The sequence below is a fragment of the Odontesthes bonariensis genome, chromosome 5, assembly GCF_027942865.1.
Source record: "Odontesthes bonariensis isolate fOdoBon6 chromosome 5, fOdoBon6.hap1, whole genome shotgun sequence".
Classification (NCBI taxonomy): domain Eukaryota; kingdom Metazoa; phylum Chordata; class Actinopteri; order Atheriniformes; family Atherinopsidae; genus Odontesthes; species Odontesthes bonariensis.
Genome location: NC_134510.1, coordinates 24034767 through 24172045, shown reverse-complemented (window position 1 = coordinate 24172045; position 137279 = coordinate 24034767). Strand labels below are relative to the sequence as shown.

The 137279-nt window shown below is 40.8% G+C and overlaps 14 protein-coding genes across 24 annotated transcripts in view; 6 read left to right on the top strand and 8 right to left on the bottom strand.

Annotated features, from left to right (window-relative positions):
• The window catches only part of atp8b2 (ATPase phospholipid transporting 8B2), a 21183-nt gene extending 20737 nt beyond the window's left edge, over positions 1–446 (top strand). The window contains exon 29 of the mRNA XM_075465517.1: positions 1–446. This exon is cut by the window's left edge and continues 756 nt beyond it. The gene's annotated coding sequence lies outside the window, so the exon portion shown is untranslated.
• Positions 447–1055: 609 nt separating this feature from the next.
• Positions 1056–13490, top strand: il6r (interleukin 6 receptor). The gene is made up of 10 exons (XM_075465516.1): positions 1056–1290; positions 2370–2999; positions 3430–3553; positions 9385–9563; positions 9664–9827; positions 9963–10107; positions 11214–11242; positions 11333–11387; positions 11695–11800; positions 11962–13490. The coding sequence occupies exons 1-10, from the start codon at positions 1209–1211 to the stop codon at positions 12221–12223; spliced, it is 1776 nt and encodes a 591-aa protein (XP_075321631.1). The 5' UTR covers positions 1056–1208; the 3' UTR covers positions 12224–13490.
• Positions 13491–13965: 475 nt separating this feature from the next.
• riiad1 (regulatory subunit of type II PKA R-subunit domain containing 1) lies at positions 13966–15449 on the top strand. Its single transcript, XM_075465515.1, has 4 exons — positions 13966–14122; positions 14239–14315; positions 14874–14920; positions 15237–15449. The coding sequence occupies exons 1-4, from the start codon at positions 14042–14044 to the stop codon at positions 15284–15286; spliced, it is 255 nt and encodes an 84-aa protein (XP_075321630.1). The 5' UTR covers positions 13966–14041; the 3' UTR covers positions 15287–15449.
• A 96-nt stretch (positions 15450–15545) lies between these two features.
• otoa (otoancorin) lies at positions 15546–29241 on the top strand. 2 transcript variants are annotated; one of them, XM_075465513.1, is made up of 29 exons: positions 15546–16167; positions 17021–17094; positions 17228–17289; positions 17424–17445; positions 17708–17756; positions 19678–19816; positions 20054–20107; positions 20205–20401; positions 20480–20613; positions 21856–21974; positions 22083–22222; positions 22511–22616; positions 22752–22967; positions 23056–23226; positions 23366–23506; positions 23589–23638; positions 23817–23937; positions 24057–24175; positions 24262–24403; positions 24956–25149; positions 25234–25324; positions 25508–25631; positions 25738–25937; positions 26153–26302; positions 26380–26522; positions 26962–27098; positions 27218–27315; positions 27868–28021; positions 28776–29241. In XM_075465513.1, the coding sequence occupies exons 2-29, from the start codon at positions 17037–17039 to the stop codon at positions 28856–28858; spliced, it is 3414 nt and encodes a 1137-aa protein (XP_075321628.1). In that variant the 5' UTR covers positions 15546–16167; positions 17021–17036; the 3' UTR covers positions 28859–29241. The 2 variants fall into 2 exon arrangements, with proteins under 2 accessions (XP_075321628.1, XP_075321629.1); XM_075465514.1 differs by lacking the exons at positions 26962–27098; positions 27218–27315; positions 27868–28021; positions 28776–29241 and having other exon boundaries at positions 26369–26514.
• A 592-nt stretch (positions 29242–29833) lies between these two features.
• On the bottom strand, positions 29834–37832 carry znf687a (zinc finger protein 687a). 2 transcript variants are annotated; one of them, XM_075465511.1, is made up of 11 exons: positions 37779–37832; positions 35390–37333; positions 34775–35033; positions 34494–34663; positions 33711–33895; positions 33424–33600; positions 33172–33334; positions 32854–33084; positions 32645–32757; positions 31392–31494; positions 29834–31300 (listed from the first exon to the last, which is right to left on the bottom strand). In XM_075465511.1, exons 2-11 carry the CDS (start codon positions 37310–37312, stop codon positions 30686–30688), a joined length of 3939 nt encoding a protein of 1312 aa, XP_075321626.1. In that variant the 5' UTR covers positions 37313–37333; positions 37779–37832; the 3' UTR covers positions 29834–30685. The 2 variants fall into 2 exon arrangements, with proteins under 2 accessions (XP_075321626.1, XP_075321625.1); XM_075465510.1 differs by having other exon boundaries at positions 34494–35033.
• Positions 37833–38969: 1137 nt separating this feature from the next.
• On the bottom strand, positions 38970–43610 carry LOC142380041 (26S proteasome non-ATPase regulatory subunit 4-like). The gene is made up of 10 exons (XM_075465509.1): positions 43544–43610; positions 41526–41666; positions 41329–41443; positions 40810–40896; positions 40622–40690; positions 40308–40523; positions 40068–40176; positions 39810–39947; positions 39524–39579; positions 38970–39433 (listed from the first exon to the last, which is right to left on the bottom strand). The coding sequence occupies exons 1-10, from the start codon at positions 43567–43569 to the stop codon at positions 39263–39265; spliced, it is 1128 nt and encodes a 375-aa protein (XP_075321624.1). The 5' UTR covers positions 43570–43610; the 3' UTR covers positions 38970–39262.
• Positions 43611–48599: 4989 nt separating this feature from the next.
• pip5k1ab (phosphatidylinositol-4-phosphate 5-kinase, type I, alpha, b) lies at positions 48600–58587 on the bottom strand. 3 transcript variants are annotated; one of them, XM_075465529.1, is made up of 17 exons: positions 58505–58585; positions 56758–56796; positions 55650–55684; positions 55219–55311; positions 54895–55025; positions 54668–54785; positions 53933–54085; positions 52453–52752; positions 51599–51828; positions 51421–51504; positions 51264–51312; positions 50925–51009; positions 50667–50837; positions 50391–50523; positions 49468–49530; positions 49247–49346; positions 48600–49164 (listed from the first exon to the last, which is right to left on the bottom strand). In XM_075465529.1, the coding sequence occupies exons 1-17, from the start codon at positions 58548–58550 to the stop codon at positions 49162–49164; spliced, it is 1833 nt and encodes a 610-aa protein (XP_075321644.1). In that variant the 5' UTR covers positions 58551–58585; the 3' UTR covers positions 48600–49161. The 3 variants fall into 3 exon arrangements, with proteins under 3 accessions (XP_075321644.1, XP_075321645.1, XP_075321646.1); XM_075465530.1 differs by lacking the exon at positions 56758–56796 and having other exon boundaries at positions 58505–58587; XM_075465531.1 differs by lacking the exon at positions 58505–58585 and having other exon boundaries at positions 56736–58492.
• A 1110-nt stretch (positions 58588–59697) lies between these two features.
• LOC142380040 (uncharacterized) lies at positions 59698–69598 on the bottom strand. The gene is made up of 15 exons (XM_075465508.1): positions 69432–69598; positions 68442–68498; positions 67934–67999; positions 67790–67840; positions 67675–67710; positions 67297–67571; positions 66358–66563; positions 65955–66016; positions 65840–65875; positions 65462–65736; positions 64524–64729; positions 60958–61246; positions 60669–60877; positions 60392–60479; positions 59698–60273 (listed from the first exon to the last, which is right to left on the bottom strand). The coding sequence occupies exons 1-15, from the start codon at positions 69499–69501 to the stop codon at positions 60100–60102; spliced, it is 2100 nt and encodes a 699-aa protein (XP_075321623.1). The 5' UTR covers positions 69502–69598; the 3' UTR covers positions 59698–60099.
• A 1955-nt stretch (positions 69599–71553) lies between these two features.
• On the bottom strand, positions 71554–92359 carry rorc (RAR-related orphan receptor C). 4 transcript variants are annotated; one of them, XM_075465504.1, is made up of 13 exons: positions 92108–92359; positions 91900–92009; positions 86028–86057; positions 77221–77306; positions 76096–76237; positions 75606–75989; positions 75407–75508; positions 75206–75327; positions 74686–74818; positions 74490–74597; positions 74281–74391; positions 73026–73135; positions 71554–72935 (listed from the first exon to the last, which is right to left on the bottom strand). In XM_075465504.1, the coding sequence occupies exons 2-13, from the start codon at positions 91949–91951 to the stop codon at positions 72771–72773; spliced, it is 1545 nt and encodes a 514-aa protein (XP_075321619.1). In that variant the 5' UTR covers positions 91952–92009; positions 92108–92359; the 3' UTR covers positions 71554–72770. The 4 variants fall into 4 exon arrangements, with proteins under 4 accessions (XP_075321619.1, XP_075321621.1, XP_075321620.1 ...); XM_075465506.1 differs by having other exon boundaries at positions 91900–92005; XM_075465505.1 differs by having other exon boundaries at positions 91900–92359.
• Positions 92360–94823: 2464 nt separating this feature from the next.
• On the bottom strand, positions 94824–100618 carry them4 (thioesterase superfamily member 4). The gene is made up of 7 exons (XM_075465503.1): positions 100539–100618; positions 100158–100286; positions 99422–99614; positions 97206–97368; positions 96738–96848; positions 96351–96475; positions 94824–96221 (listed from the first exon to the last, which is right to left on the bottom strand). Exons 2-7 carry the CDS (start codon positions 100284–100286, stop codon positions 96178–96180), a joined length of 765 nt encoding a protein of 254 aa, XP_075321618.1. The 5' UTR covers positions 100539–100618; the 3' UTR covers positions 94824–96177.
• A 475-nt stretch (positions 100619–101093) lies between these two features.
• On the bottom strand, positions 101094–104021 carry LOC142380035 (uncharacterized). Its single transcript, XM_075465502.1, has 4 exons — positions 103595–104021; positions 103183–103237; positions 102696–102813; positions 101094–102588 (listed from the first exon to the last, which is right to left on the bottom strand). The coding sequence occupies exons 1-4, from the start codon at positions 103889–103891 to the stop codon at positions 102555–102557; spliced, it is 504 nt and encodes a 167-aa protein (XP_075321617.1). The 5' UTR covers positions 103892–104021; the 3' UTR covers positions 101094–102554.
• Positions 104022–104125: 104 nt separating this feature from the next.
• Positions 104126–109694, top strand: LOC142380034 (uncharacterized). The gene is made up of 4 exons (XM_075465501.1): positions 104126–104774; positions 105998–106052; positions 106193–106307; positions 106413–109694. The coding sequence occupies exons 1-4, from the start codon at positions 104481–104483 to the stop codon at positions 106594–106596; spliced, it is 648 nt and encodes a 215-aa protein (XP_075321616.1). The 5' UTR covers positions 104126–104480; the 3' UTR covers positions 106597–109694.
• Positions 109695–118035: 8341 nt separating this feature from the next.
• On the top strand, positions 118036–131502 carry nbn (nibrin). Of its 2 annotated transcripts, XM_075465495.1 has the most exons (17): positions 118036–118177; positions 119619–119740; positions 120938–121059; positions 121160–121319; positions 121412–121515; positions 121614–121731; positions 122540–122730; positions 122862–122962; positions 123051–123183; positions 124258–124466; positions 125853–126027; positions 126251–126902; positions 127042–127131; positions 127942–128082; positions 128348–128461; positions 128538–128587; positions 129410–131502. In XM_075465495.1, the coding sequence occupies exons 1-17, from the start codon at positions 118147–118149 to the stop codon at positions 129441–129443; spliced, it is 2547 nt and encodes an 848-aa protein (XP_075321610.1). In that variant the 5' UTR covers positions 118036–118146; the 3' UTR covers positions 129444–131502. The 2 variants fall into 2 exon arrangements, with proteins under 2 accessions (XP_075321610.1, XP_075321611.1); XM_075465496.1 differs by lacking the exons at positions 128348–128461; positions 128538–128587; positions 129410–131502 and having other exon boundaries at positions 127302–128082.
• Positions 131503–132383: 881 nt separating this feature from the next.
• osgin2 (oxidative stress induced growth inhibitor family member 2) lies at positions 132384–137054 on the bottom strand. 3 transcript variants are annotated; one of them, XM_075465497.1, is made up of 7 exons: positions 136800–136842; positions 134642–134732; positions 134396–134488; positions 134125–134261; positions 133860–134051; positions 133667–133758; positions 132384–133579 (listed from the first exon to the last, which is right to left on the bottom strand). In XM_075465497.1, coding segments are annotated over exons 2-7 (1698 nt in total). In that variant the 5' UTR covers positions 134643–134732; positions 136800–136842; the 3' UTR covers positions 132384–132396. The 3 variants fall into 3 exon arrangements, with proteins under 3 accessions (XP_075321612.1, XP_075321613.1, XP_075321615.1); XM_075465498.1 differs by lacking the exons at positions 134642–134732; positions 136800–136842 and adding an exon at positions 136984–137054; XM_075465500.1 differs by lacking the exon at positions 134642–134732 and having other exon boundaries at positions 136800–136835.
• Between the last annotated feature and the right edge of the window lie 225 nt (positions 137055–137279).

Below are 137279 nucleotides of genomic sequence, written 5' to 3'. Positions count from 1 at the left end.
TCATATTGATGTGTTCATAATGGCCTGGTTGAGTTGCACCTTAAATCAAGCTTTCAGTGCTTTGATTTAGAAGTTAGGCCTTTTTTATTTTTTTTGTCTATATTATCTGATAAAGGCAAGGTTATATTTTAAGGTTTTTTGTTTTTTACGTACCTTTGATGTAATGACAAAATGAAAAGAAAAACTGCCATCTCTTTTTTCCTTCAGTTCAGACCTTGGCAGACTGCGGAGAAGTTTTAAGAAAATTCAAACAGAAGCAAATGAATAAAGTGGGTTTGTCAAATTGCTAATCATGAACATTTTGTGAGTGAACCGCCCCACTGATTCATAGCTACTTTAAACACACACTATTTAAAGAGTATTTACTTGTCCACAAAGAAGGGAGGGTGTTTGTGGATGATGACTTCATAATGTCAAAACGTTTGGCCCTCGTTCTGGGCTCTTTTTCATCAATCAAGGAGCATCTTTTCATCTAAATCATCTTATCGAACACAGGCTCATTTCAGGCTTGATAATTATTAATATCATCAGTTTTTTGGGCTCCCACCATTTCTTCTCGCAGCCTTTAGCTCTTGTTGAAGCTGCTTCATGGTTGTGAATAAAGAAAGTCATCTGTCTTTCTCACGAGAGCTACACACAGTGTCTGTGCGGATCCAATTTCAAGCGGAAGGTTCAAGTGAAGCTGAACCGAGATGTGAAAGTAAGACTGCCAACTTGAGCATTTTCATATTTTAAAGTTACCTGCCAAAAAGAATCAGTGGTCCTTTTCAGTTATATTTATCACAGAGCACCATCACTCTATCAGACAAGAAGGGATTTTGACACAAAAAAACTACAAAATAAGTACCTTTTTGTAAAAGTTTTTCAAAGCTGCAGCCAGCATACACACATGTGTATCATATACGTGATGCTAAAACATGGTCTTTTTTTCAGCTTACATGGAGGTTTTATTTTGATGCTGAGGAGGATTTCCTCTGTGTAACGGCGCTGAACAAGGGGAAGAGCTCTGGGATTTCACAATAACGGGTCTTACGGCCACAGGAACTCCGCATAAACTACCCGGTCTGGTGTGGAACGAGACCAGTTGCTCGGTCGGCTTTCAACGTGGTAACAATAAAAAAGTTCGACGGGAGACGACAAAACTGCAGCTGCTGCTGTGTTGTGAGTGATGGTTTGCGGAGTCGACAAAGAGAGGCCTTTTGACAGAAATGAGTGGATTTCTCATTTTGCTGTGTGTTCTGTGCGTCTCGTCTGTTCGCTGCATTTTTGACGGAGCCTGTCCCAGAAAAGGTGAGTTTTCAGTCCAAATGGAAAAAGGACATTTGTCATAAAAACAAAAAACAACTTGGTAACTTAGTTCAAACTTTAAAAAAAAAAAAAAAAAAAAAAGTTGTTGATTAATTACTTGATTAATTTATTTACTGGTATTTGAACGGCTTTTACAGCAAAACAGCTGTATGAATACAACTGAAGCACCATGCACTGCACTTATTAGTCTGCCTCTTATTTTATTTGCGTGCAGTGCACCTCTCAAATATTCTTTCTGGGGTTTTTTAAGTTTTATAATTCCAGATTGTTCCTTTAAAAATTAAAAATGAATGATGCGTATTTACATTCTCTGTTGCTCAACTTTAACGGGAGCAAGTAAAGCACCAGTTAGATCTTGTTTCGTCTTTCGTTATTTTTATTGTAGATTTTATTTTTCCATTTTTGTCAGCCAGAAAATGTTTTTTTCTTTTCTTTTTTTGTTTTGTCATTTTTATTGCACCAGACTCAGGTTAATGTTTCATTACCATTTGATATTTATTATTATTGTTGTTGTTGTTGTTGTTGTTGTTGTTATTATTACTATGGGTCAAAATCCTTGACTTGACTTGACTTTAATTTTTAAGTCAATATACTGTAGCATGTGTTCAGTTTTGCCCTCTTTTAGCTGCAGAATCTATTTTCAGTGTAACGATAAAATAACAAAGAACAAAAAAATAAAAAGAAGAAGAATTAAGACACATTTCAAATTATAATTCGCTGGAGTTTTAATTGCTCCAAGTTTGCATAAAATCTAATCACATAATCAATAGTTGATCAAATGAAAAGAACAAAAATTTAGTGGGGCTATGAGAAATGTAAATTAGGGAGTGATGATACATAGAGGGTATGATTTAGGAATGAAAAAAAACTGAGGGTGAGAGACCTATTAAAAGAGGAAGTTTGAAAGGAGTTGGTAATTTTGGTTATGCAACGTTGCATCCTATGTGTGCTGTGCCTAGTGAACTGCGACCAATACTCAAGCCAAAAGAACAGAAACACGATCATCACGATCAGCAAGGACAGCAAGAGTCCTACAAATGTTTGTTTGTTTTTCTGTGCAGACCCTCCCCCTGGTGTCCTGGTTTTATCTCCGGGAAATAGGCTGGTTCTGACCTGCAGCGGCCATGTGAAGGTGAACGGTGTAGAGGTCATCTCGACCAAAAATGGCCCAAACACAGACAGAAGAAGAACCTCTGTTGTTGGAACTCCAACCACTCGCAAAGTCACGAGGACCAATGCGGTCTCAAGTAAAAGCGATAAAACGTCTATTCAGAGCACAGTGAGTGAAGAACACCTTTCTCCTTCTGCTGAGGCAGGAGTTAGCACTGCGCCGGGGGGAAACAAAAACCTCACATATACAGACACAGGATACACAACTTCACCTACTGTCCAGCCAACAACCACAAGCAGAACACCAGAGGATGCATCTGACTGGGAGGATGAAGAGATGGATGCTGAGGGTGATAATCAAGATGAGGAAGGCATCAGGGTAACAAGAGGCATTCAGTCGAGGCCTCAGTGGAAGTGGAACAAGCAGCTGTTGGGCAAAGGACACGTAGACAGGGGAAAGATCACGTTTATAAAGGGAGCGGCTGCCCTGTCTCTGGCCTCAATAAGTCTGGCGGACGCTGGCAAATACACCTGCCATCACGGAGACAGAGAAACATTTGGTGTCAAAGTCGTTGTTGCAGGTAAGTTACAGCACAACGCCGATGAATCTGAAACGCAGGAGTGGATTCACACACAGGACGCTACTGAGTTTAGCTTCATTTTGAACAAGACAGAATAAGGAAATAAAACAAATCAACTATGCTACAAGTCATTTAAATCAAAGATGTAAGTTGTAAAACAGGATGTTAGTCATTCACAGTCTGTGCACACAAATCAATCAGTGAAAACAACTAAAGGGGAAGAACAGGACTTTTAAAACTTCTGCAACATACTGAGTGCCGGAACGGCTATTGAGTTCATCCGAAGGTAATTTCCAGTTAATCTCACTATAGAAGAAACAGCCGGGGTGGGATTACTACCGTTAATGATGGTTAGCTTCGTTAACTAACTTAAGAGTATTTGAATGAAAAATTGATATATTGTGCTTCTGCACGTCTTCTTTTCTAATAGATCCTCCTGAGAGTCCCACTCTGTTCTGCTACAAAAAGTCCCCAAGCAGTAAGATTCGCTGTGAATGGACCCCTCAGAAGCCCATCATCAAGCCGCCCAGCTGTTCCCTCTTACTGAGTAAAAGGTAAGGATACAAAATACAGGACGTCCGCAAAAACAGACTTTATTCAAATTTACTTATCAAATAAAATAAAATCAAATTTATTTATATAGCATATTTCATGTACAAAACAATTCAAAGTGCTTTACATAAAATAAAAGCATTGCAGCAGGGAGTGTAAGAAGCATTAAAAATACATTAAAGAATATAAAGAGAAACAAATAAAATAATTGTGAGAATGCATTAAGCATTCTCACTATTAAGTTCCTGTTTCCCTTTATTGTGAGAATGCATGAAGCATTCTCACTATTAAGTTTCTGTTTCCCTTTATTATTATTATTATTATTATTATTCCGCCGTTTTTTGGCATTCAACTACTTCAGCATACTTTGAGCTATTTCAACAAATTTGGTATCAAAATGTTCAGCTCATTCAGCTCTTGATGGGAATGTATTTTTGGTGTTTGTAACTTTTCAACTTTTTAAGATATTAAGCTTTTTGTTCAACTTTTTTCCCATTGAAACTAATGTTAAATTTTCAAATCTCTTCAAATCCTTTCAAATCCTTTCAAATCTTTCAAATCTTAACTAGTTCAGCATACTTTCAGCTAGAGACACCATTCAAATTTTAAAATGTTCATAAGACATTCAGCTATTACCAATTGTTTCATCTTTTAAAAATATTCAGCCAATTTTGAAATATGACAGTTTCAAAAATATGAAAATTAAGTTCTCCAAATCCTTATCTTCAAATGCTTTCAAATCCTTCAAAATCTTCAAATCTATTCAAATCGTAACTGCTTCAGCATACTTTAACCTAGAGACACCATTCAAATTTTAAAATGTTCATAAGACATTCAGCTGTTACCAATTGTTTCATCTTTTAAAAATATTCAGCCAATTTTGAAATATGACAGTTTAAAAAATAGGAAAATGAAGCTCCTTCTTGGATTTTAGAGTGAGACATTCAGCAGTGCTGATAAGTTTCAACTTTTCAAACAAATTACTATAACTTTCATACAGTTTAACTGAGAGAAACGAATTATACCTTAAAATGTAGGAAAACTTGTCCTCTTTCAGCCAATGTAACTCTTAAAGAGCTCACATGGACAGATTTTGAACTATGAGCCTTTAAGCTTGAACAAATTCTCAAATTCTGACGAAATCTGCCCTTTTTGAATCAGCTTCAAGTGTTTCAAACTGCTTCGATTTAAATATAGTTCACTCCACAGATGTGAAACTACTTTGCTAAATTCCTATAAGCCTTCTGCTTCTAATGGTGTTAAAATTATTTTTCTAGCTGCTCAACTTTTCTCATAATATGTATTTGAAGTCAGTGTTCGGCATCATTTTCCTCCCGCGATCGGCGGGCGGCCGTCTCATCTCTCCATATATGTTGTGTGTGTTCAAACTGCTTCGATTTCAATATAGTTCACTCCACAGATGTAAAACTACTTTGCTAAGTTCCTCTAAGCCTTCTGCTTCTAATGCTATTAAAATTATTTTTCTAGCTGCTCAACTTTTCTCACAAGATGTATTTAAAGTCAGTCTGCGCCTCAGGCTGTAGCAGCTAGCTCTGTGTCTTTCTGTGTAGTCTTTAAGTAGGTCAAATGCACTTCCGGTTTACACAAAACGAAATGGCTTAATGGTAACTCTACCAGCCTTTCGTGCAGGTGGCCCGGGTTCAATCCCCATCATGTCAGACCACACTTTAGCATTTTTTTATTTTATAATTATTTAAGCATACTTTCAGCATTTTCAACTGTTTCTAGCTTAATTTTATCTTCGAATTCTTCAGATAATTTCAATCCTTTCAAATCCTTCAAATTCTTCAGATCATTTCAATCCTTTCAAATACTTCAAATTCTTCAGATAATTTTAATCCTTTCAAATCCTTCAAATTCTTCAGATAATTTTAATCCTTTCAAATCCTTCAAATTCTTCAGATCATTTCAATCCTTTCAAATCCTTCAAATTCTTCAGATCATTTCAAATCCTTCAAATCTTGACTACTTTTGCATACTTTCAGCTAGAGACACCATTCAAATTTTAAAATCTTCAAATCTTTTAGCTTTTTAAGATTTTTCTTTACTAAGGTAATTCAGCTCATGCATTCTCACAGCTGTTTCGCAGGAACAGCTCTTTCTAGTTATTATTATTCCGCCGTTTTTCGGCATTCAACTACTTCAGCATACTTTGAGCTATTTCAACAAATTTGGTATCAAAATGTTCAGCTCATTCAGCTCTTGATGGGAATGTATTTTTGGTGTTTGTAACTTTTCAACTTTTTAAGATATTAAGCTTTTTGTTCAACTTTTTTCCCATTGAAACTAATGTTAAATTTTCAAATCTTTTCAAATCCTTTCAAATCCTTTCAAATCCTTTCAAATCTTTCAAATCTTAACTAGTTCAGCATACTTTCAGCTAGAGACACCATTCAAATTTTAAAATGTTCATAAGACATTCAGCTATTACCAATTGTTTCATCTTTTAAAAATATTCAGCCAATTTTGAAATATGACAGTTTCAAAAATATGAAAATTAAGTTCTCCAAATCCTTATCTTCAAATGCTTTCAAATCCTTCAAAATCTTCAAATCTATTCAAATCGTAACTGCTTCAGCATACTTTAACCTAGAGACACCATTCAAATTTTAAAATGTTCATAAGACATTCAGCTGTTACCAATTGTTTCATCTTTTAAAAATATTCAGCCAATTTTGAAATATGACAGTTTAAAAATGATAAAAATGAAGTTCCTTCTTGGATTTTAGAGTGAGACATTCAGCAGTGCTGATAAGTTTCAACTTTTCAAACAAATTACTATAACTTTCATACAGTTTAACTGAGAGAAACAAATTATACCTTAAAATGTAGGAAAACTTGTCCTCTTTCAGCCAATGTAACTCTTAAAGAGCTCACATGGACAGATTTTGAACTATGAGCCTTTAAGCTTGAACAACTTGTCAAATTCTGACGAAATCTGCTCTTTTTCAACCAGCTTCAAGTGTTTCAAACTGCTTCGATTTAAATATAGTTGACTCCACAGATGTAAAACTGCTTTGCTAAGTTCCTCTAAGCCTTCTGCTTCTAATGGTGTTAAAATTATTTTTCTAGCTGCTCAACTTTTCTCACAAGACGCGATAGAAGACAGTCTGCGCCTCAGATTTGTCCCGCGGCTGCAGCAGCTAGCTCTGTGTCTGTCTGTGTATTCTTTAACTAGGTCAAATGCACTTCCGGTTTAACACGAAATGGCTTAATGGTAATACTACCAGCCTTTCATGCAGGTGGCCTGGGTTCAATCCACATCATGTCAGACCACACTTTATAATTTTTTTTTTTATATAATTATTTAAGCATACTTTCAGCCATTTCAACTGTTTCTAGCTTAATTTTTATCTTCAAATTCTTCAGATCATTTCAATCCTTTCAAATCCTTCAAATTCTTCAGATCATTTCAATCCTTTCAAATCCTTCAAATTCTTCAGATCATTTCAATCCTTTCAAATCCTTCAAATTCTTCAGATCATTTCAAATCCTTCAAATCTTAACTACTTTTGCATACTTTCAGCTAGAGACACCATTCAAATTTTAAAATGTTCAAATCTTTTAGCTTTTTAAGATTTTTCTTTATTAAGGTAATTCAGCTCATGCATTCTCACAGCTGTTTCGCAGGAACAGCTCTTTCTAGTTTAAATTAATTTAAAAACAAGCAACAGTCCAGATAAATTAAAAGATATCGTGCAGATTTCATGCATAGACACATGAGAAAAGAAATGTTTTTAACCTGGATTTAAAAATGTCTACATTTGGTGAAAGTTTAATCTCCACTGGCAGTTTGTTCCACTTGTTTGCAGCATAACAGCTAAATGCTGCTTCTCCATGTTTAGTCTGGACTCTGGACTGGACCAGCTGACCTGAGTCCTTGGATCTAAGAGCTCTGCTGGGTTTATATTCTCTGAACATATCACAGATGTATTTTGGCCCTAAACCGTTCTGGGATTTGTAAACCATCAGCAGGCTTTTAAAATCTATTCTGTGACTGACTGGAAGCCAGAGTAAAGATTTTAAAGCTGCTGTGATGTGTTCAGATCTCTTAGTCTGGGTTAAATAACTAGCAGCAGCGTTCTGGATGAGCTGCAGATGTTTAATGCTCTTTTAGGGAAGTCCAGTTAAAAGAGCATTACAGTAATCGAGTCTACTGGAGATGAATGCATGGATGAGTTTCTCCTGGTCTTTTTGGGAGAGGAAACCTTTAGTTCTGTTGATGTTTCTGAGGTGGTAAAAAGGTGCCTTGGTGACAGCTTTGATGTGGCTGCTGAAAGTCAGATCTGAGTCTATCAACACTCCGAGGTTACAAGCTTGGTCAGTGATTGTAAGGTCCCGAGTCTCAAGATATTTACCAACACTGACCCTCTTCTCTTTACTAGCAAACAGAATGATCATATTCATACCACATGTGTGGAGATGAGTGGCAAACTTGTATTAGTTGATATGATTGGTGGAAAACCTGCCAGCTGAAGTGAATCAAAACAGAATGTAATTATCTGCAAATATATCGGACAGGTCGTCAGTTCAATTGGAAATAGAACAAGAACAGCTTATTGTTGAACTCAATGTTTAAAATTTTTTTATATGTTGTCACCTTCTAACTCAACATTTTTACAGAAGTCAGCGGTCCATCAATTGAAAACCTTTTTTGCCTGCGAGTGGGAGATGCTGCATGAACAAACTGCTCCTTCATAGCAGTTTTATTGTCATGAAGTATTTACACTGAGGACAATGTTAAAAAGTAGTACTTACTGGTTATTTTTTGTTGTTGTTGTTTATGGGTTTGTGTGTTAAATTAACACTGCATTCAAATCCGACCTGATTCTGTAAAACTCAAGAACACCTCTGAAAATCCTGGATACTGACTCTATCTGACTTGTTTTGCTCATAATGGCAAACAACATTGTGCAGTATTTACTTTTACTCATTACTTTGTATAGAGTGCAGGTGCCAAACAGGCCCGTCTGCCGTTCAGACCTGTCACTTTTTAAAAGCATTTGAAGGACTCTAAAAGTGAAAATACAGCAAAGGAGACTTGGCGTAGATACTGCTGTATGTCAAACAAGATTGGGAAATCGCTTTACTACCAGACGACAGCAACTGGTGTCCTCATTTCCCAAACACTTACGGTGTTGTTTGAAGAAGAGCTGTCGCAACACAGTAGTGAACATGCCTGTGTCCCTTTTTTTTAAAACGTCGCTGGCATCAAATTCCAAATAGATGCATATTTTTCAATAATACATATTTGAATTTTCAGTCTAAATATTTAAAACTTCTGTTTTCAATCAAATATAGGATTTGCTAATTATTTCATCCTGTTTTGTTTTGTTTTTTGTTTACATTTCATAGAATTTTTTCAAAGTTTGAAAGATATGTGATAAGCAATACTGATATAAATAATAATTATGCTATTTAATGATTGCCAGCATTTTTAAAGTTTTAAACTCAAAATGAAAAGATTGCGGCTAGAATTAGGCCATTAAACATTTTGAATATGTCAAAAGTTGGGAAACCAAAAGTCAAATGTTGAAAGAAAGAAGTTCAAGTCTCAGTTTATACCAAAGAAAAAAGATAAGATATAAAACTGTGGCCAATTTATAGTTACCACGTAAGCTAACCTGTATATTTCTGGACTGAATGCTGGAAAATGTAAAACCAACAAGACTCAAACAAGGAACCTTAATATGTGACCTTTACAAGTGCTTACCACGATAACACCATGATAAAACAGAAGTGTAGCAATTTCTCAACATCTTCGTGGCCTATATTTATTCTTTTCTCTTTTTTTTTGTCCCTCCTCTCTCAGCCACACAAAGCAGTTCCAACAAATTCCATGCTCGTACTCATCTCAGCGCTCCCGCTGTTGGTGTGCTCTGGACCACAATGAGGACGAGTTTCGAGTTGTTCATATGGCCTTCCTGTGTGTCACAAGCATCCTAGGCAATGCCACCAGCTCCCTGGTGTATTTTACACCTCTAGACATTTGTAAGTGTGTGTCTCATTGCACATCTGTCCAGTTCAGAGTGAGTTTTGCCCTTCATCTAAACCAAAGCTGCACTCACTGTGTTCCTCCCTGCTCCTTCAGTAAAGCCTGACCCCCCATCAAACGTGTCAGTCCGCCAGGAGGAGGGACAGCAGAGGAGGATAAGGGTCACCTGGAATATACCAATATCCTGGAAGCCAGAAGACAGCTTCTACGACATTATTTATGAGCTCAAATACAGACCTTTAATGTCTTCAAACGAGCAGGTGTGTGAGACTATTGGACAAGCAGTCATTGATGACTGGTGGTTCTTCTACAGTTTTGCTCTAGCCTGAAACTACAAAAAACTGCTATTTCCAGTAAATGGATATTGTTTTTTTCCTCTGTTTATGTCCGTAAAGGTAAATGCGATCAAACGCTCCCGCTCATACACTATAACTGATGCTCTACCTGGTATCGAGTACCTGATTCAGCTCAGAACCAAAGAAGAATATGACGGTCATTGGAGCGAGTGGACCTCGCCTGTCTATGTCAGGTCTTGGACTGGTAAATTCACACATGCACACACGTGTCAAAAAGTGCCAGGAAAGATCACATGTATCGAGCTGACATATTTATTCCTCCTCAACGGCCCGAGAAAGTGCCTCGTGTTTTTAGAGACATTTAGGTGGTCCTGTCAGTAATAAAGTGGAGCAGTGAATCCTAGCTTCTTTACCTCATTGATACATGATCCACCTTGGACGGAGACAAAAGTAACCATTATGACCTGGGTATGCATGGCTCTTGTTTTCTTCCCTTATAACTGGATGTTCCCGAGAAGCTCTGCTCTGGCCATAAATATCCTGTAACTTTTACCTCATCCTGTTTCTCTTCCCCTTTTTAATAAATTTGCGCAGCATATATTGAGTACTCTGGAAACACGTTCCTCCTCATCTCTTGATCTTGGTTGCCAAACATGATATTCATAAAAAAAAACGAAAGTGACTCGTGGTCTCACACCTTTAAAGATGAAAGCAAAACCTCAGTCTGCTGTTATTTTTCTAGGTAAAATCAGAGGTTTGGAGAGGCTGCACAGAAACAGGATAGTCATTTGTGCCATGTTACCTTTACTGTATATAGTAAACCGACATAGATGCCTTCACATCTAGCTTCGCATTTGCTACACAGACACAAGAGAGGCTTAGAACCTTGAGTAGTTTCCGGGTGCTCGGGCATCTAAGACGTTGAGTATTAACAGTAATCACGACTTCCTCTGTTTGAGCTGAAGTTCCACATTGTCCCATTTATTTTCTCATTTCCTGTCACTTCTCTACTGTCTGCTCCTGAAATACAAGCAGAGACAGACCACAGAGAGTAGCTTCTCTGGTTCATGCTGAAGTAACGATTCAGTGATGCTGTGTGATATACATTAGCATCGAGAACTGTGCCTTTAAATGTGTAATGCCATTACAAATGTTAAAGAATACTCAAAAACACCTTCATGTAAAATTTAAGGTGCAAGTTAATCTCTTTTTCACTGTGTCTGGCTATTTTTAAGAAAAAAGGCTTAAAAAACACGATATTGTGTATATTTTCTGATTACTGTTTGATAACCCTTTAAGTCTTTATACTCGATAACACGTAAATGTGGATTTCTCTCTTCTCTTTTAAAGCTCCAGAGACTGATGATCGGACGCCACCGGTAGGACTTTTTAACTGTCACTCTGACGCATATTCAACTGTCCCGCAGCAACCTTACACTTTCTGTCGTCTTCCTCTCTTTAACTTACAGCCTGACTGGAACAACCTGGAGGAGTTAGGTTCTGGCTCAGATAACTACTCCGATGGTAAGATGCCCAGCAGAAAGTACAGTCTCATGGTGAAACTATGCGTGTGATAAATAGGCAAAGCAAGCGGGAGAACGCTTCAGTTTTGTTCGTGAAGAAAATCCCCTCTGCCTCACTGGGTTTTAACAGGAAGCCGTGTTATTATAATAATAGAGGCTCCACAACAACAAAAATAGCCACAGGAGACATGGTTCCCCACACCTATCACACACGCACACACTTACATATGTACATATTCAGTTACACCCAGACGTATATTTGCATGAGTCCATAAGTGTTTCTCAGTCCTCCCCTCTTTTTGGCACAGGTCCCACAAGTCAACCAGACTCCTCGAACAGTTCATTTAAGCATCTTCTATGGATCCCTGTTCTTTTTGCCTTCCTGTCGGTCATGTTGGCTGTCTACATTTTCAGGTACTGAGATGTGCGCTTGGTTTTGGTTTTAATATGTAAAGAGTATGACCTGTGCGACATTAAATTAGCCAGTGAATATATTTCTTCAATTTAATATCTTAAGTTTCATGCCACAACCAGCAATTTAGTCAGCTTCTTTGTCTCCTCCTTCTTCGTTTCAGACACAGGCACAGAGTAATGTCTAAACTCCACTGTCTTAATGTCATCACCGAGCGTGGTGACGCGTCTCCATCTCCGCCATCTGCGCCGTCGGCCCCAGAAGGGGAGGCCCTGGTGACTTTTGCCCCCCAGCTGTATAAAGATTGCCCTCCAAGTGACACACAAGAGATGGGGGGAAATGAGGAAGGACAAACTGCAATGGACAGCAGAGAGGCCTTGCACTTCAACAACACAAGTTATTTCTTCCTGCAGGGGGAGTTGTGAATGGGCAGAAACCCAGAAAAAACAAATGCTTTGTGTTGTTTTGCACTTTAGAGCCTGTGTTACAGGTGACAAGAAAAAAAGACTCTTCAAGTGTCCTGGAGGCAAACTCAGGAACAGCTTGTACAGCCTGTATATTCATCTCTGTAACTCTGTCTCATGCCTGATTTTACTACGAATTGAATTACTGTGGTGCCTCTTCAAGAGTAGCCTTACTGCTTCTCTGTCCTTTATCTGTGCTAAACTGATGCTATCAACTGGAGACTACAAGTAAACCCGTAGGTTGGTAAATATGTCTTTCACATTCAGTTTCCATAAATACTATAGCCTACAAGGTTTTGAAAATATTTGGCAAGCTTTTGTCAAAGGCATGTGAAAAGTTATTTTATTTAGCTTTCTTTAAGAGTGGGTTCATGGACTTGTATAAGTTCCTGTGAGTTTTTTTTTTTTCTTTTTTTTTTTTTTTCTTTTACTATTAAAGCACACCGTTATGGGCTTCTCAAGGATCCTGAAAAGGGTTTGCGTTAAAAAGTTTTAAAATCTAATTTCTGTGCCTTAAACTTCTGTGTCAGAAAGGAATTTATCTGAATAAAACATGCCATTCACATATAGCAAAGGTGTACCTATTGTCTTGCAGAAGACTAACGGGAAGTTGTTAGATTTGCTGTTATTTTAAACGTAGACTACAAATTTTTGAACGTTTCAAAGTAGACTAAATGCTGAAAGGTTGAGGTAGAAAGGAGCAAACAGCACATGTCCGGTTGTGAATAGGGAACATTCATTTTAAAAGCACACGGAAGACTATAGGTAAACCTTCAGCTGATTTTTGGTGATACTGTCTCAAGCTTCTGTGGGAAATGTTTTCATAAACTGCAGAGCCAAAGGCAGAGAGGAAGGACACAATGGGAGACTGTGACTGAAAAGAGCAAGAGTTTACAAAAATGTGTTAGCAGTAGACAGCGCTGGTGGAGCCCAGTTGGCGGCTAAATGAGAACAGGACTGACCAACAGCTTCAGAACCGAGTGAAATGTAACTCCAGGAGATGTCAGTAGACCTCTTAGGATGCACCCTGTTGTAAAAAAGCGGTATCTTTCAAAATTATACACAAAATGTATCCAGCAAAAAAAACATTAGAAAGATTTAAACTTGATATTGAGTAATCTTGTGATTTCTGTGGCTTGTATGATGAATCTATTGCACATTTATTTTTTCACTGTTTATATTGTCAAATGTTTTGGTGAAATGTACAAAATTTTATTGAAAAGAAAACTGGACATTCAATACATTTGTGTGAAAAGGACATTTTTCTTTACTTTGAAAATAACCAAATGGAAAAGGATTTAATTTTCTTTGTACAACTTATTTTATTTTTAGGTAAACTTCATATCCACAAAAGGAAATGGACTGACAGCAAACCAAATTTTACACTTTTTTTTAAAGAACTATATCAGTACAGCACCGACATCAATTAATATGCTTTTCTTTACAGTGATGTTTCTATACTCTTTTTACATTTATCCTTTTATATTTTGTTTCTTCCCCTGGTTTAACAGTTTTGTTATGTATATAAGTGTTAAGAAAAAAGAAAAAAATGTTAAAAGCTAAAAAGCTAAAAAGCTAAAAAGAAGAAGAAAGGGATTTCGTGAACGTTTCTTCCTGGCCTGTGCTGCCACCTCGTGGGCACAGCCGTTATAACACCCGTTTCCATAGCAACAGTGTTCCTCAGACCGCTGTGTCTGTAACAGGTGGTCAAACGTTTGCACACGTTCACTTTAATTAGCCCTGTAGAGTGGGCAGTGCACAGAGAGAGACATAGAAGTGATGGCTGGAAAAGGCAGTTTGACGAAACTAGACGCCGTCAAATTAAGTGCTGAGCAGCAGGAGAAGCTACGACATTTTAAGGTAACATCGCCTAAATTTCAACACGCTGCTAAAAAACAACAACAACTAGCTGTTAGCTTGTCAAAAACTGTGGCTTGAATTGAAAGCTGTGAGTTTGGTTTCGTTTTGGCTCTCAGATCAAGACTAGAATCGACAACGAGAGGTATCTGAGATCCCACCCTGAAGTAGAGGAAATGATAAGCCACTTTTTAAGGTTTGCTCATTTTTACTGCCTTCCAGACAAAGTGCCACTAACCTAACTTTACGATAGTGTTATACTCTGTTAAAACACAAATCCCAAATGCTCATAATGCGAGACAGAAGAAATGTAATTTAAATGTACTAACACATCTTAGCAACTAGTCTTTCGTGACACAACATACCGTAACTGGTTTTGTGTCAGAGCTTTTAAATGTGTTAAATGCTGTTAAATGATCGGAGTGGATCTTGCTGTATGTAGGCTACAGGTGTGGCAAAATGCAACATGTTGAAATAAAAAGACATACGAACATAACAAGCTGATCGGGAACAAAATGGCCTGAATAATTACATGTTTGTACATGTGGAAATTAAAGCCAAATAAAGCTTTAAAACGATCTGGGAGGCACCTGCTGTTGCTCCAGGTGGATAACTAATTACTGCTTTAATTTTTTTTCATTTCTTAGAAAAATGAAAGAGATCTAACTTTCCCCCATATTTCTTTGCCAAACCATTAACTGTACTGTACTTGTATAGCTGCTATTGTCATTCATGTTTACCTCTCCTCCCACAGAGATGTGCTTCTCAAAAGGCCGACTGACATTCGTGAGTTTGCAGCAGGTGAGTTGTTCAGACTGACACACACACACACACACACACACACACACATCCCAGTTACACCTTAAGGTTTAACCCTGACTTCCAACCCTGACTTAAAACCAAGTCTTTAATGATAAAGTTATAGGTGAAGGTTAAGGTGGCCGAGTACCACCGACAGAATAGAGCTGTCATGAGATTGGAATTTAGTCCTTAACCTTTCAATAAAGAAAACTGGGTAGAAAGGTGATAACCAGTGGAGATCCAATTAGGAAGTTATCTAAACAAATACACACAAGTACAATCTCACACGTTAACAAGTGTCAATGTTCCTTTCCAGATCACTTCACAAGCCTTGACCCTCCCACTGGCCCCAATAACGTGGAGTGAATCCTCCAGCAACTTCTTTGTCGTGTCTGTCTCGGTTCAGATCAGCACATGTATGGACGCTCCTATAACAAAGTTGCCGCTGTGTATTTTGTATTCTCTTCATAATCAGATTGCTTTCAGTCTGACTCAAAGGCTCTGCCTAATAAATGTGTTTAAATGTAAAGAGAGGTGGACGTCCCATCAGTGTTACACCCTGCTGTTTGTCACATTTGATTTTGAAGGAAAAGGTTGAAGACTTTATTGTGTCCCGTGGACCTGGTGTGGGCTGTTTCATTGATTTCACTGGGGGGGGGTTCCGTGGAGAACGTGAGTTGGTGACCATTTTCGCGATAGATTTTCTATACCCACTTAATCTTTGGGCGAGGGGCGAGGTTCACCCTGGACAGGTCGGCAGTCCATCACGGGGCCACACAGAGACAACCAACCAGCCACGCTCACACTCCTACGGACAACATGTTTTTGGGCGGTTGGAGGAAGCCGGAGAGGACTCAGGCATACACGGGGAGAACATGCAAACTCCACACAGAAAGGTCCCAGCCGGGATTCGAACCACGAACCCTTCTGAGTCTTACGGATAACAAGCAAAGGATTATCTCCATCTTCTTTATTTTAGTTGGAATGGTCACCTCAAATAGTTTTTATCAGCTCTGTTCATCTCTTTGCTTCTGTCTCTCTCTCTTTATCCTCCTCTGACGCACACAAAACGTGACCGTGATGCTGCACCTGCTTTGACTAAAGTCAGGGACGGGCACCGCTCGCATCAGACAAGAGATTCAGGTAGAAAAGAGGGACGCACGTTTTCGCTCTGGTCTGCATCTCGTCTGTTTTAAATTCGATTTTTTTTTTTCTCCACAATTTCCCCGGGCGAAGCCACAGAATCTGTAAGTAACTAATTCATTCATAAATTGAAAAGTTCTTTACTTTTTTTCAGCTTTTGTGAAATATTTAAAACTTTATGTTATCGTATTGAGGCCTGGACCAATATTGTGTAGTTTTTGTGTTTAGTGTGACTACAGTAAAGGTGTTCAGAATATAACCGGCAGCATAATGATTACACTTTAAAAATGAAAAAAACTGTTTGTTTTTTTTAAAAAAATAAAAAAAATGTTTCAAGAGAGCATTCGCAGTTTAATACACTGCGTTCATCAGGTGATGATGTCTGCGAGTTGTTTTCATCCTCTTTCTGATGATGGATTGGAGTATTCAAATGAGAAGTCAAATGACAGGAAAGGAAACAAAGTAGAAACAAAGTAGTACCAATAAGCAAATTTCTCAGACAGGAAACTTCAACATATGAGAGGTGTTTAGAAAATCCAACATGAAGAGACGATGTGATGAAAGGAGATAAAAAAGAGGAGGGGAGCAGAGAGAAAACAACAGAATGTTGTTGGACGTGACTAAGGCTGTTTTTCACCTCATGCTATCCTCAAAAGTCTCGAAAGTATCCCATAGGATGAGCAATAAAGAGGGTTGCCGGGGAAGTGTGATCACAAAACCTCAGAGGAGGAAGTTTATCAGTAGGCTGGCGGAGCCTCACATGGCGACGGGAGCCATAACAACTGCAGCCCCGTGACTAAAAGCCAAACTATCTGTAACTGCTAACGTTTTTGTCACTCAAAGAAGACGCATTAATCTATTAAAACTCAATTATGAAAAAAAGGATGTCAGACTCAAGTGTCCCGTGTCTTGATTTTAACACACGATTGATGCGATGTCATCAAATTCCACAAACAGGCAGGCTACCCCCACCATGGCTCCAAACGGAGGAACATATTTCTTTATTCTCATGGTGGCCGGCGCAGCCTTTGGTAAGTAACAAAACCATCCCATGCATTGTGTACTCGTGCTTTGACTCTTGTGTGTGTGTGTGGGCTTGAACAATGTGAAGTACAGCATATACAAGCCTATTGATAATGACTCAATGCTACTGTGTCTGCCCAGCTGAGCATCCAGGTGGGATGCCCTCAGATAAAGCTGCCTTAAAGGATATCACCAAAAAACTGGTAGGAACTATACTGCCCGTTATTACATTTCACTACGTTAGTAAACCTAAATATACTGTAGCTGTAAGATGTTTTTGTTGAAATTAGGGTTCAGAGATTTTAAATGTCTAATGATTCATTTTCTTTTTGATCAGATGATGAAATGCCACAGTAAGGGTGAGAGAACACTCAGTTCACCTTTTTATTGTATGAAATTAATCAGTGTTTGCCTGCGTGTGTGATTTGAGCTCATATTCAAATATTGATTGATTAAAGTATTGAACTCTGAATAAATACACTATGTGAGGTATGAATGTGAGAGTAAGTGCAGGCACTGAATGGCTTCTGTTGTATGAGTCACAACTAATGCATTGCAAACAGACCGCCCTGTTGGGTTTTCATTGTGCAACACATTAATGCGGCGGGGTTGCTGTTACAGGATACCCCGCGCCCAAGATGATGCTGCTGAAGAGTTTCTTCAACAGCAGGTAATTCTGTGCGTGAGTCTCTGCTTTTTTTGTTTAGCTGACGAGATGAGACTGATATCCATCAGCTGCCCTCATTTCAAACCCGTTTAAAAACCCCAAATCATAAAAAAGCTGGGGTGGGAAGGATGACGTTGTTAAAGGAGGAAAAATGACGTATATGGAAATCAACACAACACCTGCCCCTCCCATCCCAATTTAATGCCCGGATAAATGTTGTCGTACTATCAAATGAAAACTGTCATATCTCTGTTTTTTTTACCTTGCACATCATCGTCAAACAAAAACTGGGAGACAGCAGCGCCTCGACCTCGTGTTTTTTTTTTGTTCCGATCACTCCGGTGTGATCACAGACCCCCAAAGGGTTCATTGGAATAGAAAGAAGGGAAATTAGGTTTTAAAATCTCTCAAATGTAGGTCAAACAGGTGGAACTAACAGCAACTGAGATGGATTAAAAAAGAAGGAAAAAGGGAAATGCAAGCAGAAAGAAAATTTTTGCACTTCAGGCTGACAAACAAATTACCCCAAAAAAGTTGGGACAGTTGAGGTTTCACCACTTTGTAACGTTGCTGTTCTCTTCACATCACTTAAAGAAATTCTGACACCGAAGATACCGAGCAACAAAGTGTTCCGGCTGTTGTTTTGTTCCATTCGTTCTTCAACATTTCTGAAGGTGTGCGACAGCGCAAGGTTGTCATTGTCCCATTTTTTTCCTTTCAGAAATCTTCATACGTTTCCTGTTGGGGACAGGCACCGTACTCTTTTCTTTGTAATGCATCTTTAAAGCACGTTCCGCTCTAAAGAAGAGTAAATGAGCTTTGCTGAGGGTAACGATACAACCTCGTATCACCACAGAGCCTGGGTTTTGGACTTGTTGCTGATTACATTAACAGTCAGGGTGGTCCTTTTCCTCTTTGGTCTTGAACACATAGTGTCTGTTTCTTCCATAAAAGATCTGGAATACTGATTGATCAATCCATATACATGTTTACGCTGTTGCATTATCTCTCTCAGAAGCATTCCTTACAAGGTTAACACGTCTTTTTTGCGTTATAAAGTTTGATCTCTCATTTATGAATGTAACTCTGCACTGTAGCGGCAGAGATTTCCAAAGTAATCTCTTGTCCATGTGGTTAAATCAGCTGTTAGTTGATAACCGCCCTAGACGCAGTGCCGTCTGAGGGGTCAGAGATTACTGGTGTCCAATTTGAATGCTTGCCTTTTATGTGAGGGCAACTGAAACTTCTTCAGAGTCCTTGAATCACTCAATATCATTTGCTGTTCAGGGAGAAATACTCAAATCTCCTCAAGTCTTTCTTTGTGGAACAGACTTTCTAAACATTTCAGTGATTTTCCTGCACAGCTGTTGGAAAAACTGGAGATCCTCCGCCCATTTTTGCTGTTTAAAACGTTGCCGTCACAATCACCTGCTGACGTCACCTGTTTGAAATAACTTAATCTTTTTTTCTTTTTGACCTCATTACTAGCCTTCAATTGTCCAAACTTTTTTGGAATGTTTTGGAGGCCTGATTCGCAGGAGTGAATGTTTATGAACAGATGAATTAATGTAATAAAGAAGAAGAGACAAAACATGAAACATCTTCGGTTCATTCTGTGCGTAACTGAAATAATTGAAATGTAACTTATTTGGAAGTCACTAAATCGATGTAATCTGATTCTTTTTCTGATTTCCTTCCACTTTTTAATGAGCTTTGATTTATTATCTTCATGCTGCTAAAGTGTGAGTAAGGTCCATCAGTAATGTGTAGACGACTGAGCAAATCATGCAACTCCGGCTGCAGAATTAGCCTATGTTGTGTTTGATGAATGAAGTAAAAGCACATTTTTGCCCCACTGAATTTGGAGCCTTTCAGTGTTTTCTGCTCACCAGCTCTTATTTCCCCTCTCATTTCCTTTTTTTAGCGACCTGCCTGCAGGAGACAGAACTGCTGACCAGTCCAACACCCCCCTGTCCACTTTTCTCCAAATCCTGAACTTTGTCACCGTTGACACAAGCAGGGACTCGGTTATTCAACAGACCATGGATGCCTCAGAAAAAATGGTGTTAACACATACACCCCCAATCCCAATGCACACACCATCACACGCTGTTTCCAAACGCTATCTGCATGAGACAAAAAAGCAACAGTTTGGGTTTTTTAATCATCGTGGGCAGCAGAATAAACTCTGATATTATGCTGTTATTTTATTGGTCAGTCTGGTCTAATATTTATTGTTCGAATGCTTCGCCTGACTTGCGAAACCCTTTTTTTTCCTCTCTGTCTCTTACATAAACAAGATGTGGAATTGCAGCAATCTTCCAGCCATGATCAAGATGATGAGGAGCTCCTCTGTCAGTACACCAGTGCAAAACTCCTTCGATCCAGTTATGAATCACTGTTGGTCTGTAGCAGTTTAACCATCCTTGCTGTTTTGTCTTTTCCCCCCAGGAGCCATCTGCGTGCTACATGAAGGCGTTTGTGGCCCCTTTGTCTTGGTCGGCACTGACTGCTCGGACCGAAGACTCGAACTTTGACTCAAACGACTATGACTCACTGCTCTGGGCTGCTAAACCTGTGCTGGAAGACATACCCTATGCAACAATGAAGCTTCCCCCAAAAGTAGAGGGCAAAAACATGAAAAAGATGTGAGTAATGCCATCATGCAACTGCTTTGTCCCCCAGCTCTCAGCACTTTTAACTGTGACGCTGCTCTTTTGCTCCAGGATGAACATGCTCCGGGAGGTGCACGAGTCCATGACTGATGATCAAAGGTCTGAGGTGCTAAACTGGATGAAAGAGCAGATCACCCAGAGCCAGTTCAACTGCACAATGAGACCCCCACCTAAGGAAAAATCAGGTAAGAAGCTAAGTTTGAAACTAACCCGGCATACCCAAACGCTGACCTGACGCTGACCTCAAACTGTTTTTTTTGTCTACATCCATACCCTGAAATTTGACTGATCTTACTTTATAAAGGCTTTATTTCTGCCTCAAAGTTTCTGCTCAACCCTGCGGGGTTCTGAGCCTGTTCTGCTGGTGTCAGACCTCTCCGGTATATTATCTCATGGATTAGTATCGACTGACTCGACCACTTTTTTCCGTTTTGTGAAAAAACAAAAAATTACAAATATATCGAAATCCTCCTTGCCCCTACCATCCCAATTTAATGCTCGGATAAATGTTGTCGTACTATCAAATGAAAACTGTCATATCTCTGTTTGTTTTACATTGCACATTAACTGGGAGACAGCAGCGCCTCGACCTCGTTGTTTGTTTGTTTTGTTTTTTTGGCTTTTTATGCTTTTTTTTAATGGATAGACTGTTGGAGAGACACAGGAAGCAGGGGACAGAGAGAGGGTGAAGACATGCAGCAAAGGGCCGTCCGGTGCGGGATTCGAACCGGGGCCAGCTGCAGGGAGGACTGTAGCCTCTATACATGGGGCGGCTGCTTAACCCACTACGCCACCGACCGCCCCAACCTCGTGTTTTATTTGTTACGACACTTTGAAAATGGGATCTGGGTTCATTGAAATAGAAAGAAGGGAAATTAGGTTTTAAAATCTCTCAAATGTAGGCCAAACAGGTGGAACTAACAGCAATGGAGATGGTTTAAAAAAAGGAAAAAGTGAGATACAAGCAGAAAGAAAATTGCATATCACACAAAGAAAACGGGAACATTATGTCTTTCATTTAATTGAATATAAAGGAGCAACATTTGATAAGGGAACGGACAAAACAATGGGACATTTTGTGGTTCAGCAAAACATTGCCCCTGTTTACGTGTTCATGGAAGATGCATTTGCACATCCAAGCATTTGCAAATCTGTTTGCAAATCTGTTTGTTGTTGAGATGAGACTTCAGTCAAATCGAGGCAGTAATGTAAATCTACGTGTGCTAGAGATCAGTCATAGTTTCCATTGCTTAATATGGCGTGGAATGAAATCCCACGATTTACTACTACAGCAGCCGTGCTCTAAACTAAAAGGTGACAGTGCTTGATGAGCTGCAAAGAACACAACAATACTGTATTCTTAAAATCATGTTTTCAGCATGTGTTAAGTCTGAATGTGTATTATAACGGCCGTCTTTATTACGCAGCACCAATACATCGCTGCAAACAGTCGTTGAAATGGCTGGATTTGGATGCGCTCACCATGATGGGGCCTTATCTCACCCTTTTATCACCAGATGATGTTGATTCGTCTCCCAAAGAAAAGGTAAACGGGCCTGCGAAGAAGGCTAAAACGCAGATTAAACTGGGATAGCCAAGTGGCGACACTTTTAAAGCGTTGATCCATGCCGGTTCTTTTCATGTTCTCTTCCAGCTGTGCGACTTTTTCCGCTCGGCTCAGTTCAACTCCCGCATGACGAGGGCAACCAAGATGAAGCCCAGCCTTGGCAAGAAGTTTATCCAAAGAATTCAAGAGTGCTTCAGTGAAAAGCAGTTTCCAGAGAATATGGATAAGTGTGTATTCCTACTTTGGTGCACTTGAACAGAGCATAACTGCTATATAAATAAATCTGATGGTTTTTTTTGTCTACTGTCAAAAACGAGATAGTCAGATGAGCATACTGTTGTGATAGTGGTTTAATTCTCACAGTGCTTTGTAACCTAAATGTAATAGCCCTGTTGAGCAATGTTGTACATAAGTTTTTTTTAAGGATGGAAAGACTTAAATCTATCTATTTGAGACAGAAAAACATCACACAAATGAACAAAATACCCCACGCCGTTACCTCTGACCCTCCGCAGGCTCGGCCCACTGGCTTGTTACTATGATGCTCCAGACTTGACTCCTGACCTCAGCAAGAATCTCCTCGCTCAGCTTGAAGACTGCGACAGCCCCATAACGTCAAAAGTATTCCTCCTCTTTATTACACTTGCGTACAATAACCTCTCACATTTGTCTTCGTCACCCACAGAGGAAGTGACTGATCTGAATCTAGGTTGTCTCCTTATCTCTCAATGTCTCCTTTCCTTCTCCTGACTGAAGCTGAAGAAGCGTCTCATCAACAGCGTGATGTCAAATTCCAGCAGCGCTCAAGCACTGCTAGACCTGGGCAGTAGTGTGACTTTGTTGTCTCCCAAACAACTGTTGGCAGTCCCTAAAAAAAATCTCAAAGATGTTCTCAAAAGTCTTGGACCCAGCATCAAATGGACGCGGAGCCAGCTGCACATTTTGGTCAAGAAACAGCTGGGCGATAAGAAGGTGAGCCTCTAAAGATGGCAACTGTTCTGTGATGGCCGTTTTCCATCTCCCGATGCACCTCTCACTCCGCTTACTCTCATGTCTTTAGTGCGCTGAGATGCTGGGCAAAGACTTGATGGCTCTTCAGTCAGTTGCAGCAGGTTTGCCGAGCTGTGTACTCAAGAATGTGAAAGCCCAGGAAATCCTGGATGACCCAGAAGGCTTGAGGAACGTCTCCAAGAAGATGAGGAAGGGGCAATTAAAGGCCATGCTGCAGGGGGTGAGTAAGCACGGGGAAGCAGAAAATAGAAGTTAATGAAGACGGCGCGAATGGATTTCATCTCAGATAATGAGTTCATTGTATTATCAGTGCTATCTTTCATGTAGACTTTACATATAATGCAACTGTTTCCCTGTAGCTGCGTGGGAACCTGTCTACCTCAGAGCTGGTGCAGAGGCTGCAAGGCCCTTTGCTTCACAGTGTTTCTCTTACCAGATTAGACAAGGCCAACATCACCTCTTTAGAAGAAGTGGAGAATAAAACCTGGAGTCTCACGCAGGTAAGCAGTACTGAGTTATTATCTCAAGACTCTTGTTCTGGAACGCAATGTCACGCTTCCTCCTTTAATGTCACGCACTCAGGCAGCCTACCTGGCAAAGAAGATGCGAGACCTAAAGCAGCTTCAGTACAGGTGAGATAATTGTTTTCGGGCCACCTGTGTCAACCCAAGAAACGCGTCGTGAAACAACATGACGAGCTTTATCAAAATGCACCCTAAATGCAGACTTATTTCATCCACACTATTACTGCATGTATATTTCTGTCATTGCCTCATCTGCTCACATTCCAAACGTTATTTCCTGAGACAGAAGGCTGCATTCAGTCCTTCAGGGCATAACTTGTAAGATGATCGACGCCGTTGCTGACAGCAGCACACTGGACATGGCTCAGGCCCTAACGGACACTCCACAGTGGCTCTCCAAAGTCCAGGTAAATATTTACTGAATCACTGTACTGTTTTTATTTGAATAAAAAAAGTACAGTGCATCTAATGTACCTAGTGATAATATGTACAGTATAAATATATATATTTATATATATATATATAGGCTGGATGTGTTGCCAGAAAGCTTTTCATGACTTTGGAGAAAGAGCGAAGTGACTATTTCCAAACCATCACTGAGAAGGAAATGGATATGATTCCCTCATCATTACTTCTTTACCTCCCGTAAGCAAACAGCATCTTCTTTTGGGCACCTTATCATCACTTGTCATGTATTTCATATAAACCCTTTTTCATCTAATTTATTCCAGCCCTTGGAACATGACGGATTTGCCCGACTCTGTGTGTCCGGTCTTCATTGACAAGATGGAAACAGCCAACCTGAGCTTATTGCCTCCTCTTGCCCCATCCCGCCCCGCACTCACCCAAAGAGCTCTGCTTTGCCTTGCAAAGGTATTCACAGCGAATGCATACTGGTGACAAATTAAGGGTTAAACTGGTACGAAGTGTTACCTCACCACTGGCTTCCCTGAATAGATTCTCTATGTTTTAAACACTGTGGTGCTTGATCGCTGTTCTTTCAAAGTACATGTAATTCAAATTCTGCAATCAATATTTGAGAATTTTAAAATATCTGGTGGCTGTTTGATAGCCGACTGTACTTCTTATTGGTTTTTAAATGATGAACAATAATGGGAGACGATTCCTGTGGAGAGTTTAGGTGGCGTGAAGCCCTTTACTCGAAACACACATTATACTGTACATTGACCAACGGAAGGAGAACGGTTAGCTTAATTGGACATTCCAATATTCAAATTCAAACTCAGGATTCTCATGACGCAGATGATGTCATGCCTACTACAACAGAAAAAACAGAAAAAACATTTTACATAACATTCTACTAAAAGTGTATCATTTTCAACACTTCTTGATACCGATCCATGTTTTAACTCAAGAATTCTGACCAACACGGACAGTCTGAGGTGCTTTTTTTTGCCTTTGCAGGGGGAAGATTTAACTGGATTGACTGCCGCCGACGTGTTGCGGCTTGGATCGCTCTTGTGTGAGTTGCAGCCCTCCACGCTGCGTCTCATGGCCCCCGATGTCATCAAGTTCAGTCTCCAGGCCATGGTTTCCTGCCAGCACATTCCCCAACGTCACAGGACAGGTCTAATTCAGCTGGTCAGCGAGGCTTTTGGGTAGGACAAGCTCCCAGTGGATGGAGGAGCTACAGCAGCAATAATGCCTGATTAGTGTGATGCATTGTTGTTTATTGCCTGCAGGAGTCCATCCAATTGGTCATCTGACACTCTGGAATCACTGGGTCCCCTCCTTCTTTTAGATGAGAGGGCCATATCTGCCCTACCCAATAAAGTGTGTATCTGACCACTTTCTTATCTCATAATCTTCCTAAATGTCCTTTGCCACATGTTCATCTATTTACCCCTCAAAACTGAGATGGGATGTACTTTCCTGATTGCCTCGATCCTTGAATGTACTTTCATTCCATTCCATCCATTTTTGTTGTTTTTGCCTCTCTCTCTCTGTTTCTGTCAGCCATGGATGAAGGATGCTCTTGTTTTCCTGAGGTCCCGCCTGACTCATACTTCAGAGGCACTGAAAAGGAAAATCTTCGATCTCACCACCACAGCATCGAATGAGGCACGCAAAAAGAGAGCAGGTGAAAAAGGGACCCGTTTCAGTTCCTCTAATCTGTGTAAAAACAATTACGTATCATTCTATTGTGATTTTTCTCTTTTTTTCCTCTCTCCATCTGCCATTTTCAGCCACCAGTGACAACACAGGCAACACTGTGGCGCCCACGGAGTTGGTGATTGAAGAACTGGGAAAGGACAATGTCTACTGGACCGCAGCAGAGCTCGACATGATGTCAAATAGCACTTTCCTGGCGACTGTGGAAATTCTTGGGGCAATTTCTGGCTACAGTGCAGAACAGCTGGATGTACTGAGTAAAAAAGCAGTCGAGGTGCAGTGAAAGAACTGGATCTGTTCAGCTAAACTTAAAGTGCTTAAAATAAAACATTCCAGCTTCAGTATTTTGACCCCAGAGCTTTTTAGTACATACAGTACAGAGGATTTTCATTCATAATAAGATGATACAAATCATTCGAAAAACTAACTGCATTCCATCTGAAGAGTCTGAACTGTTTAAAGAAAGAGGGTTTGTGTCCGTTTCTGCAGGCCTTTGGCCCAGTGTCACAGATGACTGAGAGTGTTGTCGTGCAGTTGGGGTGCATAACTCAGGGTTTCGACAGCTCCGACCTGGCGAAGCTCCCCATATCTCTGGACACTCTGGAGGATATTGGCCACTGTGGCTGGAGAGATTCTCAGGTGAATTACAGAAACGGCTTCACGTAATTGTGACCGATACACCAACTGCGCTCATAATGTGACCAGTGTCTCCGTAGATGGAGTCGGTGTGGAAGAGTGTTGCTCAACACGACAACCTGACAGCACAGCAGCTGGGCGCCGCAGAGATGGTAACACTGAACCGGTTCATCTGTGGTCTGAACCCTGACGAGATCAGCAAGCTTAACGTGGACGCCTTCAGGTTTGTGCAGACCCAACTCTTTTGTCATTTGTTTGTGTCACTTTCTGCCTCCTGCATTTACACATCATTTTACATTTGGTTAAACTTGGCCCATCAGCCAAGAAGGGGATGTAGCCTCCCACAAACACCCACCACTAATGGAACAAAATGAAAGAAAACATAAAACCAAAGTCCCTGTTCTGTCTCAGCTAGAATCACCCACTAAATCTCAACTATCTGTACAAGATTTATCGGGCTCCTTTAATCTCTGACCGCAGTGTCAATTTCTAAAGCTAACAAGTATGGGTCCTTAAATAAGTTTGTAGCTAATCTAGATTGACATTTACAATTTACAAAACATACAATATGCTTTTCTGGAATCATAATCAAATATATTTCAGCTGCTGTGTCACAGCTGCACACAGTCATGTGTGTGTGTGTGTGTGTGTGTGTGTCACAGGGATGCTGTGGGCTCAATGGATGGTATTCAGTGCTCCTCAAAGGTTGAGCAGGAGCTCAAAAATCTTGCTGTGACTGTGTTTGGAAATCCCAGCACTTGGACCGAAGCCCGAGTGTCTGACTTAGGGGGCATCGTTGGTGAGAGAACCACCTCTGCTTACTAATTTATTGAACCCCAAAGCAGGAGCCTCCAAAAGGACTGCAAGCTGTTTGTTGGCAGTTGGTAAAATCGTTATTTTGTATGTGTCTCCCTTCAGCTGCGTTGAGTGCGACTGAAATGGCTTCTCTAGACCCGGCCGTCTTCTCATTCTTAAGCAGAAGTTGTGTCTCACACATTCCTCCGGACAGCTTTGCAGTAAGTAGCTTTGTCCAACTTCTGTCCCTCCGTCCTCCTCCACCAGCTGTGAGCTAAACGCTACGGTTACTTCTGTCGCACTCGAAGAGACTGTTTTATGAAACAATAGGTTATCATAATAATGTGAAAAGCTTTCCCAAATTGCAAACTGCTGCTTTATAATAATACTACTAATCATACTTTGGGAAATGAAGCTCCACAAAGCCACAGGACAATAACAGGACAATGACTGGCTGGTGGGCAAAAAGGAGCATTTAGCAGCTAAAGAGGTAGATGTGATGCCTCAGGTGATGCTAAAGACTGAAAACAGAGCTGAAAGTGAGTGAATATTGCACCTATATTCATCAGGTGGACAGATGAGACACCTGAAGTCACTTCAGTGTTCAGTTACTGTCGCCTGACAGTGAGTTGTGCTGTTACACCTGCTGTGTGTCCAAACTGTTGATTAGCACTGTGTATTATACATTTATTGTACATGTGTTCTCAGTACAGACTTTAATGCAGAGTCTTTACTTCAAAAGCGGTAAGTCTGCCTCACTTTTCTCCCACCAGGTACTCTCTGTTGCTCAGTTGGAGGCTCTCGGGCCCGACAATGCCGGCATGATAACCAGCGAACAGAAGGCCGCGCTGAAGGATGAGCAACTGGCTGCCCTTGAAAAGGCTTCAACTGGTTCTCTTTCCCAATCCAAAAACTCAGATAACTCGGGTAAGAAAACACACGTTCACGGCTTCGTTTCGTCACGCTTTCAACACGCCGTTCTGTTCACCCTGCCCTCAGTCTGCTGGTTTCACAGTGTTTTCTACAAGATCAGGACCTCAGCAAGGTGGAGGTGAATGTTGCAACGAGTACTGTGAAAGGGCTCGTTTGTAGTGAAAACATTTAGGGAATTATACAGAGCAACAGCGAGTTTCAGGACACCTTGCTTCAACCGCTTCTTGATCATCACTCAACCACAGATTGAAACGCAGACCAGCTGGTAAAAATGATGTCATATTTGGTAGATAAGTCAGATTTTCCCCTCTGTAGACAGATAAAGGAAGAGGTATAACGGTGGAGTTTAGCCCTGTTTTTATCCTTTTCTGATGTCAATGTTGAATCTGTCCAGATGTTTTGTTGGTTTGGTTTTTTTAAGCTGCACAGAAAGTATTAGGAGTTGTTGTCAAGGCAATATGTGAACAATATGTTTGTGAACTAATGGTCAATGAAAAGGGCTCCTTTTTCTGACAGATACAAGAAAATTGGGCAAATATTTACATGATTGAGAGACAGTTATGATCCGTCAGTGGTGTTATCTAATTCATGCTAAAATAAACCAAAACAATCTGAAGTCTAATTAAAGATTGTATTTGGCAAAAGACCAGAGGAGCTGGAAGTGTTTAATCCGACATTAAAATGAAGTTCAGGAATTAATAAGCGTTGTGTTCCCTGTCCCACTTATTTTAATGGCACCAACTTCCAGGAGCTCCTCCGCTGAGTATGGAGGGGATCGATGCCTTCATGAAGCCCCTCCTGTTCCTCCTCGTGGGTTTCCTGCTGCTGTGAGATCAGAGGCATCGCGTCCGGCAGCGTCACCAGACGGCGCTTCAGCGGCTCCACTTTCTGCGATATAATCCTCATAGAGCACTTTTCCTTCCACGTTTATCTGGTTTGTGGTTTAAGATTCAGCTCGTATTTATTGTTTAGATTGAAGGAGAGTGGTTAAAGTAGACGATATCAAGTAAGGGTTCCTTCATCTCTCCGTTTTAAATATCCTGTCAGTTCTATATTTATAAGAAAGTATATTTTAAAAGCAACAAAGGGGAAGTTTTAATGTTAGACACTTTAATGTCCTGTGTAGCTGGCATGGCTATTATCTGGACACCTGGCAATTTAAAGGCTGATAAATGATTAAACTCAATAAAGATTATAAATCTGTCCAAACCGTTGTTGTGACTCACCCAGTTTTTATTTTTGTTAATAAAAAAACGATATTAGTCGTTATTTTCTCGCACAAACGGTGTGAGTTTAACTGAACTTGTGTTGGAAGCACTGGAAGTTTCCTGAGAAGGTAAACGGTTGATATTAGTTATTTTTCTGCTGTGGGTGGTGGTTGGAAATATTCCTGAGAAGTGTCGGCTTGTTAGAAGCAGCAAGAAAAACAAACGGAGCACTCAAGATGCATGAAACCGCTCTCATCTCATCTCAGTCTTGCGACGATTTGAAATATTTCTGCTTCGATGTGATCCATCAGTACCACAAACCGATCTGTGCCGGCGGCCGCGGGAGCATCCGATTACACAGCTTTAGTCAGTTGTCATTACTTTAATGTTTTAGTAGCGTCAGAGACTAAAGAGATGCAACGTAAACATAGACATACACCCACTGAAGTTTGATTACAGTTATCTGATCAGAGCAAGATTCAAAAGGAATATTTCCCTGCACAAGAAAAACAAATGAAACTTCTTTCACTTCCATCTCGTTTGACGAGAAGGAACGAATTCATCTGATGTAAGTACAGTACTTTTAATTTAAAAATGGTTACGTGTTAATCGTTTTAATTTTCATGATTTCATGTTCCATCCTAATAAATACAGTGTCATCTACTCGTCACATTATTGTTGACCATTTTCCAAAGCCTCGAGGTTTTAGACCGAATCCATGTTTCCAAAAAAAAAAAAGTCCAAATTACTTTAAACGTGTCGAGAGGGGTTGTCGCTCAGAGGGAAGGTTCAAAGACTGAGTTCACCTTTTCTTATGTTTTTACAACACACTGCTTTCAGAGAGCAGTCTGTCTCTTTTCATTCACAATAAAAAATACACAAGTCGGTGGCTGAAGCAAACCAGTTTTACCTCAGGCTTTGGAAAATGGTTCTCCATAAATTAAAAAAGTACACAAATGATAACCGAATCAAAATATTCTAAACCGCAGCAGTGATTAGTTTTAAAAATACATTTAGGTGACTTCATGGACAAACACCTGGATTACTCTACAAGGATCTCCTCAGTAGCGTGAAAACATTGAAACTAAAACAAAGATTTCACTGCGGTTGGAAAACATTGAGTGAAACTTGATCACAGCAGGATTTCTCTACAGGCACATGATGATGTGAATGTGGTCACAGGAGTGAACAAGTCAAACTGAGCTCTCATCTTGTTAGTATGACTGAACGGAGTAATGCAGCAGTGATGCAGATCCTGAGAATCAGAAGGTTAAGGCTTGCTTTGAACAGAGAGCGTAACATTTGACTTTAGATTACCCTTGGAGGCTTTGGTTAAGTCAGTGCAAAGGCGCACGACTCACGAACGAATGACAGCTCCAACAATGCAAAGGCACTCAAACATGTCATCTCCTCAACTAAAAACACTTTTCTTTTAGTTGCATTTGCCATCTTAGGCAGTTTTTCCTGCATTCCTTGCAATGATAAAAGCCATGCCATGAGTTCTGAAGTGTGTATTCAGATCTGTTGCCTTTTCAAAGTGTTTTCCACACACCTTACAGGCCAGTGCTCCCTCCTCTTCCTTCCCCTGACCTGTGGAGGGTTGACTGGAGGGCGAAGCTGGTGCAGAACCGTTCAGAGAACTCCTTTCATCGAGGTTCTTGACATTACCGGGGGTGGGCGATGTGTGCACACTGAGGGCCTGCTGGCTGTCACTTTCTCTCACTTTGTGGGTGATGAAGCGATGGCGGGACAGGGAGGAGGTGGATGTGAAGCAGGCGCCGCACTGTAGACACTGCAGACTGCCGCCGTCTGTCCCACCTCGCCTGTGCTGACTAATGTGCTCCAGGAAGTTGGCCTTTTCCTCTGTGGTGAAGCCACAGGGGGCGCAGATAAACCCCGAGTCAGGCAGAGAGCAAGGAGCGGAGGAAGTGGAGCGCGACTTCTTCACTGGACTTGTCCTGTCTGTGGACTCTTCATCCAGCTCCAGCTTCACAGCTGCTCTACGTCTCCGGCGAGATCCCAAACTGCCGTCCTGTTCCGACGAACTGTCAGCCTCCTCGCCTCTCTGCACACAGAGGATGTTAAAACAACTGTTGAAGACTTTTCAGTAAAAATATCCACCTCTTCTTGTAAGAAGCAAAGGGACGGTGGCTCACCATCAGCGTGTCCTGGCCCGAACTGTTCATGCTGTGTCGCAGCTGAACATGTCTCTCCAGCATCGATCTGCTGCTGAAAGTTTTCTTACTCTCAGAACAAAACCTGCACACACACACACACAGGCCGTTTTCTTACAAAAACACCAGAAACCTCCAGAGGAATGTGCAGACTTTTTGCTCCGGTCTTTTTCCGTAGTTACTGCTCACACAAGCGCATCACAGCGGGAGGCCTTCTGCTGGTGGTGCGGGAACAGCTGTCTAAAGCGCGCAGCAGGCAGCGCGTGATGCAGAAATCACGCTGGAAACGTCGCTGTGTTTTCTTTACGACTCACTGAGATTAGCTGAAGAGGCTCCTTAACTCTTTCGGTGCCATTGACGTCTATAGACGTCAATTTAAAAAAAAACGCTGACTGCCAAAGACGTCTATGGATGTCAATTGCGTTTTTTAACGGAGCGGGCTGGGGGACAATCTAGCGGAGTTTGTCACTAAATCTTAGGCTTGTAAACACTAAACAGAGAATATACTGGCAAAATTACCCGCAAGGTGGCAGCAGTGCCACTTTGCACAAAAAAAAGAAGCTTGTTTTCTCTGTTTTTTTGGTCAAACAGCTGTTTTTGGTGAAACCAACCTAAGTTCTACTGTCTATTACTAAAGGACTGAAAATGGTTCCTGATGAAAGAAGAGAGTCTACTCTTACGTTTGGTAATTTCGGTGTGTACATAGTCATAAAACACACTTTTCTGTGGGTCTTGGAAAATCAGTCAAAATACTGTAAAACACTTGGCAGTATGGGTCTCTCTGTACTGAAAATGGCTGGCAGGCAGTGAGTTAATGGGCCGAGGTGAGCGCTGCATGTATCTGTGCGTAGCCACGATAGCGGTGGGTTAGTTCACTGTAAAGTATTTCCCCACATCATTTAGTGACGAGGCCTTTCCTGCAAAAACATCATCTCCATAGCAGCGCATTTTGATCAATATTCAACAATATTGACGCCCTCAGAAAAATATTCATATTTTCATCCATGACAGTTTCCTTTCTTATCTCAGTTCATCTTAAGAGTTTTAAGCTGCATTTATAGATGCAGCGACAAATTGTGTGAACGGACAAAGTGTTCTTGAGCCAGTGCAGTGAAATCCACGACTGAACTGTGTCTTTTTCTATGTCGTACCCCCGGAGGGCCCATAGACCACTGTCCCATTTTCTCATCTTATAAAGTATCAAGGTTCGAGCATGTCCAGAGAAGTATACTCACTGGCAGCGGAAGCTACGGTTCACGACTTTGTGTTTATCTCTGATGTGACGCCTCAGACTGGAGGTGGTGGTGAAGGAGCTCTCGCATTTGTTGCACGGAAACTTCTTCAGAATCTACACAACAGAAACACAAACATATACATATATGGTTACGAAAACCCGCAATTTATTCAGATGTTAGACATCTTTGACTGCAGAAGACTACCAGACCTTGCCGTGCTGTTCACTCATATGGGTAATGTAGTGCTCCCGCTCTGTGTACTGTGTGTTGCAAGACAGACACTTCCACTTTGAAGGGGTCTTCATCCTTTCTGTCTTTACTTTCACTTCTTTCTCTTTATCCATCAATTCTTCCCCTGAGCTCTCAAACTTTACAGCTAAACGCTTGGAAGCCACCGGAGGCGACGGCAGATCTTCCTTTGACGTGGACGTCTTGTGGGTCTGAGGAACAGAGACAGCAGAGTAAATAAGGAGTCAGACGGAGATTTGTGTGTTTTTGCTGTGGTCTTAACACAAGTAAAGATATACCTTGAAATGGTCCAGCAGGGAACTCCTCTGTGAAAACAGCTTGGTGCATTCGGGGCATTTGAACACATGCACCTTCTGATTGGTTAAATGACTGTCAAAGTGGGCGTACAGCAGTGGCTTGTGAGTGAAAACCGTGTCACACATGACACATTTATAAATCAGCCTGTAAAAGGAATAAAAGCCGAGTCACCTCATTTGAAAGGAAAACAATTCACATGAACATATGCATGCGCATTTGTGTACTGAACATACATGGTCTGTCCGTCAGTGAGCGTTGGGTGTTGAGCAGTAATGTGGCTCTGTATGCTGGGGGAAGATTTGAAAGCCATGGGGCAGCTGGGGCACTTGTGGAACAGGTCACAATGGGCCTGCTGGATGTGAGACTTCACAGAGTTCAGGCCTCCAAACACCACCAGGCAACTGGAGCATCTGCAGAGAGAGAAATGTGAAGGGACAGAGAAGGAAGAGCAATGTAACCGGTCCAACAGCACGGCGCTGACCTCTGAGTAATTCAGCGGCCACATACGGAGATGACGCACCTGTACCCGATGCGGCGAGAAAAGTGCAAACAGGCCTCGTGCAAGTGCTTCTGAAAGAGCGGCTGCTTGGCTGTGCCTCCACACTCCGGGCAGACATGTGGGGGGCAGCCTTGGTGGAGGCGCTGGTGCGCTGCTGCACTGCAGCTGTTGGGGAGCAGCATGGGAGGAGAGCACTCTGTGCACGACTACACAACAGAGGAAGAAAATAGGAGCCAAAGCAGTGAATTAAGTTAGAGCTAATTTAGCATAACACATGACAGCAAATGGAAATGTTTCGGTCTGTCCTTAACACTACTTTTTTGGCTGCAAAATATTAAGCTTAAGATGTACAATCTAAAATAACATGAAAGTTAGGTACGACTGGTGACCCGACAGTATTTTTGGTTATCACTGAGGTGGCAAAGCAAAACGGGTACGCTGTTTCTGATTTTTTTCGGACTACAAGCAAAACACAGGCACATCTGGCTCTCATCTATGCAAACGTTGATGTTTATTTTGGTGTTTTCTAGACCACAGACAGTTACCAGAAGTTTCACTTGTTCACCATCTTCCGATCTCAGATGTCAGCTCGACACTGTCCCTGAGTTCATGCTGGTAAAGTGCGACTAAATGTCGCTGGGCATAATGAATAATGTCACGTTGCTGTTTGGGATTTTTGTATTAAGGCACGATTAATAAAAATCTTGAATACCACGGCAACAGTGGGAGCTTCAAAGCATCGAGGCATTCAGGTCGCCCCTCAAAATTTCTCATTGTTTTTTGGATCCCATAAACAAGACTTACGGTGCTATGAGCTGGGTTGTTTTCTTGGAAATGGTCAGACACCTCCTCCTTGGAGCCAAACTGAGCCTGACACTCGGGACATTTGTTACCCGTGTACTGCACTGCCTCTGCTTCTTTCTTCACAGGTCCCGCGTGATGAGCCTGGGCTGCTGACTTTAGAGGAGCCTGGCCTAAAACGGATGATAACGATGTTGCAAGCAGACCAAAGCAATCACAAAGACTGTACAGAGAAATCAAATCCCAAAGTACAATTAAAAATAATGCAACGATGATTCCCTGACCTGCTGCTGCTGCTGGCTCTTGCTGGCTGATCATCTGCTCCAGAGGCACAGGTTTCATGACCAGGTGTGAACACTGCATGATCAGGCCTTTCTCTTTGTGCTCCCTGGCATGTAAGAGCAGGCTGCACTTGTTGAAGAAGGCCAGCCGTTTGGCACAGTGATTACAGGTCACCTCAATCCTCAGTGAGCGCCGATCGTAGTGTTGTGCCAAACTCTGCTCCAAGGCAAAGGCATCACCACACTCCAGGCAGCGGTAACCCTGAACACGATCAAACACACTTCCTCTCAGATATGCAGACTGTTGTGAACATACATCACTGGGCTTTAACAGTTACTTTCATTATCAGTTCAGCGTGTTCCGGTTGATTAATCAGTTGTTTTGTCTCAGTTATGTCATTATCTACCTTTACAGAGCCCGAAACACTGTATTAAGATTGCTCGTTTTGTCCAACCATCACATCATAGCTCAAAATATTCAGTTATGTCTCATATAACAGCACTTTTAATCAGCTGGAACTTGAGTTGGAAATTATTTAGAATAATATCAGTGACAAATTAGTTTAGTTGCTGATCAACGAATCAGTTGTTTAATTGCTATACATGATGTCGGCTCACCTGTGAAGGAAGAGAAATGCCCCATTCTGCTGGAAGAGGGGAACTCAGATCTGGTTTATAACAAGGCAGCAGGTTCTTGTTATTGAGGATTTTATTGAAGGCGTCCACCAGGTTGGTCTGACTCTTTGAAATGATTGCCCCAGTGCTGTTGACTATGGATGCTGGTCTGCTGCTGGTTTGAGGGGGGAAAAACGGTAGAGGTGCCGGCAGGCTCATCCCGCTGTGAAGAGTTTTTTGACCCAGGCAGCGGAGGTTGACTGCACCTGGGCTGAGTCTGGAGGAGGAAACGGGGGGAAGTGCTGCACCTTTTGTGATGCTCACTGCTGTGGGAGACACTTTGGGCTTGGTCTCCACTGAGGTTTTCTCTTTAACTGTGCTAGCACCTTCAAGTGTTGCTCCTGTAGGCAACTCAGATTGCTGTAACAATTCCTTTTTGGATCTTGTGTTATGAAGTTCTGGTGAAGGTTTTAGGTTTCCGCCATCCTTTGTAGTCGCTTTCCCAGTTCTTTTATATGTCCCACCGGTCACAGTCCTTGTGATGCTGCCAGTGGGCATTTTGATTTTAACTTTGAGTGGACGCAGAGGAGATGAACCTGTCTCTGCGGCATTAGACAACACAGTATCCTCACAACGAGCATCACCGTTCTCTTCATTTGACTTGTCCCCATCTCCATCAACCTTTTCACTCAGTTCTGTAGTGTCCCCCGTCTTGTCCTTGTGACTGTGCTCAACTTCCATTAACTCCTTTTGGTGATGGAATTCCTTGTGATCTGGTCCTGGTGCTGAGCTTAAATCAGAGCTGCTGCTTCTGTTGGCGAATACAAGACCTGTCTCACTGGGCGGTGGGCTCTCAGGCGAGTCCCTCTCATCAATCACATGCTCAGGGTACTTCTCCTCTTGGACCACTGCAGAGGTTGTGCTGGTGGAGGGGAGGCTGCCCAGGGGGTTCTGCAGCTGTGTTGACATGGGACAGCTGGTGTTGGTAGGTTGCCCATCTTCATCACGTTGGAGTTCACGTTTTGTTGGTGTAAAACAGAGATTAGGAAGAACAAAACTAGAAGTATTTTCAGTAGACCCGAGAAGATCAGAATGCAATTTTGCTTTACGTTTCATTTTGGGAGAGAAGGACGTTGGAGATTCTGGGCCTTCCTGGATCACCAGTGGGCTTCCCAAGTCTGGCTCTGAATCCTCGTCTGTGTATAAAACATGCTTGGTTTCACTTTTTAAGCTCCCATTTTGTGGTAAAGGGGAGGATAATGGATTAGCTTTGTCACTCTGCGGGGAGTGAGGTGAAATGTGAGGGCTTATAGAGGGTGGGGAGGGAGGAGATGATGAGGTGGTACCTGTAGTGGTTGAAGACTGCGGATACAGGAGGGGCCTTAAACTGTTAATGACATCAGTGGTGTGCTGGATGGATCCAGGCTCAGTTCCTTTATCACCCTCATTATCATTCAGTGTGGACCTGAAAGGTGAAGGATGGGACCATGACTCTGTGCTAGACTGCTCCTGACTGCTGGGGATAGCCTCTTCGAACCCATTGGCAATGTCGGGCTCCATGGCAGCATTCGCAGTGGGTTTGGTACCAAGCTGTGGTGTAGGGTCATCCAACTTTACAGGAGCCTGAGAAGCTAGGTCACTGCTTAAAGGATCGTCCGTCGTATTCCTGACAGACTTCTCCTCCTCTTCGAAAGACTCTGACCGCACTGTGTTCTTCACAATGACGCTGATCACAGGGAGCTCGTTTTGAGGGGCAGCAGGGCTGGGAAAGCATGAAGAATTCCCACCTTTGCTCTCATGTGCATTGGTTCCCACCTCATCCCGTTGCTCCTCTGGGTTGGATTGAATGGCTTCTTTTGCATCAATGTCAGGAATGTCAAAAGCGGCCAGCAAATCATCAAAATCTGGGGTCTTCATGTCACCCATTGCCAGCGCTAGGCTGGAAACCTACAGAGGCAACAGATGAGTCAGAATTACTGCAACAGTATGCATACAGTCACACTGACAGCTGGGCTACCAAAGTGTTACACGTCTGCGTCTTAGTGAAACTGGACAGCTGGCACCACATGAGGCTCGAATGGTAAAGCCAAACAGGCTGTATGTTCTTTACTTAGAGAGATTTTACTGATGTTAAGCAAACAAGAGCGAAAAAGGGTTAGAAAATCTGTCTGACAAGTTTAACTTAACTGTCATGCAACAAGTGGGTGCTCTTGCTAACAGCTAGCTGCTTTAGCAGTTAACTGCTAGTTGGCCTTGCTAGTTAACCAGCGCTCCTAAAGCAGTCTAAACTTCTAATTTGATCTAAAAACCTCCCAGCTATTGAAGTTCTGATATATTATGTTGCATGTGAGTTGAGTTTTCTCGAACTGAAGCTGACAGTAGTTTCTGTTACCTGCAAGTTAGCGAAGTTAGTTCCTGACTTTCCTCTCAGTCGCGTAAGTTTTTCGTCATCAACTTGTGCGACACTGGCTTCACTGTACGTACAGTTTAGTGTGTCCGCAGGAAGGAAACTAAACGGCTGTTTAAAAACTTAAAAAACTCTTAAAAACTTTGTAAAGATTTATTTATTTGATCTTATTTTTGCCCAAGCCCGTTATCCTCACTTATTAATACACATATACTATTTATTAGAGAATACTCTGCAATTGTAGTGTCTTATATTGAAAAATAAGACCAATAATGTTTACCTAATTCAAGTTAGAGACAGTTTACTCGGGTGGAAGAAGTACTTCAGTAAATGTGCTAACAAAAAAAAAAAAAAAAGAAAAAAGTATGGAAATCCACAAAACTAACAAAACGCAGAAAAATGTTCCTCGTGACTCTTAAAATATTAGTACCTGTATATTTGGTATTTGTGCATATGTATTTTATAGGCCAACTATTATTTATCAGGTTGAAAAAAATGTAAACCCTAAAAGGTCAAAGTGACACCACAAGTGTTTTTCAATCAAAGGTTCCCATCATAAAAAATATTGGAATGAAAAGCAACAAATTTACACATATAGAATATTCTTCTTCTTTCGGCCTCTCCCTCTATCACGAGGCGCCACAGCAAGTAGATCTCACATCACTGATTTGGCACATTTTACGCCGGATGGCCTTCCTGACGCAACCCTCACCATTTATCCGGGCTTGGGATACAGAAACACACTGGCTCGTGCTCCCCAGTGGCTGGGCACATGTAGAGTATTACAATTGTGAAATTTGTTTGTCTTGGCGTCAAATGGGTGAATGATTATCAGAATAGTTTCCCAAAACTTCCCTTCAACCGAGAATTTTATGCTTCCGTTATTAATTTTCACTTGACAAAACATTAAACACCATCTCCTGATATCTTATTTTGTCTCTCCAAACCTTGTAGTGACTTAACCAACAGATAAATGTGGTAAATGTGAAACTGTCACGTTTTCCCCTGAAATGTAAAAGGTCGGAGATTAAAGGACTCAAACTTGAGAGAAATTTGCACTCCTATGATGTACTTCAGTAAAGACATTGCACTAAAAAGAAAAATATATCATAATTGAACTTGATAATGATGTTGGTGAAAACCCAACTGTATTCAGGCAATCAATTAAGTACGAACTTCTTTTGTTCAGTAAATTTATTGAAGAAACCTTTCCATGTTACCGAGTAGTTATATTACAAAAGATTCAAAATCAGGCAGATGTGCTTGACACAAAAGTAAGGATGAGAATGGGACCAAACAACAAAAAAAACAACAGGAAAGGCAAAGGTTGTTTACAATTTACACAAATACATAAACAAAACATGTCCTGCGGAGAGTTGTATCGTTACTACGAATAACACATGCGGTGCAATTCTCAGGTCTTTTTATTTCACCATACTGTATTGTCAAGCTTTTTCCTCTCAGAATGCTCATTTCTTTTTTTCCTCATCCTTCTTGGAATCGGGTTTTGAGCCCGTTTGGGAGGCCAGGGAGCCCATGGCGTTACGGATGGCCTCGTTGTTGGGGTCGACCCCCGGGAGGTTTTCTAAAACACTCTGAAGAAACTCTGGATCCTGCATTACATCATAATCTTCTTCATCCTAGACACAGACAGCACAGATGTAAGTATTTCTCAAACAGAGATTTATTTATTTATTTTTTTCATTAACGGTGCAACAGCTTGTTCTGACCTTAGCTTCGCTGGAATCCATGTCAGCGCCTGTGTCCATGTCCTCAGCACCGAACTCTGAAAGACAGAAAAAAATGTTTGTGGGGAACACAAAAAGGAAGAGTTACAGAGCACTTCTTCTATTTCAAGAAATACAATAAACGGTCAATGCTTATAACATAATTCCATAAAGACTATGTTAATATTGTCTAGTAGAGATGAAAAAAATAAAAATAAAAAGTGTAGCTTTTGAATAATCAGAGACATTCAGGAAAAAAATTTAAAAAAATAAAAATCGATGAATCAACCTGCTCCTGCTCCCTGCATTGACATCTGCAGAGCATAGGCGATCTGTTCATCCTCGGTCATGCGGCTAAAGTCTGGTAGAGCGGGCGTGGCCGAGTCCGTCTGTGGGACAGACATCTTCAACAGGGCATCTTCGGACTCTGAAGAAGAAAGGACAATATTCACAGTTGACACACTGAGGTCCATTTGTCATACTGGAGAACATTGAGCAGAAACTGGGATAAACAACAGCCTCTCCAGTTGCTGTACGTTTTTCTCACCATCCGCAGCAGGGGAGGAAATAATGGCTTCAGAAGCTGACGCAACTGCAGCTCTACGCGCCTCATCCTCCTGCCGTTGCCGCTGCTCCTCCATGGACACACGCAGAGCCTACAATGAACGAAAGGAGATGATTAAAAAAAATTGTCCCCGAAAAACATTTTTGCAGAAATATGGAAAGTTTAAAAATATTAAAACGAAGTAAATTTCAACTGTTTTGTTTTTTTTTCCTATTTTCTCACCAGGGCCAGCTCGGGATCTGCACTCGGGTCGACTCCAAACTCAAAGTCGCTGGCGCCCAGGCCCAACACAGCACCTCCTTCTCCTGCCAGGATGGGTGAGGACAGCAGAGCGTCAGCCAGGCTGGGCCCCGGAGGTACCGTCACCAGGTGGGAACCTGCTCCCTCTTTGCCATTAAGTGTGTTGATAAAGACCGTCAGCTTCTCTGTGTTCATCTCCTGAAGGACAAAGAGAGTGACAGGATGAGCGTGACAAAAATAGCAAAAATAGGAACAACAAAATAAAATATATTCCAGATGCTTTGATGGAAAATGACCTCTTCTCCGAAGTTAATAATATCCACGTTGACCTTTTCCTTCTTGAGACGCTTTGCCATTTTGATCAGCTACAAGGAGAGAGAACGTCTTTAACCGAGAAAAAGACCAAGTCACAAATCTACTGTCGGTCAATAAATACACAGCCAATAACATGAAAACAAAACGACTTATGCAGGACTCGACTCACTTCTTTTTCGTTGTCCTCCACTGGGCTGCCAACAAATGCAATAATGCGGATCTTGTGGTTTTTGCCCTGCCTGTGCTTCAACGCCAACTACAGACAGGAAATACAGCAAACGTGAATGAGAAAAATCATGAATTTCAGTGAGTGAGTCAAAGGAAAACACAAAAGCACTAAGTACTGGATATTTTCACAGCAGACTTTTAACCATGGCAGGAAATGCACAAATGTAACTAATTATTCAATACAGCCAACACTCTTTAGAGGCTTGGGTCTTAAATGATATGAGGCGTTTTTAATGTTATGCATTTTTTTCAACATCTGAATTCATGCTGCGTCACTGGAGTTGAAAGGGTGATAAAACCAGAAGTTTCCCTTTGAACTCCTCCTTTGTATTTGTAGTCATGGCTTTATTTACATATACCATAGAGTGTCAACCCTTCAGTCCAGTCAAAAATGTTTCCAGCTGCTCTGTTGTTGTCCTGCGGGAGAGCACTCGTTAGATTACAAAAATGACAGACTCACATGTGCCACCCTGATGCCGGTGCAGAAACTAATGTTTCCTTGAGGCTGCACAGCATGCAGCTTGGACAGTATCCTCCCCGTATCTGGTGTCAGCGTGGTCAGCACCTCACAGTTGCTGAACAGGGACGAAACGCCGGCATTATCATATATTAAGGATTTAAATGTCAGAGCGCTTATTAAAGTACAACGCTTCTTACTTTGCCATGGTGATGAGGCCCACATTGTTTTCAGGGTTAGTGCGAGTCTTGGAGTGACAAACGATATTAACGGCATCCTGCTGAGCCTGCAGCCTGGTGGGAAGGAAGTCTCCATTTCGCATATACTCACTGTTGTCCACACTAAGAAAAATTAGCAACAGCATAATCACTACTTCTTGAAAGAAATCCTCAACTTACACAGACTCTACAAATATTGGTACAAGCTTATAAAACAATATACATTTTAAAAAAAGGGGGGGTAATCACCTTAATGTATTAAATTTTCTTTGATCTCATTCGAAATATCATGAAACTAAATAGTAAATGGAATGTACCTGTATAGCACTTTTCTGGTCCAGTTGACCACTCAAAGTGCTTTAACACTACATTCAATCACACACTCATACAGTCCTAAGTACCACACGGTGCTTTCCGCCAAGCATTCACACACTTTCACAGACCGATGGACGCATCAGTAGGCAACATGGGGTTCAGGGTCTTGCCCAAGGACACTTCGACATGTGGAACGACCGACCTTCCGAATGGTAGGCGACTGCGCTTCCCCTGAGCTACAGGAAAGACTACTAGCGAAATTTCTAATGACTTAGGAAACTAGTCCAACCACACATACACACAGCAACGATGTAGGTGCATTGTATTGAAATTACTTTAGTTAAAAAAAAAATATTCCACAAGAAGGACATTAGGTTACCAAAACATCAAGGCTGGTCATTCAAAAAAAGGAAAGAAAAAGCCACCAAGGTGACAGTCGCCTGCGTCATCACACTCACCCTCCTGTCCTCATATTTATTTGCATGACTGGGTGTCACTTTGAATGATACAACCTGAATCAGCTCTCATCATTGCTACTACTCATAAGTCCATGTTATATCAATAAGTTGGTTTAAACCCATCAGCAGGTGCTCATCTTGGTTGTGGTAACATTCACATTATTTCCATACCCATAAACCATTCCCAGATCCTTCATGATCTATGAAAGGGATTGTTCTCCGAGGACAATCTTCCAATCAGGAAGGAAAATGTTTCATTGAAAGAAATTTTATCTGGACGAGTTTTTATTAGTTTGCGCTAACCCTTCTTTTGAGGACGCAAGTAGGCCATAACAATACCCCAAAAGCAGAACACAGCCTGATCCATCACTGCGGGACCGAGGACTCAGGTTCTTCCGCTGGTTTGACTCTGCTTCTCTAATGAGAGAGCTATATAAACTGTAAAGGGGTTTGGGAAACTGAAACTGTGAGTCAATTAATCATGTAATTGATCCACAAACAAACAAACAATAGCCACAGCAGTTTAAAAATATCCGAAAGAGTGTGAAACTAAGACTCTATATTGTGAAGTAAGATCGACATTTATGGGTTAAGGGTCTTTATGGCTTTGTTGGAAGGAGAACTCAATGTGAACATGCAAGATTAGCCTTTAAAAAATATCATTGCCACTGTTGACAAGGGGATTAATAAAACCTATATTTTGCAAAACCAAAATGTGTTCGGAATGACTTAGTCACACGTTGGTCTGGTTGGTCAGATAAAGGTAACATCTGAACCCTTCACTGAAGAACAGTTGCTCGTTTTGACAATGACAGCTGGTTTTGGTTTTGTTAGCGAGCTAATGCTAACGCAGTAAAGATAGCTGTTTTCATGCACCGACTAACGCAACCTGAACTCCAAAAATGTGTTAACAAACGTTATCTAGAAACAATGTAAAGCAAATAACCGCCTGTAGACATGCCATCTGTTAAACAACAAGTCTGGAAGGAAAATAAATCTGTACGCAGGCGAACAATATTTGTTGGCTTCTAGCTAACGTTGGGTTATGCAGTGACTCAGGGAATAGTTCGGCCATAAGAAAATCAAAACAAAGCGGGTAAACTCGTTGCTGTGAATCATACAAACAGTTATAAAATAAGCACATGTTTCCTTTTTCATGTGACAGTGTTACTAAGCCAAAATTAGCAACAAAAGCCTTGTATTTTAAACACATTTTAGATTCCTCACCAGACCATAGTACTTTCGAGCACCATCTTAATGCGCGTCGATTACGTCTACGTCTGCATGGTGGTTTGTGGGTAATGAAGTTCTATTAAAGACTTCAATTTACTAAGGTAAAAAAAAATTAGATAATCGATGATCCCTTTTGATTAGACTGAGACATTTTCTTTCGGCACTAATACTACTGTCAGAGAAACAAATAAAAATCTACCATAATTTTTTGTTTCTTGATTTTACGGAACATTAACCAGAACAATAGACCAAGCCAGGTTCATTTTTGTTTATTTTTGATATCTGGTTTTATCAGTTGATGACTTAGAAAAGACAAACAGCATCCCATAAAATATATCTACTAGACTGCACATTTTAATAGACTTGGACATTTTAATGTAAGTGGACAGTCGAAGTAAATATTTCTGACTCAAATCTCAACAAAAAAAAATGTCAGTATATTTTTTTTTCCATGAGTCTGACAGAAGACTGAATGGGGGAAAAAAAAGACAATACCAACATCCCTCAATGACAAGTGCCTCTAAACGCTCATTTGTGCAAGTGGTGCTTCATACATTGACAAAATGTTTGTAATATCTGTTTGAAGTTGAGTTGCATCGACTGTAACAGGCTGTAAAAAAGTCAATTGTTCCCTCTCCTTCCGTTTATTGCAACACTTTTAAAAATCTATCCTCTGATGAACAATGATGAAACGTTTCTTCAGACACTTGAGATCTGAAGAATGTTTATTAAAACAATTAGAAGTAAACACTTAGAACAATTTGTGTTTCATACAAAAAGGACAAGCAGCGCATGTTTCATAAGAAGGCCCTTGTGCATGTGCACATGTTCTACTCGGTAACACAACAATAACTGAAGGATACCGAACAACAAAACAAAACTGGCCTAAAGGAGTTATGAAACCTAGCGTTGAAAGGCAGGGACCTTATTTAAAAAAAAAAAAGTGTTTTAAACCAGTGGTGCCCAGAGATGCTGCAAAAAGCAACACGCCTCTTGCAGTAATTGGCCAAAAATTAGTGATGCTGTATTTTTCCAGCTGGGTAAGAATTACAAGTCCTACTGGTGAAAGCAGACTTACTTACTTACTTACTTAGGCCTTTAAATTCCCATAGGAACATAGGCCATTGACGAAACTCCTCCATCCTCTCCTGTCTTGGGCCCTCCGCTCCATTCCTTCCCAAGGCTTGAGGATTTTTTAATATTCGTCAATGTTTCTGTAGCTGAATGTTTTTTTATGGTGTGGGGTTTGGAGTTGGCTTGTTATTCCTCTTCCTTCACCTTTTGTCTTCCAGGCAATGGATTACAGCCTCTTACCACGTGAGGCCAGACAGGCGTGGGGTCGTGTACAAGCTGTCTCGGCACGTCAAGCCCAACCAACTCCTGCTACTGTGTATTGAAAGCTGCACTAGGCACCTGCACTAGTCCAGCTATCTCTACCAGCAGCATGAGACAGATGATGGTGAAAACAGAGCAAACATTTATCACAGATTTAAGCAGGTCAAACACGCTGCAGCTGTAGCCAGTCTACAAGGTAAAACATCCTTTGTATTTGGCAGTTTTTTTCAGAGATATTTACTATTTTCATCTGGTCGTTTGTGCTGTATTTCCTCCGACTGTTCAAATCTTCCGGTCCAAATACAGCAACCACTTTCCCTGAAGTGTAATGTTCTCTCTTGTGGACAAAAAGACAAAATTATCCATTTTGTTGCCTGTAAACAGCCTGTTTACATTGAACTTATTTGCATTGTGCGTTCATTAAAATAAAGCACTTCCATCACTGACACAAATGTCTGACTTCCTGAGCTCTCGGATGGAAAAACTCTCACTTTTCAAGGTGATGACCGAGGCTCGTTAACATTTTTTGTGCTTTAGAGCTTTTTCCTCGACACATTTGAAAAGATTGTTCAACTTCAAAAGCAGCATTACAAATACCTTTGTTTTACTAACGCATTTTAGGTGCTTTCCCTCACTGCTCTTTTAGATTGTTCACGTTTGCAGACCCGTCAGGCAACGTGCTCGTCTTCCCCAAGCAGACCAAAAAGCAATCATGTGAAACTCCTCCGCATCTAAAAGGCCCATTCAGCTCTGTGGCTTTGTGCTCTTTAAGATCAGGAGCTCATCAGGATGCATGCACCAGAATGACATTCGGGAAGTCCTCTTCCTCCAAACACCTGGAGCTCTGAAAAAGAGGTTGCCCAGTTGTGAGGTGGAAGACAAGCCAAGCATCGAGAGATTCATCGACTCTGCTCAGCCCGTCAGCAGAGTGTCCGGCTTCATCCTGGGCCAGGTGAGGGAGGTTTTGATGCCAAACAATCTTTTATTGGTATGATTTCTCAACTCCACATGTTGGACTATGTCCTCTCTCCAGGCAATGTGTGGAGTGTGAAATCTTAGAGAGAGCATTGTGGTAGAGGAGGACCCTGATGTTACGCAACAAGAGCGAGAAACCTTTTCAATCTATTCGTTTCAGGCTTTCACCACTTAAAAAAAAAATAATAATTCAATATTCTTAAGACTATTTAGTATTCCTTCCAAAGCTTAAAAACAAACGATTAACACATAAGTAGACCAAAACAAAGATTTAGAAAATATGTTTATTCCTTCAAAGTCAGGCATGAAAACATCACCACCACATAACTGAAACATGGCAGGAGGAACAGGCAGCACATGTTGCATGAGAAGGCATTTCCGTGACTCATATGTACATATACACAGTTTATACACCGTAAAAATATAGTAATCGAAGCATATAGGACAACCAGCGATGTTGGCTAATGAGCCATGTGAAACATTCATGTAGAAAAAGAATGGGAGATTAACAACCCAGAATCATTATGGAGAGAATACATCCATCATATCACAACCTAAACATGAAATATAAAAAGTGAAATTGTCAGTCTCCCTTTATAGGCAATATAAGCTATAAAGTTTCAGACAGTCCTTTCCGTCAGTATACAGTTTACTTACAATCGTCTAAAATACTTAATACGTGTTTTATGACCTCAGCCTACAGCAATCAATCATATCAATAAATATACCTCTGACGGTGGCAGGTTGTGGTTCATATTGCATTACTTCAAATTCACTGTAGTGTCTCCAAACTGTCTGCACTGAAAGCTTTATGCACCGAACGATGTTCTTCTTGTGCTATGATGTGGTACAAAGCAAAGACCCAGCAGATCCAGCACCTAACCAGTACAATCCATCCAAAGAAGTAACTGAATAAAGTATCAAAATCCAGGCGTCATAAAATAGAATCTGGTTTATTTTCTCTCTTCTTTTCCTCTCTCTTATCAGAACGAGTTTCTCGGAGTGTTTTTCTTTGGTGGCTGTTTGAGTCTCAGCCTTTAAAACGATCAATATGTAAAATTTCAGCATATTAACAGAAATACTTATACTACATCGACCCTACAACACAACGGTGGTAAACAGGGAGTTCTAGGCAATACCACAACAGTGGTATAGTAGAAGTTTAACAGGAATGTGGAGATCAATTCTGAAATGTCTCAAGACTTTGAGGTAAACCAATTGATTATCAAAGAAAAAAAGAAATCAAAACACGGACTGCTTTTATGACCGATACAGCCGATCAGACATGAAACTGTTCACAAAAAAAACTAACAACAAACATCCAGTTTAACTGTAGAATCCTTAAAACACGGGCCGACCCGCTGTTATTACCACATCAGACGTGTCTCAGATCACTTCCCTGTTTTCCACACTGGACACCCGTCTGTGCTGCTCTTCGCTTTAGTGCTATTCATATGTTTAGAATACAAAAAATTCAGTCCTAAATTCTCAACTCTGTGCATTTTATGAACATAGTTTTTCCTTATTTTTTTTTTTTACATCGATGACTCACTACCCCCCCCCCCCCCCCTCCCTCTGCTGCATAGACCACATGTGCTCATCAAACACTGTAACAGTAATTATTCCTTAAATGAGATGATGTCGACGTTTGCTACAGTAACAAGGTAGTGATTCGAATTTCTGCATCAGAAATCTATTGTGGGGTCAAAGTTCCCTCCAGCCACTTCAAAGTTGCTCGTTTTGTGCCGTAAACAGGAAGCACGGCAGCATTTCACGAACAGCCGCATAAACGCGGAGATATACAAAGATTACCCTTTACAGCGTGGCTGCTGATATTGGTCCACGGGCGGATGTGGGCAGGTGTCGTTTCCGTAACCAGCAGAAATGACTAAAAAGACAGACATCCTTATGATGTGAGGAGAATGCAAATGAACAGCTGAGCTGATGAAACGCAGACCTGGCTGAATATGTGACGACCAAAACGTGGATGGAGCTAGTGTTTCTGCATTCAAATCTAAAATCCTCTTAAACCCCGACGACCGACCGGCTGGCTGAGACGTACGAATGGCAGTTCGATGACATCAGCGGTAGTGATAAGGCAGGTTTCTATGTGCGAGACCAGAGCACTGACCTTGAAAAAAAAAAAAAAGTCAGTTATACAATACATGTTGGAGGGGACGAAACATGTAAAAGGCACAGACAAGACAGACAACATATCACTTTCAAGTCATAACTACTCTATTAAATTAACGGCATATCCTGTCCAGCAAACGCTGCGAACAGCGCTGCATTAATTCATGCCTCAGCACATATGGCCACATCAGAGGGGGAGACTCAGGGTTGGATAAATGTGACCTGGAGTTTGAATAAGACACATTTTACGGAAGCAAAACATAACGTACATTCAGCAGTGGCAAAATCTGGGCAGCACCACGGTGGCTTCCAGAAGAATAACTTAAAAAACATGAAACAATCTTAACTCATAGCTTCAATTCAAACCATAACTCTGTCCTTTCAAAATATGACTTCAAGCTGATCCTGTACACCCCACCATCAGTACAGAGCAATGCACCGGTTGAAGAGTCAACAGCAGCAAGTGTTTACCGAATGATTTCTATTGATTACACTGTTAGCTTAGTTTCCCATGCTGGGGGGGGGGGGGGGGGGGGGGGCGCGAGCATGAGCAGTACACCAGATAGCCACCACTTAGACTGCACGTGGACACAACAATGACTACTCCTCCCGTGCAGGTTATACCCTCCATGCGCTCTGAACTGAGCGTGTTCCTTCTGAACTCTTCCCGCTCACACTTCTTCATGATGTGGAAAATGGGCAAGACGTCCGGGCTCTTCATCTTTTTTTCTTTTCTTTTTCCCAATCGTCAACTCTATATTTTGTTTAGTTTGTCATCACGGCAAACACGCATGAAAGGAAATCTGTGTTTAGTCAATGCGATGCTGCCACTTCAGAGTCATGAAACTACTCTGGGGCAGTTGTGGACAAAAGTGGGCGCACAGTAACCGTGACGATTGCTTTGAAAGCCCGAAGCCGACCGCGCCCTCGTCTTCTTCTCTCCTCTTTGTCCCAAAGTCCCCTGCGCCTTAAATGCTTCATCCAGCAGCTCATGTATGTGCTGCAGACGGGACAAAACAGCAGAGGAGCAAAGGAGGGCCTGCAGTGGACAGATGACTCTCGTTTCCGTTAGACCTTACTTCCGCCCACCAAACCGCGTCCAAACATACCTCATCTTCGTAGATGGCACCAGGTTTGTTTTTTGTTCTTTTCTTTTTTTGTGTTTGTTTTTACTGTGAAATAGAAACTAATTTTAGTAACCAACTAAAAACCATCACTTAAATAATAAATGTACAAATAATCATTCAGACTTACAAAACAGATGTTGGTTTCTGGGATGATGTCGGAGAGAGAAACAACATCTTCGTTTCCAGACAGGTTGCCGGAATTATCAGCAGCTCCTTCTGCCTCCAAACTGGAACAGAAACGTGACGTTAAATGGGCTAAAATGGATCACATGAGCAAATTAAAAGAGGCATATTAGTTAAGATGTATGTATTGACACATCACTGTCTGTAATCTGCTGTGCTGTGTACCTGTGGGAGGCTCCCTGGTCATAATCAGTATTTGCTGATTTGTGCACTTCAACTCCGACAGACCTGCGGAAGAAAGTCAGAGTCATACCTGAAGAAGGTAAAGGTAACATAAAAAAAAAAAAACATTTTAAGCAAACATTAAATTAAATACATTAAAAGCAAATGCTTGGATGTCCTTAGTCACTACAATCTAAACAGACTCCATATAAGACAACCCAGTCACTTTCTTTTGGGGCTACCTCCCATCTGGGCCATGTCGCAGGTCCCAGCTCAGAGTATTGTTATCCAGCCTCTTTAAAGTAGAAATACAGCATTTGCTGTAAGAATTACAATTTTAAACTCCTTTGCTCTAGCTTTTTTCTTTGGTAATAACAGCAGCCGACAGTTCACTTAACCTCAGAGAGAAAAGAGTTAAGCCCACGTTTTTACAGCAGTTGTGTGACGGAGGGGAATTACTCTGTGATTTCTGAATAAAGGATTAAGTTACCTGCCAGCCTACCCAACTTCAGCCCTCCCATCTGCGGTGCAGCTTTTTAACAAACTAAACCAGTTCAACACTTGAATTTCGAGTCGACAAGCCAAAACGAGGGAACAGTACCAACTGTCCATGGTCAAACAGTAGCGGTCTGAGCTCAGCTAGCCCTTAGCGTAGCATCAGCCCTTACACAAGCGGCTGTTTGCTCTCTGTCGAATGATAATGACGCGCTTCAAGAGTTCTTGGCTGCGATTTGTTTCCGGTTTATATTTGCACTGTAGCTCAAAGCAGTCGGACAGATTTCAATTACGGCACACAGAGGTAAGAGGGGAAGAGAAGAGGAGTTGCTCTCTCCTCATAGTTCTAAAAGTATGAGTTGTAATGTCCTCAGAAAAGTATGTCTCTTTTAAAACAGCGTCAAAGTGTGATGAAGAGTTAACCGTCTTACCGTATGGGAGGAGAGGAGGAGGCAACTCCTGTGCTGCCTAGTGATGAGGTGGAGAGGTTGACCTCGCAGTCAGAAGGGTTCCCCGTCAGCGGAGGCGTCCTTGGAACCAGATCTGGTCTGCCTGACTGCATCCCTGAGTTAGTATAAAGATGGAAAATGTCTCAGAATATCCACACCAGTATTCTCAATCTGGATGCAGACATGAATTAAATAAGGGTTGGATACAGTAAACCACGGATCTACAGAAGAGATCAGCAGTGATGCAGCAACTCTTACCAGCCTCAGCCTCCGACTCTGTGCTTTTAAAATGGCTGTGATAGACTAATCTGGAGTCCACGGCCGACTGTCCACTTATATGGGAGAGGGGGGTGGGAGCCCCCAAAGTAGGGGCCCTCCTAAGTCCTCCCTGACCTCCACCACGGCTCTTCTTAGACGGTGAGGGTTTAACTGAAAAGGCCAATCCACAGTTAAGAAAATGATCCACACAGACTGTAGAAGTCAGTATGTCAAAAATGCACACATATGCACGCTTACGTGGAATTTTCTTGAACGCCGTGTTGCACATGAACTGCTGGAAACGATCTGCATAAAAGCCTGGTCTGTGAACTGAGACCGTGTCCTAAAGAGGGAAAATTACAACGTGAGAGTTACTACGATTCTCAAATACACAACAAGTATGCAATAAAAAAAAACTGTTTGTGTGTGTGAGGATATTCTGTCCATTAAGTTACCAATCAGCAGTAGTTTTCCTTAATAACTCATTCCAGTTGAACAGTAAATACTAAATTATTCATATTATTGTGCTGAATGATAGCAGTATTACCACTTCTGCTGATACTTTAACAACAGTATATGAAATATTCAAGCTCTTACCCCGTCATGGACCAAAGCTTTCCAGGAGTGCTCCAATTTCTTAATAAACCTAGATCATACAACAAAATAATACTATTCAGCACATCTTACACTTTTGCACACACTAATGAGAGAAGCGTTTTAAAGGAAGTCATTCAAACTGCCCTGTGACGCCTACCTGTAGGACTGGAGAATGTCGATGATGCCGATGTAGATGAGCAACCTCTCTCCTTTTGAATTGCGAGCTGGAATGCCTCCCATGCTGAAAGATCAAGGCCAGAGAAACAACACACGTCACAGCCGCACTCTGCATTACAAAGAGCCGCTCAAACCCGGGTGCAGGCGGTAACACTCACTGGTCCTCTGAATCCAGAGCTCCCTTCCCTCGAGCCTCCCCCTGAATGGACTCCAGGGCCGTGCAGTACAGACTTCTCTGGGCTTGTGGCCGACGCTGATCTGGAGTCACGGCACCCTCTGACACTACGCTGTCCCCCAAGCTGCCCCCGCTGCGCTCCCGACTCGCCTGGTCCATATTGTGGATGCCCATCAACAGGCTGTAATCCATGATCTTGAAACTCTGCAAGAGCTGCATGAAACATACGAATGCAATAGATTAGCTGGTGTGGACAGCGCACAGCAGACTTTTTCCAAACTGAAGAGCATTTAACAAATATGTCTGCTCTGGTTTGGCTCACACCAGCAGAATCTAAATAACTGAAGTGATAAACCCTCAGTCACATCAATCTTTGGTTTGTAAACTGCTGTTTTAAGCCTGGACTTCGACACTGGAGTCAAACGTGGCCATGTTTGCCTGGAGAGAGCGATTTCAGGATTTGCATCAGTGACAAATACAGGATAAATAAGACCAACAAACCAAAATGATGCATTAAATTAAGTATTCTGTGTCGAATGCTGTCATAATTTCTATCATTTGAACTGATACTATTCCTCGAATTAAACAAAGTATTAGCCTGCAGTGTCACGCAAAAACAAGGTCACTGCAGCTGCTGCTCACTTTGTTGAACCATCAGCAGAATAGTATCTCATAAAGGCATTGATTTTCAGAATGTAACGAACCCCTAAAAACCTCGGAATAATAACCGAACCTTGAACGGCTTTTGACATTGCCGCACATTTATAAAGATGATAAAAACTCAAACACACTTCAGAGCACAACACATGAATAAAAATCAGCCCATCTGCGACTCACCAGGCAGTCCCTCTGAATAGTCTTGCACAAGGCGTTGTAGTTGTCCGCTTCCAGCAGCAGGCCGTCAGGCATGTCCTGGATGAAGTCCAGGTCTTTGTAAATGGGGACACCCTTTTCCCTTTCCTTAGGAGAAGCTCGTCTCTTGTAGGTGGAGCCTTTCAGGTCGTATTTGAGGTGCATGGGGATGTTTCGAGGCAGAAGATTGTTCATCACTACAATACGGATATTCTTCCCGCCCGCCTGAACGCAGTACAGTCCATAGAATTTAGGTAGCAGGGTGCGCTTGTTTTGGTTTATGTTCTGGAGGAGAAAAGGAGTACGGAAGACAATTAAAACTCCATACTCTCATTATAATTATACCAATACCTAAAGAGTTTGAAGGTTTTCGAAGATGCAACAAAAGCTTAAACTTCTGTGACTTGCTAATGGATTTGAACTTTTATTCAACAGACACAAGAACGAAAGACATTGATTTCAATGTCTTCAGCGACCAACTTTGTTTGGATGCCAGTAAAACACCCCCAAAAAGTTTTGAGAGATGCTTTTATGCCAATATGTGACTGTTTTTTTTTTTAGAGCAAAGGACACAAATTGTTGCAGTTTTATAAAAGAAACCATTCTTGATGAATACAACTTTTAAACTAATCAAAAGTCTGTGGTTTTCTCCCCTTTATGATGCGCCTCACATTTCAACAGGAGACAAATCCAGACTGCAGGGAGGCCAGCAGACGCACTCCACATCTGCGGCGCCGCACAGTTGTAGGTCAAACAGAACGAGGTCTCGCATTCTTCTGCTGAAACAAGCACACACCTCCCAGGACAAGATGTTGCCTTGATGGTAGTTTATGTCTCTCTACGATTCATATTGGCATCAACGTCACCTCCATGTTTATGCAAGTCACCACAGGCACTGACACAGGTGTCTGAGATGAGCTCATTCTCAGAGAACTCAGCAGCGTTTCGACACAGAGTTGACACGCGACTGGCTTGTTGTACAGTTTCAGACACTTTTGGATGAAGCTGCAGACTGCGTTGAGTTAAAATGGTTGTCAAAGGTACTCTTGATCCAATGTAGTGATAGTCGATGAGGAGAAATTCTCAAGAGGTGCCCTCTGAAGCCTTTAAGGTCACATGCATCTGACAGTGCCTTTATGCACTGAGATTTCCCCAAATATTGTCACTGTAAATGTCAAAAGACCGTTCTTTGTAGTTTTGCATAGATAAATATTCTTTTTAACCTACTGGCGATTGTTGGACCAACCAAACCTGGCACAAAGTGGTGAGCTGTGAACCATCCCTGTTTGGAAAGACGGGTGTTTGTTCCTTTTATACTGAACCGGACGCCCTCACCTGTCACCATTTTATCTTATGACTGAAGAATCTCCCAGAAAACCCTATTACAACTTTGAGTTGATTGATTTAAAGCTGATTGGAGCCGATTTAAATGACCGATTTGACCTTCAGATCCACTCAGACTCACCATGAAGTAGCCCGGTAAGAGTTTCTGGAGGAATTCTGCCTCTTTGTGTTGAACAGTCTTGATGATGAACTCATCGTCGCTAGAAACGTAAAAGAGGGATCCACTGGCTCCGGGGTTCGACAGCTCAATCAACGGCTCGTTACACAAAGAATACTGCAACGGAAAGAGAAGTCTGCATCAGGATCGGGTCAGAACATTTGAGTCTATATTGAGCTGATAAAGTTATGATACCACACTTACATTACAATAAAGAAACACATGCTTATATTTGAGAATGACCCCATATTTGCCCAGTTACTTTCTTGGCATGAAAGAGAAAGTCACAGAAAGTCAATTTCTAACCGATGGAAGCTTTTCTGATGATGACAACAAAAAAAATAAATAAATAAAAAAAAAGAGAGACATCAGTGATCAAGTCAAGAGGAAAATTCAAATTGTGGCCTCACATTCATGCAGTGGTGGCGCAGATTCACACCCACAGTGCAAACAAATGTGTCCGTATTGTAGATAAAAACCACTAAGATCTTTAAAACATCATTTTTAAACATAAAAAATGAGGACCGCGCACTCTCTTATTCATTGTCACAACTGTCATAAGAGAGTGCGCGGCCCTCATTTTTTGTTTAACCCCCCAAAACTAGGTTAAAAATCACAGAATGTATCAACATATACAGAAAGCCGTAACAATAGCTGTTGTTGGGAACATGGCAGGATGTGCTCTGCACAAGTACTGACCAGGTAGTCATCAGGCCGGATGCCAAACAGTTCTCTGAAGTAACGGAAGGCGATAGGGGCGTAGGTCTTAAAGCGAAAGTCACTGTAGTGATGAGCGGGGGTCAGGTTACTGCCTTCACTGCAGACACATGCAGAAACAGATAAAAACAGAGCAAGAGAAAGAAGGTTGTATACAAGCTATCTGAACTGAAAAAGAAAGAAATAATCAATCTTTTTGTTTTACAAACCCGGGGAAGAAGATGCTTTCGACCACCACGAAGTCCTGCATGAGAACGTCCCTTTCCGCCTTTTGGCTTAAGCTGCCAACTGTGTGAGTGATGCCCAATTGGATTGCACCTTTTAAGGCAGACGATGTGGTCTAAAGAGGTCAGGGAGGGAAGCAGACTAAGCACTGGAACAAACATTATTTTGCCCTTGTGACTTATGTTGTTTCACTTGCTATTTCTGGGCTTTGAGTTAGAGGAACTAATTATAGGGCATAAACACCACACACGTGGGCCCGCAGCGGTGTCGCTCGGTGCAGCAAACAACTGGTACACATCTACCCTCACCTTTTTGTACGTGGTCTCCCCTGTGGTGGTCTCAACTCCCCGGTGTCCAATGGTCTTCTTCATACTCTGAGTTGTGCCCGAAGAGCCAGGCATCTGAGGAGCAGGACGGAGGGGGAAATCAGACATGGTGTGATCACGTGTGCGGTTGTGTGTGTACACACACAGAGGACAAAGGGCTATGTGTGCAGTGTCTGAGCTTCAGATCATGCAGAATAAACATCCTCACATGATCCTGATGGAACTAAACCATCAGCTGATACTAAAACTGGAACACATACTTTCTCATGCGTTTACTCATTGACTTATCAAGCTTCTACTTTCACAATAAACCTTTCGTGACTTGTATCTCAATCTGGTCTCCTTCCCAAGTTCAACATTTACATTACTACATGGATATAGTTTTTTTTAAGCATTTCCCCCGACATCCTTACCTCTGCAGGGGCCATTTTTCGAATGCTGCTGGTCCCTGAGGACAGAAAAAAAACAATAAAACTGTGAACCACAATGCAAGGAAGACCACGTCCAGAGAATATACAGGGAAATAAGACATAAGGAAACCCATGCAGTCAGTGTGAAGTTGACGCTCGACTAAACTGGAAGCCTTTGTCATGGAACAATTTTCTTATGACTGTTTATTAAGCCCTCTGCTGGTTAATTATCAGGTCTATTTCCAGCATTGGCTGATGACTCTAAGGACTACGATGAGCCCAGGCCTAAATGTGTCCACAGTTACTGACAGTTGCACCCGAAACACGAAGCTCTATGTGAGCTGGAACCGCTTCTCCCCTGAGCTGGCTGCTCCATATTCATCTGCTGCCCCAAGACGTGTCAACATCACGGCATCCTTTTAGAAAATTGGTACAATTTCTGGGGGTTTTCCCACCCTCCGCAGCCTATTTAGTGCGTCACAATACATTTGCTTTAATCACTGGTATTAACTTCAGCATTAAAATCCCCTAAATGAAGCCTTTTTGAACAGTCGGCAAACAATGCATAAGCAGTGAAGTTGTGAGGGTGCACATGCTGAGAGTTAATGCCAACACTCTCTGGATGTGTGAGACATTTTGTCAGGAAAGCACACAACTGGGTCCTTACATAAACTTGCTGTATAAACTTGCTACCTCGCCCACTGTGCGATCATCCCTCGCCTGTAACCAATAGCAACATCTACTCCAATACCGTAGTGCCTTTGGTCAATACATATACAAAAGACTGAGGGTTGAAAAGATGATACGCCCGCAGTAACAGCCCTCTAGTGTGAAAAATCTATCTCTGCCCCACAAATTCAATCCAGCTGAGGCACAGCAAGAAGACATTTCAACGCAAGAAATGTGGGAGCGTTAATAACAAGGCAGAAACGCTGAAGTTCATGCATCTCATCTCAGTTAACAGGGACACGCTGCGATCCATCGGGAAACAATGAGCATCGGTCTGCCCACATTCTCTCCCATTATGTAAAAAGACACACGATGTCATCACTACTCATGCAGTTTCTGCACACACACAGAAACACTCACGCACGCACGCCCATGCGGGTACCTCGCTGCAACGCTCTCCTCCAGAACTGAGTCCTGATATCTGTGGAGCAGGAAATGGTCAGCCTAACTGGCTTACCCTAGTGAGTAAGTGAGCAGCGCTGAACAAATTAAGACAGACATAGAGATTATCCGATGCTGAAACAATTAGACACGTAAGCTACTAGATGAGAAAACATTTCCTCGTTCCAGCTCAGAAAGCCTGATGATTTGATCTGAGTTAATTCATTACTTGGCTGATTAATCCACAATGAAAATATTCATAATTTCACCTCTAGTTTTTAAAATGTTTTTTTTCCTCAACGCTCATTTTGGAGCGCGTTAATAACACACTGTGCAGCAGATTTGGGATAGGAATTAAACTAACCTGATTACTTAACAATGACTTCAGCTCATCAGTGGAAGGCCTTACAATAGACGAACCATCTGTTCCTCTCTGTATACTAAATAAGTCCCATCCAGCCTTTTTTTTTTTTTTTTTTTAACAAGTAGCCTGCAGCTATGCAGTAATATGGGACATGCACACGCTTTAAGATGTTTCAGTCTGTGCAGAGGCTGTAAATATACTGGTTCTTGGCCCAAATAGGAAACAAGGCCAATAAAAGCTGGGACAGAAACCACATTTAGTTACTGTCTGAGGACGTGCGCTTGACAAAATGCTACATCTTGTATTTGTACCATCTCTGGATCTCAGCCATGTTGGAGTGCTTTAAAGCCACTATTTTTAATTCACTGATTCAGACTGGGTGGTTACTGAGGGAAGAGCAACTCTGCTCTGCTCAGGGAGGGTAATAAGAGGAGCACTACTAAACGGATTAGTAAAATGCATGTTCCCATCATCTGCCCAATCCCCTGAAAATAAGAAGCCTCTGATAGCACATGACTTGCCCACCATCAGTCTGTGTTTGTGTGGCCGGTAGAAAACCAAGTAGGACTTAAACAACCAACGACGCATAAATCAGAAATATGTGATCCTTGATAAGGCTTTGATAGGGTGAACAAGGTCAGGGGAGTAAATAATTAAAGACATTTCATTAATTCCATAAGCACGACGAGCAGAGATCGTGTATCACTCAGATAGTACATCATATCAAATGCTAAACCTTTGGCAGAGGCCATGACAAATGAAAAGTAGATTTCTTCTCTGTTTATCGTGAACGTGGACAGAAACAGACCGAGGGAGAGGAGGGTTGAGCAGGAGATAAAGGCGAGGGGGTAACAGAAAAGCTGTCGTTGACTTCCAATGGATGGACATGTCCGATTGACTTCCCCAAACTTAAAACTGGTGTTAACCACCGATCATCCTTTAACTTCCTGCGTGCAGCTGCTTCATTGCCGTACGAACACCATCAAACCTTAACGACACAGCCGGCTCGGTAACGAACAATCCCTCACTTTAGTCAACGTGGTCCTGGCGCTTTTTTCTTTTCTTAACATGTATTCAAAATCTAAAGATGACTCGGTCTAAACGCAGTCGGTTTCGAGACCACACAACCGTGTGTCCAACAAAAGCCCCACCGCTGCGGTTTATTAACCAGGCAGCTTAACAAGCTATAGCTATCGCTCAGTTCATTTGTTAGGCTGGAATCCTTAATGCTAACCTGCTAACTGGCTAAGCAGGACACGAGAGAGCCACAGCCACCACAAAAAACAACCCTCTCCTTGTTATAAAAACCTACAACGATCTGTTAACATATTCTTTTTTTTTTTTTTTTTCGCCAAAACACGAAGGAGATATATAAACAGTGTACCTGTCGGGACTGCTGATCCCGAGTCTGCTGTTCCAGCAGTCGCCATTACGTTTTGACCGTTCACATCACACGCCGACGGTTGATTCTGATGCCCATGTCGCAGCAGCACGGCAGCGCCCCCAGTGGATGGACGCGGAACGGTTTTAGTTTCAGTTTTACTGAGGAGCCAATATGCCCCCCGCTCAAAAGTGTTGTAAAAGCGTCTCAAAATGTTATCAGAACAACACAGAAATGGAAAAAGGGATTAGCTTTCATGTGCAGTTTGGCTATATTATCCACACATAACTTTAAAAGATGCGACTTTCAGTAACCATGCAATAGTTGACTGATCTGTTGATGGCAAATGCAATTCAACATTTGCTTTGATTTATTTGAGGTGACCCCCTTGTGCAACACTAACAGCTGTATGTTTCTGGTTACTTTTAATTACTGATGAAGATTTTAGTCTTTCCACTTCCATACTTGTATCCTGTCCTTCAGATGTTTTTTTTTTTTTTCTTATCATTGTTGACTAAGCACTCTATGTATAGACCGCGGTTTCTTACTGCACCAATGCCTGAATGCTTTTTTTCTCACTTGTAAGTTCCTTACCAAAAAAGCTTCTGCTAAATTACTGAATGTAAATGAAGTCGTACCATTCGTCGGTACAAAACAGCTTAAACTTTGGGAAAAAAATTGGTCCGTTTCCTCAGGCAAACCTTCCCTTCAGCTCCTTAGACAACGTCTCTGTTGGATCAAGGTTAGGACACTGACGTGACCAGTTGAAAACATTAAGTCCTTCCCTCTTTACCTATTCTTTGGTAGAATTTGCAGAACAATTGATAGACCGTAGGTTCCTGCTTAGTCCAAGATGGAGCAAAAACAGACCTAACCATGAGACAAACAATGCCAGTTCTGATCTAAACTTCACTGAATTCATTTCTCCAACATACCGTTTCTATGTGAAATTAATAAATAATAATTAATTAATTAATAAATAAATAACACTAAATAAATGCCATCATCCGCATTCAGCTCTTGACAGAAGGGGCTGTGGGGGGTTGCTTTGAATTTATCATGCACAAGCCATTTGCTCAACACTAGTGTTCAAAGAAATCTTAGCCTGTCATTGCGTCTTTGTCTTTATCACCAACACTATCACATTTGCATTAGTTCAACTGACTGCAGCAGTCACACAGTAAACCACACAGAGGAAACATCAACATGTGTTTTATTAGAACTGTTTCAGATATAATCTTGACTTCACAACCATAAAAAAGAAGATACCGATCTTGTCGGGTAATATTTCAGCAGACTGTATTCAAACTCAAATATGTAAAGAGCAGATATATATATATAAAAAAAAAACGAAAATAGTGGTACAGTGAGACAAGAGTATGTTTTTAAAAACGATACCTCTAACAGTAGTATATTGTTAGCAATGGATTTGAAGTGATTCTTGGTAACCAACACTGGCAGAAGAGGGAAGAATTTGGTCCACAATTTGCGCAATCTTTCCATCTTTCGGACCTTTAAGTGCATCGTGACATCACTCTTTATCTTTATGGCTTACCATTTTCACAGACAGCCCAGTGCCAACAAGAGAGCATAAGGGTTTAGGAAATGGGGCACCTTTTCCTCATCTTCTTGGCTGCTTTGGCGATGGCATTCATGACAATTTTGGAGACGCACTGGGAGATCTCTTCTTGTGAGGTCATCTTGCAACAGCGGCGGACAGCCGGAGAAGAGGTCTTCTCAGATGAGCACAGGTTCTGGGATATTTCATCGAGCTGATTTAATTGAGAGAACAAACCCACATAAAAGAAAGGAATAACTCTTAAACCTTCATTATTACACATAAAATGATTTCTGTTTGCCTTAATTTGATGCACTTGCCTTCTAACTCACCTTTTGCACCAAACAGGTAGTCGTGTCTTGTTCAGACAGGGGGCAGCATTGGCTCACAAAGGTCTTGAGAGGAACCCCAACGGGTAACCTACACACAGTCACATTATTACTCATCATTAGATTTTTTACAGATTGTGCTTATATGTTCAGAATGTTCTATAACAACACCGAATACACTTGAAGTTGGAAGATATTTCTGCACATTCGAATGCTTCTTGACAAAAAGTTTTTTTTAGAAACGCATCAAAGAAAGAAAAGAGATGCAGTACTGTCCTACCTCTTCTTGATAATATTGTGAAGGTCACATATTTTGTCAAGTGAGAGCTCCTCAGGGGCAGAAGTCATGTTATATTGTGGGTCTGGTGAAGCCGTCTGAAAACAGCTGTACGCATCATCTTCACTCTCACGAGAGAAACAACAGTGCAAATCCACTGGCTCATGCTTGGAGTTCATAGCCACGCAGAACCTGTGCAGCTCCTGACGCCACTTTAAGACAAAATGAGAACGGCATCAGAAATTATTCAGCGAAGCAAAACTTTCTGTTTTTAAGTATCTTCTTGTTTTACCTTCTGGTCAGCACAGTTGAGCATGCCCTGCGTCTTTCTGCAGCACTGCTTGAATCCCTTTTCTAACCGATTAATGGTCTTTGCCTGACGAGCCAGCTCATCATAGCCATTGCTTGGAAGGCACTTGACATTATAGAGGGGACGCAGCTTCTGGTTGCTACACAGTGATTCAATGTTATCTGCAGTGGGTCGTCCAGGAGGAAAATTGATGTCAGGTTTCTGGGAAGTAAAGTGCTTCCCCACCGTCATTCTTCTGCCTGCTCTGGGAATATACTGAGCCATCGGTTTCCTGTAATGTATAATGCATTAAGTAAGGGTTCAGGCATTACTTAATTCAAGCTCCAGGAATAATTCTGAATTAAGGAAGTCTGTTTTGAAACTTTAAGTCAACATCTCATGATCGGTCACTTTATTTCCTTCCTCTTAAAGTCTGAATGTGGCATTTTGTCTTTCATAAGAGTTGCAGTTTCATTGCAGGGGGTTCCAACAAAAATATGCAAGTTAGTTCAGTCTAGCACTCCATTTGCACTGTGTCAAATGACACTGCATTGTGAACAATCAAATGCATTCAATCAGACTGCATCAATGACTTTACACAGGAATAAAACCATCTAAAATGTTTTAAAACACAGTTAATAGTTACATGCAGAGATGAGTTGAGCAAAGGTTACAACTCAACTGGGACTTTTAATTGGAACACCATCCATGTCCCAGTATACATGAACGGGAGGAGAATCAAATTATCAATCAAAGCATGTCTACATATGTAACGCAGTGGACTGTGGGAAAAAAAAGAGAGACATTCTGTGGCTTCTATGCATAGGTGAAATACCTGCACAGATATTGTCTTTAAGTTACTTGAGTGGTGCTTTGGCCTGATCATCTTGTGGTTGTAAAAAAAAAAAATCAGGATTTTATTAGAGCAGAGCGACAGTCTGGAAATGCATTAAGTGACCAAGAGTTGAGACAAAGCCTGCATTATCATACACTTATGTTACTCGTTTTACAAAACGATTGAACTTCCGAGCAAGTGCGGAGCACCAAGGCCCATTTCAAGCTAGTTAAGCTGTTTTGAGAAGATTAACTTCGTACAATTTTTGATCAGACTAACATGTTGCATGCATTTTAAAAGTCCTTTTTCGGGCTATCAAAGCATACTGACCTGTTTTTAAACCTTACAGGATTTTTTATAGTCTCACTGATAAGTGAAGTGACATTCATCAACACACCAGGCTGTTTCCCATCTGAGCTTCCAGTTATGAGTTGATGATGAGTTTCACAAAATTTTCTACCTGAAACCTTCTAATAAAAATCCTCAAGAGGAATATACAGGTCCTTCTAAAAAAATTAGCATATTGTGATAAAGTTCATTATTTTCCATAATGTCATGATAAAAATTGAACTTTCATATATTTTAGATTCATTGCACACCAACTGAAATATTTCAGGTCTTTTATTGGTTTAATACTGATGATTTTGGCATACAGCTCATGAAAACTCAAAATTCCTATCTCAAAAAATTAGCATATCATGAAAAGGTACTCTAAACGAGCTATTAACCTTATCATCTGAATCAACGAATTAACTCTAAACACCTGCAAAAGATTCCTGAGGCTTTTAAAAACTCCCAGCCTGGTTCATTACTCAAAACCGCAATCATGGTTAAGACTGCCGACCTGACTGCTGTCCAGAAGGCCATCATTGACACCCTCAAGCAAGAGGGTAAGACACAGAAAGAAATTTCGGAGCGAATAGGCTGTTCCCAGAGTGCCGTATCAAGGCACCTCAGTGGAGAAGGAAATGCCAAAATGCCTGAAGTCCAGTGTCAAGTTCCCACAGTCAGTGATGGTCTGGGGTGCCATGTCAGCTGCTGGTGTTGGTCCACTGTGTTTTATCAAGGGCAGGGTCCATGCAGTTAGCTATCAGGAGATTTTGGAGCACTTCATGCTTCCATCTGCTGAAAAGCTTTATGGAGATGAAGATTTCATTTTTCAGCACGACCTGGCACCTGTTCACAGTGCCAAAACCACTGGTAAATGGTTTACTGACCATGGTATTACTGTGCTCAATTGGCCTGCCACCTCTCCTGACCTGAACCCCAAAGAGAATCTGTGGGATATTGTGAAGAGGAAGTTGAGAGACACCAGACCCAACACTGTGGATGAGCTTAAGGCCGCTATCGAAGCATCCTGGGCCTCCATAACACCTCAGCAGTGCCACAGGCTGATTGCCTCCATGCCACGCCGCATTGAAGCAGTCATTTCTGCAAAAGGATTCCCGACCAAGTATTGAGTGCATAACTGAACACAATTATTTGAAGGTTGACTTTTTTTGTATTAGAAACACTTTTCTTTTATTGGTCGGATGAAATATGCTATTTTTTTGAGATAGGGATTTTTGGTTTTTCTTTACTTTTTTTGCCAAAATCATCAATATTAAAACAATAAAAAGGCTTGAACTACTTCAGTTGTGTGTAATGAATCTAATATATATGAAAGTCTAATGTTTATCAGTACATTACAGAAAATAATGAACTTTATCACAATATGCTAATTTTTTGAGAAGGACCTGTATTGCTTTGACTTTTTTTAAAAGGCTGAGAACGTCCATAAAACAGCTGGTAATAATAATTTTCTGAAACAAGAAAACGATTTAATCACTGCAACATTTCTAAAAAGAACAACATTTTCAACTTTTCAACTTAGAATTTCCCAATTTTCAAAACTTACATTTACTTGTCTTTGCCATCTAGTTTCACTACCAGTTTAAATACTTTTATAACTAGATTTCACTATGCTTCCTCTGACCTACACAAAATATTAAAGGAAACAGCACAATAAGTCCCAAGAATTCATATTCAGTCAAGCCCTGATTAATTAATTGATCTACTACCTATCATCCACATACACAAGCTAATGTTAAATTGTTTTATTCGTTTTGTTTACATTGCTGCTTTTGTTTAATTACAGCACAGATTTTAATCAATAATGTAATTCACTCAGTGGGGTTACATAGCACTGTGAAGAATCGGATTAATGGCTAAATTACAATAAGACTGAGTTATTAAGTTCATGTATACACGCGAAGCACATGGTGAATTGGACTTTGGACTTTCTTATGACATGCTTTGTGCCAATGATTCCATGTATTCACCGCCATGTATACTTGGATAATTGCCCTTGCTCAAATAAGGAGCATTATCCAACTGTAGCTATTATCGAATTAATCTCATCATGTAGACCCACTGACTGATGATTCGGTAATGCCCATCAAAGGACTTGTGGGAAAGGAGCTTAAAACACAATGAAAGAACAGTGACACTGCTTTTGCCACTGTACATGTACTGCATTAGTCTGTACAGACATCTTGTTGGCAGGGTCAGAGTTTTGTCTTTTCACCGGAGTTGTTGATCATAAGAAAAACAAAGAGCATTTCCAGATATATTCTTTCCAGAACTTGCTTCTAAAGCAACTGTTTTCTGGGTTTCTTCCCCTTTATATCATCACAAACATTCAGCTTTAGTCAAAAGCTGTCAAAAAGCACCACTCTCAATCATTTCAACCAACCTCTGGCAGTTGTTGGGCTCAAAGATGAAGTTGGCAGCTGACGGAAGCGACGGCACTGGGAGCACCTCTGTTGCCTCGTAGTTTGGGTTTGAAGCGTCGTCATTGAAACAGCTTAGTCTATCAGTGCCTCTGCGTTTACAGCAGTGGTAAAGCCGATCTTTCACCGACCCGTCCTTCTCACAGAATAATTCAATTGACAGCTCCCACTGGAATAAGTATAGAAAAAAAAATAAAGCAGCACTGTTAGGGTAAATGAGTTAAATGCTCCGATTCTGGCATGAGGCCTGCATGTCTGAGCCTGCATGCTGAAGTAAAGAGACCAGCTTCAATTATGTAGTTAAAAGACACATTTTAGCCCAAGCTATAAACAAACAGAAATGCTTTTAATCTAACACTGAATGGCTGCTTCACCTATTCCCTGAAATATTTTTTGTACAGGGATGTTTCTTGCCCTCTGCCATCTTGACTGGTGCTCATCCCAGAGTCTGTCTGTTTTGTCTGGCGTGGCTTATTTACTTAAAACACTCAAAGACCTTCAACTTTGTTAGAAAAATGCAGGCACCAACAACGGTTCATGCTCCGTTTATATTCAGAGTAATTCTGCTGGCTACATTACAGCTTCTAGGAATCTGTAATAATAAAAAAAAACAAGGAAGCTAACAATAATAATAATAATAACATCAAAACCTATGAAGGCCTTTTTCCACCTGTAAGTTCAGTGTCATTTTTACATGAAACATTAGTTTGCGAGGTTGTGTGTCTTGTCTGTACAATTCTGAAAAGCCAAAACTTCAGCAGCAAAACAGGGAAAAAAAACAACACCACAAGATGAACAATTACATTAACATCCTACAGGATACCTTTTGTCATTTTACACTGACGCATAGTTAAAGAAAAAACTGCTGAATCGGCTAAGAGAGCTGTTGTGAAAAACTTACCGCCTGAGTGGCGCAACACAGCACCACATCTGTCTCCGACGTCTGGTTCTCTTTGCAGCATGTGCTAAACCAGGCCTCTGCATTATTCACAGCAGCAGCCCTTCGCCTCTGCTGGCCAAAACCAGAGTTCGGAAAGTAAGAGTTAGGGTAGCGCGGGCGATGGTCTCCTTGGAGACAGATGGCTTGGATATTGTCAGACGTCGGTCGGCTAAGGGGAAACTGAACAGGGTACTTCTCAAGGCTAGGGAAAGAACGGGGTCCAAATCTAGGTCGACCTTTGAGGAAAAGACAGGAATCAGACTGTGTACTGATACGTTTGTAGTTGGAGGTGGTGCAGATGTGAATTTTACAAAAGAGGAGAGAAAAGAAGTTACATACTTCCTCTTGGTGTCAAGGCTTCTGGTACGAATTCCCCTGATGGAATAAAATATTTAAGAAAATGTGCTTCCTTTAATGTTGCCGATAGACATGGATGGATGGGTGGGTGAATTACCTCTCATCAAATGGTCTGGTGGATCCACGATCATCTGCTGCATGCCCAACGCTACCCAAAACCTTACAAAACAGAGGAGACAAGAAAATAGATTTCTTGTTTTACTTTCCTAAAAGGTAAGATAGTTCATAAAACAGCTGGGCTTATTAGTCTTCAGCAAATGCAGTAAAACAAGAAAAAATAAATCAGAGGAATTTAATCACTCACAACTTTTTAAAAGAACAAACTTTTCAATTTAGTTTTTCCTGTTTCTTAAAAACAAAGAGCATTTCCAGATATATTTTTCCCAGAACTTGCTTCTAAAGCAACTGTTTTCTGGGTTTCTTCCCCTTTATATCATCACAAACATTCAGTTTTAGTCAAAAGCTGTCAAAAAGCACCACTCTCAATCATTTCAACCAACCTCTGGCAGTTGTTGGGCTCAAAGATGAAGTTGGCAGCTGACGGAAGCGACGGCACTGGGAGCACCTCTGTTGCCTCGTAGTTTGGGTTTGAAGCGTCGTCATTGAAACAGCTTAGTCTATCAGTGCCTCTGCGTTTACAGCAGTGGTAAAGCCGATCTTTCACCGACCCGTCCTCCTCACAGAATAATTCAACTGACAGCTCCCACTGGAGTAAGTATAGAAAAAAATAGACAGCAGCACTGTTAGGGTAAATGAATTAAATGCTCCGATTCTGGCATGAGGCCTGCATGTCTGAGCCTGCATGCCGAAGTAAAGAGACCAGCTTCAATTATGTAGTTAAAAGACACATTTTAGCCCAAGCTATAAACAAACAGAAATGCTTTTAATCTAACACTGAATGGCTGCTTCACCTATTCCCTGAAATATTTTTTGTTACAGGGATGTTTCTTGCCCTCTGCCATCTTGACTGGTGCTCATCCCAGAGTCTGTCTGTTTTGTCTGGCGTGGCTTATTTACTTAAAACACTCAAAGACCTTCAACTTTGTTAGAAAAATGCAGGCACCAACAACGGTTCATGCTCCGTTTATATTCAGAGTAATTCTGCTGGCTACATTACAGCTTCTAGGAATCTGTAATAATAAAAAAAAAACAGGAAGCTAACAATAATAATAATAATAACATTAAAACCTATGAAGGCCCTTTTCCACCTGTAAGTTCAGTGTCATTTTTACATGAAACATTAGTTTGCGAGGTTGTGTGTCTTGTCTGTACAATTCTGAAAAGCCAAAACTTCAGCAGCAAAACGGGGAAAAAAAACAACACCACAAGATGAACAATTACATTAACATCCTACAGGATACCTTTTGTCATTTTACACTGACGCATAGTTAAAGAAAAAACTGCTGAATCGGCTAAGAGAGCTGTTGTGAAAAACTTACCGCCTGAGTGGCGCAACACAGCACCACATCTGTCTCCGACGTCTGGTTCTCTTTGCAGCATGTGCTAAACCAGGCCTCTGCATTATTCACAGCAGCAGCCCTTCGCCTCTGCTGGCCAAAACCAGAGTTCGGAAAGTAAGAGTTAGGGTAGCGCGGGCGATGGTCTCCTTGGAGACAGATGGCTTGGATATTGTCAGACGTCGGTCGGCTAAGGGGAAACTGAACAGGGTACTGCTCAAGGCTAGGGAAAGAACGGGGTCCAAATCTAGGTCGACCTTTGAGGAAAAGACAGGAATCAGACTGTGTACTGATACGTTTGTAGTTGGAGGTGGTGCAGATGTGAATTTTACAAAAGAGGAGAGAAAAGAAGATACATACTTCCTCTTGGTGTCAAGACTCCTGGTACGGATTCCCCTGATGGAATAAAATATTTAAGAAAATGTGCTTGCTTTAATGTTGCCGATAGACATGGATGGATGGGTGGGTGAATTACCTCTCATCAAATGGTCTGGTGGATCCACGATCATCTGCTGCATGGGGAACTCTTTAAAAAAAAAGAATTATAAAAAGAATAGAGTTTTCATGACCATTTCAGAACAAACACGGTCATAACAAAGGGCAAGAAGATCAACCGTACCTTTTGGATCAATATCTGCCAAGTCTACCTCTTTCTGCAGCATAAAGGATTCTGGTTGTTGAAACCCTGAAACGCATCGTGTGATTCGAAAATGTATCATTTTCAAGAGTTCCCACACAGTAAAACACAAAGAAGAAAGTTAAACTGCATTCATACCTTGTGTAGTATGCAAAACCATAAAAATCTTAACCCTAAACTCAGAGAAGTACTTCAGAGAATTCGAACTCTCAAGAGATAAGAAAAACATGACAATGTTTATCTTTTCCAACTTTGGGTAAAGTCCCTCCAGTGCCACAGAAAACAGCACACAGGTGTTTTCACAGATTAAATACGGCTCCTCCTGCCAAGAAAACCAAACCTAACAATGTCTCAAACTTAAGTCTTGACCCTTTAAAGGCCTCTTGAAGTGGTGAGAGCTGACTGAATGCTGCCCAAACGCTCAAATTGGTCCTTGTGGAGATACTGCACTAATATGTGAACGCACACACATATATACACAGACACATACCTTGAATAAGCTTGTCAAGGTCAAATGTGACATCACGCTGCTCTAACATGGCCTCATCTGGGAAGTTGTACACAGAGGGACAAAGGTATGAAACTTGTGATCATATTTTAATGTGTACAACACTGAGAGGCTGCCAACAATCTAAGAAATATTCACCTTAAGAAACTGAAGTGACACTACAATGGAAAGCGCTCAATGACAGTTAGATTGAAAGTTTGGAAAGTGTTGCCAGAAAACATATAGATAGTTGGAGAGAAAGAAAGAAAGAAAGAAAGAAAGAAAGAAAGAAAGAAAGAAAGAAAGAAGAGTTTCCTCTAGTTCTAATCTTGTGCTTGGTTTTCATCTGACTTTTATTCATTTATCAATTTATTTGTTGTCTTATTGCTTTACTAACTAGAGTTTTTGTTTATTTAATTTCCAATTTTTTCCAGCTCTTTGGCTCCTATAAAAGACAGTTACTCAGAACTCAATCCTCCATGGCATTACCGATCAGGTAAGATGGGATGTTCACTGTTCGTTTTAATTGTTTACTTTATTTCCAGTGGCACTCTGTGAAGCACTTTGTGCCGCGTTCAGTTTGTATGAAAAGTGCTGCACAGATAGTCAACTGTTAGAGTAATGTTCTGTTACTGTTGCAGGTGGTGAATGTTGTACCACGTTTGTTACTTGCGTGCAAAATCTTATTCTGAAAGTAGACCAATTCAATAACAATAACCAAAAAAAATCAGATAGAACCATCAGAAGTCCAGCGACTTTTTCACAAGACTTTGAAAAAAGTGGGAAAAAAAGTCTATTTCACATCCCAACAGAAGAGATAAAACACGGAATATCATTATGTAAGTAAAAGCCTCTTTTTCTGCGGGGTCAACGCAAAAAAAATGACCACTTCACAGCACTTGCGACGAACACATTGAACCTGAGCAAGAAGCAAGAGACAAACAACAGTTTCATGCGTCTGACAGCAAAAAGCAGACACACAACTGCTCTGACCTTTGGATGCGGAGCTCAGGAAAACCAACACCAACGCGGTGGAGCAGCGCAGCGCCCAGGCCGAGTCCATTTTGTTGTTCTGCCTGCTCTGCTGCGTGGAGTTGAACGTACTGGCGCACTTATCAGATCAGTGCCGCCCAGGAAAACACGCTCAGCGGGTCAGCTGAGCCCGTCCATTGGCTCAAACACGAGCAGCTGTGCTGTCTATCTGAGAGCTGAAGCCAGCAGTCGGAAAACTATTTATGGTTGTTTTGGGATTTGAGAGAGATGAGGCGGAGTGAGTAAGAAGGGAGGAGGGAAGGAAGTTTTTCAACATGACTCAGAGATCTGTTCAAACCCTGAATTCTGCTCGAACCCGTCTCATGTGGGCCTCTTTCCAGTCTTTTCACCTGTTGACTGACACGAGTCACACCTTAAAAAGCCATCTCAGAAAAGATTTCATTCTGTTTCAAAACGATACGACTTGGAATGCTTATTGGATTTTCCTCTTTGAAAACAATATCCAATAAAAAATCTCATTTGATCCCAAACTGATGGAGCTTCTACTTAAAATATAGCTTTATTCTATCTACCGGTAATAGGTTTAGGGGTACTTTTTGTATTCATACAGATATGAAATCAAATTCATCTCAAGTCCTTATAACATGGTTGCATTTGGGGCTTAGTGTTGCAGACCTGGAAGATTGTTGTTTTTTTGTTTTTGTTTTTTATAAACAGTAATAACATCAGAGCAGCAGAGATATCCAGATCTTGTAAGTATGGGTTACTGTGGAGCTTCATGATCCAAAAAGATTCTAGATGTTCATACCAACAGATTCTCTGCACACTCTGGTATTTGAGTGAAATGATTTCTATTGCACAAGAGAAAATATCCCTATTCACATCTTTACCAATGACCAGGCTTATTTTCCCTGCCTTTGAAAATGCCCCTCAGATGCAGATGCTGGGAAACCGACCCTCCTGTGTGTGTGTTTCTTAGCCTTTTTTTTGTGAGTGTTTGTATTTGTTCAGTTTATTTATTTGTCCTTTATTTGTTAGTTGAATCTAATTCATCTTTTGAGGCTGGAGGGAGGTTAGAAGGGTTTTTAAACAACCTGCACCATGTTTATTATTTATTATTTCCTAATTTTTTTAGCATTATCCAGCCTTAAATTCTTGAGTTTGACTCCAGGGGTCATCGTGACCCTTTAAGCAACTTCTCCCACCAAAAGACAAGTCAGATCAGAGGAAAAACCTCCCTTTTTCAGTTGTCAGCTGTAGTTTAAGGAGTTTCCACTGTTTGCTCTATGTAGGTATAAACTGGGAGGATGGTTCTGCAGCTCTGCTCCCAGCTCTTCCCCATCTCATACACATATCAGCATCAAAAGTTTGGCTGGGTAATGGCGAGTCTCGGGGTCCAAACGCTGTGCACATGTTATGTGTTCACATTCCTCTAAAGAGCTCAGAGAGTAAAAACAAAATGACAAACAACTTCAGGACGAGACCCGAGGTGCACTCGCTCTCGTACTCTGGTGGAAAAATAGAAGGAAGTTTGAGTGTTTTTGTCTGCTGCCTAGCAGAGTAAACAGTTCCTCGGGAATCATCGCTGCAAGATTTGTTTCTGAGACATAAAGCCAAGAACTACTGCACATGAAAATGGTTTCCAAAGGTATTCCTACGGGCAACAAACTACAGACAATTTAATATTTTTAAAACATTTTGTCTCCCAAGATAAAACCAATATCACTTTTGGTGACAACTTGGCAGACTTGACTGAGACTGCGTTGGTTTAATCTCTGAGGGGCTATTTTGAAGGAATGCATTGACCATGTTCGACCGACTTACAGCCATCTCATTTTGCCCGCTCTTTACTTGGTTAGCCAGAATTTGGTCAATGACACCCCGGTGACAACTTTCCACTCATTCAACCACAATGACTCACATTTCCTATGCACCAAAGAGGTTCACTTTTCCAAGGGAAAAAAATGAATGATTCAAAGCTTCAAATAAACCATTTTTTGTTGTGTTCAAAAAGGTTTATCATAACAAAACTGGATAATCTTTCGAGCTTGTCTCAGTGTTGTGACATTGTTTATATTACCCACTCACCCACACAAACAGTCAAATAACACCAACAGATCTGTTTGGTGTCACAGCCTCGGGAGTTTATTAGAAGGTTTACATGAAGATCATCAAAATCTCATCAGTTCCAGTCACAGAGGGGACTACATCTGAACATACAGTATTTAATGCTGAACCCTCTGCACTTTTCAGTTATAACATATAAAGGTAAAACAAAAAAAAGTTAATCAAGAGGGAGAGAAAGGAAACGTTAGCACACAGAAGAGCTGTCTAACTCAGTGCATGAGCAGAATCTAACCTTTACACTTAATGCGTCATTCCTTCAAAGCTCAAAAGACACCAATATCTTTGTGGCTTCATCTAAACAAAAGGGAAATATGTTAGTGGTGCCGATCCCTGCTGGATTTATTGGTCAATCTGTGACATCAGCCTGAGGAGAAACACGTTTCTACAGACACGTAGATACAAAGAGGCAGTTTAGTTGTACATGACTTTTTGAGGTTGCCAAAGTGCAGCTAATATCTTTAAGGAAATAATAATTGAGTGGAAGCAGGAGTGCATTTACACAGAAGCGTTGTATGAACTTAGCCATACTACGAATATGAAATGAAAATTAAATGAGGAGACAGCAGAGAAGTGGAGTGTATAAAGTTATTTTCATTGCAAAACAGGGCCAGTCAGACATCATACTGAAACTGAAACTCTTTTCCCGCCCGTTGTTGTTATTGCTGTATTTTTCTCTGTGTTTGAACTTTTTAGAATTCACTTTTTTTGTTCTTTTACTTTCTGTTTTGCAGAGAAACAACCACTGTGAATACAGGCTTGCATCCACAAAGTGCAATGCCAGAACCTTTTAAGACACATTTTAATTTAAGTTTAATCCGCTCTGGAGCTAGATTTGGGGGGACTGCATCATTCAAATGTCAGTTGTCAATGACCAGCATCCCACCTCTTTGAATCTATGCGTAACCACACTGTGACACACGGTTGCTACAAATGGACGGAATCACAACAGCACATCCTGAGAGAAAATGAATGCTGTACTCCACCGGCAATGCCCTCACACAGAACACATCAAATGCACATTTCCTTGGAAAAATCAAAATAATTTCAAGCTATCAAAATATTCAAATTCATGTTTGACATAAGCTACAAAAAATGAGCTCAGCTGGAACTCATGTAATACTCAATACACTATGATTACTGTGCTTTTCTTATTTTAATTAGAAAAATAGACGTGTTTTGTGTATGCTTTTTATTGCATCTGTAGTCGAATCCTCAGTGAGTGGTCCCTGGCAGCAGCTCTGCCTCAGACGCAAACAGCTCCTTGTAGAGTGGAGGAAACAGAGAGTGAGCAGTGAGCGGGTACCGCTGATTGAACCAGCGCAGCTTCTCCATGTGCAGACTGCACAGCAAACGCAACACTGTCATCTGCTGGTACAGCTGTAAGGCAGACACACACAGGCAGTTTTAGAAGTCTGAGCGAGGACAGAAGTGTAGAGGTGCTTATATCCCAGATCGGTGAAGACGTACCTTATGCATCAGACCTTCCTGGTTGTCTCGGTGCAGAATGTGTGTAAGCCCTAGCTCAACACTTCTTTGCACTCGCTGAACTCTGCCTCTGTCTTCCAGACATGGACGATCTGCGCAGAAAGACACAATTCCAAAAGCGGTTATTCCAATTTGTTTTTAATTGGATGTATTTGCCAGATGCAGTGATCTGAACTGTTGCCCTATGAGCAAGAAGGATGTGGATTTGAAAGAGCTGGTTGAGAAGAGCCTTCCTGTGTGGAGTTTTACTGTCCTCTGTGTCCCAAAAGTTCAGGTGAAAGTGTGTATTAATTGTCTTTTTAACCCTGAGATGGACCTGTGACCCATCCAGGGTTTGCCTTGCCTCTCTCCAAGTGTTAGAATTTATTTCCACCCCTTGTTGAGATCTACACAAAAAGCAGATACATCTAATGAAAGAATGGAAACTGTAGCATAAAGTTTAATCCTGGTACTTATGTGTGAACAATCCTCATTTGTTCTGTCATTTGTTTAAGAGGTCATATCATGCTTTTTAGGTTTTTATTCCTTTCCAAAGGTGAGAAAACCCAAAGTCCATTTATATCTCCCACAAAAAAACACCTGAACTATCTGAAATGCCTCATTTTTAACCCAGGCTCACTGTCCCTCATTTCGCCACATCACATGTGCATAATGTCTGCCTAGTTAGTAGCATTACATGGCTAAAACAAGGTCTCATCATGAAGGTGTCATATAGAAGGTAATGAGAGGGGCTGCAAAAATGTACGGCATGAGAAAAACATATTTTTATAACTTTAAATTTATTCTGATGGACTCCAAAAGTAGAATTATGACCTTGTAAATCAATGTAGTACAGTCTCTTTAATGTCACTTAACCACCAGTAGGTGGCGGAGAAGCTAGATTGTGGATGAAAAAATAAAAGACTGAATGAAGGAAACCACAAGCAAAATGTGATAAAGTGTAGATTTCCAGATGAAAATACATCTGTCAGCTAAAATTTGGTGTGAGTGTGAGGAAGCTTTTCTGGCTGATTAAGTAGATTCAACCATGAAGGATCATCAATGTAAATCTAAATGGATCTTCTAAATGAATCTTGGAAAAATAGCAATGAAAACTCTATTTCCATCATGTAAATTAAATTAAATATTGTGACAAATGCCACAACTGCAAATAAGTGTCCTTCTTCCACTTTTTGTGATTTTCCAAACCGAAGAGCAAACTGAAATGTGAGTGGGAGGAAGCCTGAGTTCATCTTACCTGCGTTGATTAACACCAAAGCACTGAAGAGAGCGATCTGCTGCTCAGTCAGCTTTAGAGCACATATGCCATGTGCAAAATCGAACACTGCTGCAATTAAATCACTGCATGCTGCGAGAAAAAGAGAGCACAGAGCACCGATAAGTCACCATAAATATCTACTCTGGTCATTTCACAACTGCTTTCAGACCCTTTGGTGAAATCCTCACCCAAAGACTTGAAGACTTCAGTTCCAGCAAATTTCCCATCAAAGAGCACAGTATTGTTCTCTGTGTTAAAGAAGCGACTCATCCTGACCAGAACCACCTCCATGGAGCCTGGAGGAAAAAGATAACAAAGGAAGAGAGTAAGAACAAGTCCCATCATCACGATTAAAGTTCATCTTGACCGTGAGTGGAAACTCACCGGCCTTTAAGAGGGCAATTTGGTCGTTCTGGTTGAGCACACGAAAACCGGGGATGTGTTTCGCAAACTCCACCACATACTGTACAGCATCAGTCAGTCGGATGGCACAGTGCTGCCACATATCATCCACTGTCTGGAAAATAGAGTGGAGAACAAACACATAGAGTCATAGAAGTCCCTCTGGAACATAAAACAACAAAATAAACTTAGTAATATTTCACCAATTCCACACAAACTGTCCCAACAATTCAAACTACTGCTCAAGTTTATGTATTTTATCACATCATTTAACTAACCCCCCTCCACCTTTTGATCTCTGGTGATCAAAGAGAGAGTAGGAGGGGGAAAATGATAAAAGAAGTTTTCTCAGTTTTCTGTTTGATTCATCAGACAAAAGTAACATCTAGACATGTGAAAAGGCATGTTTTGTTTTGAGGCAGTCTGAATCATGCACGAAGAAGCCTGGGAAATAAAATGTAAAAAAAATTGGTGGAGGAAACAGAAATCAGGGCTGTAATACTTTGCTCTGGTAGGCTTGAATCTCCTCTCTGCTGAACAGTTTCCATTTGAGAGCTTGAAGCTCCTCCAGTCTGTACTGGCTGGTCTCTCTGTGGGAGCGCACGATGCTGGCACACAGCTCCTCTGAGGATGAGCAAAGGCACTCATAAATATAGCAGTAACAATAAAACGCACATTTCACCCCACCGTGCAGACTGCTCACCTATGTTTCGCAGAGAGAGAGGATAGAGGCTGTACGGATCCTCCCGAGGGCTGAAGGGATGAATCGCCATCAGATCAAGCGATTGCTGCCTGGAGTCAAACCCTGAAACACAGAAAAGTGAAGAAGAAAATAAGGAACTAGCAGAATAGGAGGGTGAAACGTGCGTAGGCTGAAGTGTGCTCCCACTTTAGTGCCTTACCTCTTACATCAGGGTGTCCAGCATTGTCCCCCCTGCCTTGGGATCTCGATGTGGGAGAGACCTCGGAGCCCCGGTAGATCATTCCAGACACCTGTGATTCGTTAGGGGAGCACACAAGGTAAGAGTGAACATCAGCAGCGTAGGGCAGCAGCTCGGTGTCTCCAGCGTAGGAGTAGGCCGCGGCCATGGGCTGAAGAAGCTGCGGGGAGCGGTCTTGACGGTTCTTGGTGGGATAGGACAACACAACGTGAGTGTCTCCCTGAAGCTGCTGTTGCTGCTGTTGCTGCTGCTGCTGCTGTTGCTGTTGCTGCTGCTGTCGGTGCCTCTCCACCTCAGCGATCAGAGAGTCGCGCTGACGTTTGGACATCCGCCCAAACTTCACAGCTGGGGAGAGTAAAACAAACAAAAATAAATCGACACAAAAACAGGTAACTGATGATGGATCATGACGGATCAAGGGTGACGATGGTGAAGATCTGTCTTTCCTCACCATCTCTGCTCATGCCCTGAGCCAAACACTTCTGCAGTCGACAGTGCTGGCAGCGGTTGCGGCTGGCTCGGTCGATCTGACAGTTACTTTGCCTGGAGCAGGAGTATGATACGGTGGGCAGCTGGCTGCGCCGGAAAAATCCCTGAGGGGGTACAGAGCGGAACACAAGCATGAGTATTGAACAGGAAACAATACAATTTAACACAAACTATACACAAAAGTCTGCTATAGGGATTGTTGATGATTTGAAAAATGATCTTTTAATTTGTGTCGAAGATGTGTACTGAGCCGGAGAGTTTGAAGATGAACTGCTCGATGAACAGAGGAACTTTCACCGTATAGTTCAAATTCCTGCGCTGAACGTTACTTACCAGGCAAGTTTGAACATTCAAAACTAACAGCTAATGCTGACCCACATTGTATCCTGTCTCTGAGGGTCAAAGGAAGACTTCAACATTTTGGCTTTCTGACAGAAAGTAAGATGAGGTGATCGATAGCAATCTTATATTCGGCCGTTCAACAAGAAGCTGGCGCAACAACCTGTTAACTCATCCTATTGAATCAAACCATCGCAGACTTCAAGAAATAACTGTTTTTAGCTGATAAACAGTTTAACTAACAACCCTGTGTAACGTCTTTATGACCATAAGATGTATTGTTATATCTACTGAGCTTTAGAGGTACTGGAAGTTGTAGCTTTACTTAAACACCAGAATAACTCTTTCCTTCTTACAGTATTTATGCTAGGCTTTGCTAAAAGGCTGGTATGAATAGCTTTATACTTTATGGACAAATACAGTCAGGGGCATAAGTGTTTGGAGAGTGATGCATCCCATGAACATCTCAGAAATCTATTTTAGAAAAATATCTCTCTAATGCGTGAAATTGTTTGGTTACTGTTACTTTAGAAAATGTGAAAATTGAGGGACATTGACATGTTAATACTGCACTTATATGTCCTGAAATAAAGATGAAAATCCATCTATAACTATCAGCGGTGCACAGGTGCAAAAGTACAAAAATGGTCTCAAATTCCTCGTGGGTCCGGCAGAAGGAGGGAAGGTTCAGTCTGGTGATGTTGCGTGTGCGAGTGTGTCAAATGCATGTTGGTCTGCTGTATCTCACCTTGCAGCCCTCACAAGTGATGACTCCATAATGCACTCCAGAGGACTTATCACCACAAATCTTGCATGGGATAACTTCAATCTGGGCTGAGAAGATAAAAAGTAGAAAAGGCAAAGTTAGCATTTTTCGAATGCAGAACGCGTCGCCCTTTATACGCTCGCCAAGAAAACCCACAAGCAGACGAGTTGGTTGAAACAAAGTTAAATCCAACTGGATCTTTGGCGTCACAACAGACAGATCAATAGAAGGCATAATCACCAAATAACTGGTTGATATGAAATCTGCTTGAAGACTAAAAAGTTTCCTCCTACATTCACACAATCTTGAGTTTGTCGTTTTAAGTAAACAATGAATGTGCAATTTATTAATATCAAAGAACATTCTTTACTACAATTGATTCAAAATCAAAGAGCTTATGCTTGTGTGTAAATATGCTAACTTGCAGCTTAACATACTGCATAGTTTCACCCAAAGTTACAGACTTCAAAGTGATTCCCACAATGAGAACTTGCACTTTATGCTGTACTTTCCCTTGAACATCTATTTCTTGTTGTGTGGCCATCATAAACCAAAGGTATTTTCCTCTTAAACACCTCTTGCGTTAATAATAATGAACAAAATAACATCAAATGCAACAAGAGGAGAGTCTTCTGAGGACGTGGAATATTTGCAAATGGAGTTTGGCGGAGAATATGAAGGTGTCAACCTCAGAGTCCTTTTAAGTGGTTGTCTGGCTTTTCTTTCATTCTGACTGTCCCTCTTTCATGTCATTTCTTTACTTTGTGATCCTTCTCTGTCTAGCTCATAAAGGACACAACTGCCAGTAATGCACTCTTTCCTTCATCACTGCCAGTAATAGCCATCCCCCTCTCACCTCCCCCCGTGCCCCTGATCTCTGTAAATTCTCACACCCCTCAGCCTTTAGCTTTTCTGACAGTCTGCTTCACGAAAGCAGCAGAAATGTTTAAGAGCTGTCTTGTGTGTGCTCTAAAAAGAATATCTCAACACATTTAACACACGATTATGTCACACAGCATGAACGCATGCCGCACTATGACACAAATAACACAAGAATCTTTTATCTGTTTGTGTCATCTTCTGTCTTCCTTCCACAACAGCGCCGAAGGTGTGACTGTCCTCCGCGATACAAACTTTTACGCGCCAGTGTCGCCTTTATACAGTAGTAAATGCATTTCCGTGCATAACTGTGTCAGATTTCTTGGTAAGTGTGTGTTAGTGTGTCAGTGTGTGCCCTCTTTTTCTGCTGCCACAAGGATCATGTGAAGGTTTCTGCAGAGGACAGCCAATCTCAGAGTGAATAATAACCAGTACGCGCACACAGCAGAGGCGTGTGACAAAGATTGACCACTTACAAAATATAGCTCATGCTAATAAAGATGACTGATATCAATATTCACACTAATGAGGGTGAGAATATTTCCCCAAATTCTGCAACTGGCAGCATTATATTTAGTAAAAATAAACCACTTAATAGGAACATATCTGCAAACCATATTGCTTATTGAGTGAAATAAAGTGGCTAGGCTGTGACAGCAATTGTGTGTCTGTTGATGGTGCAGGATATGTGGAGAGAACATCAGTGGTCTCTGTTTTTTTTTTCTAGCTATTTCAGTTCTGATTGTCAACCTCAAACAACAGGAAATCCACCGTGACCCACAACCTTTCACTGCTCACGCACGCAATCTCGCACACAGAAACAGTGATCACTTACACTGTCCCCCCCTTCAACTTTCCATGCAATCACACCTCTGATAACTCTCAAGTTTAACACACTGAACGGTGTGTGAAGAAGAAAAACACTAAATCACGGGTTCTTTTCTCATGTCAAACTTAAAGATAAACAACGACCTGTAGTTAAAAGTCTGCAAGTGTAAGGATGTCAGTGGCTGGAGGGAGCAGTTATGAATTTTTCAGCCTCATCTTGTTATCTCTGGCCACAGATTAAAGCCAATCAAACCCAGAATCTCCTGGTGTGTGTGCAAGTGAGTTTCTGAGAGATAGTGAACTAGAAACACTGCGCCACCGTTATCTCTTCCATTTGAGTCTTTTTTGGTAACCATAGATGGGTGATTGTGTGTCAGCAAGTGAAAAACAGTGAAAAACTTGACAAATGAAAGATAAATAGATAAGTGGAATAGTATAGAGATCATTTCAACTCCTTACTCCAGTGAGAATGGTAGCTGCGAAGTAAATGTTTCAAATGTTAAAACTGAGAAATATATCCATCTGTTTACGAAAATACATATGTACCAAATTTTTCAAAAACTTTAGGACAGCGGTGTGTTTAGCACGGTACATCACCTCTTCTTTTAAAAACTTCACACTGAAGAAGACAAAATCGGGTTTGTGTGGGTGTCGTCAGGCACAACTTTCAAAGTAATGTATTTTAAAAGTTTTGTGGGTGGAACTCTGTGGCAAGTAATCCAGATATAGAACATTTTGCCATATTGTGTTTATTACTTAAACCACCTTGTTTTTTAATACCTAACCTTTAACCAAGTACTTTTTGATGCAAAACTACTAACACCTGATCCCAAGTAGCTTTTAATGTGCAAAACAGCGACAAAGCAGCGAGTGAGAGCGTAACGAAAAAAAAAAAGAGAAGGAAAATGACTGAATGCAAGAACAGTATTTAATAATTAGATAAAATTACTAGGAAATACTAATGGGATGGTTTTAATCTTGTGTTTGTGGCTGTAGTAACTAACAGTGTTGCTCCTGGGCTCAGTGCAGATTTTTAGTCTTTCCCTCATGTGTACACCGAGATTTGGACTTCTGTTGGGAAACCTTAATCTCAAATTGCTGAACTAAAAAAGGAGAACCGCTAACCTCGTCATTTTTCTTTCTTTTTTTTGTTTCCTTTTTAGCACTTTATCAAGAAGAACATATCACAACATTTGATGTGTTCTTGTTTAAATAATTATTTTACCCTCATGCACCTCAGCATGACTCAGCTAAAAATCTTGTGGCATTAATTGATATTTTTCACTGCATCTCTTTACTGTTAAATCCATAAAATGAGGATTGATTTTTGCTTTCTGAGATGGACTTTCCTACCAACACCATTTATGTGCATTAACTGCGTAATGTGTATCTTTTTGCAAGCTGTCAACATTTCACATTTCCGCCGTGTTCCCCCTGAAATCTGTCGGGTTTCTGTAGATGCACTGCAGAGAGCTGCTATGACTAACAGGCATGTGATCATTTAGGCAAGACACACGGTCCAGTCAAACGAGAGTTTTTTTTTGAAAATGCATGTGTTATGCGCTGCATTAAGGAGGTCCGAGTACAGTAGATGTTCAGTGATGGAAAATGTTCTGATTTGTCAGTGAAAACAAAGCAGTGCCACCTCCCACGGTTCCGCATGCAAAGAATACCAAGAAGCAGCCACACAGAGAAACTCTGATAGTCTTTTAATTGGTATTAGGCAAAATCAATAATGTACTTGCAAAAACAGTGTCGTTGTAACAAAAAAAAAGAATAAATTGCATAATTAATCATGGTAAATACGAATCTTAAAATGTTGTTTCTCTTGAGTCTTAATGAAATCTGGACAGTAAATCTGGATTTCAGTTTTCACAATTCTTGTATTTTGTGTGCTGTTTTACTTCCATTATGTTCGCAGATCTACTGGAGCCACGATGACATTTTTGGATTCGGCTTGGGGCTGATGATAGGGCAAAATTTGAGACATTTGGCAGATATGCCAACTAAAGGGGCACTCACTAACAGCAGGCAGAGGAAAGAGAGAATCAGGGTAAAGGTGCCTGATAACCCGTTTTATTTTATTTTAAACACGTACTTTGTCACAGTTCCCACACTTGTTACCCTCTGGTCACCATGGCCAGGACACCAACTAGCAAAAAAATGTGCAGTGGTTGCACAGTGTGCACTCCATCATGTTATTTTACACAAGGGAAACAGACCAAGCGCAAATAGTCTGTGCTTCACAAATAAAAAAAAGAAGAAAAAAAAAAAAGAGAAAACCCCCCAAAAAATCAAAGCCACAAAATGTTTGTAACTACGCTGAATATTTTATATATCAAAGCCGAACACTGAGAAATTAAATCGTTAGAACGAAAACAACTTTCGGTCAGATTTTCTTTCAATTTTCCTGCTCAGAAAAAGTTGATACATGTTATTAATATGTGTGTGTATGTTTTTGTGTTTAGGGGAACAAGAATATAGATGTACATCAACCACCTTGAACTAAAAATCACCTTGTCAGCAGTCTGTTATTTTCCCTGTAAACAGACAGAAAACCTCAACTTTCCTCTGACGGAAGCTTACTTTTGCGACATAAGCAAGAGTACAAATAAAGTTTGTATACACACACAACACCTTTACACACACACGCACGCACGCACACACACACACACACACACACACACACACACACACAACACCTTTACAAACACACGCATGCACGCACACACACACGCACACACATAGATTGTTATTCTAGCAAAGACACACATAATGTAATAAATAATACCTTTTCACCTTTTTACCCAGGATAGGATCATACTATTTGGGATAATCTAATGTATTCTTTTACAACATAAAAGCAGGTTAAGAAATTTTTTTTTTTTTTTAAATATTGTTTTAGTTCACAAGATTGTCTGTAATTCATACAAATATTACAAAATATTACTTGAGCAAGAGCCTCAACAAAAATTCAAGGTGTTTGAGTCGCTAAATTTTCCACCGTATCAAATAAAATGTTAAGAGGGACAAAAAGAGGACAATAGCTTTTTTTTTTGACAGAAGAAGCAGTGTGCATAATACTACATAATAAAAACAGTGGTATGATAATAAATTATCTCTGTTTGCGTTTGAAAATACAATGAATAAAAATATATATTTCAATAAATATGTTGCGCCATATTTAGTTTAACATTTATTTGTCCTGCAGTGTCAAATCAAACTGGTTTGATAAAATAAAACTATCAAATGTGCCGCTCAGACTTTCAGTGGAAGTTGTGATTGAAAACTGAAAATAATTTGGGATTTGGGAAAAAGAAAAGTAAGGACTGAAATATAATCAAGTGAAATAAAAGTCATTACCAGACCAGTAAATGACGTACGAAGAGACATAAAAGCAGCTCCATGACTCGTTTGTCTTGAACTTATTGTCACAAAACGTATCTGGTTTAATGCGTTTCAGTGCTAAAGGATCTTTATGGCTTGTCTCAAACTGTAGTTGTCTTTGCATAAATGTGAGAGCTTCTTCTCAATTAGCTTTTATTCATTATTACAGAAGAATAAATAACAGACGGAGAAAAGAACCACCAACATTACCTTATCTGAATACAAGGGGAATTATCAAAGCTGTCTGAACAACAATTAGCGTCATATTTGCCATATACGACTTTGAAGTGCTTTCTGAATTTAAAAAGTGTTTGAAAGTAATGTTTTCACAGTAGCAAAGGGTATGAATCAGCTCAACTGCTGTATTTCATTTACCATATTTTCGGGGGGGAATGTGTCACCTGCGATTTTGATGTTTGCTTTGATCTTAAGCCAACCGCTTCTGCTGCTTTGGAAGTGCTGTGCAAGTTTCTGCACCCAGAGGAACAAGGAAATCCTTTCTGATAAAGAAACTGTAGAAGATCTACACAGGAATCCCCCGAACAAAGCAACAAAGCCATATGAACTGTGTGAGTGTGTGTCCTTTCGTTCTAATAAAAGAGCTTTGTTTTCCAGGTGTGGAGAAGACACAAATATATTAGGCAGCATCTTCATCTCTCAGAGCCTGCTCTCCTCTAGTACACAGGATCCACTGTGCAGCTGCACGGCAGAAATACGGTACATCTCAACGCCATCAACTAAGCAGCTGCAGAGGTGTGCGTGTCTGTGTGCGTGTTTGCCTGTTGCAACTGCAAGAACCTGTGATCAGTATGCATCGACAAATTATTCCTCTTGTCACATTTCTGTTTCTACTCCACCTGCTCATTTCCATTTGTAAGAAATCCCATTTTTCTCTGTTTTGTTTTTTTTTTTTTCATCCTGTCTGCTGAATGCGCATGGAGTCAGTCCAGTTAAACCGATGCATTGTGGTGGTACAGCATCCTGTTTTCCGTTGGTTAGCACACGGTGGGAGTGTATGCAAAAAAGATTAGCAGCAAAGGAAATGTCATAATCTTCTCCAATCGCCTGAGTGGTGGATTGATACTGGATTTCACAAGTTCATTGCAATTACTCATTATGGAATCATATTAAGTCTAAAGAGAAGATAATGTGCTGTATTGCAGATTAAATTTATTACTAATAGCATACATTTTCATACAACTCGCTCTGATTCTCACTCTCAGGGGTGTACTGTATACGTGGGAGTGACAAAAGGTAGAAATATCTCTGGCATGATTCAAATCTTAAATCCATCAAAGGGAGCTCAAGGTTACTCATGTGCCAGGCTATAAAACTGAAACACATCAATCAGAATGAACATAGGCAACAGTTAACCAATGCAGAAGTTTAGAGAGACCCAAAAAAAGTTTAAAAACAAATAAGGCCATCTGTCTTCAAATGGCACACGGATAACAGAAAGAATGTGTGTGTGTGTGTGTTTTGTCACTTGCAGGGTGGCTGCACATGTCTTTCAGTGTTTTATCATCATATCATCAAATATAAAAAGCAGAAATTTAGTAGTGAACGCTGGAGACACTTCATCGAGGTTTCACTATTCAGCCCAACGTCACATTTGAAGAAAGCTACACAAAAAGCTTAATCACACAGAATGATCGAGCTGTTTGAAGCCACAGCTGTCTCAGTCCGCATGAAAGCAAAGTTATTTTAGGGATTTGATAAAAAGCTCAAAAAGAGACAGCAACTTGCAACCATATCGTTCTCAGTAGCTGCCTTTAAAATGACATTACATACCCTCAGTTGCGTCGGTTGTAATTGATTTAATTGATAAAATGCATTTTGATTTGACTGCCCACACACAAACAGACCAAAGAACTTCATCCCTACCTCGCATCATTCTCACTCCTCCACTTGTCTCAGATGTTTGTCCCACTTTCACAAACTCTCTCTTTTCCTCTCACTCTGTCTGACAACAGTCTATCACTTTTTTTTCTTTTAAAAACAAAGACTATCTTTTAATCTTGCTTCTTTTTTTGTTCGTCCTTCAGAGAGCTGTGTCGGGTGCTCACTGCAGCTTCGGTACACATATTCAGACTTTTGAGTGACAGTCACCGCCTCACCTTCCTAGCTCGCATGTGTATGTGTGTGTGTGTGTGTGTGTGTGTGTGTGTGTGTGTGTGTGTGTGTGTGTGAGAGTGAAGGAGAGAAAAAAAAAGATAAAGTAGGGGGGACCGTCCCCTGCCATGACTTTTTTTCTCAAGGTACTTTTTCCTCATACTTTTGTTGTTATCCTTCACCCCCTCACTCTACGATACACGTCAGAAAAATTAGCTTTTTAGTGTCTGACACCTTTGATACTCCATGAGAATTATATTCAAATCAGTTAACAGGAATCACTGGGGATGCAGTTAAAACATGTACTCACACTCACTGATTGATTTCAGTTTTGACTTATTTATTGTTTATTCCAGTTATACTCATGAGATGAGATACTTTTCTCTTAGTTTACTAGGTAATAAGTACTTTTTTCTTCTTGCAGCATATTTCCCTTCTCCAGTCCAGCATGTTTTAGCTCAGTTTGCAGATCTGCTTTTAAGGTTCCTCCACTGATGGGAGATGCATTCAGATCTCTTACTTAATACAGATAATAATACACTACAGTAACACTGTTAGAAGCAGGAGTCTTGGGTTGACATTTTATCTTAGTATAAGCAATAAAGTGAAAAAAGTAAAGCATTTTAAATTACCGGATTCTGCCACGTTCAGGAGTAAGCAGCATTTATAAATTCTTTTAATTGGCAGCTGATCAATACTGTGCTGTGTTGCTGGGAAATGTAACCTGTGGTAATAGAATATATATATTCCATATACTCCACATACTTTGTGTGTAAAACCGTCGCGCTCATCGTCTCCGTAAAGTGTCTAATCAAGTGTAGAAGACTTTAAGATCCAAAAAAGTGGAAAGTAGACAGCAAAATATAGCAAAAAACAGAATTTCTAAAGTACTATAAAAGCACTTGATTAAATATATGTAGTTGCAATCCACCACAGCTTCAGCAGCACTCTTGAGAGCCTCCCTTTGTTTTCATTCCCCCATCTAAAGCTCCTGATCGATGATCCGAACCACACAAGACCGCCAAGGCTCCGAAAGTAAAAAGTAAAAAGTTATCCTTCCCCTCTGGCCACTATCTAAATCTACATTCACTCTTGAGCAATGATCAATAGAGTCATTAGAACTTAACCTCAGACCACCTAATATGAAGGCTGTGTTGCACACATCATCCCAACACTTGATAACTTGACAACCAGGTGTGCCAAAGTTGTGGCAGAAAGTGTTAAACCAAAAGAGTTAAAAAAAGACGAGATGTTATCGCTGTCATCTGCATTCAGATGCCAAAGTAGCTGTAGCTATGTATGTGTATGTATGTGTATGTATGTGTGTGTGTGTGTGTGTGTGTGTGTGAGGGGGGCAGCGCAGGTGCAACACACCAAACCCTCATGGTGTCGCTAATGGCCCCACCCCAGCGACACCACTGCGCGCGCGTGTGTTGCACTACAGGTGCAGCGTTGCATGTTCACTAACTATGAAGTTAACCACAATGCATGCACAAATATCTAGCACAAACACTAGCAATGTCATTACCGCATATACACACACACGCAAACATGTAGAAAGAGTGTGCTCACAGACAACTTACTCAAATGAGTCTTCTTGGACACGGCACCTCCTGAGGGAGAAAGAAAAACAATCAATAAGCAACACTTTCTAAACACAGGCTGGATTCCATATCAGCCAAGTGATCGTTATAGAGGCAGGAACAGACGGTCGAAATCAAATATTAAATCCAGACAAAAAATGTCACACTGGTACCTTTCTTTTGTAATCCTAGTTCATTTAATAGCTTTATTACATTTAATAAAGCGGCGTCTTTAGGCCTAACATCAGCCCTTCAATTTTTGCTCCTGTATACTTTTACTACATCTAAAATTAAATAGAAAAATAAAAGTTTTACTTCTCCACTAATTAGTTGGAGTTCATAGTGATATGAAGAGTTAACATGTTTATGTAACAATACCACAAAAATACAGCTTAACGCACCAATAAGAATGATCCAGTAATATAAAATCCCCAATACAAACGATAAAATACTGAAGTCACTTTTTTAAACTTTTTTCAACAGGACTCTGAGGTACTAATTTACTTCTTTATAGGTGAATTATCTAAAAATGCAACATCATGATCACAACCTCAAGTGGGCCAGCTGGCCTGGTCATATAGACATAGGACACATCCTGAAGTCTCATCCACATCCTGAGAGTTAAACACAAGCGGTCAGCCTTCAACACATAGTCATGTGAAATAGAAAGTATAGCCTTTCTCAGTTCTAACGTTTTACATAACAGGAAACAATAAAACACGATATGGTCTTGAAGTTTGGTAAATACAAACTCAGATGAACAACAAAAATTAAAATGCAGAGGCAGTGTGTGGAAAAACTAAGTGCACCCTGTAATTCATTTAGAACCAGTTTTAACAGCAAGAATTTAAGGTAACTTAAGGTTTTCTGTATGACGCTATCAGTCTCACTCTTCTTTGGGGAGGAACTACAGCCCACTCTTGTTTACAACGTTGCTTTTGTTCATTGAGGTTTGCAGCATTCATTTATGCACAGCTCTCTTAGGGTCCCAGCACAGCATTTCACCTCAATTCGTCTCTTTTTCAGGCATTCTGCTGTAGATTTGCTTTGTGTTTGGGATCATTGTCCTGTTGCACGATCCAGTTTCAGACAATATTCATTTGTCAGACAGCTGGCCTCACATTTGACTCGAGAAAACTTTAGGATACAGAGGAGTTCATGATCGACTCACTGACTGCAAGGTGCCCAGGTCCTGTGGCTGCAAACCAAGCCCAAATCATCAGCCCTCCACCACCGTGCTTGACATCTGGTAGGAGATGTTTGTGCTGCTTTGGTTTCTACAAACATGCTGCTGTGCATTGTAACCAAACATCTTCACATTGGTCTCGTCTATTCAGAGGACACTGATAAAACAACTGTTGCTGTTTGTTCAGACACAAATTTGCAAACATAGGCCGAGCTGCCATGTTCTTTTCAGAGAGAAGAGGGTTTTTTCTTGCAACCCTTCCAAAGAAGCCAGTTCAATCTTTTTCTAATCGTAACGTCAATAACTTTAACATTTAACATGCTAACTGGGGCCCGGGGAGTCTGAAACGCAGTTTGCAGTCTCTGCGGTCATCATTGCACAATCTGACCTTGAGGTGAACTTGCTGGAGCATCCATTCCTGACAATTTTTAACGTTTTCCACTTGCGAATAACCTTTCTCACTGTAGAATGATGTACTATAAATTGTTTAGAAATGGACTTATAACCCCTCCCAGATGGATGAGAAGCAACAACTACTTCCCAGAGATCGTTGCTGATGTCTTTCCTCCTTGGCATTGTGTTTACACACACCTGAATAATCCAGACCAGCAAACTGACTGCTTCTATAGAGGTGCTCCCACTCGCTGATGATCAATAAATCAAGTTATTTTGATTAGCAGCACCCGGCTGCTACTTACCCTCTTAATTCCTATGGAAGCAGCAAGGTGGTACTGTACTTAGCTTTTCATGCAAAGCTTCAGCGTTATTGGGTCATTTTTGTTAGACGAACAATGAGACATCGTAATATGTCATGTGTCCTTGTCCATGAGGTTGTATTTATTTGTCTTAATTTGTAAAACCGTATGGTTAAAATAAGGTAGACTTTCGTTTTCTATGGACTCTGTAACAGTTTGGTCATTTTTTACCCCCCAATTCACATACTGACAGATAAGAAGCCTATATGTGATGGTGGGAAGGTTGAATTAGAGGATTGCTTTTTAGACTAGTGTGTCTATGAGTAGTTCGTGCGACACTTAAGCATACGTACACACAGGAGACAAAGGCAGAGGAAGGTGGGTGTCTGTGAGCAAGGTCTTTTTTTTTTTTTGTCTGCCTGTTTGACCACAAATGTGAGAGAGTCTGAATTGCAGTCGGTGTGAGAGAAGGTTGGTGCTGAACCAACAGGTTTATTTCGGGAGTTGCATGTATCTGTATGTGTGTGTCTGTGAGAAATGTTTAAAGGCTAAGCAGATAAGTATCAATGAAAGGCGTATAGCTAGCTGGTCTTTGTCTGGCGCCAGTTCAAGTCCTCTGTGGTTTTCTCTATTTTCCTCCCCTCATCAAATCAGTTTTGCTTCATAAGCAGAAAGTATGGAATGAAAGCAGAGCAGAGCACTTGCGGAAAATGTAAAAACACATTAGAACTAACTGATCAGTTGTTTTCATGTGCATGCTTCTGTAAATAAAGGGTAAACAGTTATATCCTCATATATAAGGGTAAACAGTAATAAACCAAATCCAACCAGCTCATTAGAACTAAACAAAATCCTCCTTTTAAAATGGGGATTGATTTATTTTTTATTAAGTTGTTGGATTTTACATGAATTAGTGGCCAGAGGATTTTGGAACATAGTGCTTATGTTAAACAACCAGATATGGCATTCAGTCTGATGTCAAATGTACCTCACAGTTGCCTAAAGCACACTTTCAACAACCATAATTTATTAAATGTGCAACTTGTGATCTCTGATTTCAAAATTAACCCTCAGCAGAATGAATTTAACATTTTCGTTTGCTGGCTGTGAGATGAAAAAAGGGTCTTACACACTCACAAACATCTGCGCCCGAGCAAACTAAATGAGACACAGCATGGACACAGGCAGCACGACGCAGCTTTCAGAGAGGCCATAAAGCCACCACGCGCTCCTCATTCAGGAGCCTGCTGATTACAGAGGCACAAACAACACCACCACTCATCAGTCAGAATCTCACTAACATGTCTGCACTCTAACATCTAAGCTAGCTGCTAAAGTGACAGTTGCTGCATTACATAACACCACTGAAGACTACTGAGCCTAAAAGAGTAGGTCGAAAACTTTGCCTGAATACAAACATGTTTAGAGCAAATACTATTAAGCTTTTAGTGTCGGATGAGCTTCTCTTTATAACCATTCCAATGTAACACTAAATAAAAACATGAAAGTAGATTATGGTTTTTTTTGGTTTACATAATGTGACTGGATTAAAAGAAAGTAAAGAATGCTAAATCTTTAGAGGTAATTTGATAGACATAAATAGCAATACACATAAAAAGTGATCTTTACTAAATAAAATAAAATAAAATCTTAAAATAAATCATTATGAATATGTGAATAATCCCACACTGGCAGCCAGTGAATTGAGAGTAAATTCTCATGAAAATTATGTCTTTCTTATTTATTTAAAAGGTAACAAGTACCGAAAATCAGAGAGGAACACGGTGCGATTAAAGATTCTGGAGATTCTTTCTTTAAGGAGATAGACTACAGCTTTCTGAATATGTTGGCTTATAAACATTATTGTGCAGAGAATGTGTATATTTTGCTGTATATTAAAAGGAGAAAAGGATCAGATTCACAGCAGATCGGTAGGACACCACAAAGACTTTGTTTCAGACTGTGAACAGCTTCGTGGAGTGAGTGGCACTAAAGAGTACAGTGCTTAAGAAAAATGAGAAGACACCCACAGCAGCCACTAAAACCAAGACACTCATCACCCTAAGAGAAGCCAGCTCAGCAGTATGAAACTAACCATGAACATAAACAACCACACCGAATCCCCACTTTAACCTGAACAAACCCGTTCCAGCACCTGAGAAGTAAGCTGATGTTGTTTTATTCTAAATCCTTAAACCCCTTAACATCCACTTTTAACATTTTGTTTCCCTTTAAGTAGCTTTAATCTTGTTAAAATGGTCGTTTTCTTCTTCTACGTGGGTGCGTCATTGCATGCTCCAGCATCAGCTGTGCATCAAATCCCCTCAAAATGCAGTCATATGGTATTTGGTGTATTTGTCATCTTTATGCAAATTTTAAACAAACACATTTAGGTTTGAGCAATGTTTAGTTACACAGCAGTAATTAGACTGAGTCTTAAAAAATGAGCTTAAATGATCTGCCTCCTTGGAAGTGCCTTGAGATGACATTGTTGGGATTTGGCTCTATATAAATACAACTGAATTGAGAAATGTAATTAAGTCTACCTACAGTTCAAATTAGCATGCTTGTGTCTTTCTATTGGCACTTAAACAAAAAACTGCAAGAGTATGTGTAAATGATTAAATTGGTGTCTGTGCTTTCATACAGCTCATAATCCTTCATACTTATGCTGCACATTTCCTCTTATCTTGCTGTCGTCTTTTAATCACAGTCCATTTCCCATTCTTACGCTTACTTGACAATGTAAAACACTTTAAATCAAATTGGCGTAAATGTGCATTATAGGCACATACTTAACTGTGTTTTTTCTCTCTTGTCCTTCTACCTTATGCTCATATAATGATTGTGAGTAAATCACTTATTTAAAAACATTGCTTTAAATACAAAGTCATTCAAGTCAAGTTTGCATTTCTTTCTCATAAAACTTCCAGATGCACTGATAGAAAGTAGTTCCAGACTGAATAGGCTGTGCAATATGAAATACTTTGAGATGTGGCATGAATCTACTGTCTAAGTGGCTACATCGACACAAGTGGACAAATAAAGCCAAAAATGTCTGCTTGTTGTTGTATTTCTTCAATGTTAAACTGTTGAGTTAAATTAAAAGTACAGGGGTTTGACTGGAACACTATGTAACTGACATCCTCCTATATTCACGCAAGAAAAGGTTATACATTGTTGCTCCACCTCTGGAAAAAAGAAAAAAAGAGGGGCCACTGTCTTTTCCCCACCGTGCAATTCACATGACATGTTGTTCAGGCGTAATCTCCCTCAGGTAACAAACTGTGCTGCCATGCATCGAGAGAAGTAGGAAAGGTGTGCAGTAGGTTTCTGTGGCAGAAGGATGAACTGTCTTATCTCCTGTGAGAGCCAATGGTTTGAATTATAGCCAAGGAGATACTTTGAATAGAACAGCATCGGCAAGAAGCAGAAGCAAAAATAAGAGCTAATCCCCATGGATTATTCCGGTTTAGTGCCATTCTTACCCACTCGCAGCGCCTTACAACACTCCAATGAAAGGGATGAGGAGGGTTATTTGGGTAAACATGGATAAGAGGGGAGTGACTGAAGGTGCAGGAAAGGTGAGCAGAATGAGATAATGAGTGAGTGGGTGAGAGTTGGAACCATGTGGCATGCTGGGAAAAAAAAGGGCACATGACAGCTACTTCCATCTTTTACAGTTATTCTGTGACAAATAACTATACATGTCTGATCAATTGAGTTTTAGACATTCTGATTTTATTTTATTTTTATAAGTTTAGTGGTAAATGTCTGGAAACATACTTATCCTGGAAAATCAGAGAACATTTTCCAAACTTGCTTTCCAAACCAGAGGAACCCTGAGGGCATGGCTTTCTTTGCGTAACAGAAAAACGGAAATAATCACTGCACAATTAAAGTGAACTAAACAAGCTGCCATTTTTTCCCCAGCAGTGACCTTAGAGGTGTTGCATGCATCATCTGCATCATCGATGATCGATCCTCTTACCTTTTTTGCTGGGGGTGTCAGCGGGGGGCAGGTCGGTCTCCTCATATTCCATAACTCTCTTGTCAAAACACCGGATGGCCCTACACGCTCATACACTCACCTGGCTCTCTCTCACACACGCAAACCAAAATGTAAGCAAACTGAGCTTGTTTTTAACTCCACCTGCCTCTTTTTAAGCTACGAGGCATTATGACAGAACTCTTGCTACCTGTTGGCTCTTCTAGCGCCCGGGCCGGCGCAGGCATTTGAAAACATGCACTGCCATCTCGCCTCCTTCCAGTGTTACGGGTCCCAAAACTCAGCCGTCATCTTTTTTTACCCTCTATGTCAGCCTGCCTGGGTCAACAGTACCCCTCCTCTGGTGTGGATGTTGTGAAATAATTCAGTTCCCCACGCGGCAGTGCAGAGAGTGCAGCTGGACCGGCCGGCCGAAGCAACACAAGCCTTGCGCCCGCCGCTCTCACCCTGCCCCCCACCCCTCCCTGCGCTCTCCGTGCGCCCTGACAGTCCGAGGCTGGAGAGAGTTATGTCACCGGGTGTTACGTAATAGCAGCGGATCGGGTTTGCTTTGAAGTGCTCAGTTGAGAAATATAATCCCGTGTTGCTGCTACAAATTTCCGCCAGACTAATCTAGAAAATACGACGCGCAGACATGACTTTTCAGTGGCCTGTTGTTTCCCTGCTGCATCGGAGACGGAAAACGCTCCAGTAAAATCCCCTTGAACGTTTGTGTAATTTTGTTGGGTTCTTAGAATCACCTGCAGGGACATGCGATGTTGTAGTGTGCAGGGAAGCAGGTCATTGATGGTATGCAACGCCTCGTTTAAACATAGAATGGTAGACACAAAGAAAACGATGAATAATCGATATGTCTTCTCGGTTTACATCATTGTGGTAAATGCTTCTTTAAGACAGGGTGCCTACTGGGCCCAGATATACTGAACAGCTCATGCCAGTGGTGAAGTAACTGAGAACTGTACTTTTACTCATACTTGTGGCAACTTATGGACATCAAGTAGGTTCTTGTACATGTACACAATGTTGAAATTTGTTCAGTGCTAAGAATCTCACAGCAAAGATGAATGCAAATTAAAATAAAAACAGCAGAATAATACTTTATTAATCCCCAAAAAGTCAGTCATATTGTTGCAGTATAAGGAATTATTTAAAGAGTCGATATGTAAGTTTATAGCGTGGTAGGACTGACCTATCATTGTCCCTATTGCAGCAGAGCTGAAGAAGCCTCTGATTGAAGGCTCTCAGTTGTTTGATCGCTGATAGAGGGAGTGTAGCATTGGCCATGATGTTTAACAAATTGTACAATTGGTAATTTGGAAAATCAGCTAAAAAAAAAAAGGCCATAACGTTCCAGGATCAACATGTTATGAAACCACAGGGATTTTAAGCAATCATTTGGTCTAAAACACTTTAAAAACAGTTAGCAATATCAGTGCCAGCACAAGTTAGGCCACATGGTTCTGTCAAACATCAGTAAGACATCCCAAAGGAGAGGCTGTGAACCAAACTGTTTAGAATTTTTACCTCATTATTCATTCTTGCAAACCAGTCCTTCGTTTTGGGTATATTTTGGGTTGCTGTAAAAAAAATAGCCAAGATACCCATTACTCGATCATCCCCTGTGCAATATAATACCTGCCATTAAGCAAGATTTAAAAGAGAAGTGATCAAACAATTCCCTCTTGGACACCTCGTCATCCTGTCTGCTGCTTCCACTTTGAAAGAAAAACAAAACTTTTATCTGGAGGGGGGACTCAGTCAGTTCATTCTGAAATTTTAGATCAAATACTCTTATTTGACATCCCAAAGATGCTCAGCTGTTTACAGTAAATCCCTGTTTTACAGTGCGTAGTTCCTTTCAGCTCTGTGGAGAGCTCGCCAAGCTGACCTTGTAAAACTGTGAAAATTAATTTGTTAATTTCAACAGCTCCAGTTTTCTCCTGATAGACATTACATGGCGAAAAGCCAAATGTGAACTTGTCCCATAAATACAGACTTTAAATATACCGAGTCCTCTGTTGTAAAACATTTTCTGCGATGAAGTCAACACTGTAGGTGCCAAGAGATTGTGAAAAGTTTCCTCTAGTTAAATGAATGCGGGCTCTGAAATGCTGCAGTGGACACAGCTTGCTGCAGGTGGTTTAACTGAAAACACCCAACACCCAACACCCCACCTGCATCTTCAAATCCAACTTGACCACATGAGCCTTGTGGGGGACAAAATAAAGTAAAAATGCTGAGGTTAACTTGTCCTGCACTTGCATGCGCACACCAAATTGGTTTTAAAAACTAGGTAGTATTTCCAACCGTACTTTACTGAGGTTAAAGATGTGAGGGGCCCCCACAAGACCAATGTGCCTCGACTGTGAAGAACTCATATACTGAAAAACCACACAATAGACCAAAATGCATGAGAACTGAAATTAAATGCAGTAGAATGTGTGTAGAGCTGCTATGGTTGTGACCATTAATTGCTAAAGAAAAACTCACTCAGCAGCACCTGCTAATAAAAACAAAAATCAGGGTTTGCATCATGAGTGCAAATCCCATTAACGTCAGGAGTGTAAAAATCAGTTTCTGAAATGATTCCACCCTTACGAGACATTTATTAAAAAAAAAACTAAAAGTAAATCAATCAATCAAAACATGACAATATAAAGAAGTCATTTCAAACGACGAATAGTCAATTCAGATCACGCATATTCCAACAACTTATCTTTGTCCATGCATCCAGCAGTTAGTTATGTATAACGATGATATTCATTTAAACAGACTCACCCCGCAGGCTGCAGCAAAGCCGTTTACCAAGTCAAGAGCATGAAGGTTTTGTTCTTAGCTGTAGGTGGCTAAATGGTGTTCATCTGCTCCATTTAAACCAAAACAACAGAACACCAATCTATAGCAGATTTGGGTGATGAACCATGTCCTCTTTAATGAAACTTTAACACATATTTTTATATTTTGGTCATATTTTACAACAGGGCTACCGGATTTGGGTAGCCCTGTTTTACAAATTGTCCTTAAAAAAATGCTTTTACCTGTTAATCTGACAACAAATAGTCACAATAACAATAACAACACTGCACTTATGTGCACCTTTAAATTTTAATGTGAAGAATCAGGTGAACATCATAAGAACTCATTTTTTAGCACTGTGGTCTGCAGGAAATGCCAGATCAGCAGAGACCCTCTGTGATGTGGACGGCGTTACTTATTTTTTCACAATGTGGCACGCCTCATTTCTTAAGGCAGACGCACTTTCAAAGTGCCAGTTGCTGTCGTGATGATTTGGGCTTTGAAGCCCTTGGTTTTCCACTGCAAGTCATAATGTTCTCATGGCAAGAAAAATCTACACTTCACATTCAAATATAACCACATTCACCACATGGTGGAGTAACAGCTTCCAACCCACACCTGAAATCAAAACTAAAATGTGTAATATGTGGAATACAAGAAGCACAAAAGTCTGCATTCGTAGCTGAAATGCAATAAAAAAAAAAAAAAAGATGTTGCAATCGTAGGCTTGTTCCTTTGTTCTTTACGCCGACTCCAACCAAATACGAACAATTTCAATATATCTGTAGATTGGACATCTTTTAATACAGATGGTCTGCTGTTGCATCCTGATGCATTTAAGCTATCATGTAAAATTATAATAACAACTGTTTCGCAAGCTTTTTCGCACACAGGATACGCAAAGTAAATAAAAGAAAGACACAAACTTTAGGTTGTAATCATATGTAATCCTTCATATGATATGATGAATCTATGGGATGCGAAGGACACAATGGAGATCCTGTTTTCTGTTGCATTTACAGTCAGTACAGTTACTTTGTATAATGAATGGAACACACTTCTGTGAGGCTTCAGTCAAGGAAACAAAATATATAACTGCACAGTACAGTTTGAGTGATAATCTAAGGCCTCGGTGTAATATAAAACTCTCAATAAACTTAGAAGTTATAATAAATAATCCCCTTAATTTAGTTCATAAATAAAGTTTAGATATGCCCTGTTTCTTTGTTAGTAATACAAAGCAGAGGTAGTAAACCTACCTACAACAAACGGTTGATTATAACATATTAGCACATAATAAATCATCAGCAATGTCATATTTAGTGAGCTTTCCTTAAGAGGACCTGGAAAATATGTACACATTTCAAAATAATAACACGCCCACACATTCAACCACACTTGTTAGGCTTGTTACGGCCTCCGTGCGCCGACTGTGTTCGGGGGTAGGTGGCAGGAGTTTTTGCGTCACCCTCTCATTAGATGGCTGACATTTATCGCCACAAACAGCGCTGCATGAAAAAGAAAGAAAACAAAAAAAAAAAAACAGGGCAGTGATGAAACAGTAGGTACTTTGCCCACCTTTTCAAACCAAGGTGGGCAAAAAAAAGAAACGTACTTAATTAAATTCAAAATGTTACCTGTTGCCTCCGTGTGCAGCTTGGAGCCTTCTTTGCTCGTCACTTTACAGGAAATAAAAAGTTTTCTGCCTTCCCTCTTGTCCAAGGTAGATTCAATCAACACAGTACTTCCCAGTGGGATGGGGCTTGGGACGAGACAACTGATCGTTAGATCGACCATGAATGATGACTCAAAGCATAAAGATGTTGGCTTTTGTGCTACTGCTCTGGGGGTTAAAAACGCCACTAGGCTGTCACTGAATACTAAGAAAAAAAAAAAATCTGCAAGGCATGTTACTTTTAAGTGGGTGATTCAAGTAAAGTACGACATATGACTAAATACAACAGTTTTAAATTCAACGTTGCTTTTTAAAATTTTGTTTTTATTCAGAAGTATCAGACTTGTACCTGCGGTAGTTTATGTTGAGGTTGGCAGTCATAACTGGTGCATTGAGAAGAGAAGCATGAGTTCCTGTAATGGTATCAATCATGGTGGCTATTGCCCCCCCGTGGACATGGCTGGAAACACACACACACACACACACACACAATTAATAAATACAAAAATGAGTTTTCATGAAGAAATAAAACTGCCCAGTTGTATGAAGGTGTTTTTTTTTTTTTCCTTAATAAATCTTTGGCTCTGCTTTGGTTTTAAGGCCGACCATAGTTACAGAAAACGAGAGGGGAGGGATGATGAGCTCAAATTGTAAACCTTTCCTTTCGGCTACTGAGGCAGTCCAAACTGGGACACGTCGGAGCAAGACATAATTCTATTGAATGTGCAAGTGCATTCGAGGCAATGTCATTGCGTTGTTTTTATTATGAATTACGACATCCACACACAAGCTTAAAGAACATTAGAGATGGTCTTACCCTGGAGGCCCCTCCAGAAGGTGTCCAGCTTGGAAAATGCACACACAGCTTTGTTCGTCTTTGCTGATAAAGATAACATACTCAAATGCTGCTCCAGGCTCCTTGATGTTCCTGGTAAAAAGACGAGCTTTTGACTGGATTATCTTACTAAGATACACTCCACCTGATGGGAAGGAGACACAAGGAAATATTAGGTCGTTAGCAACAGACCCTGCGTTAATGGACTGAAAGAAGTTAATAAACTCTAAAGAATAATGCTGCAGGTCCAGGTAGGAGTAGCTCTAAAAAAGAAAAAAAAAAGTTTCCTCAAATACAAATCGCAGACGTTTACATCCAAAATTAAATCTGTGTAAATGTGGAATTGTCTTTGTACCACCACGGGAGGGTTTAATCAGTGTATCAACATAGAGCTGGAAACAGTAACCGTTTCTTCTGGGCTCAAAGTGCAGAGTCTCAGTTTTGACTGGGGCATGTTCACTTTCACACTGGAGTAAGAGTTCAGGGAAGACTGTAAACCACAGACATCATCAAAGGCTTCACCTTCTTTCTTTTGGTCACATCATCAATAAACGTTATTGACTCACAGGCTATGTGACTCAAAGCCATTTACAGATGAAGCTGTAACTTTGTATGATGTGCCTTTTCCACAGTTTTTTTTTCTTCCCTTGTATCTGGCACAATGTGATCCTAGTTTCATGTGACCAAAGAATGCCACTCCAGAGCGGGTCTGGCTTTTTTCTAAACATGTTAACATGTAAACTAAGTCTAACCTGGACTCTATTTTCTTGAGGCTCCTGAATAGTTTACCCATTGTGGTGAACTTTCTGTATTTTGTACAGGTAAACAGATCAAATAAAAAAAAGGTTTGTTGACAAAAGATGTTTAAGGTATAACTGTATTAAACAGTTGTACAAAAAATAAAAATAAAAAACAGGGGATCAAATATGGAAAACAGACTAAAGTTGAATCACTTCACCTTCTTCTCTTCCTGTCCGGTTGAACCATATCCACAATATGTTTGGATGTGTCGGTGTGTTAAAGCCGCACAGCCCAATAACATGCCATCTCAGAAGTCCTGATAATCCACCTGTGCAAACTTAGGCAATTTTGCATACAGCTGATTATACTTGCGGGGAGCCACAAAAGGTTCACTCAAACTTAAAGGTGGTTGTGATTTCAGCTGCAGCTTTGATTTCAAGCGGTTTGCATAAGTTAGCACCACGTCTTCAGAGGGCTTGAGAAATCTATTTCAGCTCATCATAACACTATCCATGGGCGTCAGTTTGATTTCAGAAGTGCTGGGGACAATTACCATAAACCTGAGTAAGGTTTGAAAAGTGCTGGGTACAAGCTAGGCCCATTACTTCCGAATTGAGGTTTCATGATAAATAATAGGCATTGCATTAGATGATGCGTATTGACGCGATATTGTCCCCATATTAAAAGTTAAAAGCCATCTGCGCGGTCTTGTTTAGGCCGTCAGAAACATCATCCTGGGTTGGGACAAACTTAAGAGTAGGCCCTATTCGTATTTCAAAATCCGCATTTTAGTACAAGACACGATTTCGGTTATTGCACAGCTCTTGACACACCAACAAATCTCAGACAAACCTCGACCAAGCAAGAGCGCATCAGGAGACGTAGCCTGGCTACAAACAGCCCTTGCCCTGACAAAGTTTTCAAACATTGCCAGGCTATGAAACGACGGGCAAGAGTGAACGAGCAGCAACCCCTCTGTGAAATAAGTTTTCATTCGTTGTCTCTCGCCTGATATCATATCATATCAGTGATATGCATCATAAACACTGACGAATCAATCTTCACTTGCAACACCAGCGACGTCTTTCATTACACTGTAACAGACTGCAGACCGCAAGCGCAGTGAGTGGGAGCGGAGCGGATTCAACATAGTTGCTATTCAGCAATGGGGGCTGATCGCAAGCGCATTCATACAAGGAGAGTGAAATAAAATTATAGTTTTTAGATTCTGCACCAAAAGCGGCATTTGCACTTTCTCTACTTTTTCAAAGTGGTGGGGACAAATCTGCTCATCAGAAAAAAGTGCCGGGGACGCGTCCCCACCGGAAATGACGCGCCTGACACTATCAGGTGAAATCCCCAAAAAGTACCCTAGAACACATTAAAAGCAAGCCTGACCCTTTAATTAATGGCAGTCCCACTGCAAAAAGATAGACATATCACAGTCCAGCTTGTACCTAAAGCAAACTTGAGGGAGCGATTGTAGCTTGGCAGCCTTCTCCACTCGCCTCCCCCTCTATCCTCTCCTCCCGCCGCCTCGTCCTCACATTGGCCGTTATAAAACTCGTACAGCCGCATCATTTCTTCTCCCCATGAAGAGTTAGGCAGGCTGAAGTCCCGGGACTTGGGAGAAAGGAAGGATGGCAGCGCCTGCCACACAGAGTAACATATTGCAACATTTCAGTTAGTGTTGAGACTGACTTCAGACACGACATAGGATAGGGTTATGTAAAATTATCCCACTGACGCTAACATGCTGATAACTGGTTTTCAAAGAGAGAATTTGAAAAATACAGATTTCAGTGTGGGGATGCTTGATATGGATTTGTATGGCTATCGATTCCACTTTTTCTTGTATTGGGAATCATACAGAGAATCAAAAACCTCACCTGTTTCATTGCCCCTTTAGTCCACATTTTTTATTTTAAATCACAGGTTAATGAAACCAATCATCCTGATCCTGAGGAAAGCAGCTCTTTCTAAAAAATATTTTTAATCACTGCGGGATCATTTGTTTCTATATCTTCCAGCTGTGGGGAAAGTAGGCTACTGTCACATCATAGAGAAACCGCTGGAACCATCGAGAGTACCATGACGCCAGTGACATCAAACGGCACCACTCTAAAATTCATTCAAGTCATGCAACCAGTCATTTCAAGCACTTTCAATACAACAATTCATGGTTCCACCTACCACCATAGTCCGGTCAAACGTGGTCCTGACTGCAATGCTGGCGCAGGGATGGCTCAGTTGGTTCTTCGTGAATGGCAGTGAACCGAGCCTCTGAAAGGTCCTAAATATTCGAAAGAGGCTTCTTGCCATCTGTAAACAGTTTAAAAGCTGAACAGATACTGATTAAACAAGAGCTGCCTCTGTTTAGAGTATGGTAACTGATGTTGTACAGCCACTGAGTCAAGTAGCTGTCTAACGTTAGCTAGTACTGTAACAAAGTACTGTCGGTGCAGTAGAGACTGAGCTGCCAAAACTAATCCTTTAACACGTTTAACACATGATTGTGTTGTGCTATCTCGGAAAATACCAGTACGTTAAACACCGTGACTACTGGTATCTTACCGGTGACTTTCATGTGTCACGATCATCAGCGGCGCCTCCATGTTTCCGGCATGAAGGACTCCAGCGCTGCGCCAGTCATACAAGGTCACGTGCTTTGCAACTTGCATCAGGATTGGCTAGGGAGGAAAAACGTTTCCTGTAGTATTAAGTTCTCATGGCAACCAGCGATCGTTCTCTGCCACCAGACATATCTGTCCACTTGTCAGCAACATTACACAAAAAGTACAAAGCCGAATGTTATCAAACTTTGGTGAGGAGGTGACGCATGATAATGGTGTAATAATTTGAATTCAGATTGAAATGCGAATCACTCCGAAAGAAAAATCGCGGAAAAGCACACTGGACTTGGCAGAAGAACTACTCTGAGTGCCCTGCGTAACGTTATTTCTTTCTTTTTAAAAAAAGAAGATTAGATCAATTTAAGTGTGCAAATTCAATGTGCTGTGGAAAACGTCAACGTCAAAAAAACAAAAAGAGACAAGTATTTAGGCACTTTTTTTATCAACTTCAATTTCGTGCGACATTTAAAGAAACTCTTCAAAGCACAAAGGTGGATTTGTGTTCTTTGAGCCTTTATTAGGAAAACTGCAGCATTTAGTGAGCACAATCCATACAAGAGTGAGGGGTATTTTTTCTTTTCGTCTTACCGAAGGTATGTTTTTAATGGAATCTTGGCTTATGTAAATAGAATAAACAAGTCAAAATGTAAAACCTTTGCATTATGTATAATGTATAATGTACATAATGTATAATGTGTATAATGTAAAAATGGAATTCTACATGATGGCAGTGGCAGCACGTCCACAAATCGCAGTCAGTAAATTGAGCAAAGTGCATATAAAACATAGGCTACATATACCAATAAAAACACACAACATAAGCTTTGGTATACAATTTTGTGAATGGGCAGCCCCCAAATATACAAAATTTCATAACATCAAATAAACTTAAAACATAATATGACTTCAAGACCCACTCTTGTAACAATTTTTACACAACCACAAGTTTTTTTAATTTTAAATCTTTATTTTCATTTTTTTATTTAAATCACTTTCTTTTTTATCTTTAGAAATGCAAACTGGTAAAACTGCGAAGTTCACTTGAAGTAACACAAACTTTTTTGGTATTATGGGCAAATTTATTTGCAATGTGAGAACCTTGGTTCTGCACTAGGGGGAGTTAAAGGAACGATTCAGCAACCGTTTGCTTCAACAAAGAATTATGAGAGTAATTTAATGTAGTGTTTCAAACATTTGCACACATCATGCATGCTTAGTATGTCCATTGTTTGTCCGTTTAACCAACAGTTAGCATAGTTCTTTAAGTTTAAGTTAAATTGGATGAGAACACCCGAGACCTCGTCACCCAAGCCGCTCAAGATTCCACAATGTGAAGGCCAAATACGAAGGATATCAAATTCTAATCATACTTGAAAGATGTGTTTATCTGACCGTACAGTTGTCATTCATTCCGTCTTTGACATATTCTGAAATTATGGCTCATTTCCATGAAGCACAAGATGTTATACCACTAAACATGGTATAATCACTATAATATTCCAAATACCAAAGCCCAGATATTAACCTGATGACGAGCACTTTCAGGTACAATTGTTCACAAGTGTTTCACAAAGTGCTGAGCCACCCGAAAATGTATGCTACAGATGCTGCAGGCACGTTGGTTCACGTAGCTTATGAATAACAACATATAGCTGGTAATAATGCTACATGATAGCCAAGTTAATCTATTTGTGAATGCTGTGAAATCACAAGGATATGTCAAAGTGTTTTGACTTATCCAAAGGCTAGACTAGCCACAACCACCTCATACAACTGCATAACAAGATCATATGCAACCTATTTCCCCAATCCACGAAATTGTCTTCATCGACCTTATCATCATAAAAAAAAAAAAAAAAAACATATATGGTCAAAACACCATAAAGTTACAATAATATATGTCAATGGTGTGCTTCTTGAAAAAGTTCAGTCTCCCACGATTAGATTTGAGCAGATTTCATTTTGGGGCCTCGGGCACGCCACACAATTTCCTGCAAAATTAAACATAGAAATAGAAAGACATAGAGTTAAGACATCCTTCGTCAACTACCTGACCATACACTTTATTCTTTATGCAAATAGGTGATTCACATCTTACTTTGCTTCTGCGTTGGTCATGTCTGCATAGGCACAAAGAGCTTTGTCTCTGTCCAAAATCTCTTGTTTCAAGGACTGAATTTCCCCCTGAGCTTTGCTCTTCGCCTCTTCATGATTAGCTGAGAAAGTAACAGAGAGAAACAAATTAGTGCAAACTGAGAGTTTCTATACTTAATGTTATAAACTGGCCCTTTAGGCTGAAAACATACAAGAATTTGACTGTTACTAAGCTAAATAATCCTACGTGGCAGCTAACTTAAGGTCTAATTCCTGACACAACTGGTTCATCCAGTAATCAGAGCCATGCAAGGTACCTTTGTGTTTGTCAGAGATTTGAATAACTAATAAACATAGAAGATAAACAGCCAGCTGGGCTTTTAAACATGCCATCCGAGAGCAGAGACAGTGTTTGTCTTACCATCTACATCAGTGTGGACTTGCCCGTGTAAGGGAACAGAAGCAAACTATTATGAATCTTTCTGACTTACCTTTGACTGTAGCGATGGCCTCTTCTAGTTCTGTCTTCCTCTTGCCAGTGTTAACCTAAAAAGGTAATAGTCATTTGTCAGTTGTTGGATTATTGTGTTGATTGAGGAAAGAAAACATAGGCTAAATAAAAACAAATATTTTTGAGTGAAACAAAATATAGATGCATTATGTGGATCCCTACAGACAATGTAAGACATAGGACGGTCAGTATATGCACTAACAGTGTGTGTATGTATGTGTGTGTGCGTGTGTGTGTGTGTGTGTGTGTGTGTGTGCGTGTGTGTGTGTGTGTGTGTGTGTGTGTGTGCGTGCGTGTGTGTGCGTGTGTGTGCGTGTGTGTGTGTGTGTGTGTGTGTGTGTGTGTGTGTGTGTGTGTGTGTGTGTGTGTGTGCGTGCGCGCGCACGCCTTGCCTTCTCTGCGTTACAGGTCTCCAAAGTCTGATCCAACTCCTGTACCGACTTCTCAATCTCGGCTTTCTTTTGTTTCAGCTCCTCCACCTTTGAGTTGGTGGACTCCAGCGATGTCCTCAGCTCCTGGATTTTATTTTTAATCTCCACGATGGAGTTCTCTTTTTTCTTGACGTCCGCCGCGTCCTCTCCCAAGCGCGTTCTCAGTGTACGCAGGGACAGCTCCTGACGCACGGTCTGGAAAACCATCGCGCCCAACACCATGACGCACAGCACGACAAAAAAACCCGCCAGCTTCATCTTGGTTTATACTAGATCAATGCGTTGGTGGGCGACTGGCGGTGTGAAGGCCGCTGGTGATCATTACGGAACTTCCTCTATACTGCACGCGCTTGTGGCTCCTCCAAGTGATAAGGTGCGAGTGACCTGCTTTACCTGCTTATCCAGTAGGGCGGGACATTCCACCTTGCTTCCTTGATGACTCTTTCTTTAGCTCCGGTTGACGCGCACTTCTATAAATGCCTTGTATATTTTTGCATCACGATCATGATGCTTCTTATTATTATTATAATTTCAAGATTAAAGCTGCTGATGATTAAAAACTCTGGTCAATAATTCTTTATCAGATTGTCTGCCGTCCTGTTCGTCTTTTGGACCGCATACAGGAAGAGGGCGTTTCTTATAAGAGAACGCTTTCTTTTACCTAAAAAGAAAGGGAGAAGAGCAGGTGAATCATAGACTACTTTGTCAGCCCCATACAAAGAGGTGTCACCAGGGACGCGGGAAGGGCAGCTTTGCATTTAGGTACACCTGAAAGTTAAACAAGTCGCACTGTCATACCTGCAGGAAGAGCTCTTGCAATCCTCAATCAAAAACCCAACTCCGCAGGATGAAGGTGCAAATTGTTATACCTATGGCAATACTTATGTCAGTTGCTTTGATGGGGGTCATGAAAATACGGATAAAGGAGCAGGAGAAGGCGCAAAAGCGGAGCAGGTTTGAGGGCATCAAACTGCGGGTGACCAACGATGTTCTGAGTGAGTACCAGAATGAGCAGGCAGAGAAGCAGCACCTGCTGGAAAAGACTAAGCGCGACCAGGTAACATTGGCGGAAGAAGAGACCAATCTCCAGACCAGAGCAGACAGGACAAAGGGAGACGTTGACCACTGCCAGGAAGGCAAGGTGGGAATATGGCTACAAATGATCCCAAGTGGTTAAGGAATGCCCATAACTGGGCTTATGTTGCAAGATACGTTGATCTACAGGGTGAAGGTTTTTATTTGATTTGGAGATGTTTGTTACACATGCACCCAAAAATAGATCAAAGCACATCCTATGAAGCCACAAGTGATTATTTCTTTCAAAAACGTCTATCTTATATGTGTTTATATACACAGCCTTGTAACAAACGTTTGTGTGCATCGTCCATATATTTGTGTTGATGTAAATTATGTAACCAGCTTGAAAAGAGTCATTGTAATATCTAATATTTAAACAGTTAATCATCGGCCGTGTCTTTTCATTCCATATTTTCAGACAGAACTTTGACATTTAACAGAGCAAGTTTTCAGTCTTTACATTATTTATACACCAGATCGTATCCGTTCATAGAAATGTATACAGAACTATTTTTGATATTTGTCCCACTCTTGCATTTTTATTTTATTTGATATGATCATATGTATTGATATTGTAATGAAATTCCTTTTACAAGGGACGTAAGCTGGATGTCTTAAATACTTTTCAAGCAGCACATGCTTAAATTGGCAAGAAAAAATCTCTTCCAAATGACATGTGCTTAGTGGACCACACCACTGTGAATACATATCTGCCTTAATAAAATGACAGGTAATAACATTTGTAAGTAGTTTTTGAACACTTGAACTCACTCAGTAATTTAGGAGGAAGTTGTACATCTGACTCACCTGTGCTTTTCTGTAAAACTGGATGTAACTTGATATATAATATCCTCATGACTCTCTGTTGTGGAAATAAATTCTCCAAAGCTTGATGTTTTAATTTTGACTTGGTTTACAAGGAATGTTTCATAGCCTGTTTTACTATTAGTAGCACCAATTGGAAAAGCAGGCTGGTTCTTTGTGACCAGGGAACGACAATAAGTCTACAGCACCACTTAACATCAGATTTCCTTGTCTACGCTACTATACTGTAAAAAGACATATGTGGTTTAAAGTGATTTACAATCACCTTCTGTACTCAAGGCAGGCAGGCCATGTCTTTAATTGGGTCAAAAACTAACTCCTCCTGCTGATATTCACATGGCTCTTTTAATTCCTGCAAGCAAAAGAAAACAAAACATGGAGCAGTAATAAAAAAAGTTATTTTAATTTGGGGCCAATGCTCCCATGACAGACTGAAGTTTATATTCTTTTCTCCATTTGCAGAAATTGGATACAGATAAGCTGGCAGTAATGGAAACAGACCTAAATAATGAGAAAGGTGAGTGATGCTTTATAGTCCGGCATGTCAAACATGGTGATGCATTCCGCATTTGATGGAAGACACTTTGCACTTATGCATTTCTATGTATCTCATCTGAGTTTGGTGAAAAATGCTATTATGTATGGTAACACTTACAGCTGTATCTGAGAAGGAAATGACTGACTTGAACACACAAATAGCTCAAATGAAAAAGGAACTGGCAGAACGGAGCCCAGTGTGCAACCTTTTGAAGAATGAACCGTCACCAGCAAGGTATGGTTACTTCTTCACTGAAATAAATCTGCAGAATAAATTCACACAACCATCATCATATCTGTGCACTCACTGCATTCTCTACTGTTGAATTTCACCTCAAAGAAAAATGTGTGAATTCAAAGAGGATAGTAAGGCTGAAGAAAAAAAGGCAGAGGCCCCAAAGCAAGAGGAGCCAAAGGCAGAGGCCCCAAAGCAAGAGGAGCCAAAGGCAGAGGCCCCAAAGCAAGAGGAGCCAAAGGCAGAGGCCCCTAAACAAGAGGAGCCAAAGGTAGAGGCCCAAAGATAAGGAAATGCAAGATTTCTACTTGAAAGCACTCACCTCTTCCAGAAAAAAAGGCATATTCCACCATGTTTTCATAGGGGATCAGCATTTATGTTTACATGGACATGAGCATCCTGGTTTTCATCCTATTTGAGGTGAGATGGAGAACAGACAGATCTAATTTTACATGTCCCACTGTGCATGAATACTTAACATTTAATTACTGATCACTGCATGCCTCAGCACAGTCATCCTTGACGTTTAAAAACACAAGGTGGTTGTCTTGAATGGTTCGTCTGACTGCATGTGACACTGGGCTGAAATAGACAAGTTTCATCCTTTTCTCCCATCTAGTTACCAGATATGATGAACTCTTTTATCACCAAATGTATAAATTGTGTTTCTTCATTGGTGCAATTTGTTGTCCTCTGTTGTCCTGTTGCCGCACCAATACTTCTGCTTCTCTGTATTTTATTTATTTTAAGGCTTTACACATTGGCTTGCTGTCTGTATAAATAAACATGCCTCGCCTTACCCTGCTGTGACATAACTGTTTTGAGAATAAGTGCCAACATGTGGGCCATGTTGTATGCAAACGGATAAATGGATAACACGAATGACCATTTAACAAGCACACACCTCTTACAGGAAACATATTTTTTTCTTTTTTAAATCTACACAATGACCACTAACTACACATAGAAATAACACAGTGTAAAACACGCTGTTATACAATAGCTTCAGACAATTATTCTTCCTTTTCAAGCATAGGGAGTATTTTATTGCTATATATATTACTATTATTAACTAAAGCTGTGAAATTTTTCTTTAAATGTAAGGGCTGGTTTGTCATGAAATAACATAAAATGAGATTACATTGAGAGAATTATCAGACATCTAATCTGTCAGAACAGTAGTGTTACGGAGTAATTACAACTCAGAGTAGTGTTATCCTTACCAACTGTGACCAGCATGTCTCATGTATATTTAGTTTACTTGCTGAGTTCACTGACGGATTTGTGGACAGTAAAAAGAGCTTTAAAATTGAAATTGACCAAGCTCAAGTGTTTAGCTACCATCAAACTGAAACCAGGAGTAGTGAAATGCCGTTAGGAAAAGCCAACAGAATATACCGTGCTTCAAAATAAGACGCGAACATAAGTGAAAAGCAGAACATGTCAAACAAAAAGGTCAAAACTGAAATACTAACTAAATAGTCAAATTCGGTTGTATCTTTCCAAATCGTACAAAAAAGGGCTGACTGAGTATGATGAGTAAATAATAATCCAGGAATTGAATTTGTCAACACACACTGATCACAAAGTACACAATAGTCGGGATGTTGGGCTGCAGACAATGGTTGTAAAACACCTGTCACACCTGCATCCTGCTCGCAAAGGTAAGTAATAAAAGCACACAAACAGACAGCAAAAAGAGCACTGCTCAACATGCCATGGACGATACTGATATCTCTCTTTTCACCATTTAGTGACTGAGTAGTTTGTTTACTGTATTTGCTTGATATTTGACTGCATGTAAATTTGGGAGGCATGTTGGGAAATCAGTGTCTGGCAACATGTCAAGAGACGCTTGTTGTTTCTACTGTCATCATTCCACTTGCATCTGTTCCTGTGTCTTCTGCAGTGCTTACTGTTTTTGGCCTTTAGTTGCTGTCATCCAGTTATGGTCTAAGTTTTTTTTTTTTCCTCTTTAGATAACATAAGTTAGATAAGGCCTCCATCGCTGAGGCTGAAAGCACAGAGATAGGTATTGAATAATCCTTGTTAACCTTGTCTGCCTCTTTCCTTTTAGTGAACCTGCCCCTGGGCTTGTGTGTATGTGTGTGTTGGGGGTGGGCGGTTGAGAGGATTAGGCGGGGGACCAGATCACTGACCAATCAGAAACCTTAAAACCTCCGTCACTTTCATTAGACTTTGCTCAGTTTTATTGTTTAAGCTGCAGCACTGCAGCCTCCATTCTGCTTGATTATAAATCTTTATTGTTTCTGGTGGTGTTATTTGTAAAATGTTGTGCTGTGATTGTGCGTATGTATAATTAGTCTTTCAGTGAATAGTAAGAAATCCTGATTTCTCATAATAGAAGAAAAAAAAACATCTGCATGACAGAGGTGTCTTTTCATCCATAAAGAACATTTTCATGAAGGTAAATTCTTGGACCTTCTGTGAGGTTCTACATATAGTAAATCTGATGTTTATATGAGATGCTTTGTTACCATATTAATGTTTTTATTTTAGCAGGAGAAGAAAAACAGAAAAACACAAGGAGATATATTGGGAAAATTAAATACAACTAAAGGAACCCATTTGCTTAATTACATTATTGCACAAACATGATTATAAGCTTGATTAGACTCAACACATGTGGCTCATTGCTTTTCAGGGTTACATTTTTTTTCATGTTGTGATTTCACGGTCATTTCTATTTATGTTCATGTTTTCTTACACGATGTGTCCTGATGTTAAACGTCTGTAGGGTTTTATTTTTTTCCAAAGTGAGATCTTCCTTAATCACACAGTGGAAAAGGTTTCACTCTCCTCCTCTGTGATGATTCTTTCTGATCCAAATGTAAAAATCTATCTGTAGAATTGGTTGACAGTCACACAGAGATCAGTTCAACTTAATCATGTTCAAAATTCAAACCTTTACCAATGATGAGAGCAGGACAGACTAATAACTGTGAAGCTTGGACTAAAGCAGAACTAATGATTTTCTTCATAAGTCTTTCAAAGACTGAAGTTTTAGAAAAGTGTACCGCTGATTTACTAAACTTTCATGAAACAGATCTAAGTTATTTTGTCACTTCCCGCCATCCTGTTATGTCTCACCTTGCCTCACACTGCCCTCCATCTGTTGCAGATTAAAATACTCCCCTCAGGCTCAAAGTGAGCCAATCAGGGGCTATCATTCCACCCCAATAGGCACGCAAGGTCAAAGCCGGAGCAGATACAGAGATGACAGAGAAAAAACTCAGCCTTACTAATGTCTCCGTTACTCATGAAATGTATTGTGGAAATTAATGTTAATCTGTAGACATGTAGAATGTGTGGCACCCTGTCCACCACCAATAAATGTTTGAAATAGGAAAAAATTCCACATGAGGGATTTTTCTGTTACTGTAAAGAAGTGGATGGCTCTATGACTCACGTTTTCAGTCTCTTTATTATTAATCTTTTCAGCTGCACTCATTCTACTTCTGCAGCCTCCTAAAAAAAACTGAAAACAAAACCATGACCTATCCACATATGAGAATACTGTATTCTTTATTGACCATCATATCTGACAGATGAAGCGGATTCAACACATGTGGGAGTCCCACACTTCCCCCGAACACAGTCCAACATCCTGAGGCCATACTGACAACAGAGGTCACTGCGACTTCAGTTTATCCTGATTCAACCCAGATATTACTAAATGTACATTGATGCATATAATATATTACCAGAGATCTGGTGTAAAACTGGCCTTTTAAAAATAAAAACCTACTCAAACATCACATTTTAGAACACACAAACACATTTATTTTCTTATCTTACCAAGGTTTCATATGTAAATATCTAGCTCCTTCAATTCATTTGTAGATCGTTTACATAGGTTATAAATAACGTATTGAAAATAACCTTTTTTTCTCAGTACACGCCACAAAAACAATTATACAGAATTACGTTAATCTCCAGGGTTGCTTCCACTGCTGTCAAGTAGGCACAGTGGAATAAAAAGTAAGATTTTTAGTGGCATATCAAGGTGTAAATGGGGTGACACCCACTCATCACTTCCTTCTATCACTTATACACTCTGTAACTCCAGGGTTTAAGGACAGTGTGGGTTTCTGTATTTCATAACATTAAGAAAATCAACTTGTTGCACAGCCAGAGAAAAAAACAGCACTTGCTTATTTGTAAAGATAGAAGCTCCAATATTCAGTAAGTAGTAGATGCTCTATTTCATTTTGGGTAATGTAAAGAAAATTGTCATAGAGGCATATCTAAAGCTATATATTAGATAAGTGACACAGACATCCAGTGTATTGAAAGATAAAGGACACTCATAGGCATACAAACATAACAAAACATACATAGACTGCAGCAACACAACATTGAAAGCATAATAAACCTCAGACCTTACATCTGAATATCGTATATCTAACTTTGGTTGTGCTCTTCTCTGGCACCACAGTGAAAAGTGTTTAAGTGTTTAAGACACTTTTCACTGTGTGTCTTTTACTTTAAGACACATTCTCTTAGTTTGTTTAATGACTTAGAGGAGGCAGTGATTTCATCCTTTATCTTTTGATACATTTAAAGTTGATATTAGTGACAAAGGACATTATGAAGTGACCGTCACGTTGGACGTTTGTCCTCCCTGCAGGCAGTAACTCAAAGTTATTTGGCTCTGCATACACAGTCGTGTGTGTGTGTGAGTGTGTTTGAGTGTGTTTATGTATTAGGGGTCACAGTAGAATGAACATCACATGTATTGATCAGGCTAATGTGGGGTGGAAAGGCTCCGGGCCACAGCAGCTGATCAATATACCTTTAATTACACGAGTGTGAGTTTGTAAGTTACTGAAAGAGTGAATATTGGTGACACCCCCCCCCCCCCAAAAAAAAAAAATCACTCACAGGACTGTATATATATGAATGCTGTCCCACTGAGGGAAAAGCTCACAGGACCACACAGCCCTCAGTCGCTTTTTTACAACTGAGCACCCCATCAATGTCTGCCATTTTCTCTTTTTCTTTGAACCAACATTTAATTGAGACGACAGGATGATGCCATGTGTGGATAAAGGGAATAAGTAAGTATCTTCCTTTTGTTTTTGTACATGACGTTGAAGAGATTTTCCATCTCTGTGTTTTCTGAAGCAAAGAGACACAGATCTCAAATGCCAACAGGCTCTCTAATTTTCTGTTTTAGCCCCGGAGGCTACTCCTGTGTCATTTTTCAGCTAAACAGGTTGTTCAGGTCTCATAAAGTCAGTTTAAAACCAACAAATTGATTGTGTGATGTCATTTTTGTCATGACCCTCCCTTTTTTAAAACTGAAATGTGCGTTTTATTTGTCGCAGGGCTTTCCAGTCTGCTGGGCTCTCTCTGATTGGCTAGAAGCTGTGTGATATGTTTGATATTCGGTTGTTCTTGTGTTTTATCATGTCAACTAAATATCAGACATATTCCTACAGAGTCTAAGCACTGACTTCTGATATTTGCTGTGGCTCTGAAGAGAGGCCTTTTGGGTCGGCCATTCAGGTAACTGGTTGTGGTTGGTAAACTTTTCAAGTGCACTTTACACAGTTAGTCAGACATTGAAAGTAGAACAATGCTTATCAGAATAGATGCATTTATTTCAACATTTTCAGTATCGGGCTCGTGTTAATTATTAAGCCTCTCTTTGTGCTTTGAATGAAAAACATGAACCTGAACATCAGGTTTCACCACATACTTGCTTTACTTTTTCACAAACACACACACACACCCATATTAAGTTGTTTACCTGACAAAGAAGACACTGTAGATCTCCATGTGCAAAGATATCCTGGTCTGTGTGCAAATAAGTGTGTTGCTGCCTCCACACAGGTTTTGGACAAAGAATTATGAAAAGGCCAAATGTTGCCAAATAATTGCATTTGTCTTTTTAAAGCAGGACAAGGTGAGAGTTTTTACCCCCTCAACTTTATTCTCACCATATAGTCTAAAGTGTGTATCTGATGACAACTTTGAAATTTTAGCTCCATAGCTGCTCTTGAGAAACCTTTTTTTTTCTATTTTATTAGTAGAAATCTATAAATATTCACCATTTGTCATGTGTGATTCTGTCTGTTCAGGGCTTAAATAAAGTCTGATGGTGTGTTAATATCTTCCAGAGTGATTCATTACTGTGTCTGCATGCCTGATTTACATCATATTGCATCAGCTACAGCAAGCTACTGCTTCAGCTGCTAATTATATGCTTTAATCAGTTCATCTTACATAATGATGAGATGCTTTTGGATTTTTTTCCCTACAATAAAACTTATCCCCTCCCATTCAATAAATGCTTTAAAGGTCCATCCATCCATCCATTATCTATACCGCTGAATCCGTCGGTCGGGTCGCGGGGGGGCTGGAGCATATCCCAGCGGTCAAAGGGCGAGAGGCAGGGTACACCCTGGACAGGCCGCCAGTCCATCACAGGCTTTAAAAGTCATTGTATTATATAACTGTCAGTGTTTAAGAGCATGATAAGTAACATCCCGATGTGCCTGTTGGAGCATAGGATGGAAAATCATGCTCCCTGATGTGAGTAGTAATATGTTTTTTAATCGAATGAATTGCTGTGTTACATCGTGTCATGCAGTGCTATTTCTATTAACTTTAGGTGAAGAACTATAATGTAGATTAATGCCACTGAAGCATTGTGGCCAACCCTCCATGCTGACCAAAAAAAAACATTAAAAAACATAAAATCAAAACAGTGAAGAAGCTGGATTGGCTTGTCAGAGGTCATCGAAGGCAATCTTTTGAAAATGTAAAAGCAAAACACCGAGGTCAATGTGCATGGAGAAACAGCAGAGATTAAGTCTGCGGTTCTGCAGTTAACTTTGCTGAATTTATCAGTTACTCTGACCATGAAGAAAAGAGGTACATAAGCTACCATGGAGACAAACAACCATGCACACTCACACTCACTCACTCATAAGGTAGATTTAGAATCACCTATCAACCTTGCATGCATGTATTTGGATTACCCGGAGAGAACCCACAGCGTGAACACTCAAACTCCACACAGAAAGGCCCCAGCCTGTGAGGCGACAGTGCTGTCCGCCACACCACCGTGCAGCCCCTAACCCAGATCAGGCCTTTTTTTTTTAAATGTAATGGCTTTGATCATCAAACGGAGAGAGGGCAGGAAAGTGAGCATGACATGCAGTGAAGGACCACAGGTCACGGGTCTAATCCGGGTGGGCTTTGATGGAACTGTGAATTTCACTTCCGTGTCAGCTCAGTCAGCAACCACCCAAGTTGGACCCCAGAATATTTATTACATTTATTCCATATTCCTATGTGTGTATAGAGCTTTATTTTAGCTAGCACTCAGTAAAATACCACGATTATATAGTATAAATTTAGAATACTTCCTATAATAGTACTTGATCATCTTTTATTGTGTGATGCAAGTTGATAAAAACATCAGTGAAGCTACCAAGCTCATGGAAATGGCTGACATGGCCAATATTTCCTGTATAAACAAACGTTTCTTCTTTTACAATAACACTTTCTTTTCAGGGTGATGCTGTAGATGGTGGGCCACCTCCTAAAGCCAGACACACAAACTTTTCTTTTAACTTCTAACGTCAGGAAAGACTAAATCCCCTGGACACTTACTGACCTTGGGACTTTCTTTTTCAGTTCAATTTACCCTTTTATTTTGGCATCAAAAGATCAAAAACATTTCAAGAGAAAAAAACTCTACAATTCACTATCAGTTTTGAATCAGCTGACAGCAGACTGAGCAGAAAATACTTGCAGTGCTTGGTGAGTGAATTCATCTGCTCCACGGTGTCACATATCTGATCATTTAAGAGCTTAACAGTTCTACACAGCAAAAGGTTAGTTTGTTTAAATCATTCCAGCACATTATGTATGTTTAATTAGGTTATTTTGTTTAAGACACATTAACAGACCACAAAGTTAAAAAATGTAACCAATATAGTTCTTGATGATGAAAAGAAGACTCGTCACACAAACAAGTATCTGTACCTCATCTGTAAATTGTAATCAATTCGTTGAGGTACTTTAAGGTTCTTGTCTGTGCAGTCTTTATTAAATTACAATATCCAGCTTCTCATTTACAGTAATAATGAAGTTATGTTTGTAAAGTTATGTTTGTAAATGTATTTTTAGGTTGCTCATCCAGTCTGTCCACTGCTGTCTCCCATGCTCTTTTTGCTCTTTTATTGCAACAGCCCGGTTGGTTGGTTTAATATTTTGCTATAATTATATTTCATAAGCTCCATTACTAGCTGTCACTGATAGTATCCAGAATAACGAGCAGACATGGTCCAATAAGAGTGCCAGAATATCTGTGATCAACTACATGGTCTAATATTCAAGCTTGGCTTCACCCAGTCACCCCTTGCCGTTATGGTTTGGCCGATGTAAAACCAAAAGAGCCAGGATGCTCTGAATGGTCAAGCCTAGCTATTGGTCTTATTCTGGATTTCTGAATTTTGCTTTGGTGAAACAGCCCTCTGAGCTATAGTCACTTTTGAGGACCAGCTCCAGGTTTAAACAGATGATCAAGGATCAGTTTATTTAAATTAAAAAAAAAAGTAAAATCCCTCTCTCACTGTCCCTCTGCAAATATATTATTTGTGTTGGAAACGATCTGAATTGTGTGTGTCAGATTAGGGCTAAAGTAAGCTTTGAGGCGGTGAAATCTCGATAATGACAAATCTGTGTGTGCCTGCGTGTATATGCATGTGCACATGAGTGCATGTTATCAGTCGACTCAGGATGGTTTATTCAAACAGATCTCAGCACAAAGATAAAAAAAGAAACGCACAGCTCCAATCTAACCAAGAGGCTTTCTGATGTCATCCACAGCCACCTCCCCACCTCCTGAAAAAAAAACCTCCCAATGACGCACACCACAGAAATTCTAAGTAAAACTAAACTGAAGTCACCTGAATCATTAAAAAACATCTTGATATTCATATCATTTGTGCGAATATTCCTTAATGATGTAAGATGAAACTGGATAAAATGCATCAGTGAGCTTAAGACTTAGTCATTAAGGAGAAACAATTAGAATATCAGGTTTCAAAGATAAACACACAAACCTGACCTTTTTCATCTTAATTTTTTATGAGAGGGGTCAAGGGTCGATGTTTACTCTTCTACACACACATTCACCCTCTTGGCTGAACAATAGGCCAATGCCTGGTTGTCCTATAGGTGCGTCTCCAGCATTATCTACCGATCAGGTCAAATGGCATCCACTGAGAAAAATGTTATCTGAAAGAGTGCACACTGTATACTCTGGGGCACTGTCTCGAGAAGCAGCAAAAAAGGGAATGACGAATATTGTGGTAACAATGCTTGTGTATTTCTGCGTGTCTGCGTGCTGCATGTGTGCATGCGGTTGCCAAAGAAAATTAGCTGACAAATGGCACAGTATAAATGTCTGAGACTGCAGGGAGAGAACATCAGTTCAAGAGGGGCACTCAGGAGGAGGTTCAAAGAGCCAAAAGGCAAAAAGAGGGATTATAGAAATAAGAAGAGGGTGAATTAAACAAAGAGGAGCATTCGGAGAACTCACAGACAGTAAGGCAACAGAGAGTTTTTTTATAGGCAGTGCTGGAAAACTCTGAAATAGGTAAGATGAGCAGCCTGATATCTGTCATCTAATTTTTTCTTGCTTTTGATTAATTACCAAGATTTGTGATGTTTTTCCCCAGAAATGGCAAACACAGCAGGAGTACTCTTGGCTTCACTCTTGTTCCTGAGAGCCAGTCTGCCATGTTTTTCTGCGTATAACAGTGGTGAATGCTTCTTCAATACAAAAGGTACTCTGTGTGTGTATGTGAATGTTCATTACAGAAGATAAAGTTTCCTCTTAGATCATACGTGCACCTATCACGCAGCAGTAAATATTGGATAAATACTGTTTTTTTTTAAGGCTGTTTGTTCCTTGATTAGATACAAATGTGTATTTTTGTACTAAACCAGACTTGTGTGTTTCACAGTAGATTCTTCTTTTACGTTCATCAGTTTATCTTTACATGGATCAAAAGCAGTCGTGAATCTTTGACGCACTGTGTCTGCTGATATCACAATATAAGAGAAGCCATTCTATACGATGAGCAATTTTGCATCTAAAATCTTAACCCCCTTGTGCGAGGAGGACATTTATCGTGTCTCTTTATTCCCATCCAATTTGTAATGCAGAAGAATGGAACACCTTTTACTTCTCCAGTAAAACATCTGGATACTTCACTGTCATTTCCAGGGAGCTGTGAACACATGGGGCAGGTGTATGGGATCGGAGAGAGCTGGATGACCAGTGACTGCTACCAGTGCGTCTGCATGGAGCCTTTTGGAGTAGGATGCTGCGATCAGTGAGTGTGATTTAAAAGACACTCATATTGTCATAGTATATGATGAATTCATTCTCTACTTTTTGTTTTATTGCTTTTATTTATACATTTATGTATGTTTCAGTTTATTTTGGTATTTGTCCCGCCTTAATTGTTTTCTTTTTCAAACATACCACACTTTTTATGTGTTTCTTAAATAAACTCGACTCGATTTGACACTTTTTTTCCGCCCTCCCATAGTGCATATAAGCCCGTGGACTATCCTGACTGGTGCGAGATCATTCAGAAACCTGACTCTTGCACCAGCGTCGCAGTGATGAGAGTCAATCATAAACTGCCCTGTCTCTGGGGGCGTGGCCGGCTCAGAACAGCAGGACAGCCATGGAAATCTGACAATGATCCTTTATTTTAGGTTTCACCATTCAAGTAAAAAAAGAAACAACAACAAAATAACAGCAATAGATACTATGTGAAGGTTTATTTAGGAATAAACTAATAAAAGCCAATGATTCAATTTTTTCATGGGGTTTGTGAAGGCATTTTACAACAAACAAATAAACACATATCTGTCTGATATACCTTCTGTACATGAACAATTTTACATCTGAGTATGCAGGTGTTGATGTTAGTTGTCTATGTGTTGGTCTAAATGCCGATAAGTGTGTAGTACATAATTAAAGATTAGAAAAAACGACATGTAATTGCTGCCCTTGTCATCATTGTTATTTGTCCTCTTAACAAAAACGTATTCTGTACTTTTTTGTTACAGTTCTAACGTGTACTCTTGTTTTGCTCTGTATGGACTAAATGTTATGATTTAGTTGGACCTTTTAAACAATAAAAGCGCCCCTTTCTCCTCGCTGAAGATCTGAGTTTCTAGAGAGAATCAAGTGGGAAATAAAATTACTTGTGCTGTTGTCCCAATAATGACCGCTAGGAGGAGCATAGAGAGATTGGCACCAGAGATAAGGCTCTGGTTGGCACTAGTGTACAGCTGAGTACACAATCTGAACAGAGTACTACAGTTACTAACTTTCGAGCTCTAAGTCTTTTGTGCAGATTTGCAGTGATACTTGTTTTGACTGTCTTCTTCAATCAATTAAATCATTACTTTAGACTGGGTATCCTGTTGCCGTTTAATTTTTAATCTTTAATCTTCTAATTTAAATGGTGCCGTGATTTTAGGGGAACAACCAAGCAACCCTGTTACGATATTTCCTTTAGACATGAAAAATGTTTAAAATATATATTCTCTCTTTAAATTTTGGTCTAAATGACCAGCATTAGATTTTTTTTCAAAGAGGAATCAACTATTTTTTAGAGATTTTATTTTAAAAATAAAATAGGCGCAGCGTTATGACGTCACACGGTAGCGCGCCGTGAAAGTCCACCGTGGTGGCCTGTTAATCTTTACAATGTTCCTTCCTTTTATTGAATTGTTAGTTTAAATCGACCAAAGAGACTCCGAAAGCAGTACCATGTGGATACTGACTTCCCTGCAGCCTGGAGGTAACATTCTCCATCATGACTGACGTTTTTAGCTAGCTTGCTGCTAGCTTGGCAAAGTTTGATCAATATAGCTGAAAACCATAAACGCTACACGAAGAGATGGAGGTGTCCGCGACCGCACCCGCTGCTGTTGTATCTTATAAAAACTGTTTCGGTCTGCTAAAGTTTCCATTAATATGCGATGTGTTTGAGTAGAGGTTGTGTGGATGGGATGAACTTTGGACTCGCCATGTTTCATTAATATGGCTAATTACAACACTGGCATCTCAAAACATGTGAGCAAAAAAAGTTAAACCACAGAAGTCTCTAAACTCACAAGGGCTTCAGAGTGTCTATCGTCAAATACAGTCTGTCCTGTTGTACAGTACATATTTATATTTATATAAATCTCATCAAATGCTTCATTGTGTTTTAAATGGTGATAATACACCAACGTATGCAATGCAGATCATATCTTTATGAAATGTATGAAAAACAGTGAGTAATGTTTATTTCCAAACTAGTTTCCAAAATATTTGAAGTGTCGATATAGTGAAAATAACAAATGTTGACATATTATTAATTAAAAATGGTTCAAAAGCTGAAAAAAACCAAGAACTATCAAATGCTATTATGTTTTTTCCATTTTTAATTGGATGCCAGCCCCAGTTTGGAGACAACATCAGACTGGAAGAGCTGTGAATGCTACAATAAAAAGAGAGACTGAGCCTTTTAGAAGTAAAGGTTGGGAGAGGATCAACCCTCTGTGAAGTACATCCTGAGCAAATGATTCAACACTTCAAGATCTGAAAATAGAGTAGCAATGAATTTGTTGATGTCATGATAAATCATTGAAACATCTCTGTATCCAACACACAGTGCTGTGGACACTTCTTCGAACTGTAATCAGTGAAGGCAGTTTGACGCATCCACATTTGCAAGCTTAAAAACCCAATCATGCAAAGAAAAATTGATTGAAGGCTTTTAATTATTTTTGGAGATTCTGGATGACACATCCTCAAAACTAAAAAGGAGCGGTACAACACAGCTTGTTATGAGCGCAGTTAAAAATCAAGCTTCTGTGTTGGCATAAGGGGACGGGTTAGTGCCGATGGCTTGCCAACCTGCACGTATGTGACGGCACCCTTAATGCGGTAATAAAATAGGTTTTTGAGCTACACATTCCATGCAGTTGACATATTTTTAAGGAAGTCCTTTTTTTTTATTTCAGCAAGCCAGTGCCAAAGCACGTTTCAACAGCACAACTCAATGTGTGCTGGCATCAAATTCACAATGAGAATAAGAAGATTAACGATAAATAGAAAATTAATAAATAAAAAAATTTAAAGTATTGACCAGTTATTACAACTTCACAGTAAAACTGACCCACATTTGTAAAAACCGCAGTTCAGTCTTTGGTTTTGCACGAGACAGCTGACTTCCTGCCGTCTGTCTCTCACAGGTGAGACTCACTACCTCCTCTCAGGTAAAGAGTACGTGGTGGGACGCAAGAATTGTGACATCATTCTTCAAAATGACCAGTCTATCAGTAGGGCTCACGCTCAGCTTACTGCCACTGACCAGGTGAGAGAAATAATGCTTACTTTGTTTCAATATCATGCTTTTCCAAAGAGGTAAGAGACTTAAATCGCTGCAGACGTAAGAAAGCTGAATATCTTTAATAAGCTGAATAAGAATACCTCTCTAACTGGAACTGATGGCTTTTAAAAGGAGTTATCACTTTTTTTCTGTGCGTGAGAGCTTACATGTGGAGTTACTACAAACTCAAAAAGTAAAAAAAGTAAGCCTTTCAGATCTGATGAGGAAACTTGCTCTATGATTCCGTCACTCTGTAACATAAATGAAAGCAATGCGGCAGTTCGCGTCTCCTTTTTTAAGCACAGTGTGTTCCAGAGACTCATTGTTTTGTGACTGAAAATTCAGCTGCGATCTGACTCCTTTCACATACAGTGCAAGCTCTCCGTGTACACAGACATGGCTGTTGGTTTTCAAAAAAATACACAAGTGAAACTGCAGCCAACAGCAAGAATTTTGTGGAGTAGTCGCGTCACCGTAGCAACAAGCCAGCTATTCACTCTGAAAAAAAGAAACGGCAATTTGCGTGCTGTACTGGGATATTATCCCAATTCTAATGGCAGATGAATTGTGGGATTGTAATAGTCATTTAAACATTAGCAAATCTTTCTCTGTGTGATATCACTCCCACACAGAAGGTGGTGCTGTTGCACAAACACTGCACACATGGTACGCTGTAACTGAAACTAAAACCTTTGATGTCCGAAACCCGAATGTATGAATTCTGCCTTAATCTTGTGCAATCTTTTCATTGCACTGACACAGTTTTTGCCAACTTTAAGTCATAAGACTTTTGATTCATTTTAATCATCCTCTGTAATCTTTGAATTACCTTGTGTACGAATTGTGCTCTATAAATAAAATTGCCTTGCCTTGCCTTGCCTTGCCCTGCCTTGCCTAATCATTTCCCTAATCATGTCCCTATGGTTACTGTGTGAATCATCCATCTGCTTCACCATAAGAGTACTTAAAGCTTATTTTTTTTGTGATGTCTTACAGGCAAACTGCAGGAAAACTTGACAGTTACAATGAAATATGAATTTGTTTAATGTATTTATTTAGCTGTGGATGCATTTGCTTAATTTAACTTTGGAAAGAACATGTTTCTCATTTGCATGGCTGAAGCTGACAGAAAGATGTTGGATGGTTTATATAACTGATGAATTTCATGGTTTGGTCCTTTAGACTCTGACTTTAAAAGACACCTCCAAGTATGGCACAGTTGTCAACAGCCAGCCAATAACAGCACCTGTGAACCTGAAGTCGGGGGACAACGTGACATTCGGTGTTTTTCACAGCAAATTCAGGTATGTGACAGAAAGACGACTTTTCACAATTAACATGCAGTTCACTCATTCGTTATCAAATGATTTTGTTAAGCATCTTCTTTTCTGTTTCTGTTCCCAGTGTGGTTCATCAGAAGCCTGTTGTGTGTTCGTCATGTTTGGACAACACCGGGAAGGCGACTCTGTCTCAGACGCTGGCTGCTTTAGGTGGGAAGCTGGTCAACACCTGGACCCAGGACTGCACCCACCTGGCCATGCCCACTGTTAAAGTCACCATTAAGGTCAGGTCTTGTTTTTTTTATATGCCTGTTAGCACATGTGATGTGTTTCTCTCCAACCAAGTCCTGATGTTCTGGCTTCCTTTCTTCGTTAGACCATTTCTGCTCTGCTGTGTTGTCGTCCCATCGTGAAGCCAGAGTTCTTCTCAGAGCTCAAAAACGCCTTTCAACAAAAAAAACCTCCTCCTAAAGCTGAGAGGTATCAGGCAAACCACCTCTGTTGACATTTACACTGAGCTGACCCTGACTGGCTGCACGGAACTGAATATAATATCTCCTGTGTGTATTGCTTTTAAGCTTCTTACCAGAGATCGATGAGCCGAGCTTGAATAAAGAAGAGGTCAATCTTGGAATAATCCCAGATCGCAAACAGCTTTTCAGTGGGAAGACCTTCATTTTCCTCAGTGCCAAACAGGTTGGTCACTTCCTCTTTTCTAATGATATTGTGTTGTTTTCATGCAACACAAACTGCTACAAAACTCTCATGTTATTTTAAGGTGGAGATTATGAAATCTAAGTTGCTGGTTGTGTCAGGTATTTGTTTTCCTCAATCAGGAATAGAACATCATGACAGATCAGCACTTGTTATGGGTGACATGACCACACAATGCCCTGCTTCTTCTTTGGGAAGCTTGAAAGATTGTTGTGATCTTGTGAGGTTGACGTTTATCAACCGCACATCAGTTGCCAGGCAGTGTTTCGTCCGTCTGAGATCCACTGGGAGAGTCGCTGCTGCCGCAGAGAGCCTTGTTTTCACTCGAGCTACAATTACTGATCACCGTTTTCTAAGCTGCATTCACACCTGACATATTCTAGACATTAGATGTGTAGCTGTACAAATCATTTGTGATCGCAGCAGGTAATTCTCCAAAACATTCTTGGAGAGCACTAATGCCCAGATGCCTAATATCAATAGAAGCCAAAGGTTTTGACTTAAATATTTATTTACACACTCATAGGAACAAGGAAAAGGTGAAGGTATAAAACGCAGTCACTACTTTTATGGACTAAAAACAAAACTTTTATTTGACTTGATTTGACTAAAAATGTACTTTTAATTAAGTTAGTGAGTTACAGACATTTAAATGTTACTGAAGATCCTAAGCGAGTCACTGTTTGCAGGTGGAAAAAGGCACAAAAAACTTTTGGAGATGACATCTGCTGGTTGTAGAGCGATGAACCCACAGGCAGATTAACTTGCTTCTCTCGTGTGCCGTTTGCAGCTGAAGCGCCTGAGCGCAGGAGTGAGTTTTGGAGGTGGCAGGAGCCAGCTGCTGGAGGAGGGCTCCCTGCCCCGTGAGCTGCTGGAGTCTGCACACAGCTGTGTGGTCGATGTCACAACAGGCAACTCACAAGCTCTGCTTCCTCCCTCCTCCACAGAGTGGGCAAACTCCGTAAAGAGCATCCTTCAAAGGTTTCAACTCCTGCTCTTCTACAGGGAGACACTTTAAGAGCATGTTTCTGCACTTGAATTGTTGAGATAAATGGGGGGATTTGTGACCACTTAAAGACGCTCTGCCATTTCTCCTTTGACCACCGACACAGAAAATGTTTTCGAGTCATCACAGAGTCTGAAATTGGTTTGGCTGCCATCTACGCGTCCTGTGACAAGTACTGCAATCCATCCAGTCTGATAACAGACTCAGGTGTGTGGCGACACTGAAAAGCACTGAAGAGGTTCTTTATTTTGACTTCAGTTTTTTAAAATGGAATTTTGCTCCCGTTTTTTTTCAGATTCGGCACCAAGAGTGGAACCCAGACTCCCAGGTGCGTCTCTGTCGCAGAGCGTGACTGTGGATGAGACCGTGTTACCCACGGCGTCGCAGAACATCACAGCTTACGCAGTCAACACAGAGACATCCCAAAGGTACTCACTAGCTACATTCTGGCTATTCACATTATTCTAAATAAGAAAATAATGCAAATATGGTGATTAGATTGTTCCAGTTATTGTTGCGAGTCATGCCGCGTTTGTTGAATCTGACGTGGCGTGTTCGTACGAGACCTTCGTACGAAAAAAGTAAGAGAAATTTAGAATAAGAGTATGAAAATGTTCTAGCATGAGGCCCAATGTTCTTTTTTTTTTTTTTTTGTCATTAAAGTTTTTATTAAATTATTCATACACACCTAAACAAAACATTCCAACTAGAAAACAAACACTGACACCAACATCAACAGACAGGATATCCAGCTTATAGCCCTGTACACAAAGACCTCCTGCACATAAGACTCTTTTTTTTTTTTACATTTTGCATTGATCAGCACCATATCTACAAATTTTCATTTTCCATACCTACAAAAAAAATACGTTCCCAGGCCCTCCTAACATGTTCCTCTTCATTGTTAACTCTAGCCAACATGCGTTCATATGATGCAACTTCTGACATCATTTCCATCCACTTTTTAACATCTGGGGCGACTGTACTCTTCCATACTCTGAGGATTGCTCGGGCAGCTGTGACCATTCCAACTTTAAAAATCCCTCTTTCATATTTAGATATATTTAGAATTCCTGTTTGGTCCCCTAACAAACACAGTTTTGGTGATACAGGTACTGCCACACCCAGCCATTTACTCACATGGTTCAATACTTTCTCCTAAAACGGGTACACTAGTTTACATCCCCAAATCACATGTAAAAAAGTCCCTATCTCACTCTGACATTTCCAACATAAATTATTTCCTATTAAGCCCATTCGATGTAGCTTTGAAGGAGTAAAATAAAATCTATGAATTATCTTGTACTGAATAAATTTCCCCTTCGCCTCTCTCATGTGTTTCCCTGTATTTGATAAGATATTTAACCAGTCCTCCTCAGGCCCAATGTTCTTAAAAAAAGCAGCACATCGTCCCTTATGATGAGCAGAATATTGCTGTGCATTTAACTGTATCCTCCGTGTAATTAAGTTGTCGTTCACTCTTTGCATTCCTTTGCTGTCAGGATGGAGGTCAGTGAAGTCACCGGAGTGGTAGCAGTAGGAGAAACTCCTGAGAAGAAGTTAACCCAGAACACCAGTCAGTCCCACAGGTCCAAATTTACAGCTCAGACGAAAACCTCTCAGTTCCTTGTGGCTGATACAATGAGCTCATCATTAGATGCTGCAAACAACAGAGACTCCCAGAGGAAGAAGCCTGACTCCAAAGTTACAGGTAACTACATGAATGTGTAGTTTTCCCCAGTGTAAAATCAATGTGACGCGAGTATGAAATGTTATTATAAATGGATGATTTACAAAATGTTTCATCTTAACTGTAAGTCATTGTATTAGGATGTTATTTATTACTTCTTCCTTTAATTATAGATTAAAATATTCTTTTTGGCTTATTTATAGATTATTTTGAATGTGTTTTAATTGATTTAAAAGCTTAAGTTTTCAGAATTTTTGGAAAGAAGGATGGTCTTGTGATGTACCTATAGCTGGTCCTTTAAAGGTCCACTTCACAACGTTAAAAGACTATTGGGTGTCACACTACAGCAGCAGCATCTCAGTCCAAACCAAACAGAGCCCAAACTAAAAGGCAAACCTCACATGGAGTCCATCCGTCAGCATACAGACCAATGTGAACCTTTCCCTTGCTTTGCAGGAGCTTTACTCAAAAAGTCTATAACTTTCCTGTAATGATATGAAACAGCATTTAATCATATGCTCCGGTAGCCGCACAGAGCTCAAGGAAAAGCACACAGACGAGAAGAGACTGCGTATCCTGGCAACATAATCATTAAACTATAAAATCTTCACTTAGCCGATAGTTGCTCACTGCTGTATAGAGGTTTAAAATGGTGTACACGATCATTTAAAATTGGATTAAAATCTGTGCAGACAGTCTGAATGATTCTTATGAATCATTCCACTTTATTGTGTTATTTCGTTTTTAGATGATAAAGCAGCACCATGTGTTGCACTCACAGACACTTTAAACCATGTTAAAGTATAGTAAAGGTTGAAGGCTGTAACAAAAATAAAAAATAAGGCTTCTCTTCTTTCTTAATGTGTTTCTAACTTCTCAGCACAAAAAATAAAAGTGCGTGATGAGAAATGGAGCCTTTCTGCTTCAGCTGTAGCATAAGAAACAATATTACCAACCAATATTTTCAAGTGTGCCAAATTACGGTAGTTGTATATGTATATGTATATGTATATGTATATGGCCAAAACTACTGGTTTGGCTTGTTTCATCAGTCCTTAAAATAAAGCTGATATCAGCACCTTTTAATGGCACAGAGCAAAGTTTATTGGTCCCAAACAATAGAAATCTGCCTCATCTAGATTTTATTTTATTTTATTTTATTTTTATTTTGAATGTTCTTTAAATTTGCAACTACTGTGAAACAAATAGTAGTCCTTATTTGAGAGCTTTAGGGGTGTTTCAGGAGGAGCATTTTTTTCGCTATTCAGGCTTTGTGCTAAGATGTGCTGAATGTCAGCAGGCACTCTGGGATGTTTTTATCCTCTCAGCAAATAATCCATCACACCGCAGGACTTTTTGCATTGCCTCGCAGTAACAAATATTCAGTAAAGCCAAATATTTTTGCAGTTTCAGGTGGAGATAACGCTTACGTCAGGCCCCAGCCGTCCGCTCCTAAGACCAATGGTGGGACGAAGACATTCTTCAATAAATATTCTCCTAAGAAACCAAAACCCTCTGCACAAGCTTCCCCACAGAAACAGTCAACTTTGACCAATTTCTTTTGCCCCGTCAACAAGAAAAGGTAAGATTCTGGTTGTTCATCAGTGTTTTTGGTGCCAGGGTGCTATTTAATAATGCTTGATATTTATTTGTTTATTCAAAAATTTCAATATAAATCCATCGAACAGAAACAGCCCTCCAAAACCTTCGGGTTTTCTGGAAAATGTCTCTGATAGTTTCAGTGCTGAATAGCTGAAAGTAAGACTCTGTACTTACCCGTCTCTTTGTTTCATGCTGTCATTGAGGCCCTTGGAGGATGAGCTCTCAGCTGTCATGTCTGAGCCAAAGCGGCCTGCACCAGAATCGTCAATCATCCTGCAGGCATCGAACACCTTATCCACGCCCCGAAAAATGCCCTTGCTTTCTCCCGGAGGCCCTGCAGCCGTGTCCCAGACTCCACTTGATTCGCCAGCGGATTTGTTTGTTAGACAGTCAGAGGCTCTCACTGAGGAGCCAGGGCGCAGAAAAAGGAAGGAGATGGAAGAAGATATTCAGATAGATGAACTGGAGTCTATTATGTTAGAGGATATGGACTGCTTTGATGACAAGGTCTCAAGTGATCAAGGCCAAGAAGAGCAGTTAATTGCACACAGTTTGCCTCAGCAGAAACGAGGCTTGCGTGCTGTGGACGCTTCTTCCTCCAGCAAAAGGCAGCGGATCCACCAGGAATCTAATCGAATGAGCAATAAAGTGCCTCAGCTGGGAAATGAATCAAGTTTCCTTAAGAACCTCAGTGAACAATCTGATCCACATACTGTCTCTATTAAGACGGAGCCGCCTCATCCAACAGACTTCATGACAACTAATCACGAGTCAAGGAAACCTGCTGAGATGTCCTCTGCCAGCACAAGTAAAGACAGAAGACATTTTGAAGACGATGAAGCTTCTTTCGTCGAGGTGAAGGAAGAGCATTTGCTCTTTTTACTTAATTCATACAGAAATGTTGCGCTTAAAATACAATGTGAGTTTTTTTTCTTTTTTTCTTCAGCTATTTTTCCCATTTATCGCTCAGTTTTGATCTTTTCTCTTCCCACAGGATGTAGAACTACTGACAATAGATATCAGCCTGCCAAGAGAGGAGAAAAAGGCCCCTATTAAACCTGTAGTGGTCAAACAGGAGGCTGAGGTAAATCCTGGGGGGGGGGGGTCTCTGTCTGTTGTGTAGGTGTGTGAGTTGGTTCCTTCCTTTGAAAGAGCTTCAGGTTCTCGCTACATCTACATGCTGTGTTTTCACAAACCAAAGAGCCCAGGATCGGATGCATCAAAATCTATGAAGGTGCCAATTATTTTCCACAGGCCGACGCAGTTAAATGGCACAACCCAAACCTCAGAGGACCGACTCGGATACCAGTTTTCGAGAATGTTAATGTGAGAACTAAAGCCTCTTGTTTGTGAAAAGGCTATCTAAAATATTAATGAAATGAATCTCAGAGTTTTAAAAATAATCACAACCAAGTCTTTTTTTTCTTTTCTTTTAATGGCCATGATTTCATTCTTTGAACGTCATCGTTCTGAATTTGTTGTGACATGTTTTTAAAAAGTTAAGTTAACAAATGACTAGAGAAGTTGTTTTGTGTTAAAAAGAAATCAAATGGTTGAATCTCACGACTAAATACGTTAATTAGCAGTTGGAGAGGAGCACGGTTGGGTATAAAAAGCGGAGCGAGACCAATATAGTTGCCCGATATATTTTTAATCATCAAAATTTAAAAACAGCCTGAACTAGTTGATTTAGTTTTATTAAAGTGGAGCCGAGGCAGCATCAGTACCTGTTCTGGATACAGTGTTTACATTCTGAACATGCTCGTTTATTCATTCATTCCTTCATTTATTTATTGTGTTTTTTTTGTTTTTTCTCATCGATTTTCTACAAAATCGACTGGGCTAAAGGGAATATTCGTCTTACCAAAGTTGTGTGAATCGTGGATTTTTTCAGGAGTCAAAGATTGATGAGGATCTCCCTAAGAAGCTGGTGTTGGTGGAGTTCAGATCTCTCACTGTTTCAGATCCTCTGAACACCAAACCGAAACAGATGCTGGAGAACAGACACGTCAAGAACTTCAAATGTTTCCGCAAGGTCAGACCGCGAGGCAACACACACGCACGGCAGAGGCTCTTTAGAGATTTGTAATCGGTTCTTCAATAAGTGGCGCGTTTGCCAAGAATCTGAACGCTTTGTTCTCCTCTTAAATACTTCGACCGACGGTGATTTCAGTTTGCATCCAGTTTAAAAAGGTTAAGATAAAGAGCATCTGTGACACTCGTGTGGATCAGTTAAAAATGAAAAGCACGGAAGTTTTAACAGCAGTTTTAATATGAATTTAGTTTTTTCTGTGTGACAGAAAAGCATCCCAGGTGCAGACAGTTTCCCACACGTCATCGGAGGATCTGATCTGCTGGCTCACAACAGGGGCAAGAACTCTGATCTGGATGAATGGCTGAAAGATGCAGCCCAGGTACTGTCGCCCCTGTTCTATTGTTGGGATCTAGTCTTTGTCTTTGATCTGTGAGTTGAACTTGTGTTTGTTTCAGGAGGAGCGTCAGAACAGGCGGGATGAGACAGTGGGGGATGACCTGTTTAGGTGAGAGACTGGACCTCGTTTCCTGTTATGATATGACGTGATGTAACTTTGTTATCCCCTCACAGCTTGCCCCTGTGAGTTCTCTATGCAGCATAATATTATTCATCATTCCCCGTCCACAGCTGCCAGCAGCCCACCGTTTCATTTATTTTTTTTGATTTTATTTATCATGGGTGCAGAGATCCTCCAGTCATTTCCTGCTGCCAGTGCTTCTTAGTTGTGTCCTTATGATTCATTCTTCCAACAAAAGGCGGAGCTTCTGTGACCTATAGAGTCAAGGTGATAAAACTATTCTAAAACTGAGATAATCTCAACCATCCCAGTCAGGAGATTTATGGGTATGCAACCACCGTAGCCTCCTCCTAACCAGGCAGAACGGACAAATTATTTCGTCACAGCGGTTGCCAGGGAAACAGAGGTGATGTAAGCCGGCGCTGCTTTGTTTTCTTTGACTAAGCAGAAAAGAGACATGTTCGATAGATTTTTTTTTTTTGTTGCATGTGTGTAAGGCCTGATCTGTTTGATCACTGAGTCATGCTCAGTCAGTCATGCGTAGCTTGAGAACAGACTCTGCTGCTAAGAAAACAGTCCGGTATTTTTTTTTTTTCTAAAGGAAGTTTCCAGACGTGGTTTATAGGAAGGTTGTTTGCTTTAAGCTGTTCAAACATTTTCTGTGTTTTACGGCACTTTATTTTGGGCTGTTTTTATTGTTTCAAAATGCCTCTGAGCACATTGAGGAGTGATCCACAGGGAATGTTAAAAGCCCATCCTGACGTGGACAGATGTTTGACGTGTGCTCTTTTCTCTGTCTGTGTGTGTCAGGTACAACCCCACCAAACTATCCAAGAGAAGATGAATTGCCTTCATCTTTGCATCGTCCCGGGGGAATTAAGTTCACAGGAAGTCGGTGAAACCCTGTTTCAAAGGACTGCAGAAACAACTAGATTCATTTCTCTGATTTCTGTATTTGAGCTGAGATGCTTCATCTCGCTGTTCTTCCTGTTTTATATCTATAAACGTATTCACTGGCAGCCAGAAATGTAACAGAACAGTCTTGTGTTCAAAGATGGGTTTTTTTCTCAAAGTTTTTATTTGTCGTTAATAAAAAATATACCATACAAAACATTTAAAAACTGTTCAGTTGTACAAGAGTTGTAAAACTCTGCATGCTGAAAGCAGCCATTCCTTCATTTTGAAGTTAACGCCCCAGTTAATTTCCCTTGTTTCAGCAGAATTAAGAGGCTAGAGAAGGATTCAAGTGCTACTGTTTCCTCAGCGATCTCGGGTGAGCCAACCCTTCAGGCACTTTTCCAGATCTGAAACAGTTCAGATCAGTAGTCGTCATGCCGAAATATCTCTTGTTCTTTCTGTGCAGATAGTTGAGGCTCACCTTCCCCTTCGTATTCGCAGAAGGTGCCACTTTCAAGCTCAACGTTAACTCAGCATTCAGTATGAATTGTATAGCAAGAGAAGTGGCCAGGAGAGTTAGGAGACTGGCTTTAAACACCTTTTTTTGGGGATTAATCAGCTTGTTAATTAACTACTTGCGCTTTGAGTTTCTATCTGAAATCCATTTGCATTCCTATTAAAATGTCGAGTACACAGATTAATACAAAGTAGAAATCATGCTTTTGAAGCAGTATTTCTCATCTCAACAGCTTAAATTTTTATCTTTTAAAACAAGGAAATAGAAAAGGATAAAGATGCTCCACTTTTGAGTCGCCCTACGTGGTCAAATCCACCGGGTCTAACTCTCCCCACGCCCCTCCTTGTAGGAGTTTTCTGCCAGCCGCTGCCAGCCAATGGCTCGTGCCTGCATGCATATATTTAATATTTCTATCAAAACAATGTTCAGAAGTTCAAAAAAAAAAGCATCAAGGTATATAATTCAGCTGAAATTCAGTAGTTAACACAGGTAACATTTTCACTAGTTGTTAAATGATTACCAAAACCTAAACAGTAATGAGTAAAAGTGTTTTGTTAGTGTAAAAAGTCATATGACTACACAACAAGTCATTTTAATAAAGTATTAACCCCCACCCCCCCTTTGTTGACTTTTATAATGTCGAAGTTGGCAAGAGGAGAATCGAAAATGAAAAAAAAAAAAGTCAAGTCACAATAAACAAAGCGTAAGCTGTGCGTGAGCGGCTCAAAGGATGCAGGTTATGGCGTAGCAGTTCTGCAGACGCTGCTTAAATGACTAAAAAGGTAAGGAAAAGATAGTAGAAACGGAAAATGGATTGTGACTCGTCATCTCCCGTCGCCTTTCTGAGCTGATTTTTGTCACTTGACGATAACGGTTGGGGCTGCTTACAGTTCAGTTGCTTTAAACGTGGAAGATTACAGCGATATTCACATGTAGAGCGGGAATATAAGAGACAAAAGACTTCTGCATGACTCGCTACATCACCTGTGAATGTCTGTCCTCGTTGTGTCTCCGAAACAAAAACAAGGTTGATTGTCATGGTTCACATTGTTAGTTAAAAAAAAAAAAAAACTAATTACATGACTACAGTGGTAGGTCAGCATTGATGAGTATTTGATGTTAATAATGGTTTCATGTAATTAAAGGTGATACTAATTGAATGCTAAGATGTGGGTTGATTGAAAACAAAGAAATAAGAAACTGTGGTTTATAGAAATGACGTTCTGGATGTGATTTTCATTCTTTTTTTTTTTTTTAAAGCCTCTTTTTTTCACGTATGCGCGGGTTTGAATTAACTGACTTTCCCTAAAATACCCATAAATTGTTGGAACATCTGGATTGATTTGTTTTCCACCTTCATAACTGGTCGCTGTGTAACTGGCAGAAACTTCATTAAGACCAAAGAGTCGCATAAAATGTTTCATGTTTTAATCTATTTTTCTACTGAAGACTCCGCTCTTTCATTATGGGTCAAGAATTTACAGAATTTGTTTATGTGGGCAAAGCTTTTATGTCTCAGAATTTAAATTTGTGCCTTAAAAAACAGGACTGAAAATAAACTAAATGGTTGAGTTTGAATCTAAATTATCAGATGATTTTTACATTCCATGAAATGAAATCCATTTAAACACCAGAGTTGACCCTTCATGCCCTTATGTTTTCCCTGGATGCTTGAATCCAGACAGTAAAATCGACGTTAGATTTGGATGAATACATTCAGATCTCAGTGGCAGCATCCCTAAAGCGATGGGTCAAATTTACTGGACTATCGCTCCAACTACCAACAATAACAAAGAATCTTCTTGAGTGAGAAAAAGAAAAAGGCTCAATAATCAGGAACATCAATACCTCGGCAGCCACAAACTTTTTGGGTCTCATAAATCTGATGTAACATACCTCTTGATTGTTTTAAATCAAGTTGTTGAACTTTGAAATTGGGATTTCTGTGCATACACCCATCACCTGCACGACTGCAGCGACGAGTTGAAAGGGTGCAGTGGTCTTTATTTTTTGAGTTTTGCCTCTGTGCAACTTAACACTGCTCGCAGATGGATTGAAGACACACGGTGAATAAATGAACAACCCTGATCGAAATAAGGTCCCGTTCTGTTATGAGGTCACAGATTGACCGTGAAACATTGGCACATGGAAGCTTGGGCATTTGGAGGCTTCAAATGAAGCCAGGCATTACTCTTAAAAGCGTTCTCTTTTTTCATTCAAAACTGATTTGTGTACATCCATTTTCTTTTTGGTCTCTAAAATGCCTTAGCTTAGATGACAAAACACTGCATTAATGATGAAAGCGTATTAAAACTTGTTTTCCCTCTCTCTCTGGCATGGTAAAAGGATTTTATATGCGTGCCTTGAGACCTTTATTGCGTTTTCAGATGAAGTTGTTCCCTCCATTGCTGATGAGCTTTTCTCTCTTCTTGAGTCTCTTCACCAGACAGGAGGCGATGCCCAAAGCGCCACCCTTCAAAAAGCGAACAAAGTTGTCTCCCACCAGCGGGCCCATGGCAAACAGCCCTGGCTCCTTGGTGCACTCAAAAGTGTAGGGGTTGATGTCAATGGGATTTTGCTTGCAAGAGATGGGTTTTGTTGGATCCTGACCCAGGTACTGGCCCTGTTCCTTTAAGAAAAACAAGTTTGGGTTGGTCCCAATCAGCACCAAGGCCATGGAGATCTTGAATGCCTTCAGGGAGTTGTTCCCCTGCAGCAAACACTTCATGTCAGACTGGAAGGACACCACACAGTGTTCTGGAAAACTGGTGTAGTCGGGAAACAGACTGACACTGGCACCTCCAGCCATGTTACCTGCAGCCAGCTGGGGTTTAGGGCACATCTTGGCACATACTGAAGAGGCAATACTCACTGCCTGTGGTCTGCTGGGAGCAGAAGGGGGAGCCACGTTTGTGTATGCCTGAGAGCACATCATGTTGTACACTTTGTGGTACTCTGGGTACAAGGTCTTCGGCAACTGCTTAAAGATGAGGTCTTGGTTGTCAACGCTCTTGCGAAAAACATGCAGCACTCTAATGTTGCTGTTACAAGCAGACAGAACTGCATCAGCAGCGCTTAAACCTGCACCTACAATTAGAACCGGATCGGAGTTCATATCCAGCTTTCTCTGGCTCATAGCCAAGCCCAGGTCTGAGATACTGTGGAATACAAAAGGAAGATCGTCCCCCTCTGCACCCAAATGGACTGGTGAGTCAGACGCACCAGTGGCCAGGACTACATTTTCAGCAAACAGACAGAAGGGGACATGAGTGTCATTCTGGACCTGCTGATATCCCCTTACTTCCCAGAGAGCCCCCCCTCCTCCACTGTTAACACACTCTTCTCCATTTCCATCAAAGCCTTCATTGCCACCGTTTCCCACCCCACCATCTTCTCGATTAGTGTGCCCATTTTCCAGACTTTTCACCTCGTGTCCCCGGCAGAGTTTCTGGACGGAGGTCACGTAGGTGTTGTCAACGAAATTCTTTTGGAGACCCTTTAGCTTCACATAGTCTCGGTAATAAGATGAGATCTCCTCTGGGGTGGCTCTGTCACTGGTTACATCCCTAAAGACAAGACAAAGATGATGAGAAACAGCAGCAAGAACTACGTTGAAAGCCATCTCTTTTTTGTTGTTGTCAGCCTCTCTTTACCTGTGTTTCCCATTGGTCAAGTCTCTGTAGTTGACTCCAGGAAGCTCCATCCAGATGCCAAGACTAATAGTCAACATGGAGCCTTCCATTGCCTGAAGAGATGGGAGAAAAAAATGGCATAGATGAAAACAAACTGGTTGATATAAAATTTGGATTGTTACAAGGGGGTAGCAGACTAAACTTTGCCGCTTACATGCCAAGCACCCCCAGGTGTAGCCTTTCCCAGAACCAGATGTGGGATGTGTTGCTGCTTGTCTCTCCTCCACTGAAGGACAGAAGGGAACTCGTAGCCAAAGTCAGCATTGGGATGCAGCAGTGTATCAAAAAGCACCGCCACAGGATTCCTTGACCTCCCCTCAAGACCTTCACTCAAATATTCCAAGTCCTGTAAAAAGTAGCCTTTGTTGTGACAAATCTAAATGTTTCGATAAACAATAACAACTTGTAGGGGTTTTTACCTGCTCGGTGATGGGGAGGTGCTTGGTCTCCTGCAGTTTCCTGTACAGAATCGGGTTTGGATGAACAGTCTCTGTGTCTAAAAAGGGCTTGTATCCGCTCAGCAGGTAGGAGAGGCAAATACCTGATGGCCCATTGCCTAAAAATAAATCCATGTTTGGAAAATTGTGGATTAGCATCATAATGTGGGTATTATATTACACAAGTTATATTGAGAAGGGTGCGTGATTGCCGGACCATTAAGGGCAAGCTGAGTGAGGGTTTAAAGTTTACCTATGATGACCACAGGGAGAGTAAGTGGGTGTTCTTGTGGCAGAGTGGTCTCTTCCAGGAGAGGCATGGCTGCAGCCTGGGCCAGAGCCAACACTGGGAAGGAACACAAAGATAGAAATTTCCAGACTTTTCTGTAGCCATCCATTCAATGTCAGGCTAAAAGCAGAACCTCAGTTGTGCTTTGTCCCTCCACTGTCTCATCGTTTCTGGGTCAGATTTTTTTTGAACAGGTTCAAACCAGCTTACTGTCTTTGTGTCTGCCAGTGTTGTTGTTGTCTCATGTTAGCTTAGATCCTGTCTCCGTCCACCATCATCAGCTGACTCAGAAACATACACACTGAGGGAGAGAAGACCCTTTATTCATCCTGTTATTGTGCTTCCACACACAGCCATGACCCTCCCTGTCTGTCTGGGGCTTCAGACACGTGTAAACGCCCCGCCACAACACAACGTGACCCCAGATTCTCTCACTGTCGCCCTGCCGACGTCAACTCACACCCTGTCCCATCACCCGTGGCGAGGCTAGCCTCTGTTAACCCCGGTGCCGCTCCCCAAACAAAAGGGAGTTCTAATCAGATTTATGTAGGCTTGGGTCTGTTGTGAAATGTTGCCATAGAGCATGTGTGGTGTGTGTTTGGGTGTTACGCGACAATGCCATTGTGTGCCTGCCGGGCAGCAAATCCCCCATGATCACTCCTCCGAGTGGGCCCTAATCCCATTGGGTTTGTTTATGTCTTTGCCGCCCCTTTCAACGACAGCACGGTGAGAATGTGGCCCTGGCATGCTGACAGACCAAACCATCAGAGCTCCTGCTCCCCACCTACCCACCGCCCTAACAAACACACACACTCCCAAAACACAACCCGCTGGTTGCAGCACACACTGTCCATTTGCCCCACTTTCAATGAAAACACTGCCCACGCCACCTTTGTCTTCCATCCCAAAACTCTGGCTCATTTCCCTTACAACTTGCATGTCTACCTGTTGCCAACACTTTGTGCGCTCCCCTCCCTCCTCCTGTCTGACCTGTGTCTGTGGGCCAGCCTGTTGTCAGCTTGTTTGCCCTTTTCAGTCAAAGCAATGGGATTCCGCACATTGCCTGCACTGTTTGGAGCGTGTCAGGCTGATACTGGTATTTCCATGCCAATGGTCAAATTTAAAACCCTTTACAGCGGCTGTAAAACCTTGTTTGGGTTTTTTGTTTTGCACTTGTTTACACTGGTGCTTAGTGGACTCCCTGTAGGTTTTATTTATTCAGCTTTTTCCAGCTGTTAAGATAAAACACAACAACAACATGAAACCTGTCTGTGAATATCTGCCGTTATACCAGGAAGTTGATCATCATGACTTTGATACCTTCACGGCTCACTCAATCTTTTTCGGAGCTTTCCACCTTCAAACCCTCATTGGCCAGGTGGGATAAAACTATTGAGTCACACAGCTGTGCAAATAATTTGTTTTGGATAATTAGGCAGTTATTCAGTCATTTGAACATAGAAACTAAAGTCTTCCAATTTTATCTTCCGCCTGGGTCATTTTTTTGTTCTTACAGTTGCCTCATATCTTTGACCAGTGTAAATACAGCATGATGCAACAGTAGTTCTGTACGCATCATGGTGTTTTCACACGTTTTACAACACAAATGCACTTTTGCGTATTTTTAATTAAGATAAAGTCTTGTCTGCTCCATGCATTGTACTTAACTTTTGGAGATTTAATCAAATAAAACGTCTTCCCTGATTTAAAACAAAAGCTGACCCAAACATCTTTGATTCAGATGAGTTTTCAACTCAATCAAATCCTAAAAGTAGATAAATTCTGAAAGAATACAAGATGTTGGCTTCTTTTTGTTGTCGCATGTGCGCGTTTTGCAGCATGTCGGAGAGACTTTTCTCGGACATGGTGCTATGTTCGGGCCATGGGGGGGGGGGGGTGTTAAACTTGTTTAGTCAACAGAATGACAACACATGAGCCTATTAAAAATAAATACCTTTCTGTCATTTTGGCAGCACGCTTGGAAATATCTTCAGCAGGACTGCTCTTATTATTTCATAATCGCTTAATTTTCCTCTGTAAGGCCTAGAGCTGAATACTCACCTTTGCAGCTTGCGATAATGTGCTGTGAGCGGCGTTCGGGTTAGTCCCACAATTAGGTTCAATTTAAAACCAGGACGGAGATTTCTGTGGATTTTGCTGCACCGGATGAGGTGAATGATGCAGCAGAGCTGCCCCATCGCACACAGCATCCTCATAGATCCATACTGGCTCAAACCCCCTCCACTACCAAACTGTTTACGTTCAAGGAGCACACGCGGCAGACGCTACGTTACCATCATTGCATAATTTAGGTCAAACTCACATTCACTGTTATCCGCAACACTCGAGCAGGAACTGGAGCTCTTACCGTGCTGTGATTTATCTCTGTGTCTCTCAGTCGCGTCCTGTTATCACGACCGAGAACAGCGTTTCTAAACCGTATAAATAGGCAGACACCGGTGGGAGGACCTATCCAACTGTCTGGGTTCTTGAATGAGATAATAAGCCAACCTCTCAGTCGTCACCACAGACACACACATACACACACTCACCTCCGTGCGCTTAAATGGGAGCAGACCCGGTGTCCTCAGGTCAGATCAGACCGTTAGTTTAACTAAAGGATGGTCTCTGTGTCTTGATAGCAGAGCGTGAAAGACAGAAAGCAGGTCTTGCGTCTTTTTTTGTCGTCACATGCGCATCTCACGTGCACCGGCAGGCGTGAGCGCATTCACGGAGAGAGATCAGAGCATCTCAGCATCCTCACAGCGCCGCCGAAACTGCTGCTCACCCAGTGGGCTTAAAGAGCACACTTTCATTTTTAAGACATGTTCAGATGTAGGCTATAATC

What these genes read in the sequence shown, in the direction of transcription:
- il6r (XM_075465516.1), top strand. Translation starts at nt 1,209, where the DNA reads ATGAGTGGATTTCTCATTTTGCTGTGTGTTCTGTGCGTCTCGTCTGTT. An exon ending in TCCCTCTTACTGAGTAAAAG is followed by an intron (nt 3,554 to 9,384) that starts GTAAGGATACAA and finishes CTCCTCTCTCAG; the next exon opens with CCACACAAAGCAGTTCCAAC. An exon ending in CTGATGATCGGACGCCACCG is followed by an intron (nt 11,243 to 11,332) that starts GTAGGACTTTTT and finishes TTTAACTTACAG; the next exon opens with CCTGACTGGAACAACCTGGA.
- riiad1 (XM_075465515.1), top strand. Translation starts at nt 14,042, where the DNA reads ATGGCTGGAAAAGGCAGTTTGACGAAACTAGACGCCGTCAAATTAAGT. An exon ending in AGAAGCTACGACATTTTAAG is followed by an intron (nt 14,123 to 14,238) that starts GTAACATCGCCT and finishes TTTGGCTCTCAG; the next exon opens with ATCAAGACTAGAATCGACAA. An exon ending in ATGATAAGCCACTTTTTAAG is followed by an intron (nt 14,316 to 14,873) that starts GTTTGCTCATTT and finishes CTCCTCCCACAG; the next exon opens with AGATGTGCTTCTCAAAAGGC.
- otoa (XM_075465513.1), top strand. Translation starts at nt 17,037, where the DNA reads ATGGCTCCAAACGGAGGAACATATTTCTTTATTCTCATGGTGGCCGGC. An exon ending in ATTCGTCTCCCAAAGAAAAG is followed by an intron (nt 21,975 to 22,082) that starts GTAAACGGGCCT and finishes GTTCTCTTCCAG; the next exon opens with CTGTGCGACTTTTTCCGCTC. An exon ending in CTGGTCAGCGAGGCTTTTGG is followed by an intron (nt 25,150 to 25,233) that starts GTAGGACAAGCT and finishes TATTGCCTGCAG; the next exon opens with GAGTCCATCCAATTGGTCAT.
- znf687a (XM_075465510.1), bottom strand. Translation starts at nt 37,312, where the DNA reads ATGGGTGACATGAAGACCCCAGATTTTGATGATTTGCTGGCCGCTTTT. An exon ending in GCATTTCTCTTCCTTCACAG is followed by an intron (nt 35,034 to 35,389) that starts GTGAGCCGACAT and finishes GATCGTGTTCAG; the next exon opens with GGTTACCGCTGCCTGGAGTG. An exon ending in ACAACCCAGCTCATAGCACC is followed by an intron (nt 33,896 to 34,493) that starts GTAAGTCTTGTT and finishes TCTGTTGTGTAG; the next exon opens with TCGTGCACAGAGTGCTCTCC.
- LOC142380041 (XM_075465509.1), bottom strand. Translation starts at nt 43,569, where the DNA reads ATGGTGCTCGAAAGTACTATGGTCTG. An exon ending in GGCCTCATCACCATGGCAAA is followed by an intron (nt 41,444 to 41,525) that starts GTAAGAAGCGTT and finishes GTCCCTGTTCAG; the next exon opens with CAACTGTGAGGTGCTGACCA. An exon ending in TGGAGGACAACGAAAAAGAA is followed by an intron (nt 40,691 to 40,809) that starts GTGAGTCGAGTC and finishes CTCTCCTTGTAG; the next exon opens with CTGATCAAAATGGCAAAGCG.
- pip5k1ab (XM_075465529.1), bottom strand. Translation starts at nt 58,550, where the DNA reads ATGGCGACTGCTGGAACAGCAGACTCGGGATCAGCAGTCCCGACAG. An exon ending in GAAAGCATCTTCTTCCCCGG is followed by an intron (nt 54,786 to 54,894) that starts GTTTGTAAAACA and finishes ATGTGTCTGCAG; the next exon opens with TGAAGGCAGTAACCTGACCC. An exon ending in TCCGGCCTGATGACTACCTG is followed by an intron (nt 54,086 to 54,667) that starts GTCAGTACTTGT and finishes TTTCCGTTGCAG; the next exon opens with TATTCTTTGTGTAACGAGCC.
- LOC142380040 (XM_075465508.1), bottom strand. Translation starts at nt 69,501, where the DNA reads ATGGACTCGGCCTGGGCGCTGCGCTGCTCCACCGCGTTGGTGTTGGTT. An exon ending in ACCAGACCATTTGATGAGAG is followed by an intron (nt 67,711 to 67,789) that starts GTAATTCACCCA and finishes TTATTCCATCAG; the next exon opens with GGGAATCCGTACCAGGAGTC. An exon ending in TCAACTGTGCTGACCAGAAG is followed by an intron (nt 60,878 to 60,957) that starts GTAAAACAAGAA and finishes TTTGTCTTAAAG; the next exon opens with TGGCGTCAGGAGCTGCACAG.
- rorc (XM_075465505.1), bottom strand. Translation starts at nt 91,951, where the DNA reads ATGGAATATGAGGAGACCGACCTGCCCCCCGCTGACACCCCCAGCAAA. An exon ending in TGGACACCCTGATGTAAGAG is followed by an intron (nt 75,509 to 75,605) that starts GTAAGGCACTAA and finishes TCTGTGTTTCAG; the next exon opens with GGTTTGACTCCAGGCAGCAA. An exon ending in TTCAAGCCTACCAGAGCAAA is followed by an intron (nt 74,819 to 75,205) that starts GTATTACAGCCC and finishes TCTATTTTCCAG; the next exon opens with ACAGTGGATGATATGTGGCA.
- them4 (XM_075465503.1), bottom strand. Translation starts at nt 100,286, where the DNA reads ATGGCAAGAAGCCTCTTTCGAATATTTAGGACCTTTCAGAGGCTCGGT. An exon ending in CGTTTGACCGGACTATGGTG is followed by an intron (nt 99,615 to 100,157) that starts GTAGGTGGAACC and finishes TCTGTGTGGCAG; the next exon opens with GCGCTGCCATCCTTCCTTTC. An exon ending in CTTCTGGAGGGGCCTCCAGG is followed by an intron (nt 96,849 to 97,205) that starts GTAAGACCATCT and finishes GTGTGTTTCCAG; the next exon opens with CCATGTCCACGGGGGGGCAA.
- LOC142380035 (XM_075465502.1), bottom strand. Translation starts at nt 103,891, where the DNA reads ATGAAGCTGGCGGGTTTTTTTGTCGTGCTGTGCGTCATGGTGTTGGGC. An exon ending in AGACCTGTAACGCAGAGAAG is followed by an intron (nt 103,238 to 103,594) that starts GCAAGGCGTGCG and finishes TTACCTTTTTAG; the next exon opens with GTTAACACTGGCAAGAGGAA. An exon ending in ATGACCAACGCAGAAGCAAA is followed by an intron (nt 102,589 to 102,695) that starts GTAAGATGTGAA and finishes TTAATTTTGCAG; the next exon opens with GAAATTGTGTGGCGTGCCCG.
- LOC142380034 (XM_075465501.1), top strand. Translation starts at nt 104,481, where the DNA reads ATGAAGGTGCAAATTGTTATACCTATGGCAATACTTATGTCAGTTGCT. An exon ending in AGACCTAAATAATGAGAAAG is followed by an intron (nt 106,053 to 106,192) that starts GTGAGTGATGCT and finishes TAACACTTACAG; the next exon opens with CTGTATCTGAGAAGGAAATG. An exon ending in AATGAACCGTCACCAGCAAG is followed by an intron (nt 106,308 to 106,412) that starts GTATGGTTACTT and finishes TTCACCTCAAAG; the next exon opens with AAAAATGTGTGAATTCAAAG.
- nbn (XM_075465495.1), top strand. Translation starts at nt 118,147, where the DNA reads ATGTGGATACTGACTTCCCTGCAGCCTGGAG. An exon ending in GCCTGACTCCAAAGTTACAG is followed by an intron (nt 124,467 to 125,852) that starts GTAACTACATGA and finishes ATATTTTTGCAG; the next exon opens with TTTCAGGTGGAGATAACGCT. An exon ending in GGCTGAAAGATGCAGCCCAG is followed by an intron (nt 128,462 to 128,537) that starts GTACTGTCGCCC and finishes TGTTTGTTTCAG; the next exon opens with GAGGAGCGTCAGAACAGGCG.
- osgin2 (XM_075465497.1), bottom strand. An exon ending in ACCTCCCCATCACCGAGCAG is followed by an intron (nt 134,052 to 134,124) that starts GTAAAAACCCCT and finishes TACTTTTTACAG; the next exon opens with GACTTGGAATATTTGAGTGA. An exon ending in TTGACCAATGGGAAACACAG is followed by an intron (nt 133,580 to 133,666) that starts GTAAAGAGAGGC and finishes TCTTGTCTTTAG; the next exon opens with GGATGTAACCAGTGACAGAG.